The sequence below is a fragment of the Solanum pennellii genome, chromosome 7 (genome assembly GCF_001406875.1).
Source record: "Solanum pennellii chromosome 7, SPENNV200".
NCBI classification, from domain to species: domain Eukaryota; kingdom Viridiplantae; phylum Streptophyta; class Magnoliopsida; order Solanales; family Solanaceae; genus Solanum; species Solanum pennellii.
Window position 1 is genome coordinate 74,929,438 of NC_028643.1, and position 139,913 is coordinate 75,069,350.

At 33.8% G+C, this 139,913-nt stretch overlaps 17 protein-coding genes and 2 long non-coding RNA genes across 27 annotated transcripts in view; 11 read left to right on the plus strand and 8 right to left on the minus strand.

The window, feature by feature from the left end:
- Positions 1-3,436: 3,436 nt before the first annotated feature.
- On the plus strand, positions 3,437-5,432 carry LOC107026075. Its single transcript, XM_015226920.2, has 2 exons — positions 3,437-3,577; positions 3,929-5,432. Exon 2 carries the CDS (start codon positions 3,931-3,933, stop codon positions 4,975-4,977), a length of 1,047 nt encoding a protein of 348 aa, XP_015082406.1. The 5' UTR covers positions 3,437-3,577; positions 3,929-3,930; the 3' UTR covers positions 4,978-5,432.
- A 3,223-nt stretch (positions 5,433-8,655) lies between these two features.
- LOC107026076 (protodermal factor 1-like) lies at positions 8,656-10,593 on the minus strand. Its single transcript, XM_015226921.2, has 3 exons — positions 10,340-10,593; positions 9,660-9,945; positions 8,656-9,208 (listed from the first exon to the last, which is right to left on the minus strand). The coding sequence occupies exons 1-3, from the start codon at positions 10,497-10,499 to the stop codon at positions 8,878-8,880; spliced, it is 777 nt and encodes a 258-aa protein (XP_015082407.1). The 5' UTR covers positions 10,500-10,593; the 3' UTR covers positions 8,656-8,877.
- A 112-nt stretch (positions 10,594-10,705) lies between these two features.
- Positions 10,706-11,555, plus strand: LOC114077978. The gene is made up of 3 exons (XR_003579377.1): positions 10,706-11,027; positions 11,111-11,152; positions 11,273-11,555. It is a non-coding gene; the product is annotated as an uncharacterized LOC114077978 (long non-coding RNA).
- A 4,502-nt stretch (positions 11,556-16,057) lies between these two features.
- Positions 16,058-17,778, plus strand: LOC107025617 (taxadiene 5-alpha hydroxylase). Its single transcript, XM_015226384.2, has 3 exons — positions 16,058-17,057; positions 17,147-17,334; positions 17,462-17,778. Exons 1-3 carry the CDS (start codon positions 16,058-16,060, stop codon positions 17,753-17,755), a joined length of 1,482 nt encoding a protein of 493 aa, XP_015081870.1. The 3' UTR covers positions 17,756-17,778.
- An 865-nt stretch (positions 17,779-18,643) lies between these two features.
- On the minus strand, positions 18,644-22,904 carry LOC107026344. Of its 2 annotated transcripts, XR_003579388.1 has the most exons (6): positions 22,076-22,904; positions 21,910-21,987; positions 21,507-21,580; positions 21,322-21,429; positions 20,601-20,717; positions 18,862-18,994 (listed from the first exon to the last, which is right to left on the minus strand). XR_003579388.1 is itself a non-coding variant. In XM_015227285.2 (5 exons), the coding sequence occupies exons 1-5, from the start codon at positions 22,713-22,715 to the stop codon at positions 18,881-18,883; spliced, it is 1,014 nt and encodes a 337-aa protein (XP_015082771.1). In that variant the 5' UTR covers positions 22,716-22,899; the 3' UTR covers positions 18,644-18,880. The 2 variants fall into 2 exon arrangements, 1 of the variants encoding a protein (XP_015082771.1); XM_015227285.2 differs by lacking the exon at positions 20,601-20,717 and having other exon boundaries at positions 18,644-18,994; positions 22,076-22,899.
- Positions 22,905-31,903: 8,999 nt separating this feature from the next.
- Positions 31,904-33,889, plus strand: LOC107026346 (probable xyloglucan endotransglucosylase/hydrolase protein 16). Its single transcript, XM_015227287.1, has 3 exons — positions 31,904-32,218; positions 32,310-32,503; positions 33,259-33,889. The coding sequence occupies exons 1-3, from the start codon at positions 31,949-31,951 to the stop codon at positions 33,665-33,667; spliced, it is 873 nt and encodes a 290-aa protein (XP_015082773.1). The 5' UTR covers positions 31,904-31,948; the 3' UTR covers positions 33,668-33,889.
- Positions 33,890-36,748: 2,859 nt separating this feature from the next.
- On the plus strand, positions 36,749-38,092 carry LOC107026347 (xyloglucan endotransglucosylase/hydrolase protein 15-like). Its single transcript, XM_015227288.2, has 3 exons — positions 36,749-37,137; positions 37,237-37,430; positions 37,510-38,092. The coding sequence occupies exons 1-3, from the start codon at positions 36,883-36,885 to the stop codon at positions 37,922-37,924; spliced, it is 864 nt and encodes a 287-aa protein (XP_015082774.1). The 5' UTR covers positions 36,749-36,882; the 3' UTR covers positions 37,925-38,092.
- An 8,330-nt stretch (positions 38,093-46,422) lies between these two features.
- LOC107026258 (conserved oligomeric Golgi complex subunit 4) lies at positions 46,423-51,546 on the minus strand. Its single transcript, XM_015227161.2, has 2 exons — positions 49,833-51,546; positions 46,423-47,219 (listed from the first exon to the last, which is right to left on the minus strand). The coding sequence occupies exons 1-2, from the start codon at positions 51,411-51,413 to the stop codon at positions 46,590-46,592; spliced, it is 2,211 nt and encodes a 736-aa protein (XP_015082647.1). The 5' UTR covers positions 51,414-51,546; the 3' UTR covers positions 46,423-46,589.
- Positions 51,547-51,989: 443 nt separating this feature from the next.
- On the minus strand, positions 51,990-60,762 carry LOC107025711 (translation initiation factor IF-2, chloroplastic). Its single transcript, XM_015226467.2, has 13 exons — positions 60,561-60,762; positions 58,785-60,413; positions 58,646-58,678; positions 58,406-58,519; positions 58,082-58,231; positions 57,890-57,988; positions 57,751-57,813; positions 56,841-56,996; positions 56,549-56,614; positions 55,515-55,745; positions 54,353-54,628; positions 53,645-53,833; positions 51,990-52,617 (listed from the first exon to the last, which is right to left on the minus strand). Exons 2-13 carry the CDS (start codon positions 60,276-60,278, stop codon positions 52,456-52,458), a joined length of 3,033 nt encoding a protein of 1,010 aa, XP_015081953.1. The 5' UTR covers positions 60,279-60,413; positions 60,561-60,762; the 3' UTR covers positions 51,990-52,455.
- A 4,434-nt stretch (positions 60,763-65,196) lies between these two features.
- Positions 65,197-73,234, plus strand: LOC107025877. Of its 2 annotated transcripts, XR_003579131.1 has the most exons (9): positions 65,197-65,430; positions 66,393-66,642; positions 67,000-67,123; positions 68,862-69,208; positions 69,292-71,056; positions 71,532-71,788; positions 72,298-72,400; positions 72,838-72,884; positions 72,962-73,234. XR_003579131.1 is itself a non-coding variant. In XM_015226651.2 (8 exons), exons 1-7 carry the CDS (start codon positions 65,342-65,344, stop codon positions 72,367-72,369), a joined length of 2,904 nt encoding a protein of 967 aa, XP_015082137.1. In that variant the 5' UTR covers positions 65,197-65,341; the 3' UTR covers positions 72,370-72,400; positions 72,838-73,234. The 2 variants fall into 2 exon arrangements, 1 of the variants encoding a protein (XP_015082137.1); XM_015226651.2 differs by having other exon boundaries at positions 72,838-73,234.
- An 817-nt stretch (positions 73,235-74,051) lies between these two features.
- On the minus strand, positions 74,052-75,715 carry LOC107024124 (CASP-like protein 2A1). Its single transcript, XM_015225025.2, has 3 exons — positions 75,389-75,715; positions 74,691-74,808; positions 74,052-74,556 (listed from the first exon to the last, which is right to left on the minus strand). Exons 1-3 carry the CDS (start codon positions 75,601-75,603, stop codon positions 74,281-74,283), a joined length of 609 nt encoding a protein of 202 aa, XP_015080511.1. The 5' UTR covers positions 75,604-75,715; the 3' UTR covers positions 74,052-74,280.
- On the plus strand, positions 74,449-75,424 carry LOC114078104. Its single transcript, XR_003579650.1, has 2 exons — positions 74,449-74,584; positions 74,669-75,424. It is a non-coding gene; the product is annotated as an uncharacterized LOC114078104 (long non-coding RNA).
- A 9,120-nt stretch (positions 75,716-84,835) lies between the features above and the next one.
- On the plus strand, positions 84,836-88,866 carry LOC107025960 (transmembrane 9 superfamily member 12). 2 transcript variants are annotated; one of them, XM_015226770.2, is made up of 2 exons: positions 84,836-85,029; positions 86,525-88,866. In XM_015226770.2, the coding sequence occupies exon 2, from the start codon at positions 86,607-86,609 to the stop codon at positions 88,584-88,586; it is 1,980 nt and encodes a 659-aa protein (XP_015082256.1). In that variant the 5' UTR covers positions 84,836-85,029; positions 86,525-86,606; the 3' UTR covers positions 88,587-88,866. The 2 variants fall into 2 exon arrangements, with proteins under 2 accessions (XP_015082256.1, XP_015082257.1); XM_015226771.2 differs by lacking the exon at positions 84,836-85,029 and adding an exon at positions 85,147-85,310.
- Positions 88,867-89,881: 1,015 nt separating this feature from the next.
- LOC107024170 lies at positions 89,882-99,065 on the plus strand. The gene is made up of 22 exons (XM_015225082.2): positions 89,882-90,056; positions 90,205-90,711; positions 91,289-91,572; positions 91,675-91,764; positions 92,337-92,468; positions 92,580-92,698; positions 93,111-93,275; positions 94,058-94,163; positions 94,477-94,582; positions 94,689-94,799; positions 95,134-95,297; positions 95,398-95,515; positions 95,764-95,988; positions 96,481-96,671; positions 96,795-96,962; positions 97,059-97,164; positions 97,296-97,433; positions 97,536-97,694; positions 97,849-98,055; positions 98,177-98,371; positions 98,496-98,567; positions 98,657-99,065. Exons 1-22 carry the CDS (start codon positions 90,009-90,011, stop codon positions 98,813-98,815), a joined length of 3,570 nt encoding a protein of 1,189 aa, XP_015080568.1. The 5' UTR covers positions 89,882-90,008; the 3' UTR covers positions 98,816-99,065.
- A 3,320-nt stretch (positions 99,066-102,385) lies between these two features.
- On the plus strand, positions 102,386-105,719 carry LOC107024395. Of its 4 annotated transcripts, none has more exons than XM_027918166.1 (3): positions 102,386-102,600; positions 103,329-103,434; positions 105,079-105,719. In XM_027918166.1, the coding sequence occupies exon 3, from the start codon at positions 105,132-105,134 to the stop codon at positions 105,438-105,440; it is 309 nt and encodes a 102-aa protein (XP_027773967.1). In that variant the 5' UTR covers positions 102,386-102,600; positions 103,329-103,434; positions 105,079-105,131; the 3' UTR covers positions 105,441-105,719. The 4 variants fall into 4 exon arrangements, with proteins under 4 accessions (XP_027773967.1, XP_015080862.1, XP_015080860.1 ...); XM_015225376.2 differs by having other exon boundaries at positions 103,336-103,434; XM_015225374.2 differs by having other exon boundaries at positions 102,392-102,600; positions 105,096-105,719.
- Positions 105,720-115,923: 10,204 nt separating this feature from the next.
- LOC107024290 (vacuolar cation/proton exchanger 3-like) lies at positions 115,924-122,191 on the minus strand. 2 transcript variants are annotated; one of them, XM_015225241.2, is made up of 13 exons: positions 121,914-122,191; positions 121,670-121,776; positions 120,492-120,755; positions 120,321-120,388; positions 119,927-119,955; positions 119,531-119,727; positions 119,199-119,411; positions 118,546-118,680; positions 118,226-118,342; positions 118,094-118,147; positions 117,732-117,848; positions 117,252-117,348; positions 115,924-116,373 (listed from the first exon to the last, which is right to left on the minus strand). In XM_015225241.2, exons 2-13 carry the CDS (start codon positions 121,712-121,714, stop codon positions 116,351-116,353), a joined length of 1,359 nt encoding a protein of 452 aa, XP_015080727.1. In that variant the 5' UTR covers positions 121,715-121,776; positions 121,914-122,191; the 3' UTR covers positions 115,924-116,350. The 2 variants fall into 2 exon arrangements, with proteins under 2 accessions (XP_015080727.1, XP_015080729.1); XM_015225243.2 differs by having other exon boundaries at positions 122,065-122,190.
- Positions 122,192-124,671: 2,480 nt separating this feature from the next.
- Positions 124,672-128,881, plus strand: LOC107024302. 2 transcript variants are annotated; one of them, XM_015225260.2, is made up of 5 exons: positions 124,672-124,772; positions 125,479-126,592; positions 126,686-126,755; positions 128,085-128,365; positions 128,476-128,881. In XM_015225260.2, exons 2-4 carry the CDS (start codon positions 125,658-125,660, stop codon positions 128,238-128,240), a joined length of 1,161 nt encoding a protein of 386 aa, XP_015080746.1. In that variant the 5' UTR covers positions 124,672-124,772; positions 125,479-125,657; the 3' UTR covers positions 128,241-128,365; positions 128,476-128,881. The 2 variants fall into 2 exon arrangements, with proteins under 2 accessions (XP_015080746.1, XP_027774545.1); XM_027918744.1 differs by lacking the exon at positions 128,476-128,881 and adding an exon at positions 127,829-128,000 and having other exon boundaries at positions 128,085-128,226.
- A 2,306-nt stretch (positions 128,882-131,187) lies between these two features.
- Positions 131,188-135,769, minus strand: LOC107025921 (glucose-1-phosphate adenylyltransferase small subunit, chloroplastic/amyloplastic). The gene is made up of 9 exons (XM_015226708.2): positions 135,419-135,769; positions 134,243-134,539; positions 133,686-133,955; positions 133,413-133,592; positions 132,914-133,017; positions 132,697-132,808; positions 132,050-132,148; positions 131,701-131,820; positions 131,188-131,509 (listed from the first exon to the last, which is right to left on the minus strand). Exons 1-9 carry the CDS (start codon positions 135,683-135,685, stop codon positions 131,393-131,395), a joined length of 1,566 nt encoding a protein of 521 aa, XP_015082194.1. The 5' UTR covers positions 135,686-135,769; the 3' UTR covers positions 131,188-131,392.
- Positions 135,770-136,891: 1,122 nt separating this feature from the next.
- The window catches only part of LOC107024017 (ras-related protein RABB1c-like), a 4,290-nt gene continuing 1,268 nt past the window's right edge, over positions 136,892-139,913 (minus strand). Inside the window, exons 2-6 of the mRNA XM_015224891.2 lie at positions 139,689-139,828; positions 139,361-139,443; positions 138,620-138,824; positions 138,433-138,501; positions 136,892-137,195 (exon numbers count right to left, since the gene is read on the minus strand). Of these exons, the coding sequence (XP_015080377.1) occupies positions 137,103-137,195; positions 138,433-138,501; positions 138,620-138,824; positions 139,361-139,443; positions 139,689-139,828 (590 nt within the window). The 3' untranslated portion in view covers positions 136,892-137,102. The remainder of the gene's footprint in view (positions 137,196-138,432; positions 138,502-138,619; positions 138,825-139,360; positions 139,444-139,688; positions 139,829-139,913) is intronic.

Here is a 139,913-nt window from a genome sequence, read left to right on the forward strand (position 1 = left end):
ACTTGAAATTGTATTTAGAATTAAGAAAACATTTAAAATTCTATTTTCACTTTCAACAATTAAAATAATATTTGTAAGAACAATAACTAAATACAACTCCTACTTAGGTATTAACTTTGTTTCAATTTGCTTATTATTTATTCAAATTATTAATCGGATTAAAAGATATAAAATAAATTAATTGAAACGAAGGATATATATGACAACTAAGATAATGTATAGACAAGAATTGACGTTCAAACAGTACCTATGATAATATGGCCAATTTACTCAATTTTGGGTTCACCATTTTCACCAATAAGTCAAAAAGTAGCTAAACAATCCAATATAGTACTATACATAAATTATCTCTAGGAATAGTATGTTATTATCATATTCCATTTTGACATGATCGAATTCTTGACGATTATGATCGTGTAAGAAAAACCATACAAATAAGTACTCCAATCATTCCAAATTAATTCATTTTTTTAGTGTTTGAATATTGTTATTAGATCGGGTTCATTCATAAAAGGTATTTAGTAGTCTTGAAGCAGAGTTAGAAATAAGTATGAATACGATAACTCAGATATTTATCTAAAGAAATTCATTTAGTATATATACAAATTATTAATATCAAATTCAATTATTAACTTTGTAAATCTTAAAACATGAATTCATAAATTTCAAATCATCGTCCTCCCTCCGAATACGTCGATTAACTTATTATTTCTTCTCTTCCTACGTACATCTTAATTATAGCATATGACACACTTATTAGTATTGGAAAATAAACGATTTGCTTTTCCACCATGATTTGACGACTAGGGTCTCTGCACATAGAGGAAATTCTTAATTTGCATCTTCAAATCAATTTTTAAAATTTTTTATTTAAACTTGGTGTGCCATATTTTATTTAGGGGATAATATATATATTAGACCCTAAATTTGGCTTCAAATTTTAACTTTGACCTCCAACTTTCATAATGCACAAGCAGACATTTTAATTATCCAACTTTTGAATAAATAAACACATGAGTCCTACACGGTAAAATACACGTAGGACACCACGTAGGACAAAAAATGACATGTAGAATGACATGTAAGACACATGTGTTTATTTGTTCAACTTTATACAAGTTTAAGTGTCTACTTATGCACACACAAAGTTGAAGGGCGTAAATGTAATTCAAAGTCAAGTTAAAGGGCACAATTATGTATTATGCCTTTATTTAGAGTTGGACTAAATTCAAATTCGCATAGAAAAAAAAGACTCACTTAAATTGGGGTGGGATTGTAAAACATTCTTTATCAAAACAATTTTACGTCGAAAACTTAAATTTGTAATTTTTATTAAAAATAAAAAGATATTTATCGCTATACCACGACGTTACGTAAGGGTGTAGAGAGGACAAAGAGGGAGTTGAGGTCATATATGTATGGAGACATGAAGTAATATAAGTCAAAAAGTGAAATCAATGAATGAAATGGAAAGTTGGGTAACGTGGCTACAGCCAAACAAAGCACAAGTCCACATGGTTGGGGTCCGTTTGATCATGCCCATTGTTGTAAGGAACTATTTTAAACATGTATTGAATATGATATGATGTGAAAATGAAACCAGAAGGTTGTGCATGATGTAGCAATGCATGTTCTAAGGACTTCTTATCTGACCCACTACCTATGATATCCACACAACACCACAAAACCAATTTATGTGTCACTCCAATTGTTTACGTACTATCAACAATGAATTGAATATTTCGATCTTTAATCAACAGTTTTAAATTTGAACCTTAGATATAAGGAAATAATTTTATTAGGAAGCATTTTTTGTTCTACTTTAATGATTAATTCGTTTTATCTCAGAGGAATTAATCTATAACTTCGAATATTTGAGGGGATTAAATTTCCTAAGGACACACATTGAGTTCTGTGGACTCAGATAGCTCTTTCCTTTTTCTTTTCATCTTTTATCATTTCAGGTTTGCTAATGTGAATATAAGTGTCAACACTTTCCTTTTAAACGAGTCATCGACATGAATTTGAATTAATCGATATTTCAATACCATATAAGATGGTAACTCAACCACTTGCTTAATTTATGGGCACGCTAGCTAAAATATAGAGTAGCCAAAATAAGAACAATGAAGAAGGAAATAAGTTATGAAGTCAACAATATAATATGGTTGAACTCATTATTATATGATTAATAATATCAAACATATAAAATGTATATATAATGTTGATCACGTAATATACATATTGAGTAACTTCTGAAGTGACTTAATTGACCTCCTAATGTACACCAACAAACCAAATTTCTATGTTTTGTCTTCCTTAATTTAAGTCACTTCACACTTGCATACACCTTAGTTTTTACACCGATATGCCCACCAAAATTTATAATCCCAAGTTTTTCTCACATCGACGCATAGTTCTTCAAGTCACTACTCATCGTAAGGTGTCTCTTTCGAAATCAATGAGCATTGTTTCATAATGTTACTATTGGGATCAAAATAATAGGACGTCATACATAAGTTATTAAAGAAACGTTGAATAATGAATAATAAAGAGAAATTAATTTTATAGCCTCATTATGCCAAATTAAGTAAGAAATTGATAGTTTAAAACTAAAAAGGGTTATTCTCCTTAATTTCCCTTACAACAAATAGAAATAGAAAGGATCGAAAACATTAAGTTCTTTATGATTTTTTTATACTGGGAAAATTACGCAACAAAGTAAATTTATATTATTTGATTATTTATCATATCTAACATTATACATTAATTACGTGGGCTGACTTCTAGTTTGTATAATTAGTCACGTTTGTACATGTATAATTCGTCAGAATATACAAGTACATATGTATAATATACAATTTTTAACCTATATACATATACAATTCACCTCTCCCCCACTTTATGCCCCTTCTCGCTCGCTTGTCTCCTCCCTCTCTCAATCTCGCTTGTCTCTCTCCCTCTCCCAATCTCGCTTGCTATTTATACAAATGCATATGTATATAATACAATTATATACATATACAATTCACCTCTCTCCCACTCTCTTCCCTCTATCACTTGACTCTCTCCTCCCTCTATCGATCTCTCTCGCCTCTCTCTTCCCTCTCCCAATCTCTCTTGCCATATATACAAATATATATGTATAATATACAATTATCTACCAATATACATATACAATTCACTTTTCTCTTACTCTTTTCCCGCTCTCTCTCGCCTCTCTCCTCTCTCTCCCAGTCTCACTCGCCTCTCTCCTCCATATAACATATAGCTACAAATATTATCAAACTATAGCTATGGAGAGTAATTAATTATTTTTAAGTGGCTATATGTGAAAATTTCCCATTTATATATTTGGGCCCAAGGCCTAATCCATAAAATATGACCCGAACCCGAGCCCAAACCCGAAAGTATAGTTGGTAAAATGCACCCGTACTCGCATCGTGGCGCGTGTAATTAATCTTTCTTCACTCTCCTTCTTCATCATCACTGATATGAACAGTCGTAAAATCTTCTGGAATACAATTGATTTTGATCTATTAGGTGTTTTGAGACGTCAAAAGATAAACGCTTGAAGGTAATTTGCAATAACTCGCTTCATAGTATTGATTCACGTTGTAATTTGGTGTTCAGAATCGTAGTTATCGGGCTTTTGTTTAAATATTTTTGATTACTTGTGATTTTTGATCTCTGTATTTCAACAAAAGATGTTATAACTTTTAATTAAATCGTATGTTTAGGATGTGATTCTATTTGATTGAACGAAAAATCCTGATTCAAGGAAATTATGCTGAAAAATTTATAGGGTTTTTAACTTTTTTTTGGGATTATTGTTCTCTTTGTGTTACTCAAAACTATATTTTGGTGTATTTTCAAATGTGCACTGCTGTTATAGAGTAATAATCCTATTGAATTGATTGTTTTCTAGGAATGTTCAAACGCGAAAACAGGATGCTGAAGCAAAGAAATAATGCCCAGAGTATACAAATGCCTGTTATTACTATGTTTTTTGTTTTGATTTGTGTTCTAGTTTGGGTTTTGTGTAGGGAAACTGGAGAAAAATCTGATTCGTTGTCTGGTTTAGTGAAGGAAAATTTGAGTAGTTTTAGCTTTTCGGTTAAGTTAGACCCGACTGTGGAGTTCAGAAATGAAACAGATTTAATATGGCAAATACCGGACTCACCCAAGGCAATTCTGTTTCTGGCACATGGTTGTAATGGTAAAGCGGCGAACTTTTGGGACAGATCACCTAAGTGTCCGAATTGTGTGGGTTTACCTGAAGAAAGGCTTATCGTCCTTAATGCCTTAGCTAGGAGATTTGCTGTTCTTGCGGTGTCTAGTGCTGGGAGGTGCTGGTCGATCGAAGAGGAAAGGTTGATCGTTAAAGATATTATCGAATGGTGGGTTGTGAAACAAAAGGTTCAAAGTCTGCCTATTGTAGCTTTGGGTGCTTCATCTGGTGGATATTTTGTTTCAGTCCTTGCAACTGATTTAAGATTCAGTAGCATAACAATAATGATTGCTGAGGGAGTGTTTGATCGAATGGACATTCAGAAGAGTTACCCTCCTACTCTTTTTGTGCACATGCCCAAAGATAAAAGGAGAAGTGTGAGAATAGCCAGATACTTGACACTCCTGCAGGGTAAAGGCATTGATGTTGCAGAGGTCAAGTGCATGGAGTTTGCATTGTCACCTAATCTATTATCTGATAGGATTCCTGGTCTTGATCTAGCTACCTCTGTGAAGTTGTATAGTCTGTTCCAGGAAAAGGATTTTGTTGATACAAAAGGTTTCATGAGAAATGACGGGCGTGCAATACAATGGAAGGAAGCTCTCAAAGAGAGAGAGATTATTCTCCCGGACAAGTCCATAGCAAATCACATTCAAGAAGAAATGAACCTTGCGTTTGCTTATCATGAAATGACCAGTTTGCAGTCTGAGCAAATCTTTAACTGGTTTGAAACTCATATGAGCTGATCAGATTCTTATGCTGTGTAATCTTCCTTGAGTCATCATGGGTGGAATATCGTTGCCACGGCTTTGGATTGGGTGACAACAGATCTCTATACTGTTGTGTGCTCATGTTATTTCACGAGGTTGAAGTCCAAGTGGGAATAACTGTGGTCACATTGTGGTGAAAAATATTGTCTCGGCATTCAAACTTCCTACATGTGAAAAGGGCTGCCTACTGTTATTATTTGGATTTTCCTTTTTTTATATCCAGAAAGGAGTGTATAGTGAAACACTTAGGAACTAGGTCTACTTTCTTTTTTGAGAGGAAAGGAATTGAAATTAGGTCTATTTTCTTGTGCTTAGGGATTGAACTTTTCAAGTGGAAGTTCCTATAACTTCTTGTTATCTCAACATTAAAGGAAACACAGCCTCTGTTCTTGAAGCGATTGAAATCAAACTATTTATCTCTGTTGTTCTAATCTTTCTTCTTTGCACAGACTGGAATTCATTTCCTGCATTAATTATGCTTCAGCATGGGTGCTTGTTTATTACTAATACCTTTTTCATGTGTCTTTAAAATTCTTTCCTGTATAAATTATAATAATGTAGTCTCAAAACGAAATTGAGTGAGCATTTTTTATGAGAATGAACTTCATCTGTTGGAAGTAATGAAGTGAAAGTTCATCTGGTTGATGTATAATCCAAGGGTATCAGTTGGGTGCGTCTTCCAGACCTAATGACTCTTGAGACATTTGCATTATTTTGCCTTCCTAGGCTACTGGTGACACCAATAATTTATCATCATCTTATGATTCAATTCTTGCTCTAGTGCATTATGGTGGAAAAATAAAAACTATTTAGTTATTTATTAGAATTAGATTCTCTTGGTGTGTAAATTTAATATTTTTGAATTCCAACATATCATGTTGAGCTGGTCCGAACACCATGGTTATTGAAAATATAAGTAGGAAGATAAGATTCTGGATAAAATAACCAATTGTGGAGAATTTTGTTATAGATATTGGATTCTCTCATGCGGGGAATTTTGTTGTATTAGCTTCAACTGATATCAGATTCACTGAACTTGTATAAGATCTATCAGTGGGATATAGGATTTGCTCATGTTGAGGGAGGGGATCAGGTTATGTGATGGTTTCCTTGAAGAAAGGAAATCTGTACATTGTATGATCCTTCAATAAGGTAAAGAGACTATGTCAACTATTTATCAGATGAGCTCTCAAGATTTGTATGACAGTCCAGATATCTTAGTTGTGACATTACTACAATAGTTTTTCCTAATTATTCATGCTAGTGCTAAGGTACAGATTTCACTTGGAATGGATTCCTTTCATACAAGCCCATAGGGTCAGTACTTGGAAATTAATGTGGTAAAAGCTCTGCAACCGTGGTGCATATCAAATTTTCTTTGTTGCATGTGACCCTTTAATTTTCTCTTTCTACAGAGTATATCTATGGACAGTTTCTGGTCAGTATTGCAATTTTCCTCAAGGAGACATCCTTTGTATTACTGATGTGATGCTATAGGGACGTAACTCTGACAACAGCTTCTCTAGCTATGCGCCAGCACTCAAAGCATCTTAAGGCTATTTTATGTTCTCCCATTCTTTATCTGTCATGTGTGGGATATTTCAAATCGACTCAAGCATTCTACTCCTTTTAAGCTAGGAAACATAAATCCTCTTAATATGTGCTTCTTTGATATACAAGCATGCATCCACTAGTTGTGCCTAAATTCTGATGGAAACACAACTTTAATGTTGAAGATCTTCATTCAGATGAAGAATTATTATGAATTGTCAGCTAGAGAGGTTCGTAGAACATTCATAAGTTATTGTAAAGAGTATATACTTGCATTGCATTGTCAAAGAAAGCTTGTGCTATTTAAAGATAGATATCTGTGTTAAGACATTCATAAAAGCTTAATGGTTAAAGAATATTTACACCAATCAAATTTGGTGTGAGTTCAGTTTATTTGTATTCTCCTTTCTGGCTTAGTGATAATCCTAAAACTTGAGCCAGTCTGAAGCAGGGAGAAGTAACTCAGGTGCATACCAAGACTCCATTTAGTATTATTTTTCTATGATGCATCTTATTTGTGCTCTGAAGATAGGCTGTTGGGTTGGTTTGCATTCATTGTGGTGGTACATAAATTAACCTGCTCTTTTAAAGCATACTATGCTGTGATCCAAAGGTCTGACAGTGTTACTTCTTATCGCCCAGCTGCACATAATCAAAACCATCCATCTCTGTGTTATTGAGCTGTCTTTTTTTTCTTCTGTTGGTACACAACTGAATTCATTGTTCCTTCAGAACCTTTACATTTTATTTTATTATTCTGTTTTAAGCGGGAGATGCACTTTAACAAACAAAATTAACATCCTAACTATGAAGTTTACATTCAAAAAACAATATGAAGTTAATATGCATTCTTTATCAATGATTACCATTCCTTGTTCTTTTGGGAGATGCACATGCTTATAGATGTACTAATTTATTGTGCAAATTCGTTAGGACTTATGAGGGAACTTTTCGTGTAAATACTCCTCATTGACTAGATAGATGCAGATCAATGACTTTTCAGGAACTTTGTAATTCAAATTGCTAGATTTATCTGAAAATTTGAAATGTAACTTTATAGAGGATAATGGGAGAGCATGTCTGTTATGCTCCTATCTCAAATAGTTTTTATTTCTTAACTCTATCTTGGGTTTCTCGACGAGTTTTAACAGCCTGTATTATAATAATATAATGTTTTATGTTGTATGCATATCTTTTATGATATTTGCTTTTATGTCTTATCTAACTGATAATCTCTCCAGTTAAGAAGGAAAGAATCTCTTGGAAGCAATGAGAGTGTTGAAACCATAATTAATTTAAACAAAAGTGTACTATCTCAACAATATAAACTTCTAGATGTGGTAGTCATACAATCTAGTATGTCATCGGGACACGTAGAAAAGTAGAGGTCTCGAATTTGAGTCTCATTACTTTTTATCAAAAGTAGTTTCCACGTGCACTCCCTAATAGTTTAATTTTGTGGAAGAGATGTTCAAACAATTTAATAAAAATATATTGCCATAAAAAGGTAATGAAATAGAACAAACTGGATGTATCAGCTGATGAATCCTGTTATCTGCATTGCTCGAATCAAGATTGATAAGGCCAATGCTTTCCTAGCTGTATTTGTAATTGTGCTTACCGTTTACTTTCCAAATAGTTGTATGGATGGAACAATTTTTTTTAGTTATGGCAACTCACTGATATTATCCATGACAGTGAAGCTGCTAAGTGTATGGTGCAGCATTGATGTTTGGCATGAACTTCTTCATAAGCATGTCATGTTTGCTGTTTTGAATGGTGTTCATACTATACAAGAGTGCCTTATCTTATTTTCAGATCCATTGCTCAGCGCTGAATACTAATCACACTTGCAGATGGTCATCAACACCCTCATGAGAAATTGAGGCTGGGGTGAAGTTTTTTGAAGAAGCTCAATGCCTTGTCACATCTGTTGCATTTTCACTAATAAAGGAAGTAGGACAACTGATGCGTGTTTCTCTTTTTGTTCTTGATTACTGAGGTTAGTTTGTTTTATAAACATAAGTAGAATACTTTATTTTTATTTGGAAAGATACCTTCATTACCTTAAAGGATAAAACAAAAAAGGAATAATCTGAAATTGGAGTCATTCACACTTGTAATACAACAAGAAATGTTTTACTGATAACTGATTAAACAATGAAGGTTGGTATCCTCTTGATTTTGTAAGATTCAAAAGCAAACAGAAAGAACATTAATTTTGATAACGACAAGCAGATAAACATTAATCCTAAACTAATCACACAAAATATCATAAAGAACTAGAAATAACAAGATATTGATGATAATTGTGAAAATGACTTTTCAAGCGCTGGGCTTGAGCCGACCCTGGTTGGCTAACTTGAACAACTGAGCCTGAGCTGCTGCAGCGCTGTCTGAGCTGAGTGCTGTAGCAAAATTGTTCTTGACTTGGGTGGTGCTGTAACTGAATCTCTTGCTAACCATGGAGTTCAGCAAAGAAGCTGTGCCTTCCCTGTAGAGTTGCCCAAGTCCATCGGTATGTTGGTTTGAAAGTGCTTGCAGCAAGTTCATGTTTGAGCCGAGCCCTGGAGCACTAGCCACGCCAAATGCACTACCAACATTTCCCCACCAACCAAACAAGCCCCATATCAGTCCCGGGTGAGTCCTCCAGTAACTGCAATCATATAATGAAGTGTTAGAAGACGCTGCATATTGAAGTTAAGAATGCAAACTAATACCCTTTTTGACCAAGCTCTTCTGGGAAGCCAAAAGTGGTTATTTTAGAAAGTTGACGTGTTTAGCCAAGCTTTTAGGAAAAAATAAGTGCTTTTGAGTAGTACAAAAACTGTTTTTCAGAAGCTAAAAAAAATAGTTTTCCCCAAAAACACTTCTGGACATTGGCCAAGCACATTCTACTTCTCTAATATTGCAAAAGTACTTCTCAACTTGATTATCCAAATGCAAACTACTACTCTGCAAAAGTACTTTTTAAATAAGCAGATTTAGGAAGCTTGACCAAACAGGTTATAAAGTTGACGATGTTAGTAAAATTACTCGTACTTACAAAAAAAGAAGAAGAAAAAAGATGTAAACTGTTTTGGTAAAGAAAAAAGATGTAAACTTACTCGCATGTAAAAGGAGGTGATGGTGTTGGGGTCGCAGGAGTGCTTGGAGTGCCAGGGTCAATGATAGGAGTAGTTGGTGGGGTTACAATAGTGGGTGTGGATGGGGTACTAGGTGTAGGTGTAGGTGTACTTGGAGGGTGGGGATAGTAGCCACCTGAAGGAGAAGCTGGGGTAGGGTCATGATGCTGCCCTCCTTTTGGAGGGTTGCCACAGTTTGCTGGTGGTTTGCTTTCATGGCTACCGCTTCCATGAGATGGAGTTGCATGATAGGGTGGTGTGCTTGAACCTGTTATCCACAAAATAAATTGTCAGAGTGAAGACAGTATAACTTGAGACACTTTCCAAATGGTCTAGGACTAAATGCTTCTATCTAATTGCGAGAACTCCAAAACTAGTAACTAGCAAAATAAAGGGCGCTTTGTACTGAACAACCCCGTTATGAAACCAACCTAACAAATAATGTGGGGATGAATGCTGCCTCCAGCAATTTATATAAAACAACAGGAACACCAATATAAGGTGGCAAGGTCTTTGATACTTAACAATTTTATAATTTATAGTGCTTTCCGTATAATAGCAAATACAATGCTTAGGAAATTGTTAAGGTAATCTATAAAAATAGCCATTAAGGTTTTCTTTAAAGTGCAAATAGCAAAATATATGTATGGAGGGTAAGGGACCTGTTGGTGGACTTCCGGTATGTGGATCAGGAGTGTAGTAGTTTTTCTCTTCTTCAAATGAAGCAAAAGACACGACGGGAATGACCAAATTCTGCAAGAGCATTGCAGCAAATGCGGCCCACAGAATTCGAGAACTCTGGCTGCTTCTCTGTTTTGCCATGATGGTTTGCTTCTCAAGGAGGCTGACAGAGATAAAAGAGAACGAATGAAGGGAGAGATGGAGAACTCAGTGATGGGAAGTGATACAAGTGATTAGCAGTATATAAAGAGTGATGAGATACAGAAATTAATATAAGCAGGTGAAGATGTTTGTGGTTAGTTGTGTATGTTGCAGGTGCATTTAAAGTCACTTCAATTCATGTTACAAAATGTTGAGAAAGACCATCTTAGCTCTAAACTTAACAAAATATTTAAAAATATGTTCCATGGCCCTAGTTATTGAATACTGTATAAACACTTCGGGCAGAAAAATTTGTTTATCTAGGATTGCTTGGATTATCGCACAAGTTAATTGCGCGTGCACAATTCAAAAATAAATCATCTTCTTGGAGAGGGTAGGATCATTCTGTTTTTTGAGTACGTTTTATATTTCTAATTAGCAGGTTGGAATGTTGTTGAGACGGAATCAGGTGAACTTTTTTCCAACTATATGAGAGAGGCTAGTTGGTTAAACAGTCACTTGAAAATGGTGAGACAGGGTCAGGATGTCTACATTACTATTTTCTTCTCTGTTAAACTTTGTTCAATTAATTTATCGGGTAATGTGAACAGATGAAGACAGAAGCGGACATAGCTTATAAGTTATGGGTTCAAGTAAATCTTTTGTCAATATCATGTATATGTATGAACAAATCAACTACTTTAAATATTTATAAATATTTGACTGTAAAAGCAGTTATTATTATCTATATTAACTTGAGGTACTCATCGTAGGAACTAATAAACTTCAAATCCTAGATATGTCTTGGACGAAGAAGCCCTTGAAGGGAGACCAGACAAACAAGAGGAATTGATCACCAGAGAATGTTTGGTTCACAAGAGGTCAGTGTCAGTTCATGGGTGCTGCATCTTATTTCCTAAGGTTTTTTTATTTGCTCCCTACTGTGAAAAGTGATGTAAAAGATTTCATTTCATTTGTATTCACATTAAACCAAGAAACTAGTAAGCATTTGTGCTCTTTCTAATGACTACTTAAACATCTAAAGAATTTCACATATGTTATTTGATTGGGACTACAACAATAATAAGCCTACTTTCATTGGGTCAAAAATACTCCTCTACTTTTATTTGTGAGTTAAATCTGTCTCTCGTTAATCATTGTACTATCGGGCCAACAAGTTATTAATTAGTTGGGTTGGGTTGGGTTAAAAGAGGGGTCCAGGTTATTTAAGGGAAATAGGGTAATTTTAGTCGACTTGGGGAATCTTTCCAATTGAGGGGCATGTTTGTTAAGTTTACTAACGAAAAGGGTAAATTTGACCCTGTAGTATAACGAGAGGGACAAACTCAACTAATATACGAAAGTAGAAGGATATTTTCTGACCCTTTCTTCTTAAATTTAGTACTGTACAAACATCAGCAAGGTCCAGCTGAATCCAGGTAGGGACCTTTTCTTGAATTATGCCAGTTTATTACACTCAACTAGGCCATCCTAACTATGATTTGATTGTTAACATAAGATTATGTCCAATGATAGAGAAAGGTTACAAAAAGATACTTGAAAAAGCAATGTCTAAATAAGATTAGAGGTGCCATAAATATGGAACTTAATGACCTATTAAACTAAATATATGAAACCTTAATGGTCCTGACAGACAAGTAGGTGAAGGGAAGACATTGAATTGCAGCAATAAATGAGACAGCAAAAGCATTGCCCCTCCTTGAGGATTGGTAGGTTGTGTATGTCTGTTCTCTGTGTAAAAGTCACTTTGACTATATTTTTTGGGTTAATAGGGGTGATTGAGCTAGTTTACGCGTACCTTAACTAATCTTTCGAGTACTTGTTATCTCTTACTAACATAGATATTCGATAATTCAGTCTTCCAAGGTTTTGACACATGAAAGGAAGTCACCTGGCTTTTTGTTTCTGGTGGGATTTGAACTCTAATTTCTCGTGATTTTCACTCATTTTATCGATCGTTAAGTGATACCATTGGATGCACCTTTGAGTACTAATTTATGTACAGAGAAGAGGGGGTTGGGTATCTATCTGTACTCATCAATATCCTCTAAGAGTAAATGTAGAGAGAGATGAGACCCAACATTAAAATAAGCAGAACCATTTTCATTGGCATGAGCTGTCATTTTGAAAAATAACCAAATGAGGTAGGTTTTCTCATCTATTATACATATTTACACTCTTCAGCTTTTGTGGCCTTGTGGTTACTTAACTGATTTTCTACATTTAACTCATTTGATTATCTTTTCCATTTGGACATTTCAAACTCATTGGTGGTAAAAAAAGAAAAGAAAGGAGAGGCTACTATTTCTTTGGACTAAGGGTATCTCGGAAACGGTATTGTCTGCCTACACTTTACCCCCTCGAACTCCACTTGTGGGATTACACTAGATTTTTCGTTTATTGAGTAAATGTAGTGTTTGGTGTGAGATGGTGAAGTCCACAAATGCAAAAGGTTCATAGGGGTGTACTATAAGTCTATAATGCTACTACTATAGGGTAAGTAAGAAGAAGAGTAAATGTGCTATATATTATATTCAGTACCAACTAGCTAGTGTAGTAGTAGATGGAGTTTATTCTCAAAATTAAAACAACAATAATTTTGTAAGATTTTAATTATCAAATTACTTGTCAACTAAATTAAAGTACTGATACATGGATCATTGGTCCATACGATATCAACTCTTTTTTCTTAATGTTTTATAATATCATTACGTAAATTATGGTCTCTGGTGCTCAGCCTTAACCACTTGGCACATACTTAGCGACATCCCTCTTCATGCCTTTCCACCAATAGTTTGGGCGGATCGTCCCAGCAGAACTCTCATTTTTTTTAAAGATATTTGGAATTTTGTATACGCGATCTCGAGGGCATCATATGTCTAATTTTTTGGATCGAAATTAGGAAAAGGTCGATTCAATATCCTTTTGGTAGATAAAGAAACAACTTTCAAGAGTTTCTTCGTGGTCTACTACTCGAGCAATTATTTAGTATTTATTTATTTATTTGGTATAGAAAGGATAATAGTATATTGTTTGTAAACTAGTAATATATCATAACAAATGGATCAATAGATCATGCTTATATAATTAAATATATTTAGGAATATCATTACATGTGATTGCTGAAAATTAGTCATCTTCGTGATGATCAGTATTAGTAGTTAGAAATAATATTGGGGATTAGCTACTAATCATTTCTTGCTAATTAATTGCTGGCGGTTGTTAATTAGTATACTTTATATATTCTGTTTTCCCTGTACAAACACAGTATCTTCAGAATCAAAGTATTTTTAAAAATAAAATTTTGTTCTTGATACACTTGACCAGTAGAAGATTTTGTTTTTCTAGACCATTTAATTTTTTGGATTTGATGGCACCGCGCTTGCCTAGTGTGAATTATCTAAATCTTTAAATTTTGGATTTGTTGATACTGTGCTCGCCTAGCGTGGATTATCTTTCTCGTATATAAGAGCTATACGGGGTTTTACTTTATCCAAAAGTAACGGCTGCGGATTTTTTTTTCATAAAGAAAAAATTGATCTTGATTGTAAATGGCATATTTTTGTGCATAGTAATACACTATATGCTGCTCCTTCCGTTTTGTGTTTCTTTTATTTGATTCAGTATATCAGAAATAGATTTTTTTTTTTGTTCATTTAAAAATTCATGAGTTAACTAGTTATCTTTTTTTCAAAAAAAAAAAAATCCTTATGAGTAACCATTTGAAACTTATTGTTGTACTAGTAGTTAAATTTAAACAATTTGATAGGATAGTTAATTTGGATAATATATACAATAAAATAACCACTTAAATAACATATGCGTATTCCGATTACAAAATATAAATTAGATAAATAAAAGAAAATAAGAGTAATAAATTCAATCACCCAGAGCAATAATTTACAAATCACTCAAGAAATATAGATAATCGTATTAGGTAAACTCAGTATTTAAAGAAAATATTTTATAGTTTTTAAGTTTTAACATATCTATTTAGGTTCTTGCAACATATTTTGGCTTTTTTTAAATTATAATTACAGCATATTCTATACTAAACAGAATAAATTAAAAACCACGCCATGTAGGTGCAGTAAGATTCAAGTTTAAAATAACCGCCCAAAACGAATCTGTTGGCAAATTAAATCATCTTATAATTAATACCACCCACTTTTAAGAACATGGCGGAATAGATGAGATTCCTCCTTTTATCATTCGAGTATAAATCTTAAATTAAATTTAGGCAAAGTTTTTGATAAGTTATAAAATGTGTTATGTTTTGTTTGATAATCTCTTTTTAATATTCTTTTTAAATCTATCTGTACTGCTTCGAAAATTCACCTATCCTCTTAGACCTCGTCGTTAGAGCATCTACGCTTCATCTTCACATGTTTGAATTATTTCAGTCCCGTCTCCTTCAACTTGTTATTGAAAAATACTTTTATTTTATTCCAAATATAAAAAAGGGTATTATCTTTATTATAATTGTTAATCATAGTGCGAACCTGATCCGCAAATCAATTCACTATTTACCTTTCCTATAAGGTGCGGTGTGACATATATATATATTTCCAACTTACACCTATAATAATAATTCCTAGTTCTTTTTTTTTTCCGTTCGATTAAATTAGTGTTTGATACTTATATTAAAAACGATTAACTTAGATTTACATCACATATGGTTCCATTCAGGGGTAAACACTTTCTTTTAAGATGTTTGATATTCATATTTTTGACGATTAGTTCACTAATAATTTAAAGAAGTCGAATGCGAAATTTTATTTATCGTACCATATTTTATGTGATTATTTTTATTTTTTCAACATGATGAAAGTGGAGAAGATGCTTCTGCAAGTTTCACGTCAACTAGAAGCTATTAATTAAATCATATTTAATTAAAATATTAGACACACCAGATATCTAGGGATACTACGATTATTTAATATTTCAAAAGCCAATATATAAATATTAATAGAATCGTGATGGCCGGTAAGTTTTTTTTTTTTTTTTTTCATATGAATCTTTCAGATATATTATGATGAATTTTTGATGATTCAAAGTTTTTCAATTTTTAGGGTGAAGAACTTGGCTTTTGGACGGCCAACCTCACATGCACTATCTACGATAATTAAATCTAAAGAAAAAAAAATGATCGTGAATCTAACGTCTATATACTAATAATGGTGTAATTTTGACACTATATATTATATCACTTTAAGAATATAACTGTCAGAAAGTCGTTCATACTATACAAGCGAATAAGTAATTTGAAAAATTATAAGTGACAAGTATATTATCAGTGTATATAAATTAAATTGCGATAGTAAATGGAGTGATTAATTAGCTAGGTTTTGCATAATTGGTTGACTTTTCATCTCGACCAAATAGCTTTTGACTTTTTAAAGTATTTTATTTTATTCAAAAATAAGTAATCATTTTCCATGCAAATTAGTACTATAAATTTAGCATATAGTTCTTAAAGAGCTAATTATTAACACAAACACAAAATTAGCTTTGTTTTAGTTTCCCTTTCATTAATAATGGCTATAGATATGAACTTTCCTCTTTCTAATTTCACCTTATTATTATCATCAATCTTTTTCATAATTTTCTTTTCCATTTTATTGAAACAATATTACAAAAATGTCCACAAAAATCATATTACCAAGAAAAAACTTCCACCAGGAGAAATGGGGCTACCATGGCTAGGTGAAACCATAGAATTTTACAAATCTCAAAAAAAGAACAAATTATTCGAAGAATTCGTCGAGCCGCGTATCGAAAAATATGGGAAAACATTCAAAACAAGACTCATGGGTGAACCAACCATAGTTGTATGTGGAGCAAAAGCCAATATGTTCTTTATGTCTAATGAATTCAAATTGGTAATAAGTTCTTGGCCTACTTCATCAGTTGAACTTATGGGAAAAAATTCAATTATGGAGAAAAAAGGCGATATACATCGTTTCCTACGTGGCATAATTTCATCGAGTCTTACATCTACTAGTCTAGATAACATGGTGCCCAAAATTTGTAACACAATTCAATCACATTTGTACATAAATTGTACTAGTCATGGTCAAGTAGACCGTACGATTAAGCTTTATCATCTTACGAAATCTTTGACGTTTAAAATAGTATTTGAGTGTTTTTTAGGGATCGTAGTGAAACCAGGGTTACTTGAAACTTTTGAAGGAGTCTTAGAAGGGGCTTTTTCGCCACCTTTTAAGTTTCCAGGGTCAAAATTTTCGAGGGCTACAAGTGCAAGGACGAAAGTGCAAAAATTTCTTGTTGAGGTTATTAGGGAGAAGAGAGACGAGATTGAATTTGGGCGGGTTAAAAATGAAGAAAGGAAATTAGATGAGTCATTGCTTTCGCGATTAGTGAAAGCAATGATTCGTGGTGAAGTTAGTGAAGATGAAGTTGTTGATAATGTAGTTTTGTTAGTGTTTGCTGCACATGATACAACTTCTTTTGCTATTGCTATGACATTTAGGATGTTAGCTCAACATCCCACTTGCTATTCTCTCCTCCTTCAAGGTACGTGTACAGAAACTAGTTATTTATTTCCCATAATCATATCGAAAATTTTTCCATCTTAATATGAAAATTTTTTGGACTTGTGACAGAACATGCTAATATAATGAGCAACAAAAGACTAGATGAGGGACTATCTTTGGAAGACACAAAAAAAATGAAATATACATGGCAAGTTGCTAGGGAAAGTATGAGGCTTTTTCCTCCTATATTTGGTTCATTTAGAAAAGCAATTGCTGACATTGAATTTGATGGATTCACTATTCCAAAAGGTTGGAAGGTAAGAATATTAGTCTATATAAAATTACTATCCTCACGACTCCTGATCATTACTATGCCTCGATTCCAAACAAGACAGGGTATATATCGATACGAAAAAGGATGTTAATTTTTGTTGTTTTATGCAGGTATTGTGGACAACATATGGTACACATAATAGTCCAGAGTATTTTAAAGAGCCTCAAAATTTTGATCCAAGTAGATTTGAAGAGCCTGTTCAACCATATGCATTTATACCATTTGGAGGAGGTCCAAGATTGTGTGCTGGGTACCAATTGGCAAAGTTAAATATTCTTATATTTGTTCATTATGTTGTGACAAAATATAACTGGTCTTTGGTAGATCATGATGAACCAATTGTCATGGATCCCCTTCCTTTCCCTTCTAAAGGGATGCCAATTAAAATTTCTCCCAAGTTTTAATGAAATATACAACTTTAGTAACTTTGTTGTCACTTTAGCCTTGGCCTCCATCCGAAATTATTCGTCATGTTGCGCTTTTCGAAAGTCAATTTGACTAATTTTCAAAGTTAAATTAGATCACATTGATTCGATATTTTTTAAACAAAAAAATTAGATATTCTAAAACTATATGAAAAGAATTATAAATTACAATTTTTTACATATATTAATATGATCAAAAAATACATCTTAAAATGTTAGTCAAATTTTTTGTACAAATAGAAACCATGACAAACAATACCGGACGGAGAAAGTACTTATCAGTAGAAAACTTACCTGCATAGAGTGTTTACGCCAATTGACTGGTGCACCTAAGTGTTTGCTATTAGTTTTCTATCAATCAAGTTGGTGGAGTTGTTTATATATCAAAGTTAGAACAATTTTGACAAACTGAGAACATTCCCTATTAACTAAGGGAATGTCATTATCATTAGCCCAGAGTCATAGAACACAATTTCTATATGGCTAATGGCTTGAAAAATTTGAAAATAAAGTGATAGTTACGTTTAAATCAACCAAATTATTAAAACTAGAATGAACTCGTTGACAAAAAATGATTATGTCATCATCTCCCGATTAGCTGTTCAGACTGGTGTAATACAACAGATAGACACTTTAACTTAACCTCAACTAGCAATCAAAAATTTCAACTTTGAGTGTGCACATCTAGACAGTTCTAACTCGTCTCCATTGTGTCAGTTGAACGCTCCAAAATAGGAGTGGTTAGTAAGAACCAAGTTGAGATGTCTCGATGTGCACTCTCAAAGTTGGAGTGGTTACTTGCCAACTGTGGCCAAGTTTGAGTGTCAATATATGTATTATGCCTTTCAGACTCGAGCGCAAACATCCTCAGTTCAAAAGGGAAAGTTCTTCTATAATTCAGTCAAACAAATGACGAAATGATTGATACCGCATTGTTATTAGATTCCAGACACAACAAGCAAAACCATGGAAATATTCCTGTATAATTATTTGTGTCTGTAACAAAAATTGTTGTTCATGGTGGGGCTGTTTTCTTTTCCTTGAGAGGGTGGAGGTGGGGAGGAGATGACTGTTTCTCACTTCTTCATCTAAAGAAAAAAAAAACTAAAGCGGATCGTCTTTTACACACTGCTGGCAATCAGGAAGAAGTGTGTGAGTGGTTGGCTTCATCCCCTGGCTAGACCATCTGTTCACAAGGGCCACCTCAAGTACCCTGACCTGCAGATATTTTGTTCTTACAATCAAACATTTCAATGAAAATAGGTAAATTGCAAGATTAATTGAAAGGAGGGAAGCTCCAAAACAAGTTACTTAAATATCGAAATATTTCTTGTCTTAAACTTAACAGATATTTACTTTTTGGCTGAATATATAGACAAACACCATAAACTAGTCCGAATTTTCATTTAACTACCTAAACTAAGCTCGTGACGTGTTGTACAACTAATTTATATTCAAAATGTATCTATCAGATATATGCAACCGAAACAGTAAAGGATATGGGATGCGGGTCATGCAGCTGACTTGGCAAAGAAGCCAATAAAAGAAAGACATGTGGCACTCAACAATCCAAACAGATAGTTCTTGAGCCAAAGAAAAAGGTCTATTGTTTCAACTTCCTGCAGTTCCTTCTTCTCCCCCCAGAAAAACAACTCTTTCCACCACTGAAACCAAACTAAGACTCGAAAACAAATTAGAAAACACTCAAACATTCATCTTCCTCCCCTCTTTGTTGTCAATCTTTTCTCCATTTCACTGTAGAAGGCCAACCTTCAACGAGAAGAGGAACTTCCTGGAAAGTCAAACTCTGGAAAGACCTAATGGTTACCAATGAAGTCTTATCTAAAGAGTTCAGAGAGAGGGATCAATGAGGTGTTGTGTCCTTCACTACAGTTCTCATGGTCATGGCTACATAGCTTGGATTGTCTTTCACTTTGCACTCTTTCATTTTTTGGCTGCATTTTGGTGCACTAACTTGAGATCTAACCTAATCTAATTTTGAAGTCAATTGAGGTGTTTTTTCCGTTGTAATACTCTGCCATGTATAAAAAAAGTTCTAGTCCCGTGGTAGCTGTTTTGACTTCATCGTTCCTGAGTGTAGCAATGCAAACAATGGATAATATTTATCTAAAGAAGTAGATCACTCGCATGATCTTTTTTTTTTTTTGTCATGGAAGAGGGAGTTGTGTTGTTCATTGGTGGAGTTTAGGGGAAACTGTAAAGAGATGAGTCTTGTTTCATTGAGAGAAAAGAGAGATGAGAAACCATTAAATGAGGAAGAGAAGTTACATGTCAGCTCATTTCAATGATTTCACGTGCTCAATACATGAAATACCCATGCTATGGCCACCTCAGCTGCTCAGCAGCATGTGTCTAATACTACTTTTCACTTGTCCATCTGGAGATAGTTTCCCCATAGTTGGGATACAGAGTTGGAAGAGAACGCCAGTATATCAATTTATCTTCATCAAAGGTCAACATTCTATGAATATAGATTAGGTGTTAATAGGTCATAGGCTTAGTAGTTTAGATACCTAAATCAAAAATTCGGACAAGTTTAAGTGTGTCTATTATTCAGCCTAACTTTTTTACTGTCAGCAGCACCCTACACTCTCAACATCGCCTAACAAAACACATGGTACACAAAGAAAGTGAAAGATGCCATTTTAGCCATTTACTTCTTTCAGCATCCATAAAAGATCATCATGATGAGAGACAAGTGACAACTAGTAAATTGAAGAAGTGATTACTTATCTCTGCACTAAAATTTTGTGTAGAGTAACCCATCAAAAAAAGGAAGGAAAACATCAGAACGAATTGTTACATGCAGCAGTAACCCTGTGATTTTGGAAGTCAAAATGACAATCATGCAGGTGAAGGACCTATTTCTCATGAGCAGCTGTCGGAATATAGTGGATGAGGCCTCCTATATATCAAGCAGCTGTATATGACAGCAAGATGCCCAAATCAGTTTATGCATAAGAAAGGTTGTCTTTACTTGATAATAGTACATGTTCATTGAGATAAAAGCAACAAATATCGTTAGTTTTTCAAGTAGGGGTAGTAAGATGTCGACTCTACCATTACCACCAAAGATTTATCTCGATGGGTAATGCCAGCAAAACAACAGCTGCTGGCCAAACAATTTAGCTGAGAGCAGCCAGAGAGTCTGATGACTGACTGGGTAAGAGGAGCCCAGGTCAAGAAGTCTGATCAGCAGATCAGTGCTCAGCTTATACACAAACCCCCTTTACAATTAGCATCACAACAATAACATGGAAGTTTCACTTCAAATATGTATTTATGCAGTTAAAATATAAAAAGATCTGTCCAAACATTCAGGTTGGATAAAAATGTTAAAAATTGATAGGTCAAGAGGTTAACACTATTTAGAATTTAGTTCAACAAAGGTGGATTAGTCGAGGCGTGTGCAAGCTAACCTAGATACCACAATTATTAGACAGTTGATTAGCATAGCCTAGGTAAGTCATGATTCAATTAATATGTACCAATCGTCAAAGAAATCAGTCTTCAGGAAATCTAACCTGCTGTACAATTAATGGTTCTTCTGCACAACTTAATGGCTCTGTCAAAATAGTAAGAAAACCATTTCTGTTACCATAAACTATGTCTGTAAACGGCCTATCACCCACCTGTGAAGGACACAACAAGGACGTCGACTTAGATAGGATGGAAAACTTGCAAAAAAAATGAAAGAAACAAAATGTACCATAATAAGTCTTGACGATTCACAACCAAATTGCTTTTCAATTTCTTCAGCTGTTCCAGCTGGCTTCTTCAGCCCTAAAATATACAGATAAAGAAAGTAGCAATTCAAAAAAATAGCATTAACTCATAGATAAAAAAGGACAGCCCGGTTCATTAAGCTCCTGCTATGCGCGGGATTCAGGAAAGAGCCAGACCACAAAGGTCTATTGTATGCAGTTTTATCCTGCATTTTTACAAGAGACTGTTTCCACAACTCAAACACATGACCTCCTAGTGTCAAGACAGCAACTTTACCGCAAGTAATATTCATATAAATTTATCAATTGTTTGATTTAGCATTGCTTATTCTTGTTACACAAAACACAACAGATTACGCGAATTTGAAACAGCAATTATCAACTTACCATGCTTAATGACTTTAATTCCAATAGCACGTTCGAGAATTCTGGCTTTTCTACCATCAGGGTCATATTCATCTAATCCTACAAATTCACAAATCAACAAAATACTGAGACCAATATTTTTCAAACCTAAAAAGGAAATCAAGCCAATCACGAAAACCCGAATTACCTGCTGAGTTGCTATACACTGCAATATTGTTACCAAACAGAGATTTGCACTGATCAATAGAAGAAGCTAAGGGAGACCACAAGCTCAAAGAATAAGGAACAGTAATGGTATTATCCTTATCAAACACCACACCTTCAAACCCTCTTTTCTTTAGCTCAGCCCAATCAATATACCTTATATCCGGCACACTAACATGTGGGATCGCCAAATGCTTGTCTTTAGAGAAAACCCCTAATGAAGAAACAATCCCTTCCACATTAATCCTCTGACCCAATGCAGCTTTCAAGTCAGTCCACCACATGTTTGTTCTAATGCCTGAATGATCTGGAAGCTCAAATTCCGGCTCGTCTTCTTCCTCCTCCTCGTTGTACTGGGTTCTCTCTTCTTGTTCTTGAATAGAAGAATAAAATTCTTCCCAATTTATTATGGGATTCTTCTGTCGATCTGGGTCGATACTGTAGCTATTGTTTTGGGGTTTTTCTTGGTCTTTGCTGCAACTATGTGTAGAACTGAGAATAAAACAACAACACTTTGATTTTCTGATAGAAAGTTTCAAACTTTTCTTGTTGTTGAGATTAATGGAGTGAAAATGGCTAAGAATTGGGCAAGTATGGAGTGGAGTAATTGAGGTAGACTGCATAATCAGAGCTTAAATCTGGTATTGGTTATGGGTTTTATATATTATAATAACAATTATTGTATTCATCGATTACAGCAAAGTGTAAGTTCATGTTTACTGCTGAAAATCTCCATTTTCTTTATGGTTTAGAAGATTAACCATACAAGAAATTGGACAAAATCAATGATGTTTCATCAAATCATGTTTTTGGGCTATTTGAGGATGCCCGGCCCACAAATAGAAATTTGCCTCATAGTCCATAGATCCAACTCATTTAAGTATTTAGGAGCGGTTTGATTATTATATAAGAAACATCTTATACATGTATTAAAAGTTAAATTAATTTTACTAAGTTATACAATATTTGATTAGTAAGAATTTAAATGATGTATAAAAGGTATTTATGTATTAATTTATACGTTATTTAGTTGCATTTTTTGTAATCCTACATAATTAATACTAACATTACTTATGAGGGAATCTATGTATAAAGTTATGCAGGGTAGAAGGTGGAATAAATTATGTGGACATTAGTTATACATGTATTAAAATGATATATTACAGATTTACCCTATAAATTTATTTTATTTTTTTAATTGGCAATTCTACTGTTCTCCTATATATATATTTGTTTTTTTATTTTTTTTTACATATAGACCATTTTCATTTATTTTTAAAAAATTTTAATTGAAAACTTTACTGGTTTCCTATTATATATAAATTATTTTCATTTCTTTTTATATATTGACCATTTTTATTTATTTATGTAAATATGAATATTTTTTTAATATTAAAATTTTGATTGTATATATTTTGATGGTACATATGGTAATCAAATATTAGTATTATATATTATTCAATATAGTTCACATTTTATTAGCATGTATTATTATTTTGTAAATAATATATATTAATAATTTACAACAAGTTTAATATTCAATAGTTAATAATTAATGTATTATAATCTCTACATAACAAAATAATACCTACATAGCTAATATCCGCATAGCTAATACCCGCATAATTAACTCAACATAACTAAACCCTGCATGACTAAGACCTCATTTGTTTTCATTAAGATTAAGAAGTCTAAATCTGAATACACATCTGAATATTAAGATTTGCATTAAGATTAGGTGTTTTGATCTGAATACACATCTGAATATTAAGATGTGGTCTCTAAATCTGAACACTAAATAATTATTGCTGTTTGTTTTCAATATCTGAATGTGCACATGAAAATAACATTAAATTCAGAAAATATCATAAAAATTTCATTTCAACAAAATATATCGCTTTTGATAAAAAAAAAATTTAAAAGTTTTAATAATCATGATTTGGAAGTACAATTATTTTCATTCAAAACCTTGATAAATGCCAATACACCAACAATATTCTTGACACAGTCAATACAAGAAAATTATTAATATAAAAAAATTCTTGAAAGACTTTAAGAAAACTTACCAATTCAAGAGTGAAAAAAATGGTGTTTGATTGAGAAAAGAGAGAAAGAAAGTTTTTTTATGAGATAAAAAGTCACGCTTAAAGCAGAGAAACAATGATTTATTATTTGATAACTTACTAAATGAGTCTGAATGTTGTTAAAAGTCTCCTACAGATCTGATTCATTCAGACCTCTTCAGACCCATTAAGAGACCAAATGAACTTAATGGGCTGAATCTAAATGATTCAGATTCAGACCTAAAAATCAAACGTACTTAATAGACTAAATCTGAATGATTAAGATTCAGACCTCCATTAAGTTCAAACAAATGAGGCCTAAACCCTGCATAACTAATACATGCATAACTTAACATTGCATTACTAATACCTGCATAACTTAAACCTCCATAACTAATACCTTCATAACTCTAACCAGTAACCAAACGGCTCCTTAGGGTCGATTGATGAACTCATATTGGAACATGAAATAATGTCACTTAATTATGAAAAGTTTTATTTTGTAGGTTACGCATCAAAATTTTTTTTTTTGGTAAACTAATAGAATTTCCACTAGTTTAGGATCAAATTACTTAGATATACTTTGATTTTTCAATATTACGAATATTACTAGATTTCGGTGCATCTAAATGCATGAGATACATGGGTCAAATTAGGTATAATTTATATTAGATCTATTGTATCTGAGTGGATTCGCATGTATCTGGATACATAACAATCTTGCTTGCCTCCCTTCCATCTCGTTCACAAACTCTCTTATATATCTAGTATATCAGATACATGTGTATCACATCATATATATACATATAAACTGTATCTAGTACGTATCTGCTGTGATTCACATGTATTATAGATAAACGACTATCTCGTTTATATCCTCTCATCTCACTCATCTCTCTTCGTATTTTAATTATCTTGTAGCAAAAATATTATATTTAGGTATATCGTCCTCAATGTATGGTATGAAACTATTAATTAGTTGCAAGATGCATAAATCATAATATTCTAAAAATATAAGTAATAATTGTATATATCTAATTATATAGTCGCAAAATAGTGGACCCAAAAGTATAAAGATGGACTCGTGAAAAATTATGTATTATATAGGAGAGCTAGCTAGCCCATACAATAATAGGACATGATTTAATTTTGTTAAAAAAGTTTAGATTGGTCTATATTTTTGTCTTAGCTTCGTTCTTAGTTGTTTTGCTATGTTTACAAGACCATCATGGAGTAATCCATAAAATTTTATTAGTTCAGCTTGTTCCGTTAATAATAAGATTGGCTTATTATCTTTGCTTTTTCAAAATTATTTTTTTGTGAGACTCACTTTTTTCTTTTTGTTGTTCGAGGTTTGCCTTTAATATTAGCTATATCTGTAACTTACAAATCATTACAAGTCTCGAATCTAGCCTCTATCTCTGCGATCCCTTTTATGGCTTTTTAATGTTTCCGATAGATTATAAATCCTTTAGTCAAATAAAGCATATCAACATCAGCAGGAACAGAAATACGAGTGAAATATATGATAATAATTAGGGATAAAAGTCTGAAATATATCTGAATTTTAATCGAAATTGTTGTTACCATATCAAACTTTGGAAAGGACCTTTTATCTCTTTCACAATTTAACAGTATATTTTAAAAGTATATATGTGTCCACGTGGACGTAAAAAATATTGCATAATTATAAATAGTAATGTGTCCATATGAGCACATATATACCTTTAAAATACAATATTATATAGATCAGGGGTAAAAGATCCTTCATAAAATTTGATATCGTAACAACAATTTCTGCCAAAATTAAAGTATTTTTCAAACCCTTTTTCCTAATAATTAAATCGAATAATATGATAATATAGGAGAGTTACGAATAAGTACTTATAAGGAAAACAAAATAACACTCGACTACAGAGTAACCTTATACCCTAATCTTCTACCTTCATATCTTCTTGTCTAGGGCCATATCGTCGACCGTAGTTGTTGGAATGTGCCAAACTTATGGTTTACACGTTTGGTCATTACTCATTAGAATGTTGAATGAGCCAAAATTTTGATTCCTTGCTCAATTATTATGATGAAACTTGTGGGGTACAACTATTAGACAAAATGAATATATTCTTAGTGCTCACAAATTACAACAATCCTAAATATTGAGTCATGTGGTTTAGACCTTAGGGCTGATGTACAAAGGTCATGATTCATACACTAACATAATTTTTCAATGCAGGGAGTTACTACAGAAGCCGGGGGGAACCCACGGATCAGCCACAGTCACAAGCTAAGGTTCAAAACTAGGTGGCGATACGTGAGCTAAAGAAGCAATAAGACTAATAAAAGATAAAGAATTTGCGAAATGGACAGTTCCATCTTTATTTGTGTTGGTGTGACATTTTAATGTTAATAAAAGTATATATTATATGTCACATTATATATCATGTAATGTCTATTGATAGACATTACATTTGTGCCTCTTTACCCTCATCAACTGTGGAAAAAAATGGTCATTAGTTTTTAGTAACTTATGTAACCACCAACTCTTCATTTCATCCATTATTCTATATTTATGTCTTGTAATTTATGTAACATTTGAGTCATTTATTTGGCAAATTTACTATCCACTATCTCCTATTCATTGCAAGGAAGAATCCATCACCTATAAATAGTATAGTCTTCATTTGTGTTGAGATAGGAGAAGAAACAAGAAAAAGATAGAGTGAAAAAGATGAGTGGTTTATATTGAAGTTAGTGTAGTGAAAGAGAGAGTTGAGACATAGAAAATATTCTAAGTCTTCAACTATATTCACTATACAAAAGAGAGTATTATATGTTGAAGGAAGGTGTTCCTTTGTGGAGCTTTGGACTCTTCAATTAATCCGGAGTTGCTTGAGTTATACACTGTTGTTGGGCTGTTGTATCCTGGAGGAGACAAGTCAAGAGTATTGTTGCTAAATCGGTGTAGATTATGTCACAGTGGGATTGAATCTCCTTAAAGAGAACGAGATATTCGTGCCTCAACCTAAAGATTTATTTCTTCATTTTATTTTCAATGACATGCCTCTTTTATTATCAGATAGTTTAACTTTAGTCGATAACTTACTTAGTATTTCAGATGTTTGTAATGCTTCAGGGCCACCGATCTTGTATGGGTGCATATTATCTATTTATGAATAAATTAACTCCTTTTCAACAGAAAAAAAATAATCATGTGGTTTCTCTTATTTTCTCATCAATTCTATTTTCCCATATTGAGCTAGCTAGCAGAATATATATTTGCAAATTATATTTTTGTGTAGACATAAAATTATTTGAAATTTGTAATTTAAAACATGACGAATAAAATGAATTAAAGGAGTAGTATTGTTTTTTTATTAATTTAATGAAAAGTGTGTCTATGTTTATGTGTGTATTGACAACTCTTAACACTTAAATGTCAAAAGAAGAACGGTGAAATATATATATTAAGTTATAGTGAACGTTTGATTATTTAATTTAAATCAATAAGTCAAACTTCATAATCTTTCATGATGGCCAACGATTTATTTTTTAAAAATGCCTAAAATGGATTAACATGTAATTTTCGTGATGGGAAAAATTAATTATCGTTATGGAAGAAAAAAGTCAATTACTAATTGTTTATTAGTGAATATTCCTTCTGTCCCTAATTACTTGTCCACTTTTAAATTGACACACTTATTAAAAAGGCAATCATTAATATAGTGAGTTTATCATTTTGCCTCTATTAATTATGAAGTGAATGAATTAAAAATTTAAAATTTTCAAGAAATTCTACTTTTTTCAAAGTAATTAATTGATGATATTATAGGTAAAATTATTTTGTCTTTTCTTAATTTTCAAAAGGGACAAATAATTAAGAACAATTATAAAAGAAAAAGTGGATAAATAATTAGAAATAGAGGATTGGTACATATGATTTGAATTAATGAAGTTTCCATGTTGGAGACAATGAAATGAACATGTAGCAATCGAGGAGAATGAAAAAGACTTGCTAACCCATTAATTAATAAGTCACAATTTTAAAAGCTTATTGAGTTATGCACTATTAATTAATTATGCTTTAAAACTATATATCTTTCATATTAATTAACTATTTAATTAGTTTCTAAAATATGATGTTTTGGTATAGGTAGGAACTGTATGCTCATCTCGTGGCAACATGTTTAGGGATGTTTCCATATGTTCTGCTTAATCAAGTTGATATTTTATTTAACTAAAACAATTTAATTAAGTTAATAAAATTGAGTTTAAGTTATTTGTATTCATGGTGATCGGTGTAAAACAAATTTGTAGAATAACATCACTTATTGGATGACAATAGATAAATCTTTTTGATAGATGTTAAGTTTTATTCGGATAAAAAAAAAAGTAAAAATTAAAGGAATCCCATAGTGTAAGATGTAAATTACATCCTATTCCAATTAATTTACATTTTAAGATAAATTCCTTAAAAAGGTAGGCCTTTGATACATGACTATTAATCTAATGCAAAATTAATTGATATAATTGTTAAGTATAAAAAAGGGAAAAAACTGTAATAATCAACTTTGTTAATTTAATTAGCTTAATTTAAGCGTAACTAAACAATCCCTATCTTAATGGGTAATCTACTCAGACCTTTCAAAATTCAAAATTACATCTTCTACGTTGAATAACAGTTTGTGAACATCTATCCATTGAGAAAAAGTGAGAAATACTGATTTTGTTGATAGAAGATCAATGTATCAATTTTACTAAGGCATTCAGGAATTTGGGTCAACAAAGTGTAAAATGAAAGTTACAAAAGTGACGGAATCGTTGTTGAAAAATTAAAAACGACATGGGTGTTAACTTATATTTAGAAGTGAAAAAAATGAGTCATGATTTGCAATGTATCCATTATGCATTGACACAAGTGAAAAGATTGGTGGTGGTGTCCATGACTAGGACGAAACTTGTATGCATATGACGAGGTGCTGGTTTCAGTTGCAGATGCATTAAAGAATTTAACACATCATGATTGATCTTGGCACACGAAACAATAACAAGATCAACTGGGCACTCAAAGATAAACAGGAGTTCATTGATATTGTTGAGACAGTGCACCAAAAGATTACTCTACCAAGTATTGTTATCGAGTGTCTGTTGATATTGTATTTTGTCTGTGGGATATGTTTATCCCACTTCATCGAAGATCCTTTCAATTTTGATTCAAAATCATTGAAAATTTTGAGATGCTAATACATTCTTATGTTCACTTGCTTCTGTAATAACACGTGAATATTTTCATATGCGGATTAAAGTTCTGAAAAATTCTCTATTTCTTGTTGATTTTTGATAGTATCATGAATATTTTCATCTGTCGGTTAGACTTCTGAAACATCCGTCATTTCTGATTCTTAATAGTATCATCGATCTGTATTTGTAGTTTTAGAACAAACAATTATTAACAAATATGTTTATGATACATTTAATTATACTCAAGAAAATATGTATGAGATATATAATGAACAATAAACACTATTATCTATAATATATCTCTACAGCCATGGATCTGATCTTCAACCTCAACAACAGATACAATCATTTTTCAATCATGATGTGCAAAATTTTTTAATGGATCTGCAACTGAAGTCAAACCTCGTCTATTTGCATACAAATTTCGTCCTAGTCATGCATCTGTAATTTTTTTTTGCACAATCTTCGTCATCAAAAATCGTATATTTTTCTATTAGTATCTGGATTTATGTGAACACGATGAAACAAAATAAAAATTGAAGTAAAAAGATGACAAATTCTGGGAGAGAGAGAGAGAAGACGAAGTATGATATGTATCAATAAGAAACAACTGAAACAAAAATCGACTGGAGTATGTTTGATTGTGAGAGAAAACGTAAGATACAAAAGTGAAGATTGATGTTTGAAATTTGTTTGATTGAGAGAGAAAATATTTGAAAATCAATTTGGGTTAATGATTTATAACTGAAAAGATAATTGAGTGAAATTAAGGAGAAAAACAAGGAGTAACATAAGGAATGGTGAATGTAGGAGGAAAGTGTGTATTATGTATCTACCAGATTACAATTACAAGTTAAATAAGAGATTAAAATTATTTTTTAAGAAAGTAGGAAAAGTAGACAATAAGAAACTTAAAGTTATGTATTTAAGTTATTTTTCCTAAAAAAGAAAACATTACTTCCTCAGTCCGTAATTGTTCGGCAGCAACATTAAAAATAGATGTCCAAGATTAATTGTCAATCTAAACAATCAAGAAATAATTAGTCACTTTTTTCCAGTTCTGCCCTTAATGATAGTGTAGTTTAATTGAAAAGTTATGTAGACTTTTGGTATCCTTGGTATAATAGGGTTACATTAGTCAAATTACATCTTGTATTAAATTTTCCTTGAGGGGTTGTGTATGACCTTATCCTAACAAACAATTATGGATGGAGGAGTAATCAATAATAAATTTTGATTAGGATCAAGCGTTTATTATCAACCAAAAGTTATATATAATTGATTGTATGGATGTAACTTTATTTCTTAATTAAGCCCCATAAAGCAAGTATCATATTCGATTATGACACCGACTCATCTGATCATCGTCCCAATCCCCTAGTGGATGTTGCTATGTATAGGGATGTTGGTGTTACCCAACGTTAATCCCCCGTCCTAACACTTGAACTTCTGATATTATCTGTTAAGAGAAAATACTTTCCCACGTCAAAAGCTACCAAACAATCTTTTTAGGAGATAACTATTTCTCTTTAACATTTTAAACTACGATCTAAATATTTCTTTTCACCAAATTTAAAATCTTATGAAAATGTTAGACAACGAATTAAAATATAACAATTAGCAAGTCATTAGCATCATCACACGACAATCGATTGAGTAATTAACATTAGATCTATAATCTAACATCATCCAGAAGAATAAGTTTTTGAGATTTATATTTGCATAACTTTTTAAAATATAGAAATAAAATCTAAATGGTAAACTAAAAAAATAAAAAATCTGACTAAGATTTTGGTACTGCTTCTGACAGTTATTTATTAGCTAAATTGCACAGAGACTTCCCTTAATACCACAAACATTACAAAATCGTTCTTCATGGAACATAAGTGCTTTAATTTTAAGCTAAAACATAATGGAAAAACCTCACGTATTCACATGCCATTTTCCTATTATAATAATAATAATAAATAATAATAATAATAATAATAATAATAATAATAATAATAATAGCTGTGTCATAATAGGTAACGACTACTATAATTCACAACGGGAAAATGTATGTTCAGATGAGGTCATTTAAATTAAAATATTATAAATGGAGCGGAGCCAGATAGGATCAAGGGGTTTATCCAAATATTTTTTTGATAAAAAATTACACTTTTAATATATAATAAATGTCAAATTTTCTTTAGCTTCTTCATAGGTTTACTTCTTCACATTTTTAACCGTCTTATAAAAAATTCTGTCTTTAACACGATAATTTAAACCATATATAATAATCTATAATCAAAAACAGAAATAACGCGCAAACATTATTCTAGCTTGCAAAGATAATTATGAATAAATTAAAGTTTTAATTTAATTCCAGCTCAATAATTATTGGTGCCCAATTGCCCATTTTCCTATCATGTTCATAAAGGAATAAATAATTCATAATTAATAATTAAAAGTTCCCCCCTTTATAGTCCACCTATAAAAAGACTCCTAAACCAATCTAAAAAATCATCATTAGTTCTCTTCAACAATACAATATTTCAGCTAATTTGAAAAAAAAAATGGCTAATTCTCATTTACTTTTAATTTCCATTGTATTAATGGGCAATTTAGTGGCTGTATTAGAAGCTGGTAATTTTAATGACCTTACAGAAATCACTTGGGGTGATGGACGTGGTAAAATATTAGATGGAGGTCAAGGTCTCTCTTTGTCACTTGATAATTATTCCGGGTCAGGTTTTCAATCGAAAAATGAATATCTCTATGGAAGATTCGACATGCAACTCAAACTTGTCCCTAAAAACTCTGCTGGCACTGTCACCACATTCTTTGTAAGTCGCTATTCAACTTCTTTTTTCTCATGAGTTATTTTTAGATTAATTGATTGTAAATAACTGCTACGTTTAAAAATATTTTTTTTAGCTATCGTCACAAGGAGAAGGACACGATGAGATCGATTTCGAGTTCTTGGGAAATGTGACTGGTGAGCCTTATACGGTGCACACCAATGTTTATTCTCAAGGAAAAGGAAACAAAGAACAACAATTTCACCTTTGGTTCGATCCAACTGCAGCATTTCACACTTACACCATTGTTTGGAACGCTAACCGCATAGTGTAAGGCGCTATACTTATACATAATTTTTTCCAAAAAAAATGACATATTTCTCATCTGAACTTTCCATTTACCCATTCATGACACAAGTTTATAGAACATATTTAAAATGACATGTTTCAAAGGTCGCTACTAAAAAATATGAATTTACAATGGATGAAATCAATCAAAAATTGGATTGACGAGACGTCCATGGAAACTCATGTTTCTTTATTAGTATGATTTAGAGTTACACAAATAACACTTATTACAGATACTACAAGTTTTTAAAATCTTATTTTTTATCCTCAAACTCTGTCACAATCAAACTGCTCCACGTCAAGGGTGGATCTAGACTTCGAGTATCGATCATCACCTATAAGTTCACGTGAACTTAATAGTTTTTGAAAAGAATATAATAAATAGTAATTATCTATCAATTCAATCATTCTATAGTGATTTGAGATATCTATATAAATTTATTGATTTCAAATTTCAAGTATGTCAATGTGATCATATAAATTGAAATAAATGGAGTACATAAGAGGGGGCGCAGAGCCAATGGCATCATTAGGATAACACTATTTAACTTTTAAACTTTTTTTTAAAATATATATAGTAAATACTGAACTCCTTCGACCTATGTGCTTACGTATTCATTTTTTAATCTTTTTAATGATAATTCTGACTCCCACGCTACTAGTAATTGGAGTAACTTCTTTACTACAATGATATGTTTACCTTGGTAGATACTTACATGTTTGATTATGAAAATCAGGTTTTTGGTGGATCAGATTCCAATTAGAGTATACAACAACCATGAGAGCATTGGAATTGCATACCCCAAAAGTCAACCAATGAAAGTCTATTGTAGTTTATGGAATGCAGATGAATGGGCTACACAAGGTGGTAGAGTCAAAACTGATTGGACACAAGCACCATTTACCGCCTATTATAGAAACATCAACATTGATGGCTGTGTTGTTAAATCAGGCGCTTCCTCATGTGCCTCACGGTCTACTGAATCCACGAATAGTGCTAAGCCGTGGGAGACACATGAGCTTGATGCTAAGGGTCGGAACAGGGTCCGATGGGTACAGAGCAAACATATGGTTTATAATTATTGCGCGGATTCTAAGAGGTTTCCTCAAGGATATTCACAAGAGTGTAAACGATCCAGGTTTTAAAAAATCAAATTTAATTTAATTACCTATGGTTTGAAACTCGATGAATATGTAAGCTGGTTATGGGATTGATTGTTTTTGTGTGTGAAATTCTTTATTGTTTTGTTTTGTTGTACTACCAATAAAAGATTGTTTGTTTATTTTCTTTGATTAAATGATATATGTACTATTCAAGTTTATACTTTTGTAGTGGGAGAATACCGTCAATCCCTTTATTTAAATTAATGAATATTTTTTTTCCTTTAATGAGTTCTAATGGGAGCAAAAATTGCATTATTTGTGGTTTTAATTGATTAGTCTATAATTTTTGTCTATAGTAATGGAACTTATATCTAGTGAAGTATACGTTCTTAAAAGGTATCGAGTATAACTTATGCAATATTATTATGTAAAAAAAATAAAAGGTTATGCTCTAAAAAAAATACTTTATTTATCTTAAGGTATAATAATCAAAGACTAACACAAAATAGGCATCAATGTTCGTTCACCAAAACTTTTATAGTCTATTAATATAACGCAAAGCAATATTAGCATATGAAGCTCTCTAATCAATTTTAAAAACGGAAAAGGGCCTAAAATACCCTTAAAGTATTGAAAATGGTACAAAATTACCCTCCATCCACCTATTGGCTCCAAAATACCCTTTCCACACACCTATTGGGTCCAAAATACCCTTGTCATCCACCTTTTGGTTCAAAATTGACCACTTATTTAACGGTTTTATATTTAAACTATTTAAATATTTTTTAACATACATGGTGCTCAACTATTTGTTATAATTTAACTTATTAGTATAATTTATATATCAATTCATTACCCACCCATTACTAATTAAATTCCTCTTAATAAACCCATCACATTATTAATGCAAGTTACTGCCAATTGAGTGTTTTTACAAATTATAGAAGTAAATTATCATACATTCAAGTGGCTAAATAAAAATCACCGATAAACTTAAAAGTCTGACTATGTTCATCTTAATTATTTTTACGTCTCAATTATGTGATGTTACTTCATAGGTAACTTTTTTTTCAAAATAATATATTAAAGGTTTTAAAACAAATCATAAATATTTATAAAATTATATTTAAAAGAAGTGCATGAATTAATTTGGGATGTATTACTTGTTTACCTTTAATCATAAATTTCTAATTCAATTTTGAAAGAAAGTGTCCTCCTAAATAAGCGGCTCAACCTAAATTTAATTGGGATTTTGATTCGGACTCGAATAATTTTGGATGTCATTTTCAGGAATCTATAATTTCATCGTGTTTTAGTAGTGTTTATGACGATTTTGATATTATAATTGGATCATTAATTGAGTGAGGTTTAGTTAGTAATGAGTGGGTAGTGGGTTGATTTATAAATTATATTAATAAATTAAAATTATAATCAATAGTTGAACGCCAAGTATTTTAAAAAATATTTAAAGAGTTTAATTTTAAAACAATTAAAAAAGTGGTCAATTTTGATCCCAAAGGTGGATGACAAGGGTATTTTGGAGCCAATAGGTGGATGGAGGATAATTTTGTACCATTTTCAATACTTCAAGGGTATTTTAGACCCTTTTCTGTTTTAAAAATTACAATTCATATAAGCTTGTAATCATAGTTCTACCACCCATTATCCTTTTAGCTAGTAATTAATTGATCTTATTTTCCAAATTAACAATTTAACCTTTTTGAATACCCTTTAGTTCTATTGCTTCTTCTTGGTTCAATAACTAGTTATGTAATATTGGGTTCGGGTTAATTCAAACAGTCTCAACTAAATTCATAATATCAGCATTACTTAAAATATGAAGAGATTAAATGAATTTATTTGACTACATAATTTTTGCAAAGCTAAAACTTTTTTCATCATAACCATCTATTTTTTATTTATAATTCATCAACCTAGCCAGTATAGATTCACATTGTATAGAACCTAACGGGATAAGTGCTCAAGGCTTTTCATTTCTAAGGCTCCAGCTTAAAATTTTTTGTTAATAATAAAGGAATTTTACTCATTCAATCGTATCTCTTCTCTTTGATTGAAATATCATTAAAAATGTGAGATTTATTTATGTTATATTTAGTAACCAAAATAGGGGATTTCTTACTCATTGAAAATTACCTGTAAAAGTAGAAGTTTGTTTTTAAATAAAAAGGAGTAAACTTTGGTTTTGACAAAAAAATAATAAAGTCAGACCCATATCACCGACATTGTGGTCAATTCTGAAACCAAACAACATGATTTTGCATCGGTACCGAATTTTTTTTTTTAATCTTTTATTCCTTTGTAGATCTAGAATGTTTGAATGGTTCAGATTATACGCGGCATCCACCTTGAAATTAATATTGATGGACGGATTCAAAATTTAAAGTTGTAATTATAATTTTAAACTTGTAGCTTCGTATTTGTTATTTCATCTGATATAATTTATTTGTCTTGTTTAATAATTTTTTTACATAACATATTTGAGATTTGTAACATTCAACATATCTTTTATTCAAAATAATCATAAGATTCAAATATAAATTTATGCTCCGCTTTAAAAATATTAAATTATGAACCTGATATTGCAAAGGGTGAATACAATTAGCGTGTTAGGTAGAATAATGTCAATTTTGGGTTATCGGTGTCACCCAACCCATACGGATATTAATGATTTAAAGCAAAAATCAAATGAGGATTTAAACTTGAATTGTTAATAACTTTTATGTAATTGATTTTTTCTAATTTTTAATTAATAATATAATTATTTTTATTTTAAATTATTTTTCATGAGATATAGTACTCCAAATATGTCAAATTTTTTCTAATAAGTTCTTCATTTTCATGAAAAGTTTATTTTTTTTACAAATAATATTCAATATTTGTTAAAAAAATAACTTATAACCTAATATTATTAAAAATGACGCCTTCATTAAAAGCCTAAGGCATACGTATTTTTTTTTAACACTGTCGAGTCATCCTGGATCTAATAGCTGCCCCCACCCACCATATACTTCCGAAACCGCAGCCCCTTAATATCTCCCAAGGCCAAACAAACGCGTTACATTTCAATCCTTTCAATTCACAGCTATTTTGCTTCATTTTATTCAATTTAATTCCCCTTCTTCGATTCTTCCTCATCCCTTTATCAAACTTTACTATATATCCCAATATCAAAACACACACATTCACAATAACAAATTCTAATCTATCCCTTTAAATTACTACTCTAATTTTCTATAATGTTGCTGCAGCTTTCTCTTCTTACACTTGTCTTACTATCCCCTGTTTCCGCTGATAATTTCTATCAAGACGCGGCGGTCACGTTTGGTGACCAGCGCGCTCAGATACAAGATGGAGGGCGCCTTCTCACCTTGTCACTAGACAAAATTTCAGGTTCTGGATTTCAGTCTAAGAATGAGTATTTATTTGGAAGGTTTGATATGCAGCTTAAACTCGTACCTGGAAATTCTGCTGGCACTGTCACCACATTCTACGTAAGTAATCACACACTTTTCGTATTCCTACTATAACTAATTAACCAAAAACAAGAACATGTTGACTCAATTTTATTTTATTTTTGGTGTAATTTGCAGTTGTCTTCTCAAGGAGCAGGGCATGATGAAATTGATTTTGAGTTTCTGGGAAATTCATCAGGACAACCTTACACGGTTCATACCAATGTTTACTCTCAAGGAAAAGGCAATAAAGAACAACAATTTCGTCTCTGGTTTGATCCAACTTCGTCGTTCCACACTTACTCTATTGTTTGGAACTCTCAACGAATCATGTACGTAACAAGATAAACAAAACAATTACAAATATTTACTGATATATAATGTCTGACATTTTGGGGATTTTTTTTCCAGATTTTTGGTGGATAATATCCCAATTAGAGTTTTCAACAACCACGAAGCCCTTGGTGTTGCATACCCAAAGAATCAAGCAATGAGAGTTTACGCGAGTCTATGGAATGCTGATGATTGGGCAACACAAGGAGGACGGGTGAAGACGGATTGGTCTATGGCTCCGTTTACAGCTTCTTACAGGAATTTCAATACAAATGCTTGTGTTTGGTCAGCTGCTACGTCTACTTCGTCTTGTGGAGGTTCTAAGACTGAGTCAGTAAACAATGATGAAACATGGCAAACGCAACAACTGAACGCTAATGGAAGAAATAGAATACGATGGGTTCAGCAGAAGTACATGATCTACAATTACTGTGCAGATGCTAATAGGTTCTCTCAAGGCTTTTCTCCTGAATGCAAGCGTTCAAGGTTCTAAGGCGGATATATATAGTATATGAATGTAAAATTATGTTTGTTTCACTTTTCTATTCTTTTAATTTTGATCAGGTAAAGAAAAGAACATAGTGTAATTATTTGTGTATGCAATATATTCTTTATTCTTTCGTAATCATGAAATAGAAATAATAATGAATTGTTTTCCTGACAAGCATGTCCATCTTTGTGTGATAGAGGTAAGGTTTGCGTACATTTTAACATAACCAACCTCGTGAGATTTCACTTGGTATGTTATTGCATTTTTCATCTCTAATGGTTCCATAGCTGGAAACCTTTTACCCAGAGATTTATGTCACTTGGACAACCAAAATGTCAATCAGGTAGAGGTCAACATGAAGATAGTCTTTTGGTCCCTTTCGTCCGGTGGTTAGTACATTGTTTTTCATGTTGAAGACACAAGTTCGATTCCTATAAGGGCTAGGTGCTCATTCCTGCCACTTTCAGTTAATGTTCATTGCTGAGTGATTGTTCACTATCTGGTCGTTACACTAGCCTTGGACAAGTTCTCTGAAAATATAAACTAGAATGGAAAATGTAGCTCAAAACTCACCAGTAATTGTATCGCCAATGTACATTCTTACACAAAATTATCATCTCAAGTAATACAACAACAATACACTAGTTTCTTGAGCATCAAATTTACTTTCACCTTTTCTAAGTTCTTGCTTAATACATTCATAAATCATACAAGAATACTCTCGGAGAAAAGGCTTGAGCTCTCAAATGTCACTTGCAAACACGTACTCCTTCAGACCACTTTTATTTGTCATGTTGCGTTTTTCAAAAGTCAATTTGACTAATTTTTAAAGTTAAATTAGATTATATTAATTTGATATTTTTAAAATTAAATTAAATTATATAAAAACTATACGATGGTAGTTGAAGTAATTAGATTTTTAGCATATCGCTTTAACTACTCTATATAATGGAAGTTGAAGTAATTAGCATTCATATTTTCATTTCGATTACATTTTAGTAGTAAGTAGGTGAAGCCAAATCTAATAATGATAGCATTGTTCATGCCTATGTAAAACATATTTCCATTTCCACAACATAAAACATAACTCAACATTGTCACCTTCGATAAAAAATCGAAAAATGAAATTCCCCGTTTTTAGTTACTTGGTCTTTCCCTCCTCCGGGATATGTGAAAATCAACAAAGATGGCAGTTTTATGTCTAAATCAGGAGAAGCAGGATACGGAGTCATTACGCACGACGACAAAGAAACGTGGTTAGGTGGATTCTATGGTCGACTTAATATAAAGGCAAACATCGAGTCTGACTCCAGAGTTGTAGGCTATCCACGAGGTTCTAAGACAAGTGAAACATTGCAACTTGAAAAAAAGTTATTATTGAAACCGACTCGAAGGAGGACTTATATTGCTAAGTCGTGCCAAAAAAGTTGCTGCAAATCATCCTAATTATAAGGTCATAGAAGATTGCAAGATTCTATTGTCTGAGGTTGAGACTTGTTTTATTCGTACGTTGAGACAAGATAATAACTGCGCAGATCAATTGGCAAAGTTAGGGAGAAAACAAAATCAGAACTCAGTGATATTAGATTATGCACTACCTTTTATGCATCAGTGGCTTCTAGCAGACATGGGTCGCGTTGCCTATGCTAGGTATCCTAAGCATGCAAGGTAATGTGGATTAGGAACAAAAAATTTAGCGTTAGTTAAATTGCAAAATTTGTAAAAAATGTAAAATTACAATAATAATTGCAATATATATTTTCGTATAATTTTAAATTTTAAATTTTAAATTAATGGTCCGTATAATTTTAAATTTTGTGCTTTTAACCATGTACGCTTAAAAATTAAAATTAAAGAATTGTCAAGAGCTTTTCATGATTTAATCTAGTTGTAACATGTTCAATTTGTAGTCTAGTACTTGACAACTAATGGTTCGCATTGTACTGCTGCCTTCTCCCTTTTCTACTATTGTTCGGCAAATTTGCAGATAAGTCATGCTAGTATTAAATTTTATACGTCCATCTCCGATTTTGCAATAAAAAGATAAATTGTGTCACACCAATTGATGCACGACAATTCAACACCACCCACCACTCACATACCCACATTTTGAACCGACCCAACTCTAATATACATCATTAATAGAAAATAAATTTTAGGTCAAAATCATCGCTAAAAACTAATCAAGAGATGAATATTGTTCAAGAGTATAAAAGAAAAATCAAATTGTCTCTGCTCCGTCAATATGGGACAATTCAACATCCCACCCTATCATGAGTGGAGCTACATTCATCCAAGAGTGGTCTTAGCTGAAAAATTACACCATGCATATAGATCAAATTTTGACTTTAAAAAATATAAATTAAATATTTAACACCCTTCACATAAGTTCTTCCTTCGATGAAAGGTCGGATATTATATTGTTTATACTTCAATTCAGCCTATATAAAACTTTGGAAAGAATAAGGAAGATGTTGGACCACAGAAAAAGCCAAACTTGTCTATGTTGTTCAAAAGTAGTTGTTGCTATGTTCTCGTGTTAGCTCGAATATTTCTTCCTGTTTTGATACGATGAAGAGTGGTTGATTGAACACCTTTTATTAAAAAAATTATATTTTTTTTATAGAAAATTATATTTTATATATATATATTGATCGAAAGCTACGTTTCATAAATACAAATTAAATCATGAAACACTCTTAACAATTCTTTAGTTTCAATTTTTCACCGTACATGTTTAAGGGCACAAAATTTAAAAGTTTTTTTGTTCTTTTAGTTATAAATATATGCTTCAATTTAAAAATACTGAGTTATGAACACATATCGAGTTAATATCTCATAAGGTTATTCAACTTTGAATAGTTCACTTACAAAGTCACTCAACTTTGAGTTGTTCACTTAGAAAGTCACTTAATTTTGAATTGTTCACTTCAAAAGTCATTCAACTTTGTTTTATAATTCAAAAGTTACTTAAATATTGGTGGTTCACTTAGAAAGTCACTCAACTATTGAGTTCGGTCAAAAATTCATGTGAACCAATACTTTAACGCCATGTGTTTAATTTAAAATTTTTATTTATGTCATATTATAATTCTGTTAAAGAAGGACATGTTTAACCTTAAAATTAACCTTAAGGGCAATTTTGATTTAATAGGTGAAAAGAAGGAATTCTATTTTCAATATGTAGAGAACATTTTTAACCCTTTTCCATTTAATTTATCATTAAATAATAAATCATGTATCAATTACCAGTTAAAAGACCCTAAATGAAAGTAGTTACATTTACGATCAATTATAATATCATATTTTTGCATTTTGTCACCATTTTTATAAATATTAGTACTAGCAATATCTCTAACATAAAAGGCCAAAAAAACACTTAATACCACATACAATACTAATTAAATGATTTGCATTTAAACACAATTGGGAGCTTTTTATTCTTGCACTATCTTTTCTCAGGTGGACAAAAAGAGTATCTACGTGTAAATTATTATAGATAGATAACTCTATCTTAAATTTAATATAAAATTGCGTAAAATATTTTATAAAAAACACACTTTAAAAAAATATTGTATTCTTTTACATCATAAAGTAACATGTATGTATATTTAATATAAAGTAACTATCATAAATACTATCAAAACTATCTTAATTTATATTTGATTTATACCTAATTATAAAAGTCTCTTAGTTTTGAAATAATTAGCTCAGAGCTTTTTGCATTGACCATAATTTTCAAATAAAAACTTAATTAATGAACCCTAAACCTTTTAAGGTTATGATTATTTGTTTCCGAAATTATTTAAAATCTTGAACCCAAAATATTTTATTGTTATGATTATTTATTTTTAAAATTGTTTGCTAGTACCACTTTAATTTGTTTATTTCTAAATCATTTAGGATATCATTTAGGATTTCGATTAAATACTCTATATAATACTACTTGAAGAACTTGTCTTTCATATGTTTATTTAACTATATTTTAGTAATAAATAAGTAAAGCCAAACATAATAACGATGGCACTGTTCATGCCTAGTTTTGACGTACAACATATCCTCATTTCCACAACACAAAACACAAACTCAACATTGTTACCTTCCATCAATAATCAGAAAATAAATTTTCCTATTCTTCGTTAGTTGGTCTTTTCCTCTGACAATTTTATGCCTAAATCAGGAGAAGCAGGATACGAAGGTATTGTGCGCGATGACTAAGGAACGTGATTAGGCGGATTCTATGGCCGACTTGATATGAAACCAACGTCACCCTAGAATTGTAGGCTATTCACGCCGCCTAACACAAGTGAAAAATTACAATCTATAAAAAGTAATTATTGAAATCGACTTGAATGAGGTCTCGATATTGCTAATTCATGTAAAAAAAAAAAGTGCAAGATTCTGTCTTGTGTAATTCATACGATGAGACAAGGTAACAACTGCATATATCAATTGGCAAAAGTTTGAAAGAAAACAAAATTAAAACTCGATGATATTACAGTATCCACCGCCTTTTATGCATCAATGGTTTCTAGCGGGTCACTTAGCTTATGCTAGGTACCCTAAGCATGCAATGTAATGTGTATTAGGAACAAGTGTTTGTTAAATTTGTAGAACATGTAGAGAAATACAAGAATATTGCAATATATTTTTGTTGATGTGATGATATATATATATATATATATATACATATTACACTAGTAAAAGATAGTTCGTATTGTGTACGAGCCCAATAATACATGTGAAATATTTAAAATCAATATTTTTTTATCATAGAAATCTTCATTAATTAGTTGGTGCAAACTTTGTAAACGTATTATTCAAAAAAAAGTTTAAATGTAGTATCCAAAAATAAAATTTATATCATGTTTTTATAAATTATTCTCTCTAACATGTATTATAAATATAATGTAGGTGTATTAAAATGTATGATAAACGTATTTCTCTAATATATAATAAAATTTATCTCTCTAATATGTATTATAAGTGTCCCGTGAAAAAAGAAAATATTATTGTTATCAATGATAAATAATTTCTTAATAGAGGATATCTATGCAAGTTTCCTTTATAATAAGTGGATAATATTTATATATGAATATAATGTTTTAAAAGTGAGCTAACAAACAAACTATAAGTTATTTTTTTAATTCGAAATATAACTTAAAATGTGTTTTCAATTTTCAAGTAAAATCAATTACTCCCTGTGTTTCAAATATGTAACATATTACATTTTTCGAGAGTCAAACAATTAAGCTTGATAGAAATTTTGCGCATGACATCTTCAATTTTGTAAAATGAAATTTATATATTTATAAACTACATAAAAAGTACTATTACAATAATCAATAATCGAAAAACTATAAAATGTATGAAAAATTTAAGGGAAAAGGTCTGAAACAAATATACCTTTAAAATATACTATAAAATAGTCGAGGGAGTAACAGCTTTTTCATAAAGTTTGGTATCGTAACAACAATTTCAATCTTAAGTATTTTTCAAAAAAAAATTTCCAAATTTAAAATCAAAGTTAAACTTATTTAAATTTTAAATTTTAAAACAATCATATAAATTGGATCGAAGAAAATAATATTTTTTTACCGAAAAAAGTCATACTAAGAGAAATGAAGGGAAAGCGTTGGGTGGAACCCATAGTAAGTATTGGTAGACCCAATAGACGATGAAACCAAAGGCTAATTATGTCACATAATTTCTTGAAGTCGCAAAAATTGCAACAAACTGAACATTGGAAGCAATAAAATAAAAGGAAAGGACAAAAAAGTCTTCAACCTATTGTAGAAATCCCGGGAAGCACACACGTTGACGGAGACGTGTGCTATATTCCCCTTTCTTAGAACGTCTGTATGTATATGTATGTAATAATATATATATATATTCTTGACAGTTTCCTTACTTAGCTCTATTTGATTAAAGGTTTTAGCAAGAAACATTTATTTATCACATTTTAACCAACTTTCTGAAAAATTAGTTTATTTAGTATACTTCCAGATTCATCTCATCAGAGCATCCCACTGTATAATTGGACACCATAAGGAAATAAATATGGTCAATATGATATCGAAGTAACATCACACACCAAAACTACGACAAATGAAAAAATATCATCCAACATTCTTTTGTCGCTGGTGAGATTTGAACCCTGATCTCTGTTGTTATTCATGCGAAGTGATCATCAGTAATACCACACCTTTAATAGTAGAGGAGGTTATAGTATAACTACAAAAATGGGATAAGATAACTTCCCAACAGAGCCACGGATGCCTGCTGTAGCCTGTAGGTACTGTGCATCTCAAATGCAACAGAGCTAACAACTGGTAAGGTTGAAAACGTGGTGATGGAGTCAACAACTAACAATGAGAAATGATGGATAAACTTGCATAAACCAGGTAAACATAGTGAATTATCAAGCTACATTATGAAGTGGGTTGAGAACCATCACGTCTCATGACCCACCGACATAAAAAGTCATGTTTAGCACTTTTCAGACTAATATACAGTTCAATACTGAGGCATGAATCAATAAAACAGCCAGCCCCAATCCACATTGAAAGAAGGACAAAATCAGACAGTTGCAGGTGTCAATGTTAACAAGCTGAGGGTAAGAACCCACGACAGTCTATAGAGGAAGAGACGCAAAAAACAACAAGCACTGTCCAATTACAGATCAAATTTGGCAATTATTTTGCAACTTTCTGGGAGTCAAATGGTCCATGTCAAACAACACTGCTGATTTTTTGAGAAGCTGGAACAGGTCAGATTGAGACCGAATAAAGATAACATGGTGGAACACTATACCAGTTTGTAGATGGAGACGGTTTGGCAAGAGAGGAACCTGAGATATGCTTCAAAGAATGAGAAGAATAATATCTAGATGATAAAGGCCAACAACATTTTTTGTTTTACTTTTTGTGTAGAATGAAACTTAAGCTAAATTATCATAGAGCTCCTACAATTCCTATAGATTAAGATAAGACTATACTTGAGTCTTTCACACTCTAGACACAATGTACATAGTTCCAGCACAATCTTAGCGCTGTTTATGAATACAAACCTACCATCCCATAAGAAAAACATCATCTAAAGAAACTAGAGTAGCAAGTTCATAGCAATTGATAATGTTCTACCAAATAAGGGATCATCTTTCTAGTTTTTTTCCCACTGCAACACAACTAATTGTAGGAAGGAGCATCAGTTATTAATTAAACCAAAAAGAAAACTATGGAAATGTTGTTGTGTGATTGCAATAGCAACAACTCTGCTTCACAGTGACATAACTCCAACACTTGATAAAGCCGAATCAATCAATAAAGTGTGTAAACGATTCAATAATTTGACGAGAACACATTATTACATACAGATTCAGCAACTCTTTAACATTTTCCAGCATATTGAAAGAGAAAAAGAAAGAAGTCTAATGCATAAGTAAATGGAAGAATATAGGATTTTACCTCAATCAAGTAGTCAGAGCATATCCAGTTACAAAGTTTCAATAGGAAGCATTCAATGACCTTGCAAAATATTTATCCAGCCTTTCATAATGTACAAAGAATAGCATCACAACTTAGTCAGAGACGGGAAAAGTAGAATCATGAACTAAGAATGAGAAACAAATTCATAAAGTTAATGACTGGTTTCGTAGTAGAAGAGATTCGAGTGTGGTGTTTGACAGAGAAGAAAGTACATTACAATAGTTAACCCTTTGCCTGGGGAGGAGCTATATGAGCTTTAACCTACAGTCTAAAATGAGTTTCTACAGGCATCAGTTGGAATTTTGATACAAGTTGCGAACTTCTCTTTCTTTCAAGATGATCCCTATAATCATACCAACAGTATTGCCATTGTCTGACATCATAGTACAACTACCAGTTAATGCTGTAGGGAAAGCACTCTCTGTCAATAAAACAAGAAATGCTCAAAATAACAGGAAGGGAACTGGAATAGATAAGTATGACATATTTATAGCTACCAATTATTTCAAGGGGTAGGCTCATTCTTTAGCCCCTTACTTGCACAACCGAATGTTTTCAGTTCAGTACATTATTCAAGAAGCTAAAACAACACAGAAGAATATCCCTACATTTGATCTGAATGACAGGAAGAAACCATGTCAACCATGAGCTGATTCATTGCCTTTTTATATAATAGAGAAATTATATCATGTGACACAGATTCAATTTGAAACCAATTGATAAACAATGTAAAATTGCAAGAGGAGTCAATGGCCCTCCAGTTGTGACTGGATTACTCAAAAAGAAACTCAATCCAAATAACAAACAAATAATGCCAAACTCAGCCTAAAATTGAACAATCAGATTAAATTCTGAGAACATAACACAACCTGTGATCTTCAAACGGAGCTAAATGCACGATATCTTCTCTGAGAAGTAATACCTGGACACACATATCTTTAATACATACATAATCACTGCAATCAAAGAAGGTAGAAGATGAATCATGCTAAAAAGACATGTTCAGACAAGGAATAAGAAGAAATTTTATAATGAAAACAAAGAAGTGTTCGACTGAACAATATTTCATAGATTTCGTGCCCAATACAATTTCTTATAGAAGTAAATAAACCTGAAAATTTTAAATGTGGCAACACCAAGCGTATAAAGAGATATTGAACAAAATTGAACCATAAAAAGGTTTACAACTTAAGAGCCGATATTGCTTCAGATTTGAAGTCAACCCTCAAACTCAACACTCTTCTAACCTCAGCTGGAGTAAGTCGCCAGGTCATGGGTCCTGAGTTCTCACCCCAGAAATCCAGAATCTCAGAGACCTTCTCCAAGTTTAATATTGTAGCCATTTGGGTTAGACGAGCAAACTTGTCCCTAACAGTCCTCTGGGTCATGTTGGAGAAGTAGCTCACAAGTGCTCGAATATCTCTGTCAAGTTGAAGACCACCAAGTTGACTGAATCTCTTTTGCATCATGATAACCTCAAGCCTCTTAACAACAAAGTCAATGACCAGATGTACAAACGAGTCATAATTGTTAGCAGTCATTAATGGTTGAAGCCAAGCCACATTGGTCTCTACCGCATGGAGAAGCCTTTGAACCCATGGGTCATTTACCTCATTGTCAGCATATTCAGATTCAGACAGCTCATAACTGATAGTTGCAACAGTATCCAACACTGGCCGAATTCGAGGCGTCACAGTAGCCACTAGTTGTTCCAAGCCAATGTTCAAGGCCTTCTTGAAACCATTGCTTGTCTCATTTAATTCAGATAAACATGATTTGACCCTCTCTCTATCTGCTGGTGCAGAAAACACCTGACAATGCACTCCAATCAAAACCAGCAAAAGAGCCAAAGGTAGAAAATAAGAAAGAAAAATGTGACCTAAATGGTATCTTCTGAATGCAATTTGAGGTTATAATTCATCCTGAAGGTAATCTTTTTTGATAAGCGATTAGCTTCAGAATGAATCATAACCCCAATAATATCTTTAATGTTCAAAGATTTAAGGCAAGAGATGAATGTAACAGGTATCATTCTAGATTTCAAAGGTAAGGGTGAGAAAGCAAAGAAAAAAAAAAGAGTAACCTAAACATGGTATATCCCAATGGAATCTGAGGCTATATATGGATACTTAAAGTTCAAGGGATTCTCAGAAGCACAGCAGTTTTTATGTCACAAAACTATGGCACGAAATAGATGTAACAGACTGTCATTCTAGAACTCAATGTTCAACTTACTTACCAAATAAATTAATCAGAAAAAATGGATATAGGGTGAGGGTTCCGTTTCTCTCTCGGCGCATGGTACAGTAACGTACACTATCCATGGAAAAGAGAGCATGGATCCCGACTCTGAAGGCAGCAATGGCAATAGAATCTACAATGCAAGTGACTGGAAACAGAAGAAGAAGGGACATCAAACAAGCCTTGTTCAAGAAGCAAGCACTGAACAAGGCTTAGTTGTTAGGATTAGTTCGTGCTCTTAGTTGGTTAGCAAGCTTAGATATTTTCTCTCTCTTGTATTCTGTAAGTAGTTCTGCTTGAATCACTTTCTTAGTTCAATTTTCATAATACAGAAAGGGAAGTCAATTCTCCCAAACATCTCTCTCTGTGTCTGATGATTTCTAGGTCTCATCATAAATTTAGGAGAGGATAAATACGTTACTCTGCTTCAAAAGAGCTCATAGATGCACTTAGTGTCTAGAATTTGTAACTAGATTGTTGGTGTGGTTTGTTTGTTTTTTGTTTTGCTTGAGGTCTAGATACTTGCTGCAATCTTCCTAGAAGGGGGTGGCGATACTGGATGCTCCTTAATTCTGTAAATGGTTCTTGTTGCAATGGTAATATTTCACAGTTATTACCAAAGAAAACTTACTTATCACTCAAAAACCAAAAAAGCTAACCAGATTAGATTTTGGGGGCTGGAAACATATAAGTAGTTTCCAAGATGATTTCTTCCAGAAAGTATCCTTCAAAGCTGGTAATGGACTCGAGATCTGATTTTGGCAAGACAAATGGCTACGGAACTCTATGCTTAAAGACTCTTTCCCCTCCTTGTTCCAGATAGCCTCCAACAAAAAAGCAACTTTAGCCCAGTGCAGAGACAAGAACTATTGGACTCCTATTTTCAGAAGGAACTTTCAGGATTGGGAAATTAATGACATCCTTTCCGTTCTAGAAACCCTGGAAAGCATTACACTGGTGGTTGAAGATCATGACAGGATTCTTTGGAGTAATTCTAAGGAGAAAAGCTACACTGTGAAAGAATGCTACAGAAACAGCAGCTCCCAGATTGGCATTCTTCAATTTTGGCCTTGGAAACATGTCCGGAAAACTAGGCAGCCTCTCAGAGTATCTTGTTTATACTGGACAACCCTGAAGGAAGCAACCCTAACACAAGACAATCTCAGGAGAAAAGGTGTAATACTCATCAACAGATATGTCATGTGCAAGCAGACCAATGAGAGTGTTAATCACCTTTTTTGCACTGCCCTGCAGAAGCTAACCTGTGGCATTTTTTCTACACTCTATGCTTAGCCTACAATGGGTAATGTCCTACACCATCAAGGATGCCTATGCCAGCTGGATATTGTGGAGAATTGACAAATCCATCAGAAAGATCTGGAGAATGATCCCAGCAGCAACTTTTTGGAGCCTATGGAAGGAAAGAAACAATAGATGTTTTGAAGGAATATCAACATCTTTTTGCGCACTCAAGGTCAAATGTTTAGTTAGTTATTTAGTTGGCATTTTTTCTTTTGCCACTGTAAACAGTGTGGATAACTTTTTGGATTTTGTTAATTCACTATCTCTATTCTCTAGTACAGTATAGTAGTACTAGTAGGGTCCCCTTTAGACTATTTCTCAAGTTTTTGCCAAGCTAGCCCCATGTATTCTGTTTGGAGCAGCTTTCTTGCACATTGTACTTTGTGACTTTGCATCTTCTTGATGCTTTCTAATATCATTTAATTACTTTACCCAAAAAAAAAAGAACAGATTAGAACTAAAAAGGACGTGGTACAGTAAATCATAGCATTCTGTTAGGACAGCTGTCGCCAGGCTGTTAGGATTAGTTAGTGTTCTTAGTCGGATAGCAGCTTAGGTATTTTCTCTTGTACGGTATAAGTAGTTCTCCTTGAACCACTTTCTTAGCTCAATTTTCATAATACAGAAAAGGAAGTCAGTTCTCCCAAATATCTCTCTCTGCATCTGATGATTTGTCTCATCATTAATGGTGAACCCCTTCAGCTCTAGTTTTTGGAATTAACACATCATGCCAGTCCATCCGCCCGTGTATTCCATAGCATACATGAAGTTGAACAACGAAATTACAGCTTTACTTATTCACCTCTTAAAAAGCACATGCACATTTTTATAAACTAGACTAACATTGAATTAGAGTGATCATACATGAATCTAGCACTAACCTCAGCACATTGTTCTTCAATCTCATGCCGTAATTTCAATGCATACTCACCACTCACATCCATATTATTCAAAGCCGTGGCAATCTCTGTACCAGTCTTTTGTACAGCAACGCCGCCAGAGAACAGCTTGGCTCCAAGATTAGGCTCTCTGACTTTCTGCTGCAAAGCCTCATTGAACTCACCGCCTAATAGACTTACAGCACTGCTTAAAACTGCAATCACAGAGTTGATATTTGAAGTGGAAATGGACCTTCGACAACAGCTCTGCAGAACATAGAAGACATCGTCCACCATGGAAGTTGTGAGACTATCGAACACGAGTTCATCAATTTTTATAGCTTTTCTCACATTCTCAACCATGAAGTATCCTTCCAAGATCACATAATAACCGGTAATATCTTGCACAACTTTACTGAAATTACCACTCCTAAAAGCCTTTGTGGCACGGGGACCTAATTCGGGATCAACAGAACTCAAACCCCTAATCTTTGATATCATATACCCCGTGTAATCCTCACCCAACTGTGTCAAAGACAAGATCTCCTCCAAATATACTTCGATATCTCTGGGGTCTGGTCCTTCGATTCCAACAGACAGCAAATCGCTCTTGTAAGAATTAATCTCAGAAGTCACTTTCGCTAGTTTCCTGTACTCCATGTACTTCTTTATAATAGTAGAACCACGAGAATCACACTCTTCTTGAAGTTCACATATTGCATAAACAATGCCATCCTCTCCACACAAGCTCCTTAAAGTTTCATCGTTCTCTTCAATAGCCAAGACAATATCTTTGAATAAATTAGTCAAACAGGATACAAAATTAAGCTGGTTCTGGCTGGATCCCTGCTGATCACTCATCATTTCAACCAATTGCTCATACTCAAGGCGCGATCTCATGGCAATTACCTTCTTCAAATACGTCACGTACACTTGCAGTCCCTCCTCCTCCAATGCCAACGGGGGATACAGCCTTATGAACCGCAGAACGGTGGAGTGATCACGCTGATCAACTGCTTCTGCCAATTTACGCCGGACAATCCCTTCAAGCTGCTTCTTAGAGGCAAGGAGCTGGTCTCTCTGGTCAGAAGCAGCTGAATCCTTGTACTTAGCATCAAGTTGAAGGAACGTCTGAACATAATTAGCAGCAGATTCAAAGTCCTCAGATGCAAGTGCCTTACGTACACCGTCTAAACAATTAGAGCGATCAACGATAGCATCTATTCGAAGGAGAGTGTCGTTAACACGCGACTGACCTAGATCGAGCTGACGGACTTTTGCGCTTACCTGATCAGCAAGGAGAGAAGTTGAACTGATGTTGGAGAATAGGTGATCCGCGTCAGCTTTAACAATGTCGAGAACTTGAGCGGATTTTTGAAGGCCGGAAAGCTGCTTGTCAAGGTCAGATCTATGTGAAAGGATAGTATCCAGTTCTAGATCTAGGGCTCGTTGATATGCAATGCACTCGTGGAGAAGTCTAGTCATGTCTCCAACGTCAGTGAGATTCCGCACCTCTTCCAACGCCTCCGGTGTCCCAAATTTCAAGGGAGATGAATCTACATTGGTTCCTTCGTCGGAAGCCATTTTTTCCGGCCAAATTTGACGAATTTCTCGAATCTGTGAGTGTTATTTTGGGTTCATTTCGTGAAGCTTTGAACTATTTTTGAGGGAAAATTGCAGTCTCGTTTAGAGGAAGAAGACAGGTGAAAAAAATCATACTTATTACAGTAATAGCTCAATTTCTTCCATAAATTACGAAATTAACCACTTTTTACCCAATAGCCAATTTTTCAGTCTGTTAAAAATATAGCCTTTTCTTTTATTTCTCAACTAGATTACAATTAGTATTAGTCCATAACAGTGTCGTCTAGTTAATTTTCTTCGTTTTTTTTTCCTTTTCTTTTTGTTTTGTTGTTTGTTTGTTACATTTTTTTAGTTGGTTAGTGTTTTTTATTCATCGTAAAATCACGAAGAGAAAAAGAGACTTTTATATAGAAAATGATTTGAGCGAGGAGATTATTTGAATATATAGTAAAAAGTCAACGATGATCTTTAAGTTACGAGTATGAGTAAATTATGGGATTTTCGAGCTAGTTATAGATTATGAAATAACGAACAAGTAAATAGTGAATGAAGTACATTGTTGAACTGCAAGGCACATACCATGTAATGGAAACAGTAGAACTACTTGTTCCCTTGTTTTCTGAATTTCATTTCAAATTGAATGATATTTGAGTTTACAAGAAGAGGCATCTAACCTAGATGAGGCATCCTAAGATTTTCAATATTGGGAACTTCATTTCTCCATGCTACTATGACTACATGTGTTATCATCATTCATCTTGAGCAATTCAAACAAATGATGGACTTGTGGCCCTTTACAAAAGAGGAACTCAAATGTGTTGTATCACTATATACATTGCAACAGCACATAACAATGGCCAATTCTCTGCAGCTCTCATCTTCTACAGCATCAAGTATATTTGACAAGCAACCGGCAAAACTCACCCAACGTGATGTGCGGATCATCGCACTCCTCTAGCAATTGATTAAACCTATGCATGAGGAGAGGAGCCATGTATAACCCCAACTATAACTGGCATGCAATAACTCACCTCTAGTTTCTTCACAGGCCTCTCCCCACTTCTTCAAGCGCTGCTGCCATTGATGCTGAGGCCTCCTCGAGTGTTCGTCTTTTCTGAACTGAGTTGAAAGCCTCCAGAATATCACCCACCTCAAAGTCATCGAAATCTTCAACCCCAATACCACACTCCAGTCCCGCATTAACCTGTCAAAAACGGAAATGATAGTATATCAGGACAACCGAGCAAACAATTTTTGGCTACTTGTGTAAGGATATATGAATAGCCTGAATTTTAACGACAATATAGAATTTAGACGAAATAGAAATTTAGGACTCCGGTTTCAACAATTGTTAATTTTTATCAGTCCTTCACCAAGAATTGGAATAATACTTCCCGCATAAATCCAACAATGAACCTCTCTATCTCAAGGGCGAAAGACCTATTTGCCTGGAATAACTGACAGCATACACAGAGGAAGAAACTCCAGATGAATGATTTTTTATGTATAATGCAAAATAAAAAGAAATCCAAGTTGATGAAGCAGCTAAGGGGTAAAAGTTAATCATGGAAATGCAGTTAAAGAGGGTCTCAGTGCCACTTGCCACTTCGACTTGTAAGTTTTCTATTTTTAGTCAAAGACAAGATACGATAACCTAACTAGTAACTACACTTCAAAAATTCCAGAATATCAAATTGTCACTACAGGACTCTTCTCAGCTTCAAGCAAACCTCGACCGAAAAATTTCTGTAACTGCCGTTGCTATCTGCCATGGAAGGAGGTTGCAGGCGAGGAGGAAAGAAGAAGACCAGATAAAAGAGTTGTCCGGTTGCAGCGGTTTTTATGATTCAATTGGGAAGTATACAAAAAGCGACAAGGGCTTTTTCATATTCGAGGAGATTTTAGCTGAATGATGGGGAAATGCTTTTGTATATAGTAATATTCAACTGCTGGAGTATCTTAGTGCCAAACAACTAAATAAAAAATGTACAAGACACATAAATGCTACGATCCAATTATCTGTAAAGTCAGCAGAAAGAGCTAGCATGTTTCACCAATCATATAGCCTTAATTAACACTAAATAAGTTGCTTAAAAGCACACAAAAAGCATTTTTCCATTTTTCTTTTTCTTTGCCTTTGATTATTGTTTCTTCTTGATATAGAAAAACTGAAGGCATAGTATTCTTTTTCCCCTAAATTATCTAAACAAGAAAAGTGTTTGTTTGTATACCTCTTTCACAGTTTCCTTCACCCGTCTTAAAGATTCGACCACACCAACATGAACTGCTTTGCCTTTTCTAGTGACACGAATACCACATTCTTCCACTACTTTTCCCTCTGTTACCATGCATCCAGCAACACGACCACTACCACTGCTGAAAACAGCACGTACTTCTGCTGAACCAATTGGCACTTGTTCCTGCAAACATACGAAGAGAATCACATCATTTTCAAATACTTCGAAGTCCATAGGATCAACAGAAAACATGATAACATTTTGATATGAAAAGGGAAAAACAAAAAAAACAAAAAGATAACATTTTCCCACAAAAAAGGTTGGTAGATATGTTCCTTTTCCACCAAAAACTCCAATTATTTGAACACTTTAAAACTCTAGTGAAGCAATGAGATTAAACCCTTGAAACTCTACAAGTTACTGTAATCTACAATTCACCCCTTCCCCTCGATCCACAGGTAATTTCAGCAAGAAACAGAATGCAAATTTAGCATCATGAGATGAAGAGATCACAATAATAGGTTCTCAAGCCTTTTTTTAAACAATAGAAAGCAAAAATCTATTGAGTATAAGTAGATTTAATTAAAGTTGTGAGATTAAACTATGCAACTGTGAACGTGACTGATCTACAAAAATCCCAGCCACTCTGTTCACTCAGGAAATGTCAAATAGATACATGACAAACATATTATGCATGTTTACCTCAACTGATTCCAGAAGTCCCTCCATTGCTTTTCGCACATCGTCAATAAGATCATAGATAACTTTGTATAGTCGGATTTCAACACCTTTATTGTCAGCATAGCTCTTCACAGCACCCGGAGTTCTAACATTAAAGCCAAAAATAATAGCTTTACTTGCTACAGCAAGATCAACATCACTGGCGCTCACATCACCAGTAGCTTGCAGTAGGAACTTCAAAGTGACATTATCCTGTGGAAGAACCTGAAGAGCTTGTCTGACGGCCTCAATGGATCCCTATACAGGATTTAGGGATAGCAGTTAGTATGTAACAAGGCTACCTACTTGTTAGTAGGGATCATCAAATGTATTACATGTATGTGACTGACGGGATATAGGTATTATTGGTCTTTTAAACGATGGTGCACCAAAAATGATTTGAAGAATGATCTTAAAATGTATCTCAATAATTTTATCATCAAAAACCTAAATTTGAACAGTTGATTGCTGTTTGTGGAACCAAAAAAAGGAAAGACACAGTTTAGATCTTCTTCAATAAGATCGCGCACTGTTGCATTTAAAGGTATTAAATACTTGAAACAAATTGAGACATGGTCCAACAAAAATTAAACAGTAAAACTGTCAGCAACAGATAGGTAACAATCAAAAAAATTGTCCAGCTAAATGCACCATCTAAATGTATGCATTTAAACTGCAAAAGGCCACACATATAGCCTAAGAATGATTATCACTGCCATTTACAACATACATCCCACAAGCAGAAAAAAAAAATCTGCATTATCATCTCTTGAGGTCTTACAGCAACGCAAAAAAAAAACAGAGAGATGAATTTGGGGCACCTCAGCAATTAGAAGGTCCATTTTATTTTCTTGGCTAGCACTGAATAATACAAAGAGTCAGCATTAAATCAATGTCGCTATTAAGCGAGTGAAAGATGAACCAAAAGAAACTAGGAAGTTGTACTCTTCTCGAAGATCTAATATAGACTCTTATAATGATATAACTTTATTAGTTGAAAGCCTCCATAAAGTTAACTGCTCTAAGAATTTCAAAATAGTGTTCATTCACATAATTCTTGAAATATCTCTCTAGAGAAGCTAACAGAATTTTTTATAATGCTTTACAGACTTTTCTAAAGTTAAAAAAGAAAAGATATTTATACCTGAAGATCAACTTTCAGAATAATATTTAGTTGGTGCAAGTCTAGACCAGTTCCTCCTGAAACAGCAGAAGCAAAAGAAGAGAGTGTAATTTTCCCATCTCCGGCCTTTTCCGATAAACGTTCACTCCGCAAGGACTCCGCTCGTTCTTCAGCCTTTTCACGAGCAATATCAAGGGACTCAACAACCTCAAACTCGTCACCAGCAAATGGAACATTGTTTAGTCCAATCACCTATGTATTGGCTAATCATGTTTAGTATTTAAACACACACACAAATAAAATAGGGAAACTTACCTATATGTACAGTTTGTTCAAACTTATTACCAATATGGCCGAAATATATAAAAACTATACAGTGATTATGTATAGTATATACTAAAATATACAAAACCTATACATTTGCTGGTTATTTTGTAAACTAGATCACCCAAAGACGTCGTACTATAATTATCCCTAGAAAAATATAAACATACAAAGACAGAGCGAGTGCTCTTTTTTTATAAGGTACATAATTTTGTTAATGCTGGGGAAACACAGACGGAGTAAACACTAAAAGCTAGTCAGAGATGTTGTGTTCAGTCAAGAATTTCACTATGTATATAAGACACAAATGGCGGAAAACGGTCAATAGAGCTTTTTTTTTGGTAAGACATTTGGCTATAATATTGTAAATGTCACTTTCTTTTGGTTGGCCACATGGCTAAGAGATTTTAAATCTCACAAGGATAAGACAAATAAAAGAGGTGTTATGACTTGAATAGACTGGCCATTTAACAACCCATAGTGACATGGTCCATCCTTGAATCTAATAGAAATTTTGTTCAGTTGTAACTTATTATCTACAGAAGTCACTGATAGCAACTTCTGAAGCATGGCTAAAGTATACTTCCACCGAAATGGCAGGAGCTTCCTGTTTGGTGACGAATAGTTAGTCCATGACCTCTTAAGAGGAAATCTAGTACAAGGTGCAGCTGAGGACACTTAATTGGCTGAGTAAATGGGAGGAAAAGAAGATACAATAAAAGGAAGCATACCTGCACAGGCATGGAAGGTCCTGCTTCATCAACACGTTTTCCCTTATCATCAAACAGAGCCCGCACCTTGAAAGATGTAAACCACGTATTATTCATATGGGGAAAATTGTAGAAAATGATCAATTAGAAACATACTCATTGCTGAATACATATGTAGGACTAGACAATGAATTTTTTATAAGCCAAATCAACCTCTATTGAACCCTTAGAATCATCCGTAGAGGGAAAACAGAAACAGTGATCTAAGTAAAAAAGCACTTCCCAAATTCTTTTCAAGTTCTAATTTGCTAACCTTTCCATAAGCTCCACCACAAACTACTACATCTCCTCCTTTCAGTGTACCATTCTGCACAATGAACGTTGCTACAGGTCCTTTAGATTTATCGAGACCTGCTTCAATCACAGTCCCCTTGGCATTTCTTTGAGGATTAGCCTTCAACTCTTGCAACTGTAGCAGAGAAAAAACAACTTTAGATAAGACCTATAACTCTTGCATAGAATGTTTTTCTACTTTTGCTCTTCCTATAACTAAGGTCTTAAACAAAATTATGGCAGAAAGATCAGAAAATGGAGGACAATATTCAAAAAACTAGTTTATACTTTTGACCTTCCAGCTCCAAGTATATTCAGTAATCAGTGCTTAGTATCCCCTCTGTCTCAATTTGTGCATATTACTTTCTTTTCTAGTCTTTCAAAATGAACACCACCTTTATTTTTTATCAAGTAAAAAATGGTATAAATGGCATCAGGAAGATGCAGGTTAGATAGTCACAAAAGTAGTGAGACTGTAAGCTCATTTACAAGCGCCGCCTTTTTATATGTAGTTAGTTTTTAGCTCCTACATTTTACCCCTAATGAAACGTCTTATAGGAATGACATGACATGTGTAAGACCACAAGTATGTTACTATGTCATGCACACCTTAAATTCAAAGGTACTCTTTGCATTATTAACTATGTATTGAGTCAAACTAAGACACATAAATGAATGGAAGGAGTAGTAGGATAAGTATGCAGAATGTGCAACAAAAATAAGCAAAAGAATCTCCTAAAAGAGACCATATATTAAACCTACTAAATGGTATGTGTCAACGTGTCTTGGAACCAGCAGTGGTCGAGACATATATGATGGGATTTTCGAAGATTAAAGTAAGAAAAACCTAAAAGCATCAAATAAGACAGGCAGTCGCAACATCATCTTACCTCGGCAACAAGCATGACCGTTTCCAGCAAATCATCTATATTCTCTCCTTTAAGAGCACTGATCTGTCCAATCAAAAAGAAATGGATGAATGCTGATATTACCAGAAAGGTGTTGCCGCATAGTTTGCAGTTTGTCTACCTTAACCATTGGAACGTCGCCGCCCCAATCTTCCGGCATCAAACCAATGCTGGAAAGTTCTTGCATGACTCGGTCGGGATTTGCTCCATCCTTATCAACCTGAAATTAGAAGGAGGCAAGGGAATCAATTGCCAAAATTTTACCAAAAAGTAAGAGAAAAGGTGAGAGTAAGCACATATATGTGAATAAGACCTTATTTATGGCAATCACAATTGGAACACCGGCAGCCTTGGCATGTGCTATGGCCTCATTTGTCTGAGGCCGAATTCCATCATCAGCGGCTACTACAATGATAGCAATGTCTGTTACTCTAGCTCCACGAGCTCTCATTGCCCCAAAAGCCTGTAGAATAAGTTAGAAAACCATCAAAGCTGAGTTATTCGAAAAAATTGTTGCTTAACATTACAAGGTAGCTTTTATCATCAAATTTGATGCCAAACAAAAACTGATTTTAGGACATAGAAGCAGATGTTGTTGACTTCTGATAAATTTAACCATTTAAACTGAATTGAGTACCTCGTGTCCAGGCGTATCAAGAAAAACACATATTTGGGGCTTGGTGTCAATAGGCACTTGCACCTTATATGCCCCAATACCTTGAGTAATTCCACCAGCTTCAGATGCCGCCACCTACAATATCTACTGGTTAGGATTCAGTTTCCAGCTAAAGTCACAGTGATCTCAGACAATAACCATACCATAAGCAAATTACAAACTTCAGTATGAGACAAAAGTAAAAGGGAGCTCCCAGTCTACCTTGGTCTTGCGTATATGGTCCAAGAGAGTAGTCTGTCAAAGAACAACCCAGAAGCACATGTCAGCTAGAGCTTAATATGCAGCATTAAATCATAAATATGTGCATAACAAGTATAGACTATGAAGTTCTATAGATCACCTTTCCGTGATCAACATGACCCATTATAGTTATTACAGGAGGTCTATCTTCTAGTTTGTCTAAGTCATCTTCATCGAAAATTTCCTTCTTTTTTGCCATATCTTCCACTTTAACTGTGGCAGCATCGATAACCTCCACTTCATATTCTTTGCAAACCATCTTCACCATGTCATTGCTGAGAGTTTGCACACCATCAGGCTTGATTCCTTTTGAATATAGAAGACCAAGGATTTCACCTTCGCTAGTAGCTAAGTTGTAGGCCAACTCCTCAGTCGGCATTCCTTCTTCACCAACCTCTAGAATTTCTACTTTGACAGGTGCAGACTCTTGAGCAGCCTTAAGTCGAGCTGCCTTGCGACTTGCCTTAGTCCACTTCCTTCCCTTCCTTGCTCTACCAGGAAGAGAAACATCAAGCTCTGATGCTTCCTCGTCGGGAATCCCATCATCAACCATACGCCTGCGTTGTCCTCCAGATACACCACTCTTTTTACGGAACTCCTCCCTGAATTTACCAGAAGGTGCGCTCTTTCCAAATTTAGGAGGGGCTAAAACAGCTTGAGCAATCACAGGATCAACAGCTGATTTCTTGGAGGCAAATTTGTCAACCAATATTGTCTTGCGTTCTTTGGTCTTTCCAGCTGATTCAAGTTCTTTGGTCTTTCCAACAGATTCAATTCCATTAGAGGGTGGGGACTTCGCCGCAGCACCAACATCCTTCAATATCACCGGTTTCTTGATAATAGGAGGAGGAGGAGCTACAGATGGTCTTGCTAGTAACTGTGGTTGAACTTTCTGGGGTGGCTGAGGGGGTTTTATAGGAGCAACACTTTGGGATTCACTATTCTTTCCACCATCAGTCATTGGTTCCTGTTTAGGGGGTGGTTTTACAACTTTTTGTACAGCAGCGATCGGATTCCCTTTTTTCCAGACACTCTTCAAAGTTTTGGACTTCCTGTTGGAAGAATCATCAGAATCAACTGTCTTGCTATTTCTTTGTGTGGTACGTGCACTGGCAGACGCCTTGTTAACCGAAACATTTGTTTTTCTGTTAGTTTCTAGCTTCTCCACTGTCTCTAATGCCTCTCCAAGTGACTCAATCACCTTGCTTCTCTCTTCTTCAATAGGATTTCTTTTTTCACCATCAGAATTAGAGCTAAGGATTGGTCCATTCCCTAAAACAGGGCCAGGTCTGGGTCCAGGTTTCAATTGTGGTTTAGGGGCCGGCTTAAGCATAAGATCAGCATCATCATCCTTATTACTACTGGATGAGGAATCAAGAGATATTGATGTCCCCTGATCAGCAATGAAATCCGTGGTGACCGAATATCTACAAACAGAAACATAACGCCATCTTTTTCCACCCCAAATTCTATTTACGCTTCCAAAATTCTTCGAAAAAGAAACCCTCCTAACTAGTGAAAATGACCCTTCAAACTGTCCAGAAGAACATCCACACACACTCCCCAAACTCACCAGGGAAGCCATACTACTCATCTCTCTGTACACTTTAACTTACACCTCAAACATTTACTTATCCAACCAAATCCCCACAAAAACTACCTAACAACAATGCAGCACTTAAAATCCTCACTTCCCAAAATTCACCTCCAAAAATCAAAAATCAAGAACCTGGGTATACAATGAAATTCAATTCAATAACCAGAATCATGAAAACTAAAGCAAAAAACTAATAAAAATCTAATCTTTTTGAAATCAAGAAAGGAACCCCAGATGGAATTTCTTCTATTTATCACATGGGAGCTGAAAAGGTGTTACCTTTATGAAGTAACGAGCTTGTTCTTGCATAAGAAATTGGCTAATGAGGAGTGGAAGAGCAATAGAGAGCCAAGGGTTAAGTTACCAACAACACACAGTTAGCTGGTGTTAGTTTGTGTGTACAGAGAGATAGACAAAGATGAAAGAAGCGAGTGGCTGAGAAGGAATTGAAATCAAAGTGAACGGATATACAAATTTGTGATTTCTGATAAGGCTTCGGGTAAGGTTTTCACCCTCAAAAATATATTTTTTTCTCATATTTTTCTATTTTTGAATTAAGAAATCCATGACATGATAACAATTTTTTCGGATTTTTCGAAAATATATTAGTAATAGTAGTAAATTAATTAGAAGAGATATTTTCTAAAATATTATTGGAGAAATAAAAAAAAGTTATTTTTTCGCTTTAACTTATTTACATTGGAGAAAATTTTAATAATTGACCGGTTACTTGAACTTTTACATGACTATTGATGAAAGTTTGATTTTTTACCTTATAATTTTCTTTTTCATTTTTTCCTTCTTCAGACGTAATTTTTTTGTGTATATTTTCTTAATTTTCAATTTGATGTAACCTTGTTGACAAGATAACCAAAAATGATTCTCTATATATAAATTTTTAATATATTTTTAAAATAGTAATTTAAATTTAACGTTAAATTTAATTGTTCAACTTAAAAAGAGTTGAAAGTAAATTAATTTTATGTGTGAGCAACACTTGCCTCTCAAGAAAAAAAAAGAAATAGAGAGATATCAGTGACCTCAATTCTAAAAAGTTCTTTCATAAGCTTCAATTTTAATATGACTCTCAAAGGCTCTCTCTTAATTATGATATTGTGGCATATGAAATAAAAAATGTAGTAGCAAAAGTTTTTTTTTCACTTAATATTTAGTACATGTATTACGGTTACTATTGTAGCTATGTTCGTCATTGAAAAGTTTCACATTTGATGGCTCAAGTAATCTCAAATAGTAATAATTAATTTCATATACAATGAGACTCAATTCTAAAACATTTAGTTAAGAATAAAAGATTACTTACTATTTTAGTGTAACCTTTATTAGTGAAATGAACTATAATATAATAAATCGAGAGATTTCAAAAAAAACTCTTAAAATTATGTCTTGCGGGGGGGAGGGGGGGGGGGTTTAAATTTGAGTTTGAAAAAAAATAAAAGTTAACACCTAGCATTAATTTTGTTATTATTATTTAGAGTAAAATCCTAAAATTTGAGGCTTAAAATCAACTGGTCCGACTTTTTCATAATATATTATTGGGCAACTTTCACATATAGCAAACATAAATTTCATATGTGTATGTTATAGCAAAGTTTGCATAATTGCACTCCTTAACAAATATATAAATGTATAATTCGCTATACATATACAATTGAAGCGAATTGTATAAAAAGAAATGCATAAAACGAGAAAGAGAAAGAAACTTGGGCAGATAATTGCATAAAACGAAGTGTATAAAACAAATTGTACAATTATAAGTCTATAGAAATATTATATACAATTTGAATTTGTAATATGAGAAAGAAAGAAAGGCAAAAGAGACTTTGGCAGGTAATATACAATTGAATTGAATTGTATAAAACGAGAAAGAGATAAATTATATACAATTTGAATTTGTATAAAACGAAAAAAAGAGAAAGACAAAAGAAACTGGGCAGGGGAATATTTTTATTCTATAATTATAAGTGTATAGAACGAAAATATATGTATTTACGTGTGTGTATATACAATTTTCTATCGCTTTATACAAACAGAAACACAATATATAAATTTCGTTTTTGTTTGTATAAGCGAGAGAGGCGAGAGAGATTAGGGAGAGTGGTGAGCGAGATCTAGGAGAGGGGAACAAAAATATATGTATTTATACAATTTCCTCTCGCTTTATACAAAAAGAAATAGATTTATACACTTGTGTTTGTATAAAAGTGAGAGGAAGCAAGCGAGAGATGGAGCGAGAGAGGAGAGTGGCTAGCGAGAGTTTAAGGGAGAGAGGTGACTAACAAACAGTTTGCTACGGGGCACAATTAAATCAAAGGATGATTATAACAATTAATTTGCTATTATATACAATTTTCCCTATACTATATACACGGTTATGTCAAAGGAATATATCATTAGGGTATATATTGTCATTTTCAATTACATTAATAAATATATCTTTTTGTTATTTTCTTGATGAAATTACACAAAATTGAAAGTTAAAAGAACAAATATACAAATAATAACACGTTGAGCCTGATAGAACTACAAAATTATTTTAAAATTAAATTCTAAATTTTCTCTAGTGCTGCTTGTATATTCGAATCATATTGAAGTTTTATACAATATTATATAGTCTTTATTTAACTATATTCATGAGTTTGCAAAATTTAAATAGCACATAATGATTTTATAATTCATCACGAAAAAAATTTGATAAATAATTTAATTAATTCATAAAATATATTATAATGGTTTTATAATTGATTAACACGTAAAAAAATTGATGAATAATTTAATTAATTCATGAAAATATTAGTAAAATTCAAATAGCATATGGTGATTTCATAATTGATCAGCACGTAGAAAAATTGATGTATAATTTAATTAATTCATGAAATATATTAATAAAATTCAAATAGCATATGGTGATTTTATAATTGATCAACACATAAATAAATTGATGGATAATTTAATTAATTCATGAAATATATTAAATTGGCCGAGTTACGATCAATTGATTAGCTTTAGTTATTTTTGTTGAAATTGATTTGAAAAAATCTCGAAAACATTGGTAACAAAAAGTATGCAGGATTCAAGAAAATTAAAAATACAATTTAAGAAATTATTTGGTTCATAGGTTAATCATGCAAAGGATTATAATGTATTGATTGTTTAAAGGTGTGAAACATTGGGGGGAAATTATACATTTAATATTTCAAATGACATTAATAGTTATCAGGTACACGGTATAAATTACAATAATAATATCAATAAAATTATCAAAAATTTGCACGTAAATATGAAGAAAATAAAGTATTTTAAATGACATCAATAGTTATCAAGCACATGGTACAAATTACAATAATAACACCAATAAAATCATTAAAAACTTGCACGTAAATATGAAGAAAATAAAAAATACGTAAATTCTATGCTATCTAACAGAAATAGAGTAATAATTTTCAAAAATAACTTGAACGTGCTTTTTAAAAGATTTACTCAACTCTTAAAAAGTAAAAGGAGTTTTCACTAAATTATTTTTAAAAAGTAAAAGATGTTTTCACTAAATTAATTTTAAAACTAAAAGGTGTTTTCACTAAATTATTTTTAATGAAGTAATTATCTAATGTAATTTTTAGTTACGTAACACCTTGCATATCCAAATAAGGATAATTTTTTAAAAGATATTAGATCTTTTAAATTTATATAATAGTATTTAGTTTGAATTTATTTAAGAATACATTATAAGAATAACAAGTATAATATTATATTTGTGTTTTATAGTTACAATTTTCTTATTTGGGAGCTATAATTTGTTATGGAGTATCTGATTTATATAAAATCACAAGCATTTGACTCACAAGTATTTGATTTGTATAAATTGGGCGTTTGCTTTTATGAAAATTACATTATGTATATTTTTTCTGTTAGCCGTGAGCGATATTTAAGAGAGAAAAAGAAGAGAGGAGAGCTAGAGAAATCAAAGAGTAGAGAGAGATAAATTGTATATTTATATGGATTAAATTATATATATATATATATATATATAACAGTTATAATAAGAACATCTAGTTTCGTTACATTAATCATATATTTATATAAAAGAGAACTATAGACTCGCTTACATGGCGCTACCACAAATAAAGATTCTTTTTTAAATTTATTTATTTCCAAAAATAGTATCCCCTTTCATGGAATATTGTGATTTTTGTGAAGAAAAAAATTGTGACTTTTATGATAAATTTTGACCTTTCCGAAGGGTTGTAATTTTTTCAAGGAGTTGTGACATTTACGATAAAGCATCATAAACATTTGTTGACACTACCCTCCTTTATTTTCTATGAATAAAGAAATTTCCTCTCATTGTTTATAAAATTTTAATTTCATTTTTTTTGCACAAATAAATATTCGTGTACTTTGTTCCTGTTGAGTCACTTACTACACCATTGTATTTATATCAATACACCGGTGAGTAGAATTGTTCTATTCTGAAAGGATCCGTTATCAGATAGCAGAGATATATAATTTTCTTGATGGGACATTGCATATTAAGTGTGATCTATCGGATAGCAGAGATATATAATTTTCTTAATGGGAAATTGCATATTCAGTGTGCTCAATTTTTTCTTTCTATTTCATTTTATTTTTACAGATCTTGATATATTTGTTTATAGTCATTAGTTTATACTTATATTATTAATATAACACTTCAAAATTTTGAAAAACTACTTTACTTTAATAAAATATTATTGACGACATAAAATACGAATATTACTGAATAATATATAAACTTAATAAAAAAGTTCAATAGCATGCAAAGCGCAAATAATTTACTTAATTTTAAAATAAATATGATTTATTTCACTTGACGTAATAAATACACTCCGTCACACATAACTCCAAAGTCCAAAGGTAACATAAATGTCACAGCAAATTCGAAACTGAAAAAAAAACCCAGAAATTAGTCGTAAAGCAAACAAGTATAGCTCTCAACACCATCACCGAAAGAGAGAAAACCCACCATTATACACGCATTTTCACACAGTAGAAGGTGAAAAATCATGAAGGAAGAAGCTATAAGCTCTTCCCATGATCCTCAATTGCCGCCCAAATCATCGTCTCCTCCCCCTATCCCTACACCTGCTGCTAGGTAAACCCTAAAACCCTAGCTTTTCAACATTTCCCCCAATTTTTTTGATTGCGTTTGTGCTTTGAGCTTCTTGTATGCTGTTGCTTTTGATTTGCCGCTTTAATTTCGTTCTAGGGTTCTAAATTGGAGTAATGTTGTTCGGAATTTTAATCCGGCTGGTTAATTATGAGAACACAGATTTATAGGTCAACCCCTTTTAAGTCTACTTGCCATTCAGAGAAATTTCTATGTGGAGCTTAGGCTTGTTCATTAATTTGTTATGTTAGACAAGTTTTTTTTACTTATTTTGTTCTTTTTTCTGGTAGAAAGTTATTAAGAAATGTTACCAGTTTCAAAAAAAGTATACTCATTTTGAGCGCTGCTTGTCTAGCTGTTGTATTTATTATTTACCTTACTGGTTTGATTCTTGATGCTTCATTCATGTAGGCTGATGACACTATTTATTTTTTTTTTTGCATAAATGGTGAATTCCACAGTTTAGAGTAGTGTAGTATTTGTCTGAGTATGATTTCCGTGTGATTAACCACGTCTGAATAGGGTGAAATGTATACAAAAGGAAGGTGTAGTCTTTTGTCTATGGGTTTAAAATGAACCCAAACCCATAACTTCTGGCGTGGAGTACAGTATATATCTGATTCCATAATTTTAACAGTAAAAGTTGAACCCATTAAATTTAATTGCTGGGTGTCCACAAACTTACAAAGGCTTAATCCCAAACTAATTGGTTTGTACAATATAGTACAAAGGTTTAATATAGTGCAACCCAATTAGTTTGGGATTGAGAAGCTGTTGATTTACGTATTGATCTTATTTCTGCATGAGATGTGTGGATGGAAGGGTCTTTTTCTCACTAAAAGGAAAAGGTGTAGATTAGAAGGCACTAGTCAAAGTTGATTGTTGTCCTCCAACATTTTTAATCTGTTAGGTCAAAAGTGAATTAATAATTGATTTTTTTGATGCAGTTCCGTAGGGGCATCATCTCCTGCAGTTCCAACAAATGCTGGGGGCACAGATTGGTTTGCACAAGCACAGGGTTCAAAAGCAGCTTCACTTTCCCGTATTGGTTCACAGCCCATGTGGACTTCAGTTAGCAATAGTGCTGGTGGTTCTGCACTAGGATCATCACAACCTTCATGTAGACCATGGGAAAGGGGTGATCTATTGAGGCGTCTGTCCACTTTCCAACCCACAAACTGGTTTGGGAAGCCTAAGGTCTGGCTGAAAGATTCCTTTTGCATCATTTCTTAATAATTGCATGATCTGTTGAATCCCACTTTTCCTAACCACAGAATTCCCAAAACCAATACCTGTATGTTTCCATTTCTTGGCCTGTTTTTCTTGTATGCTTATTGGGAGCTTGTTGCGAGAAATTGCATGACATAGATAAGAGATACATTTTATGTTAGTTTGTCCCAGGGTTAGGATGTGGTTATGAGCACAAGGATGTTTACGTGATAGGGTTTCTATAATTATGTTTAAGATTGTTTTTCTTTCTTATCAATTCATAAATTGTCCATCATGGTGAAGTACATACTTTGCACAACTTCTACACTGCAATTGTTGACGCAGGCTTCAAGCTCACTGGCTTGTGCTAGAAGAGGCTGGGTGAATGTGGATGCTGATACGATTGAGTGTGAAGCTTGTGGTGCTAATCTGAGATTCGTTTCTTCTGCAACATGGACCTCTGGTGAAGGTAAATTCTTGTTTTCATTGACTATAAGGCTTTATTGGTAGGTGTTTTAGTTAAAATTTTGCTTCACTAAGATACTTCTCAAAATAATTAAATTGCTGATGCAGATATCATGTTAAATTATTGTGGAGTATGACCAGTGCCAAAGAATCTGACATAATATTAATATTGTTTAAGAGGGTTCTATAATATGAAGTCTTTCTCATTTTTTGATAGTCACCAGACTGGACAACAGGGAATCTTCGGAGTTTTACATTTAGTTGAGTTTCGGTCATTCGAAGTGGTATAGTTGGTCAGCAAGTAATCTAAACGAAAGAGAAACGAACAAATCGTGACTAACATCCTCAAAATTATTTCGATGAGATATCTTTGTGTCTTCTCTTCAAAAATTTCCTAATTGTGTATTTGAGGGAGGGAGAGTAGAGCATTGCATATAGAAAATGTTGTGGATCTTGCAAGAATTGTTTCCTTTTCTCTCTTCTCCTACTTCTATTCTTCTAGTTGTTCTCTTTCTTTGTATGTGCTCTTAAATTCTGCCTATCTATGTTTTTGCTATTCTCATTATTTTTCCAGTCTCAAAACAGCTCTAAAGTCTAAAGAAGTCGCGTCTCAACAATGTACCTCTCCCATATTAGATCATTTTGTCCCTGATGCATTGTAGAAGTTATTTCCCTAAGTTAATCTTTAATGCAAGATCCTACTTTCAGTTGCATTGAAACCAAGGCTCTTTCCTCTGTCGCTTTCTGAGTTATTCATGGTGATACTTCAATGAAACTCCATTGTGTAAATATCTGGTTTACTTTCTGTTCTGTTTGTTTGGGAATATTTTATTTACTTTTCATATTGGTATGTTAGATTCAGCCATTCTGTTATAGGAATGAGGCATTGCTAAAGCCTTTTCCATCGAGGAAAGAGTTCAGTTGGAAGAACTCTTAGGTGGATCATAAAACATGAATGATCAATATAATGTGTAGCTTGTTTTCAGCTCTAACTAGGATTTAAGTACAAGAAACATTCATCATAAGGGCATTACTTGGTTCAGAAAGTAAAATGTATTTTGTATCCTTCAGTGGTGGCATACTTACCCTTCTATTTCTCTTTGAGTTGACTGTTTAATTAATGGGAATTTAAAAAATGCTAGTTTGTAAGTTTATTTTGTACTTCAGGAAGCTACATGATTCAACTGTCCCACAATAACATATGGACAATTGCAGATTACTCCTTGTTTATTATGTGATTGTTAGTTATGGGTTTTATCCACCCTTTTTGTGCAAAAATCATTTTGTTCCTACTTCCCCCCTTTTCAGTGTGATCTGTTTAGCTCTCCATAATTTCTGTTAGTGTCGGATAAAGTTGCCGTAAGTTTGCTTTTATTCTTATTTATTCCTATGCAAGGAAGTGGATATAGTTTTCTGCTAGCCCCAACCCCCAATTATGTATGAACAGAAGTAGCTGTAGCAGCTTTTGTTGTCATTTGAATTTATATTAACCCATTTTCTGTGCCAATTATGCTGGAAGAGCAGGACCATACGAACTGTATTCTTGCCTTTTTTGCAAAGATAAACCATATTGGAAGAGACGAATCTGATTATGCTTGATACTTTATCCTATATCATTATGATACTTCCTTTTAATGTGTTCGTTTTCTATGAAGAACTTTGGTATCATCAGTGTGAGTAGTAAAATTGTTGCTTCACACATTTTGAGGAAACATTTCTCATCTGTTAGTTATTTTTGATAGCTGATATCGCGGGGGAAGAATTTGCAAAGAAACTTGATGAAGGGCACAAGGCCACTTGTCCTTGGCGAGGAAACAGCTGTGCAGAAAGCTTGGTCCAGTTCCCTCCTACACCACCATCAGCCTTAATTGGTGGTTATAAGGATCGATGTGATGGATTGCTTCAGTTTCCTTCACTTCCAATAGTGGCTGCATCTGCAATTGAGCACATCAAAGTCTCTCGAAGTCCAGAAATTGATCGCCTTCTAGCTCAGTCACAGGCTTTTGGTGGGATGGAACCTATCTTTAGGTTAGAGATTATGTCAGGAACTGAAACCAACACAGAAGATGTCTTCCTTGTATACTCTCGTGTAAGAGTCTCATTTCATTTAAATTGCTAAATATTGTAACTTTGTTATTGAGTTCTGAATAGATAGAATTCTTTGCAATTTAGGCTAATAAGTTGATAAGCCTATGCGGATGGGAGCCAAGATGGCTTCCAAATGTCCAAGACTGCGAAGAACATTCTGCTCAATCAGCTAGGAGTGGATACTCCATTGGTCCCACAAAATATCACACTTCTCTGCAAGATTTTGGCCATGGAGAAAATGTATTGCCTTCTTCAAAGAAAAAAGTTCATAGTAAGAACGAAGCTGTGGGTCCCAGGTCTAAAGGTGAATCTAGGTCGCCTTTATTGGATTGTAGTTTGTGTGGAGCCACCGTGAGAATTTGGGACTTCCTCACTGTTGTCCGTCCTGCTTGCTTTGCTCCAAATAGCAATGATATCCCTGAAACAAGCAAGAAAATGGCATTGACACGTGGAGCAAGTGCTGCTAGTGGAATCAGTGGGTGGGTTGCTGCTGATGGTGTGGAAAAGGAACAGACAGAGGACCTTGATGAGGCTGCAACAAATGAAGTGGGAAGGTCTTTGTCAAATATAGGAGTAGATCTGAATCTCACAATGGCTGGTGGATTATCCTCTTCACAGGTGAACATGGATGCAAAGCCTGAACAATTCGAAGATGGACATAAACGAAGATATCCAGTTACTGGGCAGCCTTCAAGCAGTGAAGTTGGTGGTCAAGCAGCTTCATATGAATCTCGAGGCCCTAGTTCCCGCAAACGAAACTTAGAGGAAGGTGGAAGCACGGTTGACAGGCCACAATTGCCTCTACAACCGGCTGATAGTGTTGAAGGCACTGTGATAGACCGTGACGGAGATGAAGTAAATGATGGTAGTCAGTACTCAGCTGGTCCATCAAAGCGCCCATGTCAGTCTGATGCCTTCGGGACCCACCATACTTCATATGGCAAGGATTCATCAGGTGCTGGTCCTAGCCTGTCACTTGGTTTTGAGATTGGTACAAGTGCTCCCAAAGATGATACCTTTGGCCGAAGACACGAACAGCTAACTGGTGTGCCCTCTACTCGAGACTCAACACATGTTTCATCTGTTATTGCAATGGACACAGTTCACGGTACAGATGATTCAATGGAAAGTGTTGAGAATCTTCCCGGAGACTTTGATGATGTTCATTTCCCTTCTACATCTATGTTAAGAAGTGCAGACCCAGTGGAAACTTCAGAATTGAACTACAGTAACCAAGCACAACAAAGTACTTGTCCGGCTGTGGTCAGGAGTGCTGGTGAAATGGGTGTAAGTAGCACAAATGATGAAGAAGTCGTGAATGCTGATACTGCCACTGCCAATGTGAGGGATGGCCCTAGCTTTGGAATCAGTGGAGGAAGTATTGGAATGGGTGCTAGTCATGAAGCTGAAATCCATGGGACAGATGCTTCAGTGCATAGAGCAGATAGCGTCGCTGGTGAGGTAGAAGCGGTTGCTGAAATTACTGAAAATCAGGGGCAAACAGGTGAATTTGCTCCAGATCCAGGACTTATGGGTGACTATGTCCCTGAAGAGGTGGACCGTGGAGATCCTAATGGTGATAGTCAAGATCTGACGTCTCGTTCAGTGGGAAGGGCTGATAGTGGCTCAAAAGTTGTTGGCTCTGCCAAAGCAGAATCCATTGAAAGTGGTGAAAAGAATTGTCACGTGCAACCTATGCTCCCAAATAGTCCACACCCTTCTCTTTCTTGCAATGCTGTTGTATGTTCCGCCCATGAAGCATCCAAAGAAGAAGTTACTCAAAATAATGCAGCAGCTACTGATGATTGTGGATTCGTTGAGTCAGACTATATGCTAGCAAATGGAACAGGTAACCTTCATGCTTGAGTTTCAGGGTATCAGTTTCTACTGTATGTTACTACCTCCCTTCTTTCTCTCAGAGACCTGTTTGAATGTATGTGCAAAAGCACTTTGTATTGATTTAAAAATGCAGCTACATTGGGAAGTTTCTATATTCTGGTAAATATCTCATCTCTCATTAGATAATAACATCACAAAATAGACTTCATTCAGCTTGGAATAGTTAAACTCATATTCAGGTTCAATGCTGGTAATGTTTCATACTGATGCTTACTGTGATTGGATTCAGCACAACTCGGGTGGAACTTACCATGGAATTAGGCATCGTTTACCTTTCTTGATATTCCTTGATTGAGACTTCACCTTTTTTCATTTTAGGCATCATTGCTTTTATACTTTCAAGTATTTTTTTTCTTCTTTTATTCAGGTTTTACTGATTTGGTTATTCATAGCTTGCTGAAATGATGAAAACGAATGTTATTCAGGGCCTCCTATTGGAGAAAGCAACTACGAAGAAGCTGTTGAATTTGATCCAATTAAGCATCATAATTTTTTCTGTCCTTGGGTTAATGGAAATGTTGCTGCTGCTGGCTGCAGTAATAGTGGCAGTTCCTCTTCCAACTCTGGTGCTATTGCTCTCTGTGGTTGGCAGCTAACATTAGATGCTTTGGATTCTTTCCAGTCACTTGGACATATTCCAGTCCAAACTGTTGAATCTGAATCAGCTGCATCTCTGTACAAGGTAGTTGATTTTACATATGGTATTCCCAGCAATGACAATTCTTTTTGTGGGCTTTGTGAAGGAGAAGTAGTTTTCTTTTGTTGTTTCTAATATGACCGGGGTTTAAAATTCTATGGTTAATTCGCTAAATATCTTAACTTGATGTATGAACTTGATTGTTAACAGATGAAAAAAGGAAATGCATGTTGTGGTATCATGTGCTGTTACTTGAAACTTTCTCCTGCCAAGTGATTGCTTTCACAAATAACAAGTTCTCTGGAAATTGTTTCGCTAGACTCAAATCTTGTTTCTTTTTATCTGTATCTAGATTAAAATCTTGTTTGTTTTCTTGAAAGGATGTGGAAAAATCTCTTCCCATAGTCCTCTCAAACCATGGAATTTGTTGTCTCTTTGAATAACCACCCCTTTCAACTTTATAGCTCCAGGGGAATTCATTTTCTTTTTGGCCCGTTGTTTTTCAATCCATTCGTTGATTTCTGAGGCCAAGTATCTGATACAAAATTTCGCAGGATGATCATCGTGCACCAGGTAGGAAGCTCTTGGCGCGCCACTCTTTTAGCAAACATCATGGACACAACTGAATGTGAAAGTAGGCGTGAGACTTGCAATCTGGTATATTATGTTACTTGCATTCTTCTTATGACATTTGAGATCCTCTACTGTTCTACTGCATCATTTAATGGATATAGCTTACTACAGTAATCACTATCACCAGTAACAGCGTCTATTGAATTGGCCGAACACACAATATGCTGCCATAAACTGAGTTCAATCTGGTAGCCTGGTCGTAGATTCTACCATGGTGCCCGTCTCTCTCGGCCTATAGAGTCCTCTAGAGTTCATTGGTCTAAAGAAAAGGTATCCCCAATAATGAGAGAATCGATTGATGTAGTATACCTGAGTAAAGACTATCCATTTTTTTGTTGCTGGAGGCACTTGAGTGATTTTATGACTGACACATCAATCTTATACCAATTAGATAGTGTTTGAGAAGGCGTTGCTTCATGTTATTTGTTCCATATTTGACTATTTTATCCTTCTTTTATCAGGGCTTGAACCAGCAATGTTGAAGTACCCCAATGGTCAGCTTTGCAGTGTATGTCAATATACATCAAACTGTTTTCTTTCATGGTGACTCATTGTTGTCTCACTAAAGATGAGATTCTGTTACAGCTGGTTATATATGCGGAGTTGTGAAGGATATTCTAGCTATATTCTGGATTTTCGTGGATTCCCTTGCTTTTCTTAGTTCGAACTATTAATAATGCCTCGAATGAAGAGGCTGATTTAGTTGAGGATACTTTTCTGTTTAATGATTTAGTAGGTTTGGCTTTTCAGACATCCTGAAATTTGAGACGATGAAGTTGAGCGAGTAATGCTGTAAACTTATAAATGCTCAAGCCCTATTTATATGAAGCATTTTGCCAGCTTAGGCTCTCCTTAAAAGTTGATTTATTTTTAAACTTACCGTATTTAGACATGGCCATCCTGATGCTGTTAGTGATGTTTTTCTGAGATGCAGTTGGATAGCATACTTGGTCCTTGATACTGAGGATTTACAAGTATTTTCTTGATTGATTTCGAGTCTTTGCATCAGAGGATCTGCTCTTTGGTGTTGGATTTCGATCTCATCTTTACAAAACTTGAAGATTTCCTTTGTCCCAATTGGTTTGGCAATTTCATTTATTGAGGGTAAATATAATACATTCCTAAAGCTAAATCAAAAATTATTTTCATGTGTTAGTTGAAGTCCACTCTTAAAATCTTCTAAGCTTACTTTCATGTGTTAATTCATTCGACTTGATTAGGAACAATTACAACATATCTTGATGTTTAGTTTGCGTGAACCTCTACTAATTCGTATATCATGATTTCGGTAAATATAAAAATCACTTAGTATTTTTTACCTTTAATAGTATTTGAACTGGAAACCTCGTACGTTTTCAACCTACTTTATTGAACTCCAAACCACACTATTGGGTAAATAGAAGTTGGTCTCATGAATTTGTTTGTAGTATATACTTTGAGAACTTTTATACACTCTCGGAGGCACAAATTTGAGACCTTTGATGAAAAAAATAGAGTAACTTAATATTTCAAGACCTTTGATGGAACAATAGAGTAACCTAAATTCGTGCTGGCAGAGAGTGATAGATATTAAACGGAATAGTGGATGTTCAAAAAAGCTGGCTCGAACATTACCATCATCCACCTCTTCATTGTTTCCCTTGTTTACCCATTCACCAGCAACAACAAGGACAAATTTACAAGAAAACTTGTGGGACCAAAGAATGATTTGAAGGTCACAAATTTACCAGATATGATATTTCAAGACAAACAACATCCTTTTCATGAAGAGAAAAAAGAAAAGAAAAAGTAAAGCAACATCCTTGATTGTACCTAATTATCTAATTTATTAGCATTAGCCGTGTACATGATATAGTAAAACCAACACCAACAACCAAAACAAAAGAGGGATCAGTTTCAAAATCTCAATAGTTAGCAATCTCAATTCCCCCTTTGTTGTTGTACGATCCAACTGGTGGTGCATCATACTTGCTAAAAAGCCGATAAGACGAAAGCAACGAAAGCCCTGCATAACAAAGGCTTACTATAAAAGTAATGGACACAGATGCTGTAGCTTTGTGGCAAAAACCTCGAAATGAACCACATGATTCACTCCATGAAACTTCTGGATCTCCTTTATATGCTAAATACATCACCTCCGTCGATACAGCTCCAGCAGCCAGTATTGCATATGTCAATAACTACAAAACACAAGTGAAAGCACAGCAGGTTCTGTTAGTTCAATTGAACCTTATTCCATTTTTCTCGAACTATATAATTCATATAACCAAATGATTCAAAATGTATGCATAGATTGATATCACAAAAGCGGAACCTGATCAAGGAGGAAGAAAGTCCAGGCTCTAGACATCGTTATGGGACGAGGTACGACTGCTACAATTGCTGATAAAAGTGAATAACCTGCACAAATTCCATTTGCATGTACTAAATACCTGCAGTAGATTCAAAGGTTAATTTTCCCCCAAAATTCACAAATTTCTTCAATAAGTTCACAACTAAAACTCAATTTCCACAATTTTCAAATCAATAACAAGAGAATTTAAGCTCTATGCATTCACAGTCTTAAAAATAGTTACATAATCAGATCACTAGTAAAGTAATTTCAAGTAAATCATAATGATAAAGTTTAGTAATATTCCAATTCACCCACTATTACAAGGAGAATCATTGTTAGATCCTTTTTCTCCTTATTATAATATGCTTAAAATTCTCTCAAATTATCACACTATTTTATTTTCCGCATAAAGTCAAGAATCTCTCGAAAATAGCTTATCTGTCTCTATGAAATAGTAGTAAAATCGGTGTGTATATCAATCTCTCCGGACCTGGGTTATAGAATTTCACTGGATATGAACTCAAGGGTAGTTCCGTCTAATTTAGGGCTGGCCAATGTCCAACAACACTAGGCCACATGTAATATTAATGTCATAAATAAATACTATTTCAACCATAAACGATGCCAACCAGGAATCGACAGAAGAGGAAGACGAAAAAAAAAAGAAGATAAATTACCTAAAGGTTCCAAGATCAGAGTAAGTAATGGAACCATAATCATTAGTTTGTTGATTTTTGAGCATAATAACAAGAGCCACAACACAAAGCCCCATAGGCAACAAACGCAGCATGGTCTCAGCTGTTCTCATACTGCTACTACTTTCATTGTCATCTTCTAATTCTCTCTTTTGTAGTGGACTACTTCCAGCCATATTTGTACTACTACTTTTCATTATGTAATATTGTACTCTCTTTTGGCTTTTTGGCTTTTTTTTTTTTTCTTTTTGTTTCTAAGAAATAATTTTATTGTAAGGGAAGAAATTGGGTGAATGATAGGTAGCACTACTAGTACTTATGAATAATGCAACTTAGCTAATTAAAGGGTGTTGGGGTAGTTGGAAGCATTAAATTGGATCAATAAAGATTGCCACACTTTTCCATGCAAGCCAAAAAAATAAAGGTCATCAAAGTGATGTATCCGCATTCCGTATTCATATCAGAATTTGATTAAATTTAAATTTGCCTTGAAAAATTTCATCCCTAACAAACACGTCTGAAACTTAACTCGAATCTTTTAAATAAAAATAAAAAAATATTTACTACTTCATCCGTCTCTCTTTCTTCATTTAGTGTGTTTCCCCTACACGAAATTCTTTGGGAATAGATTCAAGAACCAAGTTTTTGCCACATGTACAAGTGTGAGCACTCCATGAAATAAGAGAAGGGTCCCCAAATAAAGATCGTGATGCATCATTAATAACAGATAGTATTAAATAAATAGTATAAAATAATATTAGTATTTACTGTGTACTAATCCTAGTCCTATTAGGATTAGTACTCCTTAATTCTAGTCCTATTAGGATTAGTACTCCTTCCTATATTTCCTATATATATCTCCCATGTATTCCCTTAACACTTGAATACAATCAATATTCCTTCATGGTATCAAGAGCCAGAAAACCTAGATCTTCTTTTCTCTAGGTTTTTTTTTTCTCTCTTTAGGGCACCGATCGTTCCCTCTCTTCTCTTGGGCGGCGGCAGCCATGACAACTGAGGTGGATTCTCTCGATTCACTTCCTTCTGGCGTTAAACTCCTTCTCAGGCATCTTCATGCCCTGATTCCCGAAAAATTATCAGACATAAATTACCCTACATGGAAAATCACCGTTCTTACAGCCCTTGAGGCTAATTACCTTCTCAAATACGTCGATGGAAGCACAGAACCGCCGCCGGCAGTCATCACCGCCACGGACAAATCAGAAAAAACCAATCCGGCCCATGCCGCCTGGAAAGCCGTGGATGGCCAGATCCGATCATGTTTGATTGCGGTCATCTCTCCCACGGTTCAGAAACACGTCCGATCCTACACAACTGCTTCAGCCCTGTGGACGGCCCTCGCAACACGCTATGCATCAATTTCCCACTCTCATATTTTTCAATTGCGTGATCGTCTCCACACAATTACCAAAGGCACGAAAACTATGGCGGAGTATTTAGACGAGGTCTCCACCATCATCACAGCCCTCGACACCGTGAACGAAATCATTCCCGAAAAAGATCTCGTCATGTGCGTCGTTCGGGGGCTCCCATCAGCTTACTCCTCCATTAAACAGGCGGTTCGCATCAGTCCAACGCCCGTTGACCTGGCTACTCTCTCCTCGTGGCTAAAAAGTGAAGAAATCAACGTGGATCTGGAGAGCAAACTTCTTCTCCGAGAAGCCGCTGTTATGGAGCCGGCCACCGCCCTCACCGCAAGCCAGAACTATCGCGGGGGGCGTGGTGGCGGCCGGCAGGGGAGCCGCGGCGGCTACGGCAGAAACAGCGGAGGCCGCGGGCGCGGCGGTCGGCAGGGCAGTCGTCCGCCGTACGACGGTCAGCAGCACGGCAGCAACAACAGCCTGCACTCCTTCGGCAGCGGCGGGCAGTCATCTTCCAGCGGCGGGCAGGGCACTTACGAGCGGGATCGTCCAACTTGTCAAATCTGTCAGAAAACAGGACACACCGCTGTTCGTTGCTGGTTTCGGTATGAGGAGAGCCGAAATAGTGATAACCGTGCCAATTATGCATCTCAAGCCGGCCCTTCCTCTGAATGGCTGTTGGATACTGGGGCCAACATGCACGTTACTTCTGATCTATCCAAGCTTAACGCTCCAAATCCATATCATGGCTCCAATGGTATTACTGTTGGCAACGGTGAGTCCCTTAATATTTCTCACACTGGCACGGGTACCATTAAAACCCCCACCGCTATCTTTCACCTAGGTAACCTTACCCACGTCCCTTCTATTAAATCCAATCTCCTTTCAGTTCACCAATTCACAAAAGACAATAATTGCTCACTCTTGTTCACCTCTAATGATTTTCAGATCCTAGACAATACTACCAAGAGGGTGATTTTTCAGGGCCCCTGTGAGCATGGTCTGTACGTTCTTCCTGGCACAAGTTCGTCTGCCCACCCAGTTTCAGAAAGCGTTCCTGTGGCTCCGGTGGCTCTTTCGGCTGATGGCCACAGTCTGTTGTGGCACAGTCGTCTGGGTCACCCGTCTACTCAAATAATAAATTCTTTAATGTCTCAATTAGGTTTTTCTTCCATTCATGTAAACAATTGTGACTCCTGTTCAATTGCTAAATCTCATAAATTACCTTTTACTTTATCTGAGAAGCGTACAACTGCACCTTTTCAACTTATTCATTCTGACCTATGGGGTCCTACTGCTGTTCCTTCATTTGCTGGTTTTCGCTATTATATTTGTTTTGTGGATGATTTTACAAAATACACTTGGTTGTACCCACTAAAACACAAATCACAGGCATACACCACCTTTGTCACTTTTGAAAAAATGGTTAAAACACAATTCAATTCTCATGTTAAACTTTTTCGAAGTGACAATGGAAAGGAATATGTCAATAACATCTTTGGCCAGTTTCTGCAATCCCTGGGAATTATACATCAAACCTCCTGTCCATACACTCCCGAACAGAATGGGGTGGCTGAGCGTAAGCATCGCCATCTCATTGAAACGGTGGTTACTCTTCTACATCAATCTCATCTCCCTGTCTCCTTTTGGGTAGAAGCTCTAGCCACCGCAAACTACCTCATTAACAGAATGCCCAGTCACACTCTCTCCAACAAATCACCCTATCAACTCCTTTACCAAGAACTTCCCAATTATACCAACCTCCGCGTCTTTGGGTGTCTTGCCTACCCTTGGCTACGCCCTCATATTACTCACAAATTACAACCCCGATCCCGTCCTTGTATTTTTTTGGGCTATCATCCTACCTCCAAGGGTTATCGCTGTCTTGACCCACAAACTCATAAAGTCTACATATCTCGTCATGTCAAATTTGTCGAAAATGAGTTTCCCTACGAGTCTATTTCCTCCTCCACAAATACATCATTCATTGGCGTCCTTCCCCTTTTTCCAACATACTCACAGGGTCCCTCACCACCTTCCCCCACACCTCCACCCACTACCCAACCACCCCTCATCACCCCTTCGACCGTCACCCACAATACACCCGCAACCACCACCCACACTCACAACCAACCCGAACCACCCCATACCCACAACATCTCCAGCCCGATCCGTTTTGGGTCCTTCCCGGCCACCCCCGAATCACCACCGCCCGTGCCACCCCCCAATACTCATCCCATGTTAACCCGTGGCAAAGCCGGTATCTTTAAACCCAAAACCTTTCAGGCTACCATACTACCAAATACACCCCTTCCCGATAGTGAACCAACAACCTACTCTGTTGCCTCAAAAAATGCTTATTGGCGTCATGCTATGGATGACGAGTTTAAGGCTTTGACTGATCAGAAAACTTGGGTTCTTGTACCTAAGCCCCATGGGCGGCACCCAGTGGGCTGTAAATGGGTGTACAAAATTAAACACAATGCGGATGGCAGTATTTCCAGGTACAAGGCTCGTTTGGTTGCTAAAGGCTACAATCAGGAGTATGGGCTTGATTACTCCGAGACATTCAGTCCTGTTATTCGGCAGGAAACCATTCGCCTGGTACTGTCACTCGCCGTGCGCAACAATTGGCTCATCAATCAGTTGGATGTTTCCAATGCTTTTCTTCATGGCATGCTTGATGAAACTATCTACATGACGCAACCACCGGGCTATGTTGATCCCCGCTTCCCTCAACATGTTTGCAAACTCCAGAAGTCTCTGTATGGGCTCAAGCAAGCCCCCCGTGCTTGGTACACACGTCTGAAAACGTTCCTCCAGGGACTCGGCTTCACGTGTTGCGTACACGACACGAGTCTGTTTACTCGACATTCAGCACACGGTACAGTCATTCTTCTTGTCTATGTAGATGATATCATTATTACAGGCTCTACTGCAGCTCTCATTCAGGATGTCACTCGAGCTATGCATACTACCTTCAAAATGAAGGACCTTGGCCCGTTACATTATTTTCTGGGAATGGAGGTTTCTCGGACAGGCAGCGGCTTGTTTCTTCATCAGTCAAAATATGCTCGAGATCTGTTGCAGAAAGCTGGACTGGAAAAATGCACCAGTCAACCAACACCGATGGCAGTCTCTTCGTCTACGAATGGAGCCGACACCCCCTTTGCCGATATCACCCACTTCCGCAGCCTCATTGGGGCTCTACAGTATCTGGCCATTACCCGTCCTGACATCCAGTTTGCTGTCAACCGAGTTGCTCAGCGCATGCATCAACCAAGTGAACATGATTACCATTGTCTAAAACGCATTCTCAGGTACATTTTTGGCACTCTTGGTCGTGGTTTACTCATTCGACCCGGGGACTTGGAGCTTCGGGGTTTCTCAGATTCAGATTGGGCGAATGATAAAAATGACAGAAAATCTACATCGGGGTTTCTCGTTTTTTTGGGGCCGAACTTGATCTCCTGGTGTACAAAAAAACAACCCAAGGTCTCTCGGTCCTCGACTGAAGCTGAATACCGCGCCCTTGCTCTTCTTGCTGCTGAGACCATGTGGGTCACATATATTCTTCGCGAACTCCGCGCCACTCACACTGTTCCTACTCTCTATTGTGACAACAAATCAACCATCTGTGTGGCCAAGAATTCCGTCCTACACACCAGAATGAAGCATGTTGATACCGATTGTCTCTTTGTTCGCGATGAAGTTCAGGCCGGCACCATGACTGTGCAGTATGTACCCACTGAAGAACAACCGGCTGATATTCTCACCAAGCCTCTCCCGAGCCGACAGCACGATTACCTCAGTTCCAAGCTTCCGTTCGCTTCCGCTCAGCTCAGCTTGAGGGGGGATAATAACAGATAGTATTAAATAAATAGTATAAAATAATATTAGTATTTACTGTGTACTAATCCTAGTCCTATTAGGATTAGTACTCCTTAATTCTAGTCCTATTAGGATTAGTACTCCTTCCTATATTTCCTATATATATCTCCCATGTATTCCCTTAACACTTGAATACAATCAATATTCCTTCAATCATGCAAGAGAAATTATTTCCGCAAGAGAGGGGAATTCATAAGGTTATAATTTTACCAATAAAAACTACAACTTCCAATTTTGTTTATACCAAAATGATAGAACTATTACACTCATTTTATTTAAATATTAATATTATTTGTTTGGATAATTGTTTTTGACTGGTATAACCAAATGTTATAATAATAGACTAACAAAATTGAATTAACACGTCAAAACATATGGCGGTGGGTGCGGAGGAAAGGTGTTGAGCTAGTGGACGGAATGTGACCAGACTCAAATTATGTGCTACAAGAATGAAAAATTGAATGAGGTCGGCAAAAATTGTCTAAGGTAGATCCGGCACAAAATTTCGTTAGACAGAAAATTATATTATGTATATATAATTAAAATTGTAATTTTCATTATGATTTCAATATATCCATGCCTCTTAACGGAGAACTTATATAGATGTGTTGAATTTTTATGAGTTCTTTATATACTCTTAATATTTTGATATTTTTTAGCTAATTTTTTTTAGGAATCACAAAATTTTAATATAAAATTACAATCTATCCTCTTTAGTTTCTCGTTATACTAATTTCTTACAAAGTAACACAAATCGAATACATTAATATGTAGCTAGGATATATTATAGAGTATCTCGGATACAGTGTAACATAAATCGGATACATAATATATAACTCAGATGCATTAAAAACTAGCTCGGATACATGATATGTATCTCGGATACATTAAAAACTAATTCAGTTACATTATAAAATAAACTATATATTAAATACTGGTTTGAATACATTAATATGTAGCTCGAATACATTAAAGAAATATGAAATTTTAGAATTTTTTAAAAATAAAAAAAGATATTGAAAAGAAGAAAAATAAAAGATGTGTATTTCAGTAATTTTTCCAAAAATTTACGTGAATACACCAATACACAAAACACATATCATTTGTAATATTTGCGTAGATTGTATTCTCGAAACAATATACTTGCTAATCAAGTAGGAGTACTTACTATTTAGATAAATAAGAAAATAATTTTTTTAAAAAAAGAAAATATTGCTCTAATCATTTGAAAAAAGGTTTTGTTTTAGCAAACAGTTGTAGTAGTAAAGCACAACGTAACAAAAAATAAATGTATCAAGTCACTTTAATGAATGTTTTAAGGTCCCCCTTTTTTTTCATATAATGTCACCATTGTGCCACCTTGAATCAACTAGTACTCTATGATAATTTATAGATGCATTATGAATTACAACGTCTTACTTTAATTCAAAAATTAATATAATTAAACGATCGATTTATCAACCAAGGACCATTTTAGTGATCAACATACCCTGGTGGTCCATCTAGGGGACTCAACAATCAACGTACCCTTGTGGATCAATCTTTAATCCTCTTAAAGCTTTAAAATATTAATCGTAGTTCTAATTTAGATGATACCGTTAATTTTTTTAACAAATTAAATTTTCTTTATATTGTATTTTCAATATTTAAATTGTTAATTATTACTTAGGATTGGAAGAAGACAAATTCTAGAAACTAATTATGTTGAAAAGAGACAAATTCTAGATATTAATCGTTATATTAGAAAAGATAATAATATCACCCAATAGGCACCCAAATACTTATTAATGTGGCTCCTCCCATGCACGGGAGATGATACACTTGCTCAAACTAATCCTATTTTATTCCATCTATTTTAATTTATGTAACACATTTTAAATATTAAGATTTAAATATATATATTTAATTATATTACTTTTTATACTTTTTTTAATTATTTTAATTTATCAATTATTATGATTTATAGTAATTTTTTATATAATTTATAGATATATCTATTTTATTTTTAGAAAATAAAAATTTTATATATAAATTTTCGATCAACTTAAAATATTTATTCTAAAAAATAAAATATATAGTATAAATTAAGATGGAAAAAATATTATTTATAGGTCTAAGAAAAATCAAAGATAGTAGCAAATTATTAAATTCGAGTCATACATATCTCGTCTTTGTGGTTCAAATTTCTAGGCGTCTTGCCCTTTTCTCGCCAAGTGAGACTTCGTTTGTATGTCCAAAATGTTTCCAACTCTAAAGACAATATTTTTAAATTCAAAAGTTACGAAAGCAAAACATTAGAAAAATACTTTCAAATTACTTGTCCATTTTTATAGTTATTTTTAATTATTTGTCCATTCTAAAAGAACAAAATTATTTTGTCTACTATACCTTCAACTTATTACTTTAAGAAAAGATATAATTTCTTGAAAATTTTAAATTTTCCATTTCATAAATCTTAATTAATAGAAATAAAATGATAAATTTACTATGTCAATAATTGTTTTTTTAATAGTGTTAAAAAAGAAGGAAGCTGACGATTGAAACATATCGAATGAACATGTCCAACGCAGCTAACATACGTTGACTGACGTGTCTGCAATAAGTGTTGATGAAGAAGAAAGCTGATGATTGGAACATGTCAAAAGAACAGATCCAATGAAACTGATCGACGAGTTTACAACACTGTTATAGCAGTACCAAGATTTAGATTATTTATGATAAATTATTATTATTATTATTATTATTATTATTATTATTATTGTTGTTGTTGTAATAAGTATTGTAGTAGGACTGCAAGTTCAGCTAACTTAGCACTCTACAATTCGAGCTTGTAACTCAACATTATTTTTATCAATACATTAATACAATCCTTGATTTCTCTAATCCTAAACGTGAGATTTTTACGTAGATTTCTCTAATTCTGAAGGTGAGATTTTTACATGAATTTCTACGAATTGATCTACCAATTCAAATGTGGACAAATATCATATAATTCGAACTTTATAAGTGAAAATCATAATATTATCCTGAAGTTTGAGTTGTAATTCGCAATAATTCAAACTTTATGCAAATGCTTAGAGTTTGGACGGCAAGAGTGAGAACCGTGCAGTTCAAACTTTAAGAAAAAGTGGAGAAGATAATGTAGCGTGTCACTATCATTTTCAAACAAAGATTTTATACATAAAACTTCATGTAAAAAAGTTATATTACTAAAAATTAATCCTTTTTCAGTATTATTATTATTACCATCCAATTGTCTTATTCTTGTGTTGTTACTTGTTACTGCTGTTCTTTTCTTTTCTCCACTACTTTTTACATGAATTCTTCACTATTATATATGCTTTTTTTTATTGATTGTTGTCATGTAATTTAGTCGAATAAAAAATTATTAGAAATCACCTCTCTATTTTTATCAGATAAAGGTAAAGTTCTATATAGATAACCTTCCCCAAACTCCGTCTTTGAAACTCGAAATTACACTAGCATATTATTGAAGGTAGATGCCTTGCATAGGAAATTACCAAAAAGTGGCCAACCCTCGGTTTGTACAAGAAAATGGGCAAATTACAGAAATCACATACTTTCAAGGTAAAATTATAATTTATCCCTTAAAAATTTATAATTACAGAAATCCTTCAAACATATACAATAATGTAAGCGCTGATACATTAAAAAGAGGGTCAGATACATTAATGGCCATAAAACAAAGCGCGGATACATTAAAAAAAGTGTCGGATACATTAACAGCCAAAAAATCAAGTGCTGATACATTAAAAAGAGGTTTAGATATATGCGCTGATACATTAAAAAGAGGGTCAGATACATTAATGGTGGATCGAATATATTAATGGCATTTTTGACTTAGAAAAAACGAGAATTTTGTAAAATTTATAGGAAAAAAATGATAACAAGTAAACTAAAAGGTGAAATTTGTGTAATTATTTTGAAGAAAATCGAAGGTAAAGGCCATGCACGAGGAAAATAAAAGGCCCATGGGCTTTAGCCAACAAAAGCCCATCACATTTCTCAAATTACTTTATTGAGTTTTTTTTTTAAAACGCAAATTACCCTTTTGTCCCTCCAATGTAGAGGATCATAGATCTACCGAATTTTCCATAGGCATCATCAATCAGTACAATACAACAAGATCTAAAAAAAAAAAAAAACCTGATTGCAACTCACGCGATAGTAGGGCCGCACATATAACACGCGCAAACGGTTTTTATTGGCAAAGTCCCTCAGTGCCCTCTGGATTTCACTTCACGATTCTCATGCTTTTCCCCTTTTCTTCCAAATCTCCGTCGATTCCACCGTCATTTCTCACTTTTCCGATCACTCGTCCACTCGCCGGTAAACAATTCATTCATTATTTATTGTGTTAATTATAGATCTAGTTCAATTAATGTTACGAGTATTTATTTTCATTTCTGTGGTATTGTATTAATAGCGCCGGAAAGCTTTATGTGGTATACAGAAACGGATCTAGGATTTAATTTATTAGCTGCTGAGGCTACAGCTAGTGTAACTGAATGTAGATTCTGGATATGTTAATTTAAGTGAATGACGGCGGTATGTGTGCACTCGCTGCAACGAGGTGGATCTGTTTATGTTAGCATTAGATTTGAGTTATTGTAAGTTGAGTTATTTCTGGATTTGTTCTTCTCTAGCGTTTAGATCTTATGTGTAGAATGATTTGAATGAATGAATGGTTGTTTGTTTTTCGTTTTGAATCATAAATCAATGTTAAGAGTAGAATTAATGCGTAGAATGATTTGAATGGTTCATTTAATGTTAAAGAGTATTTATTTACATCTTTGCCATATTCTGTTAATATTCGGAGAACTTCAGTTAGTAATTCAGAAATGGATCTATGATTTTGTTGGTTTTTAATTTTTTTTTAACACTGAATGAGGGCATAGGCTAGAAAATGTATATTGGTTAAAGATTATGGATATGTAATTCGAGGGAAGACAGCGGTGTGAGTGCACTCGCTGCGACACGGTAGATCTGGTCGAGCTAGCATTAGATTTGAGTTTTGTTGGTTGAGTTATTTCTGAGTTTCATTTTGTTCTCTGGCACATAGATCTTATGTTTTGTTAGATTTGAATGAATGTTGTTTTCCTTTTTAATCATGAATTTTTTATGTTTATTTAGTAAGGCTTGGATTATTTCCACACTAACTATTTCTTTAGAATAGTGAGTTCGGACGTAGTATAAATACGTGATTTTAAAAAAAAAGAATATTTGAGTTGAGTTGTACTTGTTGTTAGCATTGGTGCACTTTCACTTGCTGTAGGTGGATCTCTGGCTGCCTAGTATTACCATTTGGTTGCCGTTGAACTACTAATATTGGTTGGATTCGGGTCAGAGTGATTTTCCTTCTTTTTTTCATTTTCTTCTGCTTCTCCAGCTTCTAAATCTTGTGTGTGTTTAGTTGCATACGGAGTAATTAACTTACTGGCAAATTTAGTAGGTACGGTAATACATGCGAGTTTCAGTTAATATGTTCACCAATATGATCAGTGTGATATGCATTTGTTTCTTACTCCTAAGGGCCTGAATTGGTGTTTATATCTGCATTTAGTCTATGGATGAAGTAATAATGGTAGTAGATATATCTCTATTCTCATAGCTGGTAAAACTTCCCTTCTCCATAATCTCTATGGCTCTTGCTTGTTTCACGGCTCAATCATACTTCCAATAAATAAAGTAAAAGTAGTATAAGCGATATAATTGTGAGGTGTAAATGTCCCTTATCTTTAGGTGGAAGCGTAATATTTCTGATTCTTCATTTTTCATTTATCAAGCTCAAGAAAGATCACTAACACTTTTTTTTTTATCTCAGAGTTCCCGGAATAATCTACGGAGATTTGCATTTTTTGGTTAGATCAAACTAGTATTCAGGTGACCGGTATTTTTGTTGAGCAATGGCTTCCCCATTGATCTCAACAAGGAGATATTGGGCTGTTTTCATTTATGTTGTTCTGGTTTCTCATGCCAGCAATGGTTTTTATCTTCCTGGAAGCTACATGCATACATATTCACCAAATGAAGAAATCTTAGTCAAAGTGAATTCATTGACTTCGATTGAAACTGAACTTCCATTCAGCTACTATAGTCTTCCTTACTGCAAGCCTCCAGGCGGAGTCAAGAAAAGTGCTGAGAATCTAGGAGAGTTGCTCATGGGAGATCAGATTGACAACTCCCCCTACAGATTTAGGATGAATGTCAATGAGTCTATTTACCTATGTACTACTCCGCCCCTAAATGAGCATGAGGTAAAGCTGTTGAAGCAGAGGACCCGTGATCTATATCAGGTTAACATGATTTTGGATAATTTACCTGCTTTGAGATATGCCAACCAAAATGGGCTCAAAATTCAGTGGACTGGGTTTCCAGTTGGCTACTCACCACAAAATAGTAACGATGATTACATAATCAACCACCTTAAATTCAGGGTTTTAATTCATGAGTATGAGGGTGCTGGAATTCAGATAATTGGTACAGGTGAAGAAGGCATGGGTGTCATTTCAGAGACTGATAAGAGTAAAACATCTGGTTTTGAGATCGTTGGTTTTGAGGTGGTTCCATGCAGTGTCAAGTATGAGCCAGAAAAGATGACAAAACTCCATATGTATGACAACACTTCGTCAATAAGTTGTCCACTGGAGCTTGACAGGTCTCAAATAATAAGAGAGCAAGAAAGAGTGTCTTTCACTTATGAGGTTGAATTCGTTAAAAGTGACACTAGATGGCCATCTCGATGGGATGCTTATTTGAAAATGGATGGTGCCCGAGTCCATTGGTTTTCAATTCTCAACTCTTTGATGGTAATATTTTTCTTGGCTGGTATTGTTTTTGTTATCTTTTTGAGAACAGTTAGAAGGGATTTGACCAAGTATGAGGAACTGGATAAAGAGGCTCAGGCACAGATGAATGAGGAGCTTTCTGGTTGGAAGCTTGTGGTGGGAGATGTTTTCAGAGAGCCAAATCACTCGAAGTTACTGTGTGTGATGATTGGAGATGGGGTTCAAATTACTGGAATGGCAGTTGTCACTATTGTTTTTGCAGCATTTGGTTTCATGTCACCAGCTTCACGAGGCATGCTGCTAACAGGCATGATATTGCTTTATCTTTTTCTGGGAATTGCTGCTGGTTACGTTAGTGTGCGTGCTTGGAGAACAATAAAGGGTACTTCGGAAGGTTGGAGATCGGTTGCATGGTCAACTGCATGCTTCTTTCCTGGGATTGTCTTTGTCATCCTCACTGTGCTGAATTTCATCCTTTGGGGAAGCAAGAGCACTGGCGCACTCCCCATCTCATTATATTTCATTCTCATATCGCTTTGGTTCTGTATTTCAGTGCCTCTCACCCTCGTGGGAGGATATTTGGGCACTCGAGCTGAGCCTATTCAATATCCAGTGCGGACTAACCAGATTCCTAGGGAGATCCCTGCACGCAAGTATCCCTCTTGGCTTCTTGTTCTTGGTGCTGGAACTCTGCCATTTGGAACCCTCTTTATTGAACTCTTCTTCATCCTCTCTAGTATTTGGCTTGGACGATTCTACTACGTTTTCGGTTTTCTGCTGATAGTCCTCCTCCTGTTGGTTACTGTTTGTGCTGAAGTTTCAGTTGTGCTCACTTATATGCACCTTTGTGTGGAGGATTGGATGTGGTGGTGGAAAGCATTCTATGCATCAGGTTCTGTTTCTCTATATGTGTTCCTCTACTCCATCAACTACTTGGTTTTTGACCTTCAGAGCTTAAGTGGCCCAGTATCAGCTATACTTTACCTTGGCTACTCTTTGATAATGGCAGTAGCGATCATGCTTTCAACTGGCACGATTGGCTTCCTCACATCATTTTACTTTGTGCATTATCTTTTTGCATCAGTGAAGATTGACTGAACAGGTGTGCAGAGCCGCAATTATTATTGTTTAGATGGCTAAAGAAAGACCTGTTGTGCATTGTGGAACTTTACATAGTCCTGCCAGAAAGAGTGTCTAAAATTGCATATGAGGAACTTTTGTACTTCTCTATTTTACTGTAATGTTCTGAGGCTAGATATTTTGTTAGTCCAAAAGCTATTGTTTAGTATTTTCATCTTTCATTGTGTTTTAATTACATTTCTCCCATATTTCTTGTATCTTTACAACCTCTACTTTCAATGGGAAAATTACCAGAAAACTCATTGTAGCTTTGAAATTGAAAAGAAAGATAGGTTTAAGGTGGTTTTGTTACATTCCCTATGCTGGAATTTGGTTCTTTCAGCCTCACACCACCCCTTGGAGTGCATCAATTTTTCCTAAAAGAATAATTTCTTATGTTGTCCGTCCTAGCAGGTGCAGATGTAGAGTTGACGGTGTGAGTTTGACAAAATCCGATAACCTGTATTTGTCTTAGATCCTGAAGCATAAACTTCAAATCCCGAATCTGTCTTCATACTCAAGCATTCATAAAAACAAATTAAATTAAGCAGAAAGCGAAGACATGATCATATTAACATTGATTAGTGACTATTATGTTCCCATTTAGAATATAAAGGTACCAGTTATAGCTTTGTGAGGCAAATTCACTATGTACAAGACCAGAAGTTTTTTGTTCAATATTGAACTCAAAATTTAGGAATTTTGTCCACGATATTTGAGTAGCGCTTTTCAACCCCAAAGACCCAATAAAATTAAAAATTATAGACTGAAATTGCTGTGAAATCAAACTATTTAATGTTCTTAAAACTTTTTGGGAGCATGAACACCTGAAAGTAATAATTCAGAGCTAACGTAAACTAAACATAATAAGTATGAAACTAATAAAATATGTTAGTTAATGGGGGTTTAGCACATGAAAGTTATAGTTCACAATAACGTAAATTGGGCATTTTATTTAAATATGAAACTAATAAAAACATGATAATTTGGTGGGGGTGGGGAGGGAAGGGTTCTACATATTTATTTGTCCCAACATAAAATACAATAGCGTTTGGTTGAAGGTATTATATAGTTCTAAGACTATTTATCTGATTATTTATATCTTAGTGATGAGATAAATTATCTATCATAACTTATCCCGAATAATTACTCGTGGAATTAATAATTTTCTTCTTCTTTATTTTTAACGGAAAAAGAGACTTTAGATACAAATAATTGGGGCAGCATATAAGTATTAAATTCATCTCCTTTATTCAAACTAGCCGTTAGAAGTACCAACTCAGCTCAAGACCGCTCTTCTTCTTCTTCTTCCCCATTACACTTGTTAACTTTTTCTTGCTTTTCTCCTTAAGCTTAACTCTCTACAATCCTTCACCTTCATTTCTAATCAACAAACAAAAAATGTTTACAGAAGGTTTGGATGAGTCTGCAATCAACTGGATCAAACAGGTAACAAAGTTGCCATTTTTGAGTATATTTCTTGTTTTTAGTTTCGTTAAATCGTTGAAATGCTTCAACAGTTCTGAAAATTAACTATTTTTACATGTGGGTTTTGTTTAATTTTGAGTCTGAATGAATCTTGAAATTTTGGGTGCAGGGGTCTGAAGTTAAACAATCATGTAGTAGTAGTAATACAAGATCGCCGTTATCTGAAAAGCTTGATGATAGATACCCAATTTCTAGATCTCCTTTGGCTTGTTATACTCCGAATTCACATGTATTGCCACCCTTGAAGTTTCATTCTGGTCTTTTGAAACCCCTTAATACAGTGGCTCTTAGCGTAGACAGTAATGATGATGATTGCGATTTCGATTATGATGATGAAGAAATTGAGAGTGAGAGTGTTGCTTCAGCTTCAGAGGAACTTAATGGTCACTACTCTGAAGAAGAAGAAGAAGCATTAAGTACAAATTCTTGTCAAATTAAACGAGCTGGATTGAGCAATCGAAATGGGTCCACGATTAATAGAGGAGTTTTACAAGGGAATCTTCGAATTGAAGTACCGGTAAATGCTAGAAGATTTACTGAGGGAAGTGGACAGAAAGCTCAAATTTTGGGTATTCCTAGCTATCTGCGTGAAAAAGTTCAACCACATAGTGCCTATGTAAGAATTCCTACTCTTAGCCTTATACATGTTGTTTCTTGCTTTTGATATCTGTGACCATCTATTGTCTATTGTGTTTCAATTACCGCATTATTTTATTGTTATTATTGTTCTTTTTTCTAACTGAGTGCTCCGTATTGCTTTCCTTGTTAGTAATTGAGATGTTTTTTTCACTGCCATATTTCCTTTTTCATAACTACTATAATTTATTGCACTTGAGCTGAGGGCTGAAAACAACCTCTCTACCTCCATGAGGTAGGGTAAGGTTTGCGTACGCTTTATCCTCCCCAAACCCCACTTGTGTGTTTCACTGGTATGTTGTTGTTGTGTTGTCCTTGCCTAAATATAATCTAGTGCAACACAATGCAATTAATTCATATTGGTTGGTCGGTTGATTGATTGTGTAGTAATGTTCTAAATTTTAGTTTTTCTTGATGAAAAGTAGGGACAGGGTCGGGATTTTTATTTTAAACGGATTTTGAGTCACAAATATATGATTTGAGCCTAAATGATGGTAGCTATAATGTTGGCTTCACCCTTGATTATTTATTGAGAAGTTAACTATTTGTAAATACAGGCAACACCCGTTGGTAAGCTGGTTGATTTAGGAACCCCGAGTGCACCGCCAATAATGGATATTGGAGCAGATGAAGCTCACTCTGAACTAGCAAGTGGATTGAGCACTTCTGGAGAATTGGCTGGAACTGAGCAGAATAGTATGAAAGCCTTTTCAGAAACACCAGAAGAGTCCTGGTATGGAAATGGATTGGGTATTTCAGAAGGATTGTCTAGTACACAGGACAGCAATAGGATAAATATTCCAAACGTTGCACAAGTTCTTCCAGAGACTGAAAGTAGAGGGTATGAAAAAGTTGAACTGACCTTCAGAAAATGAAAATTTGCAAATGTCCTTCATTTCAGCATGAAGTTCAAGAAACCAATGACAGTTTCATTTTGGTGCAGGGGAGATAAGGCGAGTGTTATAGAAACGAATGCACTGCCCTATTCCCAGCAAGGGAACTCGGTGGGATTTCCAAGCCGTTATGATACCAGGTTTTACTTCACTTCATTTGTTTTGCTTGCTACTCTCTTTTTTGTTTTTCTTGTTTTACTATTAAAAAGCTTAACACCTCTCTTTTATATAAGTGAGGAACTGTGTCACTTCCTGTTCTGTTACCATGTGCCTTGATCAGCAAAAGTCCACACAAAACTGTTTTCTGAAAAGGTATTCCATAAGGAATTATTAAAGAGCCTAAGAGGATTATGTTTTATCATGGACTTATGTGGTTAATATTTTGACAGAACTTATGTAGTTAATATTTTGACAGAACATAGAGATTAAGGTGACTGGATTGATGAGAAAAAGTTAAGTCTGAGCTGCAGGAATTCTTAGTGGGTTCTTGTTGAAGTAGTAGAAGAATCTTCCGATAGCTTAAGCATATTCCTTATGTTGATGAAGCCAAAGACTTTTGCTTCTCTCTTCACCTTATTACTATTATAAGTAGCTATACATCTAATCATTTTCACTTCGTGTTAGTCTACTTTAGGGTGCAAAAGGAGGTAGACTTTTTCTGAATCTATTTTTTTAAGATTGCAATTACTAAGCATTTCTTTGAAAACAACAGTCAAAACGGATGGCAAGTTCTCCTGGCTTATGATGCCTGCATTCGTCTATGCCTAAATGCTTGGGCAAGAGGGTGTGTTGAGGCACCTGAGTTTTTACGCGATGAATGCCAGATGCTTCGAAATGCTTTCTGGTATGCTAGCTTATTTTTTCTCCTATTGAATCACTTAAAAACACCTTTTTTATGGATACAACTTCATTTCCATGACTAATACCATTCTCTCCATCTTATCCAACTTCTCAGCTTGCAGAAACTGTTGTTGCAACCTCGATGCATGCAGACAACAGTAAGTATTCATAAGACCAATGGACAAACATTGCCCTTGAAAGTGAGAAAGATAGTCGGGAAAGTTCGTGTGGAAGGTATAACTCAAAAGCAATTATTTTTGCTTAAATTTTGACGTTATTGGTAGTGCACTTCTTTGCTCTTCTGTTTTTTTGTGTGTGAGAGTGAGGTTAGTGCGTGATTTATAATTTAGAGCTAGTAATTTCTACTTATGTGAAGACATATTAGAATAATAAGTTATGGTTTCATTGAACTATTTGCTACAATATCTTGTTTGATTTTAGGCACATTACTTCTCAGTTAAACATTGATGAGTCAACATATCTTTTGACTAAGATGTTCTGGAATGTGCTATTTTAATGTTTCAAATGAAGGTAGAATGCAGTCTGTGTATCTGCCAGATGAAGATAATGAAATAAAAGCTGTCAAACTACAACTAGATCTCTTATTCTGTAGTGTAATGTGTATCTTTAACTTTGCCTATTGCAGTAAGAAAGTTAAGAATTGTACCAAAGAGGAAGCTTAAGAGCACAGACTCAATGCGAGGTGCAATTAGCTTGCATGCAGGAGCAGATTATGTCCGACATGTTTCGTCACTGGTGAAAAATGGAATCAATTCTCTTAAAATTCATTCAACTCTGTTGACATGCGAAGGTAAGTACTTCATTGAATGATTCTTTCTCTTCCATTGGATCGAGGAAACAGGTTACCTAAGGCTAAAAGGCTTGAGTAGAAAAAACATAGTCTTCTAAAAGGTTTCTGGAATTTTTAGCATACTTGATTCTTTAGAATGGTTATTCTAGAGGATGAAATAGCAAACTGATTGATTTATTCTTTTTTCTCCTTGTAAACTATGTTGGTCTCTAGTTGTGAAAATATGTTGATGGAAGAGTGCTAAAAGGGGATATCTTAGACACGTTAAATCACATGGAGAGAAGTGTTTCAAAAGAATTACTACCTCTAGCAACAAATACAGACTTGGTTAATAACAGAACTCAGTAGAAGCAGAGAGTAACAATTAGCAGTTGTATTAGCTGTAATAGAATGCGTCTATGAGGAGGTATTTAATATTTTTGTAGATTTTTATGTCAATTTAAGCGTGAGACTTAGAGACACTCTAGTTTTAAAGAACTCCTAATTTGTCCAAGAAGAGAAAATATTAAGTATTAGAAATGAAACAACCTGAATCAAGTGTAATGGTTCCCATAAATTCATACAACCGACCCCAACTAGTTTCGGGGTTGAGACCTAGTTGATTCATTACCTAATAAAGCATTGATGGTCTAGGTAGGTTATTATGTGCGTGTTAAGAGTTCAGATGAGCTCCCTGATAATAAGTAGTTCTTTGAACCTATCAGAATCAAACAAAAATATGTAGAGCTTTTTGGATCCTCATACATAACTAAGATAATTGTTTTCCAATATGTTGCCTGCAGAATCCTTTAGATGCTTAGTTCTCCTGAAGAGTTCAACTGAAGATACTAAATTCGAACCAAATTCTGCTGTTACACTGATACCAGGAAGTGGTGATCACCATGACTTGTAAGTTGTTATTTTACTTTGTTTCTGTCCATAGTGGCTCTATTGGTCCAGTTGAATAACCTTGGCTTGCTCTTGCTCCGAGTCCTGAATATCATTAGGAAGTGAAGATCAAATTCTGTGATTATCTAATAATTGAGCACTTCTCAAGATTAGAAATAGGTTAATATGGTAGGAGAGCTCTGATTAAAATCTGCAAGAAGAGGAAAATGGGTCACCCTTTGAAATATGCATATGATGATCTAGCTCGTCGATCCGACCGTGATGTTGAGATATTAATTTCTCCATACAAGATAACACATGCTTTTATATTCAGTTTTCCAGAGAACCAAGGAGATGCTCTTCTGCTTGAAGTACAAGATATGAAGAAAAGTACTTTGGGTCGAACTTCAATACCAGTTTCAGCTGTGGCTGACAATAATGTATGTCTAGTCCTCCAAAATGTCATTATGTTTTAACTTATTAATTTACTTTTCAAATTTTTATCATTACCGCCGCCTTCTTACATCAGTTTTGTAATTGCTCCAGAATGATAAGATTCGCTGGTGGCCCATTTATCATGATGATAATGAATGTGTTGGGAAGGTTCAGCTATCAATCAATTGTACAATCACAACCGACGAGACAACACAAGTCAAGGTTTAACCATGGACACTCCACTAATTTTCATTTCAGTTCGATGGAACATGTTCTTTTTTTGTATAAATCTGAGGATAAAGAGAGATGGACGGAGTATGATCATGTACAGAAGAGATAATATCAATTATTCTTCCACTCAAGCCAGAAAAGTAAAATTTAAAATTTGATTCTACTAAAGTGTGATTAGGCCCTCTTGCAGTTCAATAGTATCTTATGCCTGGTATTGTTAAAATATAGTACTCAAAAATATGCTTATGTGTGGTGTCTTAGCTCATTTTATAAGTTATCAAATTAGTAATAACTTTTGATAGCATTTCATTCTCATTTATAACAGAGTGGACCAATTGCGGAGACTCTTGCATATGATCTGCTACTGGAGGCTTCAATGCGTGCTCAGCAGTTTTGTGCACGAAGTTTAAGGTCTGGGGAACCTTGGAACTGGTTACTCACAGAGTTTTCTGAGTACTACGGGGTAACAGATACCTATACTAGATTGAGGTGCTTAGCTTGTGATATCAACCAGATATGGAATGTTATATTTTCTTTAATGTCATGGATGTCACAATTCCAGAAAAAGCTGATAATCAGAGTTCAACAGGTACCTTTCATATGTCATGGATGTCGCGACTCCAACAAAAGATTGTTTGGAGCTCATCCATGAGTTGCTTGTGCCAGTTATGAAGGCAAGGAGTGACAGAAGTATGACAAGACAAGAGGTATCAAATTTTTAACTCTCAAACCTTCAAGATAGATAGATGGTGTCTTAGTTAGTACACTCCAGAAAAGAGAATGCTTATGGAATTTATCCTTTACCTTTCACTATTTTGATACCAGATTATCTTTTTGAAGTGTTAATCATCATATTAGACTTGATATTATAAAAGAAGGCTAATTTCAGTAAGCTGGCCGAGATCAGGTACCTGAGCTGAAGCTGATGTAAACTTATGGTTTTTTCTTCTTTCAGAAAAGTTTGCTTCTGGATTGTGAAACTGAGATTGAAGGTCTCTTGGCCACTGTGTTCGAAAACTACAAGTCATTGGATGAAAGCTGTCCTACGGGCTTAGCAGACATGTCAGCTCCTTTCCCAGAAACTGCAGCACCAGCACTTGCTCCTGCCGTGCAAATTTACACTCTTCTCCATGATATACTTGCTCAAGATGCACAAATGACACTTCGGAATTATATACAGGTTAATCTTCTTTTTTATGTCCAAAATTTGGGCTTAAACATTTTAATATTCTTTTGTATTTTAAAACTTAATCTTTACCATTGATTAGATCTCACCCTCCACATATTGATGCCAAACTTGACATCCATCGCAATTACTGATTTTAGAATTTTGTGCAACAACTTATTACTCTAATTACAAAATGTACTCGGATGGAAGCTAGTCGAGTCTGTTTATCTAGATAATGGTCCATGGGACAAAGACGCAATAAACGAAAAAGAAATGAATGAAACATGAACTTTCTTGCTGGGGAAAAGATACCATATTGTGTTTGCACTTGATGGTTTTAAAGTTAAGACAAACGAAGCTAAATAACAATGTAAGTTGGATATAATAAATGAATGCTAGTGTCTCTTATGCACTTTTAGATAAAAGAGTTGTGAGCAGCTGGTTGTCTGATTTTGATTGCACCACTTGTCTAATATCAAGTCTAACAATATTATGATTTAACAGACAGCAGCAGCAAAGAGGTGCCGAAAACACATGATGGAAACTGACGACTTCTTGTCAATAAACCTTGATGGCTTTGTCATGGATTCAGTAACGATATCCACTGCTTATTCGAAGATGAAGAACCTCTGCTCCAACATATCAAATGAAATCCAGGCAGATATTAAGATACACAACCAACATATACTACCTAGGTACGTTGGAACAAATAGGTTAAATTTGCCTACAATTACTGCTCCAAGTTCTTATTATCTGACTGTTGCAGTTGTGCAACTCAAACTGCTACTGATTGACTTAAATGGTACTTCCTTTTTCAGTTCAATTGATCTCTCTAGCATAACGGCTTCAGTTTACAGTACTGAATTGTGTAAGAGGCTCAAGAACTTTCTTGCTGCATGGCCTCCATCAAGTCCTTCTCCACATGTAAATGAACTTTTGATTGCAGCAGCTGATTTTGAGAGAAACCTAGACTCATGGAACCTCAGGTGATCTTGAGTTTAAAGTAAATTTGTAAACAAATACTGTTGTTAGGCTTGCTTAGACAAGTTCTTCTCACATTGTTCTTTCCTCTCATGCTTCAGCTTAGTGCAAGGTGGTGTAGATTCAAGGGGCCTCTTTCATAGTTATATAATGGTATGGATAGAAGATATGCAGCTTCACTTACTTGAGCTTTGCAAGGCAGAAAAGGTACATAGCGGTGCTCTTAATACTCACTTAAATACTCCCGTCTCTTTTGTGCATCATAGGCTAAAGGTTTTCTGGAGATGCAATTGGTTTCATGAGGCAGCATGTTTCTCACACTCTATCACCTCTTTCAGGTGTTATGGTCTGGAGTTGTTACAAACTATTCGACTTCTCCTTTTGCTGAAGAAATGTTCGAAAAAACCAAGCAAATGTTAACTGAGTATGAAGTAGTGATCAACCGTTGGCCTCAGTACACCATCATTCTGGAGAATGTAAGTTCAATTTTGCTATCCAGGGAACATGTAGACCGATGCTTGATGTGTTTTATGACCCTTCTGTTTGCTGATAATGCTTTCTGTTGATGTCATATATAGGCTGTTGCTAATGTAGAAAGAGCAATTATAAAAGCCATGGAGAAACAGTACAATGAGATCTTGACCCCCCTGAAAGACAGCATTCCAAAGAAGCTCGGAATGCAAGTTCAGAAATTAGCAAGAAGGCAATCAACTACTCTTTATAGCATTCCTAATCAGGTAAGTGCTAATAGATGGATAGATTAAAAGAATTAGTGTGTTTATGAAAGGTGAATATTAAAAGAGAGAGACGGGGGATCTCTTTTTGTAATATTCCAATCTCAAAGAATGCTTAGGCATAACTAACTTAATACGCTTGGCCTTGTTTTGACAGTTGGGGACTTTCTTGAATACAATCAAGAGAATTCTTGACGTCCTACACTGTAAACTAGAGGACATTTTGAAGTCGTGGGCGTCCTATCTGCCAGCAAATGGAGAAAAGAAATCCAATTTCGGGGAGCAACTGAATGGAGTTACAGTATTGCTGAGGACTAAATACAAAAACTACATGCAGGCAATAATAATCAAGCTTGCTAGTAATGTAAGCAACTACTACTATCTCGTATGTAATTTGGCTATATTTCTCAGTCAGAGCAAAAACCATGTGATAGCTAACGTAATGAAAATGAGGTTCATCTTGTTCTAACTTTTGACTGCTGCAGACACAATCGAATCGTTGCACACGTTTGCAGAGGATCTTGGAGGAAACAAAAGAAACAGATGGTGAGGCTGAGATCCGCGAAAAACTGCAAATGCTGAATTCACAACTCTCAGATTCCATAAGCAACTTGCAGGAAGTCTTTACAAGTGCAATATTTGTTGCAATCTGCCGTGGATATTGGGACAAAATGGGACAGGTTGGTTAATCTAGTGGCCATCTCAAACTCGAGCTATTCAACAACAATAACTTTTTCTCTGTTTTTTTTCTTCCTCTTGAGTACCATCTAATGACTTTTTGTTCTATTATTCTTGCACTACTAGATCATACTGAAATTCTTAGAAGGAAGAAAAGAGAATCGAGTATGGTATAGCGGTTCCTACCATGCTCTTGGGGTAAGTACAACTAAAATTCAGTATCTACAATGTATATTATACAAATGGTCCTTGAAAATGTATGCATTAACATGGTTCACTTTTTACAGGTTCTGGACGATATATTTGCTTCCCAAATGCAAAGATTGCAAGGAAACGCGTTGCAAGAGAAAGATATTGAGCCCCCTCGTTCAATTGTCGAAGCTCGAGCTATACTCTGTAGAGACACTAGCAACTGTCCAGATTCCTCCAACTACTTGTATTTTTAGGAATACAAACACTCCTTCATATGCTCTTGATGTACTGTAATGTTTTTTGTGGTTTACTATTTTTTCATGTCCATATATCTGATATCTATATTCTTTTGTATGTAAAATTTCCAATTCTTTTTGTAAGCAAGCTGTCATCAATTAGAATAAAATACTCTTTGCTCATCAGAATTCCAAAGTTATTTTAGATTGTGTCTTGAGTTTTAGTTCTTTTTTTGATGCGTCAATCTAACTAGTGGGATCTTTGTTAGCCTGTTGTCTATATCTATTTCTACTACACATATTTGTTTGTCTTATTTTTTAATTAAAATATTTAAAAATTATGTTAGAGATACTATAAATTATGATAATTGCCACTTTAAAATATGTGTAAAAGAAACATATAAAAAATTCGATTGATTCATAAAATTAATATATTTGTGTCACATAAAATGGGATTAAAAAAAAAGGTAACATGTAGAAAATATTGTAAATCTCAATAATTAACATTATTTGATTGACTCTTGAAATTATATTTGTGCTACATACAAATGAGACAAAAAAATTATAAATATTGGATCCGTGCTAGCATGGGCACTTGTGTGTAGTAGATTTAATAAATGATAGATTTTCCAAAAATTGAAATTTTTGACTATTAATCAATTCTAAAGAATCAATTCATTGAAGTAATCACTAATGCTTGTATTAGCCTATTAGGACTGTGAATATTATACTCTTTGAGATGCAATCCTTCCCTATACCTCGCTCAATCGATTTGATTCTCGTACTCATCCTCAACGAACTCCCTTTTAGGATAGAAGCACATCCAAACCTCGTTCTTTTATATTACTTGTTGGAATAGATAATATAACATATATGATCAGATGCATATGTTGGTAAGAATTGCTTAGAGTTGGACACAGAACATCTAATTCAATATGAAATATACAATATTTAGAGATAAAAAGCGAATTTTTCAATAGATTTCTTGTTGAAATTTCGTTCTTTTAAGCCAGGAAAACTATGTCTACTTTAATTAATATACTATTATATTAAAACAACTTAACATGGTCGAAACAACAGGATATTCAAATATAAATATTATATATTTTCCTCTCTCACGTAATCCAAAATCCTTAGAAGAAGTTGCCTTAAAATACTAATTAAAGTTTGACACAATTTGAATCTTTAAAAACGAAATATATCTACAATTGACATAATTTAAATCTTTAAAAGCGAAGTATATCATATAATTATTCAACAACAATATTTATATATGTAAGTTAATATACATATATCATATATATCATTCATTTCAATTTGTTTGTCTTGCTTTTCTTTTTGACCGTTGAAAAAAAGAATATATTCCTCATGACAGATTTAAGATCACAAAAATAAGTGACATTTTAATACATTACACATGTCTTCAATCATAAATACATTTTTAATTTTCTATACGTGCAAAGAATTAACTGACAATTATCATTATGTTATTTAATAAATAAGTGAACGTGAATTAAATTTATTATCATGAACAATTTATCGGTAAAAATAAATTATGCATAATGTCTAGTAAAAAATTCGATTACATATGTTAGTTATGATTGTAACTCAAAATTTTGGAAAAATAAACTTAAGTCCCAAATTCTAATTAGGACTCTTTGAAAAATGGTTGATCGACCTGATTATTTTAGTATTTTTTCTAAGCAACAACTTGGAAAAAAATTAAGAATACTTTTTAAAATAATTTATTCTAAGAATATACCTATGATTAATAGTTTACTATCACGATTCATATAATAATGTTTCTATTTTTTATGCAAAGATTAATTCAGCTTAATGAGATCTTAACATATCTTTTATTGATAATATCAATCTACTATTTAGAAAAAGGGTTATCGACCTTCTCTCCCGTCCCTTTTTTTTTTTGTAATTTTTTTTACTCTTTCCCCTTTTTTCTTCTACTATCTTCAGTATTGTTTGTGCAAAAATAAAATCATAAAATTCACTTCAAAATTTTTGAAGTTTTAAAATGCCTCTTCGTTTGGATGTTTTTGTATATATACGTATCATTTTTATTAGGGAAAAAGGATAGATTTACCCCTGAATTTTAATAAATGGTATGTCTATACCCTTCGTTATACTTTGCATACACATATATCCCTGCAGTCCAATTATAGGTACAAATATACCCCTCTTACTAACGGGCTCGTATTTTTTTACACGTGTCTTAATCCTATTAAACTATCAATTTGGCCCATTTTTTAATCCATAACCCAATAATCCGCTCCATAACCCATAACCCACGCAATAGACACTAAAAGAAATCCTAATTAAAACACCCAAATTAGGAATTAAAGGGTTGCCACCTTCAAGAACAACTCTTGCATTCTCAACTTCATTAGGCAACACAACCTTTAATTCGTCCTCGAAAGCTCCAATCTTTTGGAAGATTGAGCTGTTCACATTTTTCTCACTTTCACCATTCTTCATTGCATAATCAACAAGGACTTGTCGCAGCTTCTGCATCAAAGGATAGTTGGAACTGCAAAGGATCATCAACATAGGCAAATAAGTATTCCCTGTCAACGATTAGAAGCAATTCCTCTTCACAGAATCTTGCTGGATAAAGAAGCTCACCATTAGCATCTATCATCAATGTTCTCTTTGCTACTTGACTAACTATGTTCTTTAGTGCATTCTTCAATTTGGGTGAAATGTGAAAGTTAATTTGGGTGTTTTAATTAGGATTCTTTTTAGTGTATATTGGGTAAGTTATGGGTTATGGGGTGGATTGTTGGGTTATGGGTTAAGAAAATGGGTCAAATTGATAATTTAATAGGATTAAGACACGTGTAAAAAATAGAAGTCCGTTAATGAGAGGGGTATATTTATAGCTATAATTAGACGGTAGAGACATGCGTGTACGCAAAGTATAACAAAGAGTAACGACATATCATTTATTAAAGTTCGAGGATAAATCCATCCCTTTTTCCTTTTTATTATTGAGCATCATGTTACATTTATTTATTTGTAATGCATCTTTTTAAAGATATTATGTTTCATATCTTTACAAAGTCACCTATATACGTTCTTTGAATTACTTCATAATATAAAAATTATCCTCATTAATAATATATATAACTTTAACTATATATTACTTAGAATGTTAATAATCTACACAAGCCAAAATAAGAAGCTATACACCCATAAAGATGACAATGGAGCGATATGAGATGAGTTTGAACTTACGCAGAGGAGGGTAGAATGGATTGAAATAAATTTATTAAAACTTTAATATATGGCGGGACAAATTTCATACAACGCACTAAAAATATTCACGAAAAATTAAAAATTAAATCAGATAAAAAAAACATCTAACACTTCTCTGCTTGATTTTGATTTTGAAATCTTAAAATCAATATAAATTGGTGTCACTTTAATTTTAAATTTTTTATATAGATACATTTTCTGTTAGTTTTGATGTGTTTGTCGTCACCTGGACCAAAAGTGTTCACTTATTTAAAACTTAAAGACCTAATTTGTACAAAGTAATACCTAAAGAACCAAAATACACTTTGACCCTATACACGAAGGACTCTTTTAGATTTGTCTCTCTCAGGGTTTTAGTTTTACATTCACTTCTACAACTACGACGGGAAACTAAAATTCATACCGCCGACCGCCGACCGCCGACCGCCACCGGTTTCTACTATTCCGATTCCCGACTCGACGAAGCATATCGCAGTATTGGAAACTGCTCACTTATTACATCATCTACAGATCTACTTTGCTTTCTTTCTGAGGTCAGTGATTTTGGTTTTGAAAAACTTGTGAGTGTATTATTATTTTTGAAATAGAAAAAAAATGCATGTTTACAGCAAACTCTAATTTTTTTTGTGAGAACATATTATTTTGGTTTAACAAGAATGACCTTGGTCCTGTAAGGTTGTGATGAAATTGTGTTTCTACTTTTATAATCCTTAAATAATGTTTCATTCTTAGGTACATTGGTCCAAGTCTCTTATTGGTATAGTAGTTTTCTAGATGTTTAGAGGGGTTATCTTTGGTTTTCATGACTGTCTAGATTACTAATTTAGTAGTGTTAAAGTTTTTTTGTAGATATTTTCCTTTGTTTCATGAGGTTTGTTTATTATTCACGAGTGTGTATCAATATGGCTGAAGCAGAACAAGGCTTGCTTTGAAGCTCGCATTTCTAGAATGAAGAGTAGATGTTAACAAAAATTGTACTTTGGGTGTAAAAGTGTAGCTCAATAGATAGTTTGAACCAGTATATGGATTTCGAAGAAGAGTGTTGTAGGCTGCTTTCTGTTCTATTCTGTTATTGTTTCTGTTTTTTGTACCATCTTGGTATCTCTCTTTAAAATACATACCTTTTAAAAAAAAGTGTGTATATCTGTATGTATATAGAAGCAGACATGACTATGGGTGAGTACATCAGAAATGTGCGTTTGTTTTTTGTCTAACATGCAACCAGATGGCTATTTCACCATTATTTTGTTCTTTTTTTAAGAATACAGATTACAGAGACCGCTTCTCAGGACTGAGTTTAGTGAAGGACAGCTTCTCCATTTCCCCTTTTTGTGGTGTTTCTCTCATCCTCTCTTCTCCGGTGTCTGGTAATACTCTCCTGCACTTCATGTTTTTGATTTTCCATGGAAGTTGAAATTTAGATAGGTCATTACTTTAAATTAATTTGATGTAAATCATAAATTGTAACTATGAATTTGTGTTTACGACTGAGATGTGAGGGTTAATCTGTATTAGAATTGTGAGATTTGTCTATGCAACTTGCTATAAAATTTTGAATCATTGCAGTTCGTTACATAAAAGATGAAGCACCTTTTTCTCATTCACTAGTGTTCTGTCATTAAAGCAAATTATTAGTCAATAACTCAATATACACACTTGTCTTCATTTATAGTTGTTTTCATTTCAATTTAGTTTTCAGGTTGTCATTGGGATGGTTTGTACACGTTAACCGTTATTTTTAATTTTACAAGTAACATAATTTGATCTATATTTTCGAGACTTGTCATTGTGTCTAATCAATTCAACAAGCCTGATGTGTTGTTCGAATCCATCTCTCTTAACGGAAGGGTCAGAACCTTATATTCTGAGTTCCCTTAGTTGCTCTCTTCTTTTACTAATACATCAGTGCCCATTCATCGATTAAACATAGAGTTGGGAGCCATCTTTTTCTTCAGCCCCCTCTTTCAGTTTTTATTTTTATTTTTATAAAGATTGGTCTTTTAACTTACGTTTGTAATTTAATGGGCTGAGAAGGAGGGTGAGGGGAATCCACTGGTTTATCAATTATAACCAAAGACTAATCCAAAATTTGGACTGTTCGGAATAATTACAGTTTATACCTGCATTCACACGTAATACAATCATGGTCTATAGTTATGACAATTGAAATCTCATGTGCTGTTCTATGAAAACTTTTTTTCTTCTTGTCAAAATTTCTAATAGAAGTAGGTGATGGCTCCATCTCTATCCTAGAATTTATATATTGCCAGGCTCACTGAGATTCAATTGTCCTCCACCTTCAACTGTGGGCCATCTCGTTGAAGATGCCAATATTTTGCTGCAAGTGCTATCATTCTAATTTATTCTCTGAGTCTACCTAAGCTAACACTATTATCATGCGGTAATATCATTGTTAGCTGCAAAATAGTATTAGCTAATTGGTCGTTAATTCTTTTCTTTATTCAGCACTCATGTAGTAAACAGATTCACGGGTGAAACATGCAGTCATTACCTGGAGATGGGGGGAAAGTGATGTGATGTTCATACTTGTTAGGTATCATCACCCATCTAGAGTCTAAAAGGGATATAAAAGGCCCTGCTGAATCACAATTATTTATCCTGCCCAATGGATGCTAAGCAGTTCATAAAGCCGTATGGCTATACCAAAATAAAAGGAGGGAGAAATAAGTTCACCCTTGTTATTTAGGGTGTTCTGGATAAGGTAGAAATTCTTATGAAAGATGTTGAACTAATGAACTTTGTTTTGAAGTGATAGCAATAAAGTCATCTTCTGACTCCTGATGTCTTATTGCTATTTTGTAAGTGAGTCGGATATATTTACTATTGTATTAGACTTCCCGCTGAACCCTTGTTGATAATGGCTTGCGTTGATTTTAAACTGTCACAATTCCAAATTGATGTTTTCTTTATGCTGGTAGTGTAAGAGAATCTTTACACTTTTAGTCACCGTTGAGATATACTAATAGCGACTTGGTTTAATGTGTCTTGAGACTGATTCTTTGTGCAGAGAATCCGTGTACTGAGCTGCTTTCGGAACCAAGAAATGAACTTTGGGAGACTAAAGAATGTGGTAGCTGCTGCAGCCATTGAAGGGGTGGCTGAAGCAAGGGCCAGGATATTTGGTCATGTGCTTAATCCAACCGGGCAGAGATCATCCCACAAGGTTTTACGCAAGAAACTCATCGGTGAGAAGGTTTCACAATGGTACCCACATGATATCATGAAAGATGATCCTCTTGTGATGGCACGTCAAGAGCAAGAGCGCCTGAGCAAGCTTGAAATGCTTAAACGTCGTGGAAAGGGACCTCCTAAGAAGGGTCAAGGCAAGCAGGCTAAAAAACGTAACAAATAGAGATGCTACTTTCACAATCTTGCAAATTGGCTGTTTCTATGGGTTACTCTGCGCGATTTGATCACCTTCTTGTTTCTGATCTCTTAGCATCTATTTCAACAGCTCAAGCATCTTACTTTCAATATAGTTTTTTGTTTTCATGCTTGTTTCTGACTTGTAATACTACTGATACACATTTGTTAGTATCAAGTAAAGTGAATTTAGGGGTTGATTGGTTTGGAGGAACATTTGTGGTTTTATTAGTTCGAATGAATAAAAAGCGTATCCAAACTTTCTTAACTACGAAACATTATAATATTTTCTTGGTAACTCCATGCATGCAGAAAATGTCACAAATATATAACAATTGCATGTGGAGTATAATTTATCTTAATTACAACTTTACAAGTTTCATATTTTACAAAGATTTCTACATCCTTCGATAGAGTTAATAATGTAACAAAAATATTAACACTGATAATATATACTTTAACTTGAATACTATATATCATACATAAAACTCAGATCTACACAAGCCAAAAGATCAAGCTATAAAACTCTTGACTCCTCCACAAATACAAGAACTCAGCATCCACCACCACCACCACCGCAACCGGTGCCTCCACCACAACGGCCTCCTCCACCACCATAATAACCTCCATCACCCCAACGTTTCCTTTCTCCGTTAGAAGAGTCTCCGCAAGCAAAAATGATCATAGAAATCATTAAAACAGACATAACAACCATCCCCACCATTATCATTAGCCCCGAACCCTCAGAGCCACCATCTACCACACCGTATAACCGCGCCATATTTTTGTTTAAAATTTTAATCAATTCTATGCAAAAATACTTATGTATATTATGTTGATAAATTAATCTCATGATCCAAGGAAACTATATCTTATATAGGCCTTTTGTGATGTTTGACTTGTAGACTTTTCGTAATGTTCAACCTCAACGAAGTTGCAATTTAAGTTCATAAAAAAGGACTTTGATTTGGTCAAAATCGCTTTAATTAAGCTACTTGAGCTAGACTTCAATTTTCACACTTATTTTCTGGTATTATTGGAAAATTATTCCAATGATTAAAAATCTGCTAGATTTTTCTCTTACATTGTGGTCCAGAATTATTATTTTATTACTCCACTATATAAGAAATCGGAGACTTGAAATCACCAACAAATTAAATACAGTGAAATTTTATGGGAGGAGTTTTAACGAAAGAAAACTATATGTATATCTTATTCTAATTTTACGAAGGTAAAAAAAGTTAATTTTTGTTTTAATAAGTTTTCCACTATATTCCTATACTCGTTTAAAATATTGGATTCATATGAAATAGTTACTTAAATTATATTTATATAATTGATTATGTGTTACAACGTAAATGAACGAGCCTCAACTTTATTAAGTGCAAAGTATTATCGAGAATTCTTACAATCTAAAGATATAGCGGTAATTTTCTTTAGAGACTCCATCTGCGAAGTTAATAGTCGATTGCATATGTCCATATTACTTGGATTCAAATAAGTGAGACTTACTCTGGTGGGTAAGCATCTCATCAGCAAATTGATTGATAGTGTGAGAGTTCGGAGCCTAAAGGGTATAAAATTTTAACAAAAATTTTAAAACGGTATATAAAATTTTATATTAATTAAAATGGCAAAAATCGCTGGACTCTGCCAGAAAAAGGAAAAACGTAGCGATTTTGCAAAATGTGATTTTTTTTTTCTGGTGGAGAAAATCGCGGTTGTTTCAGCGATTTTGCCGTTTTGGTTAATATAAAATTTTTATATACTGTTTTAAAATTTTTGTTAATATTTTATACCCTTTAGATTCCAGACTCGATAGTTTAAGGCGTACTGACGAGTAAGTGGAAACACTACTATAGATCTTTCTTAAAAAAAAATTATTTTTTACTTGAACTCGAATCTACATAGATAAAAAAAAAAAAAAAGCAGATTCAAGAAGACAAATTTAATCACAACCACCACCGCAGCCTGCTCCACCGTCTCCTCCGCTTCCATGATAGTACCAATCATCGTCCTTTTCACCATTAGAGGAGTCTCCACAAGCAAAAATGACCATAGAAATCATTAAAACAGACATAATAATCATTCCCACTATTATTATTAAGCTCGAACCATCAAGTGTTGTGCCACCATCTGATCCCACACCATAGAATCGTGCCATATATATTTATATGTATCGACTTTAAATTTATGTAATTATCTGAAGAAATAGTTATATTCTTCTTATTAGTCTAATCATATATAATCCAAGGAAAAAATCTCTTTAACAAGTTCATATATATATAGGCCTATTGTCATGATATTTGGCTTTTCGTGTGAGTTGACTATTAGTAATTAATAACTTCGTTTAGGTACCGTATTTAATCTAATTATTCTAATAATATAGAAACTATAGTGTAGTTATACGAAGTTTCAATTTTTCGTTATATTTTATGCAAGAGGAGACTTTGATTTGGTCATTAATAATATGTTTAAATAACTTAATTTTCAAACTTGTTTTAATGAGATATTATCGGGAATTAGCCTAATCTGTGACCTTAAAAAAGTGATATTTTGACATTAATTATGTCTTTTTCATGATCTTCAACTCCACCCTTTAGCCATCATCTCCACCATCCCATATTCTTACCCCCTATCCGCACTTGTTATACACTGCAACTCTAAATTATATAAAATAATATTTTTTTGCTTATATTCAAAAAACAAAAAAATAAAAATAAAATTCACATTGATACATGTGAAAGAAGTGGAAATTATCTTAAGCAAGTAAATCTTTTTTGAGATTCACAACCGCTACCCTTTGGGTGTGCATAGGGTAAAACCCTCGCTCCTATGCAATAGCTCGCAAAACACATAGGAGAGGTAACCTGCACTAGGCAAACTTGGTGCGACGAGCTCGACCCAAAAAGCAAACTTCTTGCTTTTGCTGGCAAGGGATTTTTGAATTTGAGACCTCCAACATGAAAGTCCCAAGATCAAACTACTGGACCATCCGGAAGGGTATCTTAAGCAAGTAATCTAAAGAGTAATTAATATATATATATACACTATTTATCAAATTTAAAGACAAGAATATGATATTGGACATCATATATACAAATTGAACGAGTCTCCACTTTATTAATTACTCCAAAGTTTTATAAGAACTTTTACAATTTAGAGAAAGATTATTATGTTCTTGGAAACTCCATGCATGTAGATTAAAGTTAATTTTTGTTAATATATTACTTAGACCTCTAATCCACAATTAACCACGCAACCACCACCACCACCACCACCGTCCTCCTTAGAGGAGTTCCTACAAGTCATCATCTCTCACACCATAGGATCGCGCTATTATTTAGTTACTATTATGAATACCTAATTAATATCATTGTTTAAAGAAGTCACAATCTCTTAAATAATCAACAAATTTATACATAGGCTTTTAATAAAGTTTGGCCTGTTGACTTTTCTTAATTACGACTTTGATTAATCTAGTTATTATAGTGTAATGTAGAAATTTATATACAAGAGGACGACTTTAATTTGTCATAGTTAAAGTATTTGACCTTTACTTCTTTTTTTTTTATTTGTATAATATTTGGTCTCCTAGATAAACTCAAAAATGTGATCAGTGAAAATTTATGTGTGTTATAATTTATCTCAATTTGTTTTGGATATAGGCGTAGAAATTATCGTATATTAATGACATATATTTGTATAACTGTCCATTAAATAATAATCAACAAATATATTTTTAATTAACGAACATAATTATTTTTTATATTTAATTAACGAATCTAATTATTTTTCCATCGGAAAGTGAATATCAATAAAGACTAATGTAGACGACTGGTTTGACTTTTTTGGGGATAATAACTGATTTGACTTTAAAATTTGGTGAAACTATGTACAAAAGCAAAGTAAATAAACAGATCTTCTAGAATTATTGATTTAACTTAGTTTCGTCATAAGTACGATATCTATAATGTTTGAATTCTTTAAGATTATTATTAAATATGTGTTTAAATTTTTTAAAAATATATTATTATTAAAAGATTCAACACAAGTGCGTGAGTGATTTATGATTATTACATATGATCAATATTATGAAAAAGCTTTATCTAATTACTTTCTTGTAAATGTATTTTTTATATACATATTTTAGTAGTAAGAAAAAAAAAACCATGATGCTAATCTTATTAATTAGTGGAGTGTTGGGCCGGATATCACATACGTATGTAGACTTCATTCAATTTTTATAAAGATAAAAAAATTATTTTAAGATAATAATAATAATGATAATAATAATAATATACATAAATAATAATAATAATAATAATGATTATAATAATAATATACATAAATAATAATAATATTAATAATATACGAAATGATATAGCAGGAAGAAACAAAGAGGTCCTATGCATAATTAAGGAGAAAAACATCACCATATTATAAGAACATTACAGGTTTATTGTATACATAAGGCATTTAATCTCTTATATAGGCCTTTTGTGATGTTTGGGTTGTAGACTTTTAGTAAAGCTCAATGAGTTGCAATTTCATAAAAAAAAAGTTGTACTTTCATTTGGTCAAAAATTGTTTGCTAGTATTATCGAGAAAAAAATTAGTCCAAATCGATGGATATTTAAAAGATCTGGTTGACTTGACTTTTACGTGTCTTCGTTTCTTTTTAGTTTTTATATTTTATTTTTTAGAGTCAGATAATATAAATTTTAATTTACGTTTTAAAATAGAGTATTTTATTATATTGATATAAAAAAAAATTCATATAATTTTTAATATTTATTTTTATTTTAAAATATTCAATTTTAAAATTACTTAAGTTAATTCTCTAACATTATAACTACAAAAAGTAACGGAGGGGGTACTATATAAGGAATCAGACACTTTAAGCTTTTACATCTGATGTATACACATTTAAAACTAGGGGTCATGACCAGTTTATTGAATTGATATAAGAATTAGTAATAGTCAAAAATACATATAAATTATTTATTTATTTTTGCGAGTTTCATAACTTAATTATTCATTGTTCTTTTTATCAAGTTAGCTATAGTTTAACTATTTTTTTTTAATATTAAAACACACATAAATGATATTTTCAAAATTTATAGCCTAATATAAATCAAATATTTTTGCAACTATAAAAATAAAATTGAGAATTTTAAAATCGAATTATTATTAAATATAAAACTAAATCAATTATTATTATTTTTAGTATTATAAAAAATGAGTTGGATAACTTCTTTTTTTTAAAAATCAAATATGAATCAGCTTGTATAATCCATTAGTAAAAGATAAAAATAAATTACATACCGAAAGTGTGTTTCATCTCTCTACTTTTAGTTTTTGTTCTTCTTTATATTCTTTTATTATATTTAGTAAGAGAGAAATCATTATTTTTATTATTTTTATGCTCCTTATCGAAAATTAACACTCTCAACTTTATACTAAGTAACGTTTTATTAAAAAATTTCACAATCTAAAGATAATGCAGATTACATACATATGTATATATTACTTGGACTAAAGCCACAATAAAATATTTCTCTATACATATATTAAGGAACAAGCTGTTAACTCCGCAACAACACCGACGAGAGTTTATTCACCATCACCATAATTGTCATCACTGCTACCACCACCACACCCTCTGCCTCCACCACCACCACCGCTTCCTCCACCTCCACAATTGTACCAATCATCGATATACGAGGAGCTCCTACGAGCAAAAATGATCATAGAAATTATTACAACAGACATACAATTATAAAGATGTGATAATTAAATTAATATTGTTAATAAAAAAGACGAGGAGAGGTAGGCTCACATACAATGGAACAACACTCAATTACCTATTAATTTTTTATCTTAAATTTTAATTTTCATACCTTCCTATCTAAGGTCATGTCCTCCATTAACGAAATTGCTCGTTATTATATGCAAATAAGTTATTCTAACTTATCTTAATTTTCTTTGGTTAATTTGTGTTCTTTTTTTCCTTTTCTAATCGGAGTGAAAATGTTTGTTTGTTTTTTTTTCCCAATATTATAAAAAGCTACATTTAACTCAATCTCAGTGTAAAAAACATATAGTACTAAAACAAAAAAAATTACAAAAAGATAAAGCGGGAATTAAGAAACAAGGAGTATAATTAAGAACAAAAACATCATTTCATAAGAAGTTAAGAACATTAATTACATGTACACTTAATGTATATATAAAGCATCAAATCACATAATTTATTGTTATATATACATAATTTATAATATTTTTAATCTTACAAGTTTCGCTTTTTACAAATATTTCTTTGTGTATATTTTTTTGGATAACCTTATAATAATTGTGAAAACTCAAAAGTTTATACTAAACTCTCGACTACTCCACACACAAAAAATTATTTATTTTAACTCAGCATCCACCACCACCGCCACCGCCACCACCACCACAACCTCCTCCTCCGCCACCACCGCAACCTCCTCCTCCACCACCACCGCAACCTCCACCTCTATAAAACCAATGCTTCTTTTTCCCATTAGAGGAGTCTCCACAAGCAAAAATGACCATAGAAATCATTAAAACAGACATAACAACTATTCCCACTATTATTATTAAGCTCGAACCATCAAGTGTTGTGCCACCATCTGATCCCACACCATAGAATCGTGCCATATATAGACTTAAGTGAATTCTATTAATCTATTGATCCAAGGAAAAGTACAATCTATTATATAGGCCTTTTTATGTATGAGTTATAGACTTTCCGTAACGTTTAACTTCAAAGAAGTTGCAATTAAATAAAAAAGACATGTAATTTGATTTGGTCAAAATTGTTTAAGTTGCTTGAGCTAGGCTCCAACATGACTACTACTATATTCACGTCTTAATTTCTAGGAATTTTCAAACTTGCTTTGCTGATAGTAGTGAAAAAATATTTTCGATTTATTCCGTTGACTTGTCGGTGTATGAAGTTATACTAAATATATTGTTATGATAGAAACTTTATACTGTTGTTATCGATATGTGAATATACTACATGCCCAAAATGAGTTTCAAACTCTCACGTACAACAATAATATATTCAGTGAAATTTCACAAAAATTGGGTCCGGACGACTCTCACACCGTGAACCATACTTACAATGTTACACTTTTTTTTTTGTTGTTATTGTATTTTTCTATTATATGTTTAGGAATGGATCGAACTATAGACTTGCAAATTCAAATACAGTAAAGTTTATTTTCCTTTTTATGAACCTAAAATTTCGTAATCATTTGAATATATAGACAGTGAGTACGCAATATTTTCTAGGAAGTTACACTTAATTTCATCCATAAATATCAAGACCAACTAATTATTTGGTTCTTTAATTTGTTTTAACTTCTTTTGATCAGGACGTACATATATTTAATTCATAAATCTATTTTTATTTAGAGGAAATTTCACAAATAGTAAAAAAAATTAAATTTAATAAGCCTCCTTCAGCTATTTGTCTATTTACACTCTGTAGATATATTTTTGTTTGCTAGAATATTTTCGTTTGTATATTTCGTTTGTCAATATACAAATATGATAAGTATAGGCGAATCATGTATTTATACAATTAGGATTTTTATAGAATTTCTACAAATCAAATATACAAACTAGGGTAAGCATATACAAATATTAGATTTACACCTTTAGGAGCTGAATTATACAAATTATAGAAGTAGGGTCATAGACCATGTAATTACAATTATAAGTTAATGGCCAATGATAATTTAATTGAAATATAGCTATATCAACTAATTAGCTACTATATATTTAGTTATTTGCATAATTTCTCTTTTATTTATTATTGGTCTTACTCGAGACTTGTTTCCTGTTATTTAGGGATTCATACAAAAACTTATTCAAACCAGTTGCAATTTTATATGAAAAAAACAATATTTAATATATTGCGTACAGATGTACATAACTTGTGGCAGAAGGAATGTGAAACAAAAAAAAATAAAAAGGGAAACTACAGAAAAGAAGTAATTTATGTTTACTGTTTACAATATACACTATCTAAGTTTATTTATTGTTATATTCTAGTATTAATTTATATTTACTGTTTACAATATACACTGTCTAAGTTTATTTATTGTTATATTATAGTATTTTGATGATCCTCACAAATATAGGGACTTTGTTCTTGGCAGGGTGCTCTTCTCCAGATTCAAAGTGGGGAATAATTGTAAAGTTATCCTGTTAGTGATTGGTGAAGCACCAACGTACTTAACCAATCAGAATTGTCGAGGTTGTTTGTCCAACGGTTAATAACTCTTCACGATTGATATTTTTAAGATGACAAACAACATATAATATTCATTCATCATTCAAAGGAGAGAGAGCCAACAAGTCTTTATCAAAGAACTCAAGCATCAAAGAATGCAACAAGGAACCTGATCCCGCAAAGTGTGCGTGCATGAAAAGGACGAAAAGACAATTGTCAAAAGGCTGTCAACTCTGATGTGGTTGGTGCACAAACTTTGAGAACAACAGACTCTCAACCAATGGTCACATGTCCCAAGGGTTTGTGTACATTTTGATGTAATCTCTTCTCCCTTAACACAAACTCAAGATTTGACAAATACAATTTGGATATTCTCTGAAAATTCATAATCTTGAAAAGAAAGTCATCTTCAAGGAAGAACAATACTCATGCTCAACAGAGGGACCTAATAGATTGATGAAGCATCTTTGTTGAGTTTGAGTTTTACAGTCTTTGCATCTTGAAAATTCTCTAGTATACAAGCAAACACCATCTTGGTTGAGGAATTCTCCGACAAGCGCAACAAGGACATGATCGAGTTGCAAGTGTCATAGTATATATTAGGAGTTATACTTTCGTGCTTACATTGTAAATTTGTTCCTGTTCTATAAAGGATTTCAATATTTTGTTTCGATTTCTAAAATTCTAAGTCAATTAAGGTTGACTGATTTAGTGGACAATGTTGTATTTTCTTAGTCAATTCTAACTCTTAGAGTTGGGTGGTTTAGTGGGCAATGTTGTATCAGCTTAGTTGAAGTCTAAGCTATCTAGCGTTAGATAGCTTAGTGAACAGTGTTGTATCTGCTTAGTTGAAGTCTAAGTTATCTAGGTTAAATAACTTAGTGGGTAGTGTGATATCTTCTTATGCTCAGTAAGTAATAGAGTTATTACTTAGTTGTGAGATTAATAACTTCTTCTCACTTTGGTTGTAACTGTGTTTCATTCTTGCTTGAAGAGATTAGTGAAAACAGTTGAAAATCTTATGTGACAGATTGTGGTTTTTACTCCTTTGAGTAAGGAGATTTCCACATAAACTGCTTGTGTCGTGTTCTCATTATTGCTTACTCTTCTTTACTATTCTTGTTGAGTTATTATGGACCTGATCCGTTGACTGAAACATATTCTATCATTTTTCCCTATTTATATTCTAGAAATATATGGGATGGGGGGATTAAAATGCAAAAATGAGACACATGCTAGCTACCAAATAAAAGAAAATCGAAAAGAGAGAAATCAATATTTCTATACTCCATATCGCAAATGTGGAATTATATGACCGATTACTTAATTATATTGCCCATCTATCACCAATTACAATTTACAATCGATTATTATACAAATAAAAGCGACTCTTCACAAATATAAAGATAATGGATTGCATATATATGTACACATTACAATTTAATTACTTGGACTCTAAACTTCACAAACCAAAAGAAAATCAATATATATCCAAGAACAAGCTATTGACTCCACAACTACAACAAGAGTTTATTCACCTCCTCCACCACCACCACCACAACCGCCACCACCACAACCACCACCACATCCTCCGCCACCACCACCTCCATCGCCTCCTCCACCTCCACCTCCACGATGGTACCAATCATCGCCGTTAGAGGAGTCCCCACAAGCGAAAATGATCATAGAAATCATTAGAGGACATAACAACCATTCCCACCATTATCATCAACCCTGAACCCTCAAACGTCGACCCACCATCTCCCACAGTACCATAGAATCGCGCCATATTTGTATTTCTACTTTATGTAATTATTATATCCATAGATATAATTATGCTTCTAAGTAATCTCTTGATAAGTTTTGTATATATAGCCCTAAATATGTCATAATGTTTGGCATGTTGACTTTTTGTATGAATTGACCATTTGTGTTTAATTAACTTAATTTTCAAAATTGTTTACTTGGTATTATCAAGAATTAGCCCGATCAATGACCGTAACATCAGAGTGATTTAATATATATATATATATATATATATACACACACACAAATCATGGACCAGAATTATCAATTTCTATCGTTTTTTACTTTTTCAATATTATTTCTATTTTAAAATCTATAGTATGGACTTACCTACAGAAAAAATTAAGTACAAAAAGGATATACATTATTTAGCTTTCTATTTTTCTTTTGGTGAAACTACAAAAGCAAAAAAAGATATCATTTAGATATTACAAATTACAAAGTAATCAATGAATGATTTAACTTTCATGATACATCGTCAAAAACAACACATTCTGCTTTTGACAAGATTCTTTTTTTTTTCCTACTAGGAATATATAACACAAAAATTTCTTTACTATCCAGCCATTTTCGAGGCGAAAAAAAAATAAAAAAATCAGCAGCTGCCACACAAAACTAAGAGAACAACATATACTTTTCAACTGAACACAGATGCTAGTAATACAGAACTCTGAGCATCATCAACAGTTGAATTGTTGTTAATATATACAGCTCAGAGTGGCCAAAACTTGAAGAAATGGCTCTTTTTTTTATATATATATGCAACTCTAATTTGTATTATGGCCCTTCAGCTTTAGCAGGTCTACATGATCTGAAACCACCTGTTATGTTTTTTTGGGCTTGTCCTCTGCAAAGCAACGATACATTGTATTGTATTATAATCATCAAAACGATGTATCTAACAAAGCAATAGTTAATTAATCAACATCATCAAGTCGAATAAAATCGAGCAAGTTGTAAATAACCATTATAAAGGTGCATATAGTACCCCGTATGGATGACACAAGAAAAAACAGAGAGAATGTTCAAGAAAAGAAAGGTTCTGTATCATACATGACAAACTTGTTTCATTTGTTGTTCCATCTAACATGTCGTAAAGATGAGGAAGACCAAGTGTGCTGCTATTAAGTGGAACTGAAGAAGGCAAAAGAATATCCGATCTTTTCAAACTCTTACCTGGATGCTATTTCTCACCTTAGATTTCCTAATCAGCTCGTTGTCTGAGATGAGCAGTGGGACGACTTATATGTAAAAACTTGGACAAGAATTTAGACGATGTTTTCTTCTAGTTCCAGAGGCTCAAGACATGTACATCTTACTTCAATTCACTTAACGCTTCCTCATCATTATGGAGTATTTTGCTACTTATAAAGTTTGCATGCCATTCTATGTGTGTGTGCCTAACTAAAAATCAGTACACTCCAAAACAAGTGTTTGCCATATTCTTCTTTAATTCATGCTTTGTGTATTTTGTAAAATGTTTCGGTATCCAAAGAATTGTATACCCCAACTAAAAGTTACGTTGGACAAGACCAAAAATGGTTAACCCGTTGTTTTATTTAACTACAGAAGAAGTGCTCAAGAACTAAACAAAAGCAAAGCAGAAGAGAATAGAATAACAGTAACAATAACAGATGTTATCAGTTCAAACAGACACCAAAAGAGTAAATAAATCAAAGATCATGAGCTTCTGTATAGTAATTTCACGAAGAAAATATAACTCACGTATAGCCTCTGGATCTATATGCACAAAGAAGCTTGCAGCGACTATCAAATAGCAAAGAAGGAGCATGAGTCCTTTAAAGTAATTGGAAGTTCCATCCTGCAGAAAGAGGAAAGGATAACATTAAAAAATTATTTTCAACAGCAGGAAGCCTTGCAAACTAAATTTCAATCATAATCCCGGAAGTGAAGAAAAGAATAAAGAATCGAGAAGGAGGAAAAGGAGACATGACATTTATTTTAACTGGATCAAGCTCCGACTCAAGACTTGCAGAACTTTCAACTTTTAGAACAAATATATTGCCTTTATGTTGTAATTTTCAAGCAATTTGAAAAGACAATTAAGTTTTAACTTTTCCCCAACCTCAAACTCTAAATTAAAAGACGGCATAGAAATCAACAAGACAAAAGTAATACTCCTCAGAGAAATGGGGAAAAAGTAGAACCAGAAAGACTTCTGAATTATCTAGTTTAAGAGCACACCTGCAGCATGAATGCTACAACAAGGACACTCATGAAAAGCGTGGCTGTTTCAAATAACTGAAAATTCAAATCCATAGGACGACCCATAATCCATCCAACCACCACGCAGAAGGGGATCTGCATCAAACAATAAAAGAGGAATAAACATACAAGAAAAAATTCTGTGGAAGTTATTATGTGATGGTCCAGGAAGTAAAGGCGGATAAAATATGAGATTGTGCATCTATATTCAGTTACAGCTAATGCCTAATGGTAGAGTCTTCCTGAATGAGACGTCCAATCTGAGGTTATTCAAGAGTAACTTGCTTCTTAAAGTTTCTCTTTGATGTAATTAACATGCATAAACATTTTGAATTACCTACCCCAAACATGGCAATCTGCGTTGATGAGCCTATTGCTACTCCCAAAGAGATGTCCTGTAACGGCACCAGGTAAGTAGAGAAAAAGAATAGTAAACCCTAGTTTTGATACAAAGAAAAGATAGAAGAACGTACAAGCTTGTCTTTGACTGCAAACACGACAGCACCAGCATGTTCAGCTGCATTTCCAACAATCGGTAGCAGTATGACACTTATAAATGCCACAGGAATACTCATAGCAACTGATGCCCCCTGAAAACATTGTGTAATTTATTGGCAGAGAAACTCAGAGAAGCATTATTTTTTAGTTTGTCTTAGGCTACTTATATGTGTCAAAGATTAAGAACACAGACTAAGGACGATCCCCAAGTTATTGATAATTAGATGATTCTATCAATAGAATGCCAAAGAATGGAAATCGGAAATGAGAATAAAGAGCAGGACAAAGAAATTACCTCTACGGCATTAACCACGTATCCTGACAAGACTGCGATCCATAGTGTCAAAATCGAAAGCCATATAATTGACCCCCATTTTGATATCTCAGGAGCTTCTTCCTCTTCTAGGCTCTCGTCATTCTCACCCCCTTCCTGAATTTTATTAAACTTTTAGGGAACCTGAGCAAACTCAATGGAAGAGTAATGTAGCTAATAAATATATTGATCAGCATAGCCTGTGTGGGATAAAGGATGGTTTGAAGAGGGGACTTAACAATTGTAGGACCTTTTGGTTTCCTCATTGATTAAATGTACAGAAGACTGCATAATATTCCATATCATCATTTTATATGCAGATACAGTTCATTGGTCGAGTGTTTTAAGGCAGAAAAGAGAAAATAAGAAGGAATCCAGTATCTAAATCTCCAAATTTATTGGGAGCTTAGAAACAAAAGAACTATCTCAGGCTAGAGAGGAAATTTTGACTTTCAGATTACCAGATGCATTGGCTACTCTTACGGAAATACTATCAGAAAATTCAACAGGAGAAGTAAGGCTTAAGCTATTCTAATGACCAATACTTTTTATTTTCCAGTTTCAACAACCAATTCTGTATCTAGTGCCAGCAACATTAAACACAAAAACGTGCAGAGAGAATAAAGAATCCCAACCTCAGCAAGTGGCATGTAAAAACTATTCTGACTAGTCAGCTGATAAAACAGGTATGCACCGTATGCTACAAGCATTACGCAGCTGCTAAACCGGGAAAGTGCCAGCTCTGACTTCCCAAAATGCAACTCAGTGTGTGTAAAATGTAGGACAGCAGGGAACAGTAGGCCCATCACTGCCATTAGGAGCAACCCCGAATTCATCACTGCAATTCCCTGACAGCGAAAACTCTGAGAATGTCATAACTTGCTATCGTGGTCATGAGATACAATTTGAACTAAACGATATTGACTTTCGGGTCATATAGATATGGTAGCATAATAACATAATCTACCTTGTCAAAAAGCTGGTCCTTAGTAGAATGAGCGATTCCACCAGCAAAAAATGCACATCCAAGCACTAGTAACATATTCGACAGTATTGATCCTAATAATGACTGTTGAACCACCCGAATCATACCCCTTCTCAGTGCATACATTGATATTATTAGCTCTGTTGCGTTGCCAAAAGTTGCATTTAAAAGTCCTCCAACTGCAAAATTACAACAGCAGATTGCTCAAAGATGACATGAAGTTTTTTAAATTGAAAGCAAGTTAAGACTGAATGATTGATTATTGTTCTAATGCAACACCATGTCCTGTGATAAACAATCACATACAGAAGAAAATTGACCTTTCAATCAAGTATATGAAAATTACGTATGTACATCAATGATATGAAGAAAGATTACCTGTTGGTCCTGTATAGAAAGCCAGCTGCCTACATAAATGGAAAACCAAAAAAAACATCAATTATGAAAAGTGTAAATACTATAAACAGCCTTTAAATAACATAAAACCATCACCTTTAGCTTATTGTTCAAATACAAAGTTCCACGTTATCAACTTAATAGACCATAATTTAAAAGCTATACATTTTCCAAATTATCCATACAGCAAAACAGGAGCATGAATAAGTGTAAATGCGTTGTAGCCCAAACATCCATTTTATTGTCATTAATAGACACTAATTCTGAAATTTTAAATTAAACGGCGACAAATCCTTTGCCATCAACAAATGCATTCCCCTTGATCCTAAATGTACGGCTCATACAAAGTACTGTAGATACTGAGTTAGAGAATTACTCTGTCGCCCAACCTAAACGCTCTGCAAGGGGTATGATTCCTAACAAGCTAAGAAAAAAGATCCATCCCTGAAAAAGTCATGACCGAAAAGAACAAGAGAAAAATAATGTTGAGTAATTAAGCTCTTTTAAGAAATGAAGATACCGAACTGGAAATAGTTTTGCAACTTACGTGATGATCAGTTAACATATCAACGAGCATTGCTAAAGGACCACACGGAATAAGTAGGTTTAACTTCTTGGAGAACAAAACTATGTGCATCTGCCTTAGTATACTATTCCACGTACATTTACAACTGACATCATCTGTATCAGTATCAAAAACGGATATCTGAGGAGCGGCATCCATAGAAGATGTCTTCCTATCATTATGCTTAGAGTCCGCAAGAGTCTCATCCTCAAGCTGAAGTACCGCTCTTCCTTCTAGTGATCCCATCTGTTTAGCCAGTATTCCTTCATTAGATAAGATAAAAGAAGGCCAAAAGGTGTAGCCTCTACGATATTTGATCCTAAAATAGACAGAACAATATAATGTTCTTTTCACAGACATGAGAAAAGTTCCTCAAATTGAGCCACTCATTCTCCTTGTTCATATTTTACACACAGACTTGGTGCATTCAATGAATTAACATTAATTTGATTCATCAAAAGAAATAGAAGGTAGTTAATAGCTAAGTTGCTCGGAGCACTCGTGTCGACACGACATGGGTGTGGGTGTGGGATCCATACCCGATCTAGTCTACCTATTTTGGATACTTTGACCAAAATCAACAGAGAAATTGCGGACAGATTTAATCAAAGCAAAAGCTAAGGTGAAATTGAAGAAAATAAAATACCTCATATATATAAATTTCTATATCATTCATTTTCCTTTAATCTCCTTCAAGGATTCTCCTCTTATCACTATTTCCTCTTCAAGTTATCCACATAATATCTCGAGACTTTAGGTTACAACTCTATTTTTAAATATTTGAATTATTTTTAGCCGAATCACCACACATACACATGTATTTCCGAATCTTAAAAATTTAGATCCCGAAGAATACAACCTCTAGAATACGCACCCGAGTCCAAGCAACTTAGGTTAATAGAATGTCAATGAATGATTAGCAAGGAAAGAAAACATGAAACCTTCCAAGTTGTGCAATGTTAAACTAACAAGGAATTCGATTTATTTTACATCAATTTATTATTCATAATCATAATGTTTGCTAAATTTAACATAACATTAACCCGGTACACTAAGTTCCCGCACGCGATCACACCACAAGAGTCTATTGTACGCAGCCTGCTAAGAGAGGAAAAACCATACAAGTGGTCCACTAATTAGGAGAGGAAAAAAAAACTCACTTCAAGATGGGATTTTTCCCCTGAAAATTGTGAATCTCTAGCCATCCACTAATGATTCTGCTCAGCTGAGAAAACAGAAAAATTTCCATCTCCAACCATTTGCATAGCTGCCAACAAAAGTTCAAACCCAATTTATTTATTTTTTTTTCCAAAATACCAAAATTGGAAAACAAAAATCAATAAATATCAATAGAAGGCTTATGGGTCAGAATAATTTATCAAAAATGAAAGAATATTTATTAACTGATAAAAAGTCAACAAATTGTGCTAGAAAACCCAATTCGTGATATGCATGTTATCTTTTGATTAATTGTCAGAGAAAATTAAAGAATCTTCACAATGGATTTTATTTTTCCACTGCAACCAAATTTTTTTTTTTCTTTGCAAAAATTTACACTTATTTTTCTCTGTCTTTGTCAAAGATTGGAACTTTTTTTTCCCTCTGTCTTAGTTTCTTTATGTTGCTTTGGCGTAGCTTACGGTACAAAATGGTGAGAGAAAAGGGGCGGTTGGTATAGTTGGTTATTGATGGATCAGAAATAACAAAGCATCATAACCTTCAGAAGATCAAACTCAAATGTTAAGTGGCGGAAACAAAATTTTCATTAAATAATTTTAAAAATATGTGCGAATTATTTATTGATCGTCTTAAAAAATACTCTTTTATATGCCTAACTAAACTTACATACATTACTAATTTATCACATGATATAGTAAGGGCTCTCAAACTTTTGTAAGAACATGAACTTTGAATAAGTAATCAAGAGAAGTGTTGAAAGGAACCCTAAACTTTGCGAGAATTTAAGGTTATATCTCACATTCTCACTCGTATTGCAAGATCGAGATGTGTTTAAGTTAAGTTAATCAAGTAAATAATATTTTAAATAATTTAAATAAAATTAATAATTTCTATCGAATTTAAAAATATTACTTTTTTATTTAATAATTTTAAAAAGTAAATATATAAACTAATCGAATAAGGTATATATATATATATATGTTGACATAAGAGATTCAAATGATATTCTAACCATAACTGACTATTAAATCTTATTTAAGAACATGATGTACGTTTGAACCTGATGTACATATTCATTTATTGACTATTTCTATTAATTTGGTACATCTCATTAATATAATAATTAAAATAATTTTGTGTATCAAAATTAAAGATTGATTGGCATTATTCACGATAGATGAGGGGTCATGTCATGTCACTACCAATAATATTATACAAGAACTTGTTGTTTAAGCAAAAGACCTTTAATTTTTCCTTGTAACTATTGTTGTGGAAATTTACAGCACATGCAAAGGTAATTGAAAGCTGGCTTTGTAAAAGTTAACAAGACTTTGAGGAAAGGTATATATTCTCATAAAATCATATGTTTTTTTTTAAAAAATCGTCTGATTTTTAATTTTTATCTTTTAGCAATTGAATTTGTACTAGTAAAACATAATTTTTTTAATAGTAAAGTCATATTTGAATATAACTTGCGTGATATTATAATACGAAAGTATAACCTTATGACTTATGAATTTATTTTTATGAAGAAAGTGAATTAAAGACTACTACGAAAAAAAAGTCGGCAGATCAAATGATCCACATATTTCCTGCTTAATTTTCTTGGGCTGGGCCCGAAAGATATAGATCATTTAGGACAACTTTCACATATAGCAAACAAAAAATTCATATTTGTATGTTATAGCAAACTCTGCATAATTGTGCTCCATAGCAAACATAAAACTGTACAATTCGCTATACATATACAAGTGTATAATTCGCTGGCCTAAATTGTATAATTCGCTGGCCTATTTCGCTGCAATTGTATAATTCGCTATCCTATTTCACTGCAATTGTATAATGCACAATTGAATAATTATTTCGCTGCAATATTAAGTGTATAGCAAGAAGATATATGTTTTTCTCTCGCTTTATACAAAAACAGAAACACAATATATACACTTCTGTTGTATAAAGCTAGAGAAAATTGTATTTCACTACAATTGTATAATTCGCAATTGTATAATTCGTTCACCTTTTTCTCTGCAATATTTGAAGTACAATGTTTGTAAATTGTATAATTAAGTGTATAACACGAAGATATATATTTTGCATGTGTATATACAATTTTCTCTCACTTTATACAAAACAGAAACAGAATTATACACTTCTGTGTATAAAGCGAGAGAGGCGAGCGAGAATGGAGAGTGGCGAGCGAGATTTCTGGGAGAGAGACGCTGGCAAATTTTAGCTAACGTTTGCTATGGAGCACAATTAAATCAAACCCTAGCTATTCCATTTATTTTAGGTTATTAGTTTGCTATTATATACAATTTTCCCGATCATTTATACGTTCATCTTCACACATGTTTGAAAGAGTCCACTTAATAAATAAAAGGAAAAAAAGAAAGTGATGTCTTTGTTATAAGCTTGAAAATTATTACATTAAGTAGAATTGTACAAGCTAGCTAAAAGTAGTCACCTCTTATCATTTCGAAGAAATTTCACTCCGTAGTTTTATTTGTACGGTGTCATGTAGAACACAATTATAGTATTAAAAAACTTAATCATAATAAGATAAAAGCTTTTAGTATTAAAATTATTATTATTACAATATTGAAAAAGTGAATCTTAAATTTTAAATATGAAAATTAAGTATAAATTAAGGGGTGAAAATTACTTCAGTTTTAGATATACATGTCTAGAATCTCAACGCGTTTAGTCTTGGCAAGCCTATCTTCGGCTACAATGGTTGGGAGTTTGGCCTTAACAAGCTGAACTTGACAGACAAATATTTATACTTCAATCGCGTACACCAGATGTTTCGGGTTAAGTTTATAAATTTGTATACATAATACTTATGATTTAAATGGTAATCTCAAAATCGGATATACGTGCACTTTGCCCATTTTCTACGTAATTGGGCTCTCACGGCCCAAAGGTACCAAAAGAATACCGAATTCTGGCCCAAATTTCGGCCTACCAACTTTAATTTGAATTGAGTCAGTTAATGTCATCTTAAGCCCATTTGAATTGAGCGATCTGCAGTAACAGTGGGCTCGACGAATTCCTCACGGTGGTTCTTCTCCGGTGATACCACCGGTAAGTTCTCTTCACTCTCTCTCCGGCTTACTCGCTTTAGCTGATTATTTCTATGTCGAGAAAATTCCGACACTTTTTACTGGTAGATTACAAGTTGTAGGTTGTTTCAATCTGTTCGTGCATGAAGAGAGGCTTAATTCGTACATGTGTTAAATTTTTCTGAATTGTCCTAAAGAATTTTAAATTATTGATATTTTTGTGGTAAAAACTTAAAACAGTCTGATTGTTGATACTTTGATTGAAGCATATTAGATTGAACGTATTTCAATTTCTTACTGTTAAGTGTAATGGTTTGAAATAAATTAATTTGAATTCCACTGTAAATTTTAGTTCTAGCTTGAGATCGGCATTGCTTTGTTACTATTATTTTGAACGAGCTGAAAATATGAATTCTTTAGTTGTTATGAAGAATATAGGTTTCATATTTAGGATTTTGAGCTTCTGAAGAATTAAAGGGAAAGCTGCATTACAAGGATTAAGCTATAGTTTAAGTATATTAAAACTTAAAAAGAATGCAGTCTCTAATTTTATATACCATTGGTCATTAATTATCAGAGAGTGAGCTATAGTTTAAGTTAATTAATGACTACTTTGACAATACTTACGTATTTGTATGCTTTGTCTGATGTTAATTGTGTAACTCTAAGTAGAGAGGAAGATGATCTGTACTGTAACTTATGGAGTTTTTCCATGTCTATGATTGAAGCAAACCCTGATTTGAAGTGGACTCTGGTTGGATGGTTGATTCATCAGTAGCTATTGTGAATCATCTATTAAGTAAGTACTAGAAACATCAACAAGGTGCTGCGTGTCTGATGATACTGTGTGTTAATTCCTATGGAAACAATATATTGAGGGGGTAGAAAGAAAAAAGTGTTGGAATAAATGAGCCCGTCATGGAAAGAAATTTGTATAAAATGTGATAAAGGTGGAGAAGTGTTGGTTTGTGCTGATAGTTGTTGTCCTATAGCAGTTCATGTAAGGTGCATGGGTTGTCCAGCTAGATTTGATGATTTGGGAAAATTCTACTGCCCCTATTGTCTGTATAGGCAATCAATTGCAAGATTTCATCAAGCAAAGGGGTATGTTTTGTCAAAAAAACAAGCTCTGGATGCTTTCATAGATAAGGAAATGATGGACAAGGTCAGAGAGGTGCCATCAATACTAAGCAAATCAACATGTGAAAGGTCTGATGAGCCATTACCAGAAAAGAAGAGTGATGTTCCAGAAAGCAATTGTGATCAACAATGGGTGGTTGGGCAGAAAATACTTGCAGGCCCAGCTGTTAATTGTGGTAGTAAACCTAGTGTTCGTACATCTTCTAAAGCAACATCAACCAATTTTAGAGTTTTAGAAGCTGGAAACGGCATTCAGGTAAATGATCTACTAGAAGTTGGTGAAGACCAACTAGAGAAAAGTGTTGAAGACCACCACAAAGATGGCCTCTTAAGTAACTCTTCTGTTGCTGAAGAGGAAATATTGGGGAATGAACTTGTTCTGGAAGAACCAAAAAGAAACTCCACTAAAATTGCAGGAGAACAGATGACAAAGGTTGATCAAACTACTGCAGTTGTCATACACACAGATCCTTTGTTGCAGCAGCACTTGCACGGTAAAAGAAGAGCTGAAACTTTGGATTTAACATGTAGAAAATCTAAGCGTTTTTCAACACAACGTAAGTGCGGTAAACAGATTAACAAAGTTAGAGATGAGCATATGCTGACTGACTCTCCAAGAATGTTAACTAGGAAATCAGCTTCCTTACTTGAGAATGATAATGCAGCGGTCATGTTTGTGCAAGTTAAAAAGCCTTCCACGTTGTAAGTGAGCTTATGAAATTTCTTTCAAGTTTGAGCAAATTATCCTATTTATTCTTCAACAACTAATAATTTCAACTTTATTTTCTGCTGCAGACTAGATATCCTTCCAAACGGGAAACGTAAAAGAGTATTATGGCGTCACGAAGAGGAAGAGATGATTGAGGTACATTTCCAGAAATATCTACTGTATAGGTTTGTTTCGGTAGTGTGAGCCAAGGATACATAGTGTCCTTACGTTGGAAGATCTGACATCTATATTTTTAGACTTACTAGGTACTAACTTGATTAACAATGATTTGGTAGTTGGGTTAAGTTCATCGACTGAACTTTGATAATGCTATCCTCATACCACCATTTCGTCTTCATCTTTTTTCTTTTGTTTTAGTTTTTGCAACTTCACTTCTGTCTCCTTTTTTCAACTTAACATTTTTAAGGTTCTTTATGCTTAAAAAGCCATATGTTTTGTGCAGCATTGACATCTTACAGACTTTGCAATTGATTTGGCTTGTCGTGTGTAGGTGTTAACCACTGACTTTCTTGTAATGGCTTCAATGCCACGGAATGACTTAATTTTATGTGCTTCATCCCTCTTTTCCTGTAAAATTCAGGTAAAATGAGGGTGCCTAAAATACGTATGGGAAAGTAATGGAGAAAGAATAAGAAAACTTTAGATATGTGATTTCTTGTGGTTATTCTTGCGTATTGCAATAATTATCCATTTTCCCGAGCTGGTTTACCACCACCTTCAAAAATAAAAGAAGAAAAAAGGGAGATTACAAACTGCAAAATAAAACAGTCAATAGGACGGGCAAAAATGAAAAAGTTTATGTTGATAATTCCTTCTCGTCCCTCTGTTAAGGGCAACCTTGTATCATCCTACAAGCTTCCCGTTTGTATTTTGTATCTACCTTGTAAAAAATTCTGCACTTTCCAAACTTGCTGTTTGTTTGTTTTTTTGGTTGGGGTAAGGAAATTTCCCCTTGTTTACCCCTGCATTGCGAAAAAATGTGCTGCACTTGTATAGTAGGTATAGGGAGGAGAACAAAAGTCTGCTTATAGCAAAGGAAACAAAAAATCCTAAATAGTAACCTTTCTCTTGTATCATGGATGATAATGATTTATTTGGACAAATATGTTATTGAAAAGTTCCATTGAGACGGAGATCCGTTATCACATGCTTGCTTTAAAATTTACGAAGTATTGAGACAACATTGATGCGCCTGTAAATGCACACAGTGTAGTGGTTCATATTGTTCGTGTCAGTTGGCATCACTGGAGAATTTTGAGTGATTCATGAAGATCAGAAGGCTCTTGTGATGAATGATGACAATATAAGTCTCACAAGCCTAAATACTAGATTGGTTGAGCAACCCACTGGTTTTTCTGTGTGCAGTGTCAGCGAAAAGTGGTTTGTTGCTGATGTTTGCAGTTATCTGATTCATTTGCTGATATGTCTGAGTTCCTGAGTTAATTATGCATGTTGTGGCTGCAGGAAGGAGTTCAAAAATTCTCATCCAAAGTAAACAAAAACACCCCATGGAGAAAAATTCTAGACTTTGGTCATCATGTGTTTGATCATTCTCGCACTCCAACTGATCTCAAGGACAAATGGAAACAAATGTGCTCTAAACATGGTGGTCGAGTTTGACCAGGAGTTCTTTGCTAAAAACATGTGAAATGTTGGAATTGCTTTGTGATATCCAGATTCAAATGTGTGATGAAGAGTACCTTTCTTTTTTCTTTTTGTGGATAGCTTCTTCATCGAGCAAGCAGGTCAGTTCTGAGGAGTAAAAAATTAAAATTAGTTGTAGTTTCTTATTTGTTAAGATAAACATAACGTTGTTATGGGGTTTACTAATGTATTCTTTGGTTGATCGCTGCAGGAAACATGTAAATTTCCTTATAAATCTTAGCTTAATGTACCCGTTACTTGTCAAAGAACACGAGTATAGTTGATACATGGATAGTTGAAAGGGAAATAGTTCTTGTTTGGTTGTTTTTCGAGCACCTTTTCTTTATGCTGCACCCACTCCTATACCCCCTGGGGGGGTTGCATAATAGTAACCAAACAAGGGTTATTTGGGTTCGATAAAAGTTATTGGGTTCATCCGTATTTTCATTGGTACTATAGCTTCCTACCCCTTGCACATGTGAATGTAGCCTGTTGAGTTTCTCGATTCAACTAAGTTTTGTATGGAGTCTCGAGGCTTATTTAGTTATTTTAGTATAGCTATTCATAAAAGATTTTATGTTAATTACATATGTTAAGGCTATTTCTTTGTTGAGATATACCCATGCAATTTGGAGTTCAAAATTGAAATTTTAGTTTGGAGTTTGTGTTTATTTATGATGTTTGAGCAGAACTTGGACACTTGATTTTAGATTTCAAATTTCTAATTCTATTGAAAAATAGAATTCAAATTTCAAGTTTGTGATTTTAATTATTTTTTTTATAAAAAGAAAATTATAGATTGACTCATAAGTTTTTTTGCAAATATAGGCTCATGCTCGGCTTCAAGGAATTGTTCAGATCATATAAGAGGATTATGTTAAAGAATAATTAGTTATAACTATCGTTTATTTAGTAGACAAATAAATCTTTTTTAAAATTCAAGTATATCTTACGCAACTTTTATTCCTATAGAACCCACAAGTTATTGCGTTAGATAAGAGACATAACTTATTTGTATCGAGCTTATGCCGTATATGACAAAACATTGTCTAATATATGTTGAACGAGTTAGCTATACATAATTTATACTCCATATACGAGTTAGCTATACATAATTTATACTCCATATAGCTTATTTCTATAAAACTTGCACCGGACAAGGCAAAAAAATTATTAATTTATGACTTACAAAATTAGGTCATAGATAATTGATCTATAAAAAAGTTAATATTATCATATATTTGAGAGCAAAAATTGAAAAACACCTAAAATAAGGGTATCCGTGAGAAAACTTGTTGATAAACAACAAAGCAACTTTACAATTGAACTCAAATTGTGTATGAATTACATAAACATTTTGAGTAAATAATTTTTTTTTGTAGAAAGTGATGAGGATGACTACCACTAGGACCTCTTAACCATAAAATTCTCTACTCTCATCATACTTCATTTTTTGGGTTTCTCATCCATTGTTCGATACTAGAGATATTAAATGAGTGGATTGAGTTGAAATTATAGATATTAAATAGAAATAAAAATTGTGTTGGGTCCTGACTCGTCAAAATTTACTTTCACAAATGAGTTGGACTCAAATGGACTTGGATCTTGGCCCGCCCAATTTTACCCGATTAATCTCAATAATTTTAATATATTATTATTATTTAAGTTTTATAATCACAATTTGAATTTCAACAGAATTTTTTTTTAAAAAAGTACAAACACATAGATAAATTCTAAAATATATAAAATATATAGTAATCCATATTTTTAATATAAGAACATACATTACATCATTGCGAATAAAAAGTGTTAAAACGGATTGAAATTAAAGATTAAATTGAGCTCAATTAAACATTTTCTTAAGATTGGTTAAGGCTTGAATGAGTTAAGATTGAATTCAAATCAGGAAAAAATCTTGAGTCCGACTCTTAAAATTCTAGACGAATTTGACAGATATTTGAACTCATTTTTGACATTCCTATTCGATGCCCATGTTGGAGCCCAACTACTCGTAGGTAAAGTGCTATCTCACAAAAATTATTTTTTTTAAAAAAAAAACTTAGAAATCAAATCCTATTCCATGCAGGAATTGAATTAAGCTACTCGTTTTCCCAATTCCAACTAAAAGTCGTTTTTTTTTAATCAACTCCTATTTCATTCCAGATTTGGTTAAAACTCAAATTTCTTTCTCTATATATACCTTATGACTACTTTCATTATTTTTCCATCTTCAAGAATCACTCTTGTAAACATGTCTCTCTTTCAAAATTGGACTATTTGTACTGATTACTTTGGTGTCAAGCTGCCATCGCCACCTCTCCCAACAAAAGAGAAGAAGAACGCGAATTCAACAGATACTAAAGGTGGTTCAGCAACAGATAATGTAGGTGTTGGTGAAAGCAACAATGGCAAGAACGAAGCACTCACTATTACTCCATCCTTTGATGGCTTCTGTGATACAACGGAACAGGACAAGGAAAAGGCGGAGTTCAAAGATACAAAAACTGCTAAGAGATTGAGTACTGGTGCAGCAATAGCTAATGTACTTGCTGGTGGAAGTAGCATTAGCAACAACAGAGGACTCGCGATCGTTCCAGCTTTTGATGGCTTATCTCCTTTTGAGATGTTTGTTTCTGATTGATCATTTTTCTTCTAGCTAAATTTAAAGACACAGTGTTGTTTTCTTATTTTCATCTTCTTCTACATATATAGCAAGTAATTTTCTCTTCAACGTGCATAAACTCGAATTTTGATAGCTGTTTTCTGATGTTTTTCTTCAATTTCATATTCTAAAACATGATTCAATACATTTACCCACAATGGAACCTGACTAATCCGAATTCATGAAAATTGGTTAAGAACAAATAATTCCTTTTCACTATAAACATACAGAGATGAAACACAAGTAAACTTAAAGCAAAAGTGAGATCAAAGCAGATTTGGTGTAATGGTAGATTTATTTTTATTTTAGACGAATAATTTTTACAGCAACCAGGTAATGAGAAGTATCATAAAAGCAAGATGTACACTAGATTTCTACAGCACAGGAAAATAAAACTTCGGCACGTTTGTACCTCATGGCTGTTTAGCCAAAATCTTGGAGGGCAACCAAGTTAAAACGCGTTCCTTTAAATGACGATTCCACTTGGAATCAAAGCATCCTTGATGACAGTGACAATCCCACTCTTGATAAAGTATCCATCTGTTTCCCTAGCCGCTTCTTGAACGTTGTCTTTGTTAATGATCTGACAAAAGAAATTACTCATTAGGAACTCATGATCACTGTACATCGCCCAGATAATGAAGAAAAGATTCATATGACATGACTAAACCAATGCTATGAATATGCATACATGATATCGAGAAAAAACATTACACATCCATTGCATGTTTAAATGACAATAAGTCAGAAGTGTGAAAGTTTAAGGAATTTAACCTTCACATTGTCCCCTATACGGGCATTCTTGTCGATAATGGCTCTTTTAATGTGACAATTCTTGCCGATGCCAATTGGGACACTGCCCTTTGCAGCCAGCAGCTTCCTGTCAGCATCAGTCTGAACCAATAATGGGTCAGAAAGCGAGTCCGTTATAATAAGTGAATAGAGTAAGGAAACCACAAGCTCAGTATTTTCTTTATCATGTATAGTTTGACTCTTAAGGCAAGTTGCTCTGCAGTAAACAATATGCACAGCAAGTGTAATAAGCGAAGAATGTTAAATTCATGTTCCCGTGTATATTAGTTTTAGAAATGTTTTCTGGTAATCTAAGAATTATTAGCATTACCTCGTAGTAATCTGCCCCCATCAAAAGTGAGTCTTCTATAATTGCTCCCTCTGATATGCATGATCTGAGCCCAACCACAGAATGGTGAATCTTACAGTTCTGCAAACAGAATATTGGTTAATAACTATGTAGTGGTATAATATTTTTCTGCATTTTCTGGAGCACAGTATGATGAAAAATGAAAAAAAAGAATGGTGAAAAGCATCTCGCATTCACTTAGGGTCCAGAAAAGGTCCAAACCCAGGGTATAATGTAGACAACCTACCCAAAGCATTAAAGGTTGATTCCACGTCTCGGACCTGTTACCCTCTACGCACACAGAGACAACTTTAACGTTGCTCCAAGGCTCCACTTCGATTCTCCAATATTAGTAAGTGAGTTTTAAATTTTGTGCGCCTCAACTTAATCAAAGAGCCAACTTTTAGATGTTATATTTCAGACCAATTGTCTCTAATAAGTCAAGATCTATAACATCAAAAATATTTAGCCCTCTCCAACCATGATGGAAAATCAAACTGAGAAGAAAATGCAAGCATGCCTCAGATGAAGTCACAGAAACTATTGAACATGTCAGAGATATGCCTCACATATTTACTATCAAGAATGCAACTTAGAAATATAGGAGCCTTGAAACAATAAATAGTTACCTTGATCACACAACCTTCACCAATGACACTATCTGTGACATCGGCATCAAGCATTTTTGATGGTGGCAAATATCGAGGTTGGGTGTAGATTGGGGCTGATCGGTCGTAAAAGCTTCATTATATATTGAAGACAACAATATTAGTGTCAAATCAAAGTGAGTGGATAACAGAGCATGGTAACTATAGAGAACAATCTCCTTGAGATCAGCAAAATTACCTAAAATCTGGCACCGGCTTTTTTGTAATGCCCAAATTGGCATTGTAGAAAGCTTCAATGGTACCAATATCTTCCCAGTACCCATCATATAAATAAGCTTGCACCTGAGAACACAGATACATAAGACTTCTAGAAAGAACACTAACCAAGTGACCATTATCTTAAAAAGAAATTGAGCGCGATGCATCATTCTTTTTTGAGTTTCCACATTGATGACCAGAACAAGCAAAGCAACAAAAAGAAGAAGAAAAATAGAGAAAAACTTGAGAGGGGCAACACACGAAAGCAGAAGACAAAAGAGAGCTCATTTCATAACCATAACCATATTTGGAAGAGAGTTCAAGAACTTGAGACAGTAAGACCCTATTGCTCTAGAGTAAAGGCCAGAAGATGCAACTTCTTTTATGCATTGAACACAGCAAAATGTGTATATTTCATATTCCAACTTTCATGATAAGTAAAAGTAACATGAAGTGTAGGTTCTAGAGAAAGTACATACTCTCATCCCAAGTGAAGTTGCACCAGGAATAACTTCACTACCAAAATCATTGGCCCCAGGAAACTTGTCACGAAGTAGGTTTAACATCACGTCTTTGCTAATGACATATATACCCATACTGGCGATAAAAGGCATTTCTTTAGCTCTCTTGTCATCAAGACCTAAAATGGTAGTATCCACCTGAAATACATCAAAACAAGAATTAACACATGCTAACAAATTCTTTCTTGAGTAGTTCTGAACTGAAAATCATTAGGACTATGATAGTCATACTTTCATTGCTTGCAATTGCTCTCCTTGCGGTTTCTCTGCAAATTCAATAATGCGTCCTTCTTCGTCAATCTTCATGAGACCGAATGCAGTGGCACGCTTCTCGTCCATTGGCAGTGCTGCAACGGTAATATCAGCATCTGTTTCCCTGTGGGCTTGAATAAACTTTTCATAATCCATTCGATACAGATGATCTCCAGCAAGTATAAGGTATTCAAGAACATTATGCTCCTCAAACAACCACAGATATTGTCTGACAGCGTCGGCAGTGCCCTACAGCAAGCATCAACACTTATTATGCCAGTTTGTGAAGTAAACTAGTTCAGAGCAGCAATAAAACGTAAATAGAAGTTTAATTCAAGGTGTCATGCACGAATGACACCCGAGTTACAACTCAAATAATGCATTTCTAAACAGCTCTTCAGAAGCTTACAAAGATATAGGTAGTTTAAGTGCTAATTGTATGCTTCATAGCAATTAAGTTGATATCTGTATCCTCGTAATTAATAACAATAACAGTAGTTTTATGTGAACTCTATGCAGCGGGAATGAGAATTTACCTGGAACCAATCGGGGTTCTCCGGACTTTGTTGAGCAGCAAGAACTTCCACAAAGCCCTCGTTTTTGTATCCTCCCATATTGCTAGCATATGCCCGTGAAAGGTGGCGATTTAGAGAGGCAGAGTTGAATTGTGTGAGAACATAGATCTTGGATATGTTACTGTTCAAGCAATTGCTTACGGGAATGTCAATCAGACGATAATTTGCTCCAAGTGGAACCGCAGGTTTTGCTCTTTTTTTAGTTAGAGGATAAAGTCGGGTCCCAGCTCCACCTCCAAGAATAATTCCCAAAACACTCTACATTGCATAAACAATTCAAGTTCAGATCACCGTATTTACTTAGAGAAATTCAGCTTCTAAAAGTTTCCATATCAAAAAAAAACAAGTTACCATAATACTTACTTCTAAGAACACGTGAATCATTGTCAAGCTATTACCAAATAAGGCTTTGTGAATACAATTAACTTAATACTACAATATAACTAGATTGATATACTTTTTATGAAAATATAGAAAGGTTGACATATTGAAATGGCAATCTGCCCATTATGACTAATAACAAATAAAAAACTGTTCAGTCTAAGGAGTAGAAGGTGAGACACACACTACTAGCTATGCCTGAAAACGTTATTTGGACTCTCTGAAGTCGTCTTTGGGTGCGTGTCTGGTACTCCAAAAGTAGTGTATTTTTGAAGGATCCGACACGCGGGTGCAGCAACGTTTTGCTCATGCTCAGATAGTCAGATCCAATGACTACATTTTCCAGAAAATATTACTAGTTTTAACAGCTTTTCCAAGTCATATCATCAATAATGACTATCATGTGCATAATGAATCTTTGAAGAATGTTAGCAAAGAATTTTGTTAAATATTAAACAAAATGAAGTAATCCAAGCACATTTTTAAACAGGCACGTGATTATGTATCAGAAAGAGGGAAAATAGGTGAGAGGATCTCGGATCTAGAACTACCCAGTCAAAATACTTCACTCTGAAGCAATCCACTCCATTTTTTTTTACAAGAGGATCTACTTTTCCAAACCGTCACAATCCAATAATCACCTCAATTAATCAATTAATCAGAGAAAAAAGTTCTACATTTTTATCTAATGATTATATACTAATGCATAATATAAATTCCCAAATCTTATGATAAAATTGAGTGAAATTTACTTACCCTGCTAGCATCTGGGTCCAGACATGTCTGTGAATTCTGCGAATCAGAAACAGCCTTAGGCGACACAATCAATGGACTTCTTCTCACATTGAATCGTACTCCTTGGGAACGTAAGGACGATACAGGCATCAACTTGTCTCCGGCGAGATGAGAAGACGAAAATGAGAGATTTCTGCTGGATATTGCACGTGTAGAATCATTTTTTCTCTCATTGATGCAATTGTGGGAAGAAGGTGAAGATTTTAAGGCTCCAATGGAAGCCGCCATTGTTAACAAAGCTTGCTCTCAACTATAGATACTATAGAGAGTGTGTGGTAGAGTGTGATTGCACTTAATTACAGCTGAGATTTTTGGTTTTATAATACTGATATCAAGGTAACTTTATAGACTTAGTTTTGTGGGAATTTACGAGAGGACCATAGGTATGACTGGTACACACTTCATGTGATTGAGGGTATTTTGGGGATTGAAATATTTATTGCGATTGAGGGTATTTTGGGATTGAAATATGACTTTTGTACTTCAGCTTAAAAAAAATCTAAGGACGAAAAAGAATGTACTATTAGAATCATTATTTTTCAAAAAAACATTTACACAATTTTAATTTATTTGAGCTGCGTTATTTTTTAAAAACAAGATTAAAAGATATTCTCATATGCTTAACTTATTTTAAAATTTTAAATAAAAAAAAATCCTTATCAAATTAAATTAAAATGAAAAGAGTATTAAGAATTATTTATTAGTTGACGTTATTTCACTTGTTTGCACGAGAGTTAGATATGATCACATGTGCTTGAGAGAATAAAAAAAGGGTGACGGACGTGTATGAGCCGTGCATTATTAAATGTGATTAAGAGTGAGATAATGAATTGTTTAATCAAGATTTTTTTGTATTTAAATAATTGGTATCTGGTACTTGTATACATAGGGGAGGAAATGAAATGACAAAAGAGATGTGGAATAATTCGAAATTGCCAGAATTGATATTATAGTTTATTCTATGCTGTCACTTTCCCTATGAGAGTTGATGTATCAAGTTTCAAGAATATAATTATAAAATAATGATAATGACTAAAGACCCATGTTGCTATGTTTAAATGGACGATCAAATTTCATCGTCCGTCCATTTTGCCAGTGAACATCAATCCCGTCATACTTTTTTTCTCGTTGTTATTCAAATTATACATCCTTTTTTCATACCTAATTAATGAATGCATGATTCTGGACGCAAGTAAATTTAGTTCACGATTCAAGTAAAAAAGTTCATATTAGGCATTTATACTTAACTAATGGATGTATGATGTGTTTGAGCAAACACAACTTTCTATCAACTTGATGTAAGTAAATACTTATAAATGAAACTCACCATACTCTTTCCACAAGCCAAAGTGTGTGCCATTTATGTCCATCCCTGGCACACTGCGGTGCAAGAAACAGGCAAGGGCACATGAAAAAGCAGAGGAAGCTCACATGTTCTGAAATAAATTCACATTTGACAACTCAATAAACAGAAAATGCACAAAGAAGAAGAATGTCTTTTATGTACCAAATTTACTTATTTTTGCACATATATTATCCTTTCATTAAAAGGAATAAACTAAAGAGCACTCGATATTAAGAATACCAAACTACAAATAAACAACCATAGGAACATGATAGGTCTGCGAACAATAAATGTCCATTTTCAAGTACAACAACCCCCTCCTTGTGAAGCAGCTCCGTCTCTTCCACCTGAAGGCCCCGGAATGCCTCCATATCCAACTTTTATTCCATAGGACTGCAAAAGAAAAAAGGCAAGCATTAGTTTCGGAAACTATCTACTATTACGTAAATGATAATTATACATGTTGATAATCAATTATCACTGAGATTTACAAGTATTTACTGAAATATTTGCAACGTAAGTTTCTGTTTTCTTAGTTCTCAAAACGATGATTAGGACATTCATCAATGCTATTTTATCACTACTCAACTGAAATGATACTCCATTAAACAGGGAACTCTGCTAACAATATGCCCAACTTGGTCCCCAGATTGGGGTATGAACTCACAAGTCAGCAGAATGCAGATTGATGGATCGGTATTTCTTAGGATGGTTGGAATTATATCTTCTTAACTTCCTCCAAATTAATGTTGCCTTCCCACACTAAGACAGCATGTTCCATATCCGTGAGTTCTAGGTATCTAGCTCTCAAAAGGACACTGGATTCACACACACAAATTATTTTATAGGTCAAAGTAAGATGAATTAAAGATCCCAGAAAATGAGAAGACTGATCCAATTAGGAACTGCTTAAACATCTACTCCAATTTGGATGTTACATTTTGCAAGACTATTCATCACGGAAACTAGCATCTCAGAAGCTATAACAGCATTTATCTGCAAATAATACAGCTAGACATTTGCAAATACACAAGACATGAACCCAACAATGGTTTCTCCAGATGGTCTTTTTTCTCATGCAGGATGTTGATCTTTGGTCAAGTGACCAGATTACATAGGGGATGAACCTCCTTAGGTGACATTTGTTTGCAGATAATTTATAGTAATTATCTTGCAGAAAACTTTCAAAATAGGTGTTCAAGTTTTGTTTTTTTTCAAGAAGTATTGGTCAAAAGACTTCCTTTAAAAAATCATATTGCAAGAAGTGGTTTTAGCAACTTCAAAAGAAAAGTTATCCACTAATAAAACACACTCAAAACTTCAAAAAACTGCAATTATTACAAGATGCAAACAAGTACTCTTTTGGGGAATAAAATTCCAAAGTATCCAAACGCATATATGTTTTCAAAGGAGAGAATATCCTCCAACTTTTTTGTTTAATTTCAATCAAGAACAAAAAATTAAAACAGGTTTAGAACAAGCAAAAAAAACTTTCTTCATAACTCTTTACTTCATGAGATGCCAATTAGGTTTTTCTAGACGATCGTAATTTTCATATTAACAGATGTCCACGGAAATTAGCCACGCTAAAAGACTATAGATATATAAAAATGGTCAGGGCGTGACATACCTCATTCGATACATCAAACACTCCATCCTGTATTTTCTTATAAATTGTTGAGGCTGTTCTGATAAAAGCCTGAAAGCAGCAGAAACAAGAAACCACATAAACAACCAATTTATAAGTTTAGTTAGAGAAAGATGTCCATGGATGGATATTAAAGGTCAGGAAAGTAGCGGATGGAAGAATCCCCCACCTCTTCAACATTCTGAGCTGTTTTGGCAGAGGCCTCCATAAATATCAACCCATTTTCCTTGGCAAATTGTTCGCCTTCCTCGGTGCTTACAGCCCTTCTGTGAGCCAGATCACACTTGTTTCCAATCAGCATTATGGTCATGTTTGCATTTGCATGCTGCCTTGCATCTTCTAGCCAACTAGCTAGGTGATTAAATGTTTCCCTCCTAAAATGTTTTGGCATGGGAAAAACAAAATCACCACTACATCAAATAGACCAAACTTCCATAATATCTTCATATATACACCTTAGTTTAATATTAAGTTTCCTTCATTTGAAGACAAAAAGAATAAGAACAAAATAACCCAGTGCTTATAGTTAGCTTTACAGACTTGTTCTGATGCTCTCATAGCCAAAGACATGTTAGGCATCCGACTGGAACATCATTAGATAGGCTAAAAGTAATAAAGTGAAAGATTAGAAGGGAATGTTCATCGTTCATTAGGTAAACATCGAAAATGTTCTGTAAGAAAATTAGCAAAAAACTGGAAAAAAAAATATATATATATATATATATTCACAATGCTGGGAACTTAGCACTTAGAATGCATCCTGGGGTAACAAGAATTTGTAGAAGAATATTTCTGGAACATTTATCAACGATAAAAGGACAGATCAAGAAATATATTCATTTATATTATGAGACATGTAACCTCAAGTTCCCTACAGGTATGGGAAGGCCAAAGACACTGCAGAGAATACCTTGTAATATCATAAACAAGTAGTGCCCCAGCAGCACCTCTGTAGTATGACCTCGTGATAGATCTGAATGATTCTTGACCAGCCTGTAATGGAGAACACTCATTAGATCATGCTTTTAGTCATTCACACAACCAAGAGAGAACAAAGATTACACCATAAAAACGATTCTAACATCAACAACACAACATTGAACATTAGGATAGATAATCCAAAGTTCCTATTAAGCAGTAGCCACAACAACTATCTGAACTGTTGACTAATCTTAGCATTTTTTGTGCATAAAACTTAATTAAATCAACAGAAAAAGAAGGAAAGATGTTTCACTAACTGTATCCCAGATTTGTAGTTTAATGGGCTTGTTGTCTATTGTGATCATTCTAGCCCCAAATTCAACACCGATGGTCAAATCATGAACTGGTTGAAATCGTTTGTCAGTAAATTGCAACAGAAGACATGATTTTCCAACTCCTGCATAACAAAATAAATAACATTATCAACAATGTCTTATACAAGACTTCTTCAGTTTAACATCATTAACCAATAAATCTAATCG

What these genes read in the sequence shown, in the direction of transcription:
- LOC107026076 (XM_015226921.2), bottom strand. Translation starts at nt 10,499, where the DNA reads ATGGCAAAACAGAGAAGCAGCCAGAGTTCTCGAATTCTGTGGGCCGCA. An exon ending in TACCGGAAGTCCACCAACAG is followed by an intron (nt 9,946 to 10,339) that starts GTCCCTTACCCT and finishes TGTGGATAACAG; the next exon opens with GTTCAAGCACACCACCCTAT. An exon ending in TCACCTCCTTTTACATGCGA is followed by an intron (nt 9,209 to 9,659) that starts GTAAGTTTACAT and finishes ATATGATTGCAG; the next exon opens with TTACTGGAGGACTCACCCGG.
- LOC107026347 (XM_015227288.2), top strand. Translation starts at nt 36,883, where the DNA reads ATGTTGCTGCAGCTTTCTCTTCTTACACTTGTCTTACTATCCCCTGTT. An exon ending in GCACTGTCACCACATTCTAC is followed by an intron (nt 37,138 to 37,236) that starts GTAAGTAATCAC and finishes TGTAATTTGCAG; the next exon opens with TTGTCTTCTCAAGGAGCAGG. An exon ending in TGGAACTCTCAACGAATCAT is followed by an intron (nt 37,431 to 37,509) that starts GTACGTAACAAG and finishes TTTTTTTTCCAG; the next exon opens with ATTTTTGGTGGATAATATCC.
- LOC107026075 (XM_015226920.2), top strand. Translation starts at nt 3,931, where the DNA reads ATGTTCAAACGCGAAAACAGGATGCTGAAGCAAAGAAATAATGCCCAG.
- LOC107024302 (XM_015225260.2), top strand. Translation starts at nt 125,658, where the DNA reads ATGAGCCCGTCATGGAAAGAAATTTGTATAAAATGTGATAAAGGTGGA. An exon ending in GTTAAAAAGCCTTCCACGTT is followed by an intron (nt 126,593 to 126,685) that starts GTAAGTGAGCTT and finishes TTTCTGCTGCAG; the next exon opens with ACTAGATATCCTTCCAAACG. An exon ending in AAGAGGAAGAGATGATTGAG is followed by an intron (nt 126,756 to 128,084) that starts GTACATTTCCAG and finishes TTGTGGCTGCAG; the next exon opens with GAAGGAGTTCAAAAATTCTC.
- LOC107024395 (XM_027918166.1), top strand. Translation starts at nt 105,132, where the DNA reads ATGAACTTTGGGAGACTAAAGAATGTGGTAGCTGCTGCAGCCATTGAA.
- LOC107024170 (XM_015225082.2), top strand. Translation starts at nt 90,009, where the DNA reads ATGTTTACAGAAGGTTTGGATGAGTCTGCAATCAACTGGATCAAACAG. An exon ending in TTCAACCACATAGTGCCTAT is followed by an intron (nt 90,712 to 91,288) that starts GTAAGAATTCCT and finishes TTGTAAATACAG; the next exon opens with GCAACACCCGTTGGTAAGCT. An exon ending in CCAGAGACTGAAAGTAGAGG is followed by an intron (nt 91,573 to 91,674) that starts GTATGAAAAAGT and finishes ATTTTGGTGCAG; the next exon opens with GGGAGATAAGGCGAGTGTTA.
- LOC107025617 (XM_015226384.2), top strand. Translation starts at nt 16,058, where the DNA reads ATGGCTATAGATATGAACTTTCCTCTTTCTAATTTCACCTTATTATTA. An exon ending in CTATTCTCTCCTCCTTCAAG is followed by an intron (nt 17,058 to 17,146) that starts GTACGTGTACAG and finishes GACTTGTGACAG; the next exon opens with AACATGCTAATATAATGAGC. An exon ending in CTATTCCAAAAGGTTGGAAG is followed by an intron (nt 17,335 to 17,461) that starts GTAAGAATATTA and finishes TGTTTTATGCAG; the next exon opens with GTATTGTGGACAACATATGG.
- LOC107025921 (XM_015226708.2), bottom strand. Translation starts at nt 135,685, where the DNA reads ATGGCGGCTTCCATTGGAGCCTTAAAATCTTCACCTTCTTCCCACAAT. An exon ending in CAACTTCACTTGGGATGAGA is followed by an intron (nt 133,018 to 133,412) that starts GTATGTACTTTC and finishes CTGTGTTCTCAG; the next exon opens with GTGCAAGCTTATTTATATGA. An exon ending in AAGCCGGTGCCAGATTTTAG is followed by an intron (nt 132,809 to 132,913) that starts GTAATTTTGCTG and finishes TATATAATGAAG; the next exon opens with CTTTTACGACCGATCAGCCC.
- LOC107025960 (XM_015226770.2), top strand. Translation starts at nt 86,607, where the DNA reads ATGGCTTCCCCATTGATCTCAACAAGGAGATATTGGGCTGTTTTCATT.
- LOC107025711 (XM_015226467.2), bottom strand. Translation starts at nt 60,278, where the DNA reads ATGAGTAGTATGGCTTCCCTGGTGAGTTTGGGGAGTGTGTGTGGATGT. An exon ending in GACCTTCCATGCCTGTGCAG is followed by an intron (nt 55,746 to 56,548) that starts GTATGCTTCCTT and finishes GCCAATACATAG; the next exon opens with GTGATTGGACTAAACAATGT. An exon ending in TGAAGGAAACTGTGAAAGAG is followed by an intron (nt 52,618 to 53,644) that starts GTATACAAACAA and finishes CGTTTTTGACAG; the next exon opens with GTTAATGCGGGACTGGAGTG.
- LOC107026346 (XM_015227287.1), top strand. Translation starts at nt 31,949, where the DNA reads ATGGCTAATTCTCATTTACTTTTAATTTCCATTGTATTAATGGGCAAT. An exon ending in GCACTGTCACCACATTCTTT is followed by an intron (nt 32,219 to 32,309) that starts GTAAGTCGCTAT and finishes TATTTTTTTTAG; the next exon opens with CTATCGTCACAAGGAGAAGG. An exon ending in TGGAACGCTAACCGCATAGT is followed by an intron (nt 32,504 to 33,258) that starts GTAAGGCGCTAT and finishes TATGAAAATCAG; the next exon opens with GTTTTTGGTGGATCAGATTC.
- LOC107026258 (XM_015227161.2), bottom strand. Translation starts at nt 51,413, where the DNA reads ATGGCTTCCGACGAAGGAACCAATGTAGATTCATCTCCCTTGAAATTT. An exon ending in TTGAAGAACAATGTGCTGAG is followed by an intron (nt 47,220 to 49,832) that starts GTTAGTGCTAGA and finishes GTGCATTGTCAG; the next exon opens with GTGTTTTCTGCACCAGCAGA.
- LOC107025877 (XM_015226651.2), top strand. Translation starts at nt 65,342, where the DNA reads ATGAAGGAAGAAGCTATAAGCTCTTCCCATGATCCTCAATTGCCGCCC. An exon ending in AACATGGACCTCTGGTGAAG is followed by an intron (nt 67,124 to 68,861) that starts GTAAATTCTTGT and finishes TATTTTTGATAG; the next exon opens with CTGATATCGCGGGGGAAGAA. An exon ending in CAGCTGCATCTCTGTACAAG is followed by an intron (nt 71,789 to 72,297) that starts GTAGTTGATTTT and finishes AAAATTTCGCAG; the next exon opens with GATGATCATCGTGCACCAGG.
- LOC107026344 (XM_015227285.2), bottom strand. Translation starts at nt 22,715, where the DNA reads ATGCAGTCTACCTCAATTACTCCACTCCATACTTGCCCAATTCTTAGC. An exon ending in AATTAAAGTCATTAAGCATG is followed by an intron (nt 21,581 to 21,909) that starts GTAAGTTGATAA and finishes TGTATATTTTAG; the next exon opens with GGCTGAAGAAGCCAGCTGGA. An exon ending in AATCGTCAAGACTTATTATG is followed by an intron (nt 21,430 to 21,506) that starts GTACATTTTGTT and finishes TGTCCTTCACAG; the next exon opens with GTGGGTGATAGGCCGTTTAC.
- LOC107024290 (XM_015225241.2), bottom strand. Translation starts at nt 121,714, where the DNA reads ATGGCTAGAGATTCACAATTTTCAGGGGAAAAATCCCATCTTGAA. An exon ending in GGGAAAAATCCCATCTTGAA is followed by an intron (nt 120,756 to 121,669) that starts GTGAGTTTTTTT and finishes CTGGCTAAACAG; the next exon opens with ATGGGATCACTAGAAGGAAG. An exon ending in ACGTGGTTAATGCCGTAGAG is followed by an intron (nt 118,343 to 118,545) that starts GTAATTTCTTTG and finishes CAATGTTTTCAG; the next exon opens with GGGGCATCAGTTGCTATGAG.
- LOC107024124 (XM_015225025.2), bottom strand. Translation starts at nt 75,603, where the DNA reads ATGAAAAGTAGTAGTACAAATATGGCTGGAAGTAGTCCACTACAAAAG. An exon ending in TCTGATCTTGGAACCTTTAG is followed by an intron (nt 74,809 to 75,388) that starts GTAATTTATCTT and finishes AATCTACTGCAG; the next exon opens with GTATTTAGTACATGCAAATG. An exon ending in CTTTCTTCCTCCTTGATCAG is followed by an intron (nt 74,557 to 74,690) that starts GTTCCGCTTTTG and finishes TGTGTTTTGTAG; the next exon opens with TTATTGACATATGCAATACT.